The 122,466-nt window shown below is 40.1% G+C and overlaps 11 protein-coding genes across 22 annotated transcripts; 4 read left to right on the top strand and 7 right to left on the bottom strand.

Annotated features, from left to right (window-relative positions):
* Nucleotides 1-3,740: 3,740 nt before the first annotated feature.
* On the bottom strand, nt 3,741-7,649 carry RB195_021113 (uncharacterized protein; the record flags this gene model as incomplete). The annotated part of the gene is made up of 5 exons (XM_064207690.1): nt 3,741-3,751; nt 4,724-4,850; nt 5,205-5,291; nt 5,423-5,502; nt 7,571-7,649. 5 exons carry the CDS (start codon nt 7,647-7,649, stop codon nt 3,741-3,743), a joined length of 384 nt encoding a protein of 127 aa, XP_064063571.1.
* A 5,135-nt stretch (nt 7,650-12,784) lies between these two features.
* On the top strand, nt 12,785-28,822 carry RB195_021112 (uncharacterized protein; the record flags this gene model as incomplete). Of its 3 annotated transcripts, XM_064207689.1 has the most annotated exons (19): nt 12,785-12,928; nt 12,990-13,095; nt 13,473-13,538; nt 14,281-14,387; nt 14,498-14,580; nt 15,253-15,352; nt 15,410-15,513; nt 15,586-15,673; nt 16,275-16,405; nt 17,447-17,562; nt 18,938-19,122; nt 19,944-20,029; nt 21,620-21,715; nt 23,619-23,654; nt 23,764-23,770; nt 25,408-25,572; nt 27,121-27,252; nt 27,330-27,496; nt 28,699-28,822. In XM_064207689.1, 19 exons carry the CDS (start codon nt 12,785-12,787, stop codon nt 28,820-28,822), a joined length of 2,043 nt encoding a protein of 680 aa, XP_064063570.1. The 3 variants fall into 3 exon arrangements, with proteins under 3 accessions (XP_064063570.1, XP_013304886.2, XP_013304885.1); XM_013449432.2 differs by lacking the exons at nt 19,944-20,029; nt 21,620-21,715; nt 23,619-23,654; ... (3 more) ...; nt 27,330-27,496; nt 28,699-28,822 and having other exon boundaries at nt 18,938-19,191; XM_013449431.2 differs by lacking the exons at nt 12,785-12,928; nt 12,990-13,095; nt 13,473-13,538; ... (10 more) ...; nt 23,619-23,654; nt 23,764-23,770 and having other exon boundaries at nt 25,423-25,572.
* Nucleotides 28,823-30,164: 1,342 nt separating this feature from the next.
* RB195_021111 (uncharacterized protein) lies at nt 30,165-30,452 on the top strand (the record flags this gene model as incomplete). The annotated part of the gene is made up of 1 exon (XM_013449430.2): nt 30,165-30,452. The coding sequence occupies one exon, from the start codon at nt 30,165-30,167 to the stop codon at nt 30,450-30,452; it is 288 nt and encodes a 95-aa protein (XP_013304884.2).
* A 4,102-nt stretch (nt 30,453-34,554) lies between these two features.
* Nucleotides 34,555-39,875, top strand: RB195_021110 (uncharacterized protein; the record flags this gene model as incomplete). Of its 2 annotated transcripts, XM_064207688.1 has the most annotated exons (6): nt 34,555-34,612; nt 36,213-36,307; nt 36,430-36,445; nt 36,870-37,027; nt 37,081-37,161; nt 37,950-38,075. In XM_064207688.1, the coding sequence occupies 6 exons, from the start codon at nt 34,555-34,557 to the stop codon at nt 38,073-38,075; spliced, it is 534 nt and encodes a 177-aa protein (XP_064063569.1). The 2 variants fall into 2 exon arrangements, with proteins under 2 accessions (XP_064063569.1, XP_064063568.1); XM_064207687.1 differs by lacking the exons at nt 36,213-36,307; nt 36,430-36,445 and adding an exon at nt 39,787-39,875 and having other exon boundaries at nt 37,950-38,067.
* An 825-nt stretch (nt 39,876-40,700) lies between these two features.
* Nucleotides 40,701-41,808, bottom strand: RB195_021109 (uncharacterized protein; the record flags this gene model as incomplete). Of its 2 annotated transcripts, XM_064207686.1 has the most annotated exons (2): nt 40,701-41,639; nt 41,698-41,808. In XM_064207686.1, the coding sequence occupies 2 exons, from the start codon at nt 41,806-41,808 to the stop codon at nt 40,701-40,703; spliced, it is 1,050 nt and encodes a 349-aa protein (XP_064063566.1). The 2 variants fall into 2 exon arrangements, with proteins under 2 accessions (XP_064063566.1, XP_064063567.1); XM_064207685.1 differs by lacking the exon at nt 41,698-41,808 and having other exon boundaries at nt 40,701-41,537.
* A 54-nt stretch (nt 41,809-41,862) lies between these two features.
* On the bottom strand, nt 41,863-42,231 carry RB195_021108 (uncharacterized protein; the record flags this gene model as incomplete). The annotated part of the gene is made up of 1 exon (XM_064207684.1): nt 41,863-42,231. One exon carries the CDS (start codon nt 42,229-42,231, stop codon nt 41,863-41,865), a length of 369 nt encoding a protein of 122 aa, XP_064063565.1.
* A 60-nt stretch (nt 42,232-42,291) lies between these two features.
* RB195_021107 (uncharacterized protein) lies at nt 42,292-42,675 on the bottom strand (the record flags this gene model as incomplete). The annotated part of the gene is made up of 1 exon (XM_064207683.1): nt 42,292-42,675. One exon carries the CDS (start codon nt 42,673-42,675, stop codon nt 42,292-42,294), a length of 384 nt encoding a protein of 127 aa, XP_064063564.1.
* A 219-nt stretch (nt 42,676-42,894) lies between these two features.
* On the top strand, nt 42,895-52,706 carry RB195_021106 (uncharacterized protein; the record flags this gene model as incomplete). Of its 2 annotated transcripts, none has more annotated exons than XM_064207682.1 (29): nt 42,895-42,901; nt 42,998-43,092; nt 43,740-43,890; nt 44,156-44,230; nt 44,527-44,618; nt 44,682-44,793; nt 44,961-45,127; nt 45,199-45,312; nt 45,570-45,692; nt 45,746-45,820; nt 45,879-45,961; nt 47,325-47,474; nt 47,881-48,033; nt 48,124-48,206; nt 48,357-48,433; nt 48,811-48,901; nt 48,956-49,089; nt 49,144-49,219; nt 49,441-49,515; nt 49,616-49,734; nt 49,790-49,909; nt 51,277-51,325; nt 51,401-51,465; nt 51,760-51,843; nt 51,932-52,019; nt 52,089-52,240; nt 52,296-52,391; nt 52,451-52,539; nt 52,610-52,706. In XM_064207682.1, the coding sequence occupies 29 exons, from the start codon at nt 42,895-42,897 to the stop codon at nt 52,704-52,706; spliced, it is 2,892 nt and encodes a 963-aa protein (XP_064063562.1). The 2 variants fall into 2 exon arrangements, with proteins under 2 accessions (XP_064063562.1, XP_064063563.1); XM_064207681.1 differs by having other exon boundaries at nt 51,277-51,331.
* Nucleotides 52,707-52,868: 162 nt separating this feature from the next.
* On the bottom strand, nt 52,869-68,518 carry RB195_021105 (uncharacterized protein; the record flags this gene model as incomplete). Of its 2 annotated transcripts, none has more annotated exons than XM_064207680.1 (29): nt 52,869-52,972; nt 53,357-53,518; nt 56,619-56,769; nt 57,517-57,622; nt 57,792-57,970; nt 58,029-58,166; nt 58,219-58,320; nt 58,376-58,480; nt 58,628-58,765; nt 58,847-58,977; nt 59,033-59,173; nt 59,345-59,438; nt 59,517-59,693; nt 59,773-59,892; nt 59,991-60,095; nt 60,298-60,402; nt 60,472-60,561; nt 61,384-61,508; nt 61,578-61,684; nt 61,910-62,000; nt 62,388-62,511; nt 62,593-62,724; nt 62,782-62,925; nt 63,179-63,233; nt 63,302-63,407; nt 63,466-63,553; nt 63,611-63,712; nt 66,872-67,046; nt 68,199-68,287. In XM_064207680.1, the coding sequence occupies 29 exons, from the start codon at nt 68,285-68,287 to the stop codon at nt 52,869-52,871; spliced, it is 3,486 nt and encodes a 1,161-aa protein (XP_064063561.1). The 2 variants fall into 2 exon arrangements, with proteins under 2 accessions (XP_064063561.1, XP_013304881.2); XM_013449427.2 differs by lacking the exon at nt 52,869-52,972 and adding an exon at nt 68,392-68,518 and having other exon boundaries at nt 53,340-53,518; nt 68,199-68,313.
* A 5,984-nt stretch (nt 68,519-74,502) lies between these two features.
* On the bottom strand, nt 74,503-81,268 carry RB195_021104 (uncharacterized protein; the record flags this gene model as incomplete). Of its 5 annotated transcripts, XM_064207677.1 has the most annotated exons (8): nt 78,730-78,758; nt 78,978-79,114; nt 79,240-79,262; nt 79,898-79,954; nt 80,017-80,111; nt 80,387-80,494; nt 80,556-80,646; nt 81,266-81,268. In XM_064207677.1, 8 exons carry the CDS (start codon nt 81,266-81,268, stop codon nt 78,730-78,732), a joined length of 543 nt encoding a protein of 180 aa, XP_064063557.1. The 5 variants fall into 5 exon arrangements, with proteins under 5 accessions (XP_064063559.1, XP_064063560.1, XP_064063558.1 ...); XM_064207678.1 differs by lacking the exons at nt 78,730-78,758; nt 78,978-79,114; nt 79,240-79,262; ... (3 more) ...; nt 80,556-80,646; nt 81,266-81,268 and adding exons at nt 74,503-74,507; nt 76,025-76,111; nt 76,854-77,004; ... (2 more) ...; nt 77,816-77,913; nt 77,980-78,016; XM_064207679.1 differs by lacking the exons at nt 78,730-78,758; nt 78,978-79,114; nt 79,240-79,262; ... (3 more) ...; nt 80,556-80,646; nt 81,266-81,268 and adding exons at nt 75,915-75,967; nt 76,025-76,111; nt 76,854-77,004; ... (2 more) ...; nt 77,816-77,913; nt 77,980-78,016.
* Nucleotides 81,269-86,354: 5,086 nt separating this feature from the next.
* Nucleotides 86,355-116,950, bottom strand: RB195_021103 (uncharacterized protein; the record flags this gene model as incomplete). 2 transcript variants are annotated; one of them, XM_064207675.1, is made up of 27 exons in its annotated part: nt 86,355-86,438; nt 86,961-87,077; nt 87,387-87,506; nt 87,563-87,671; nt 88,265-88,403; nt 88,470-88,582; nt 88,638-88,777; nt 89,094-89,186; nt 89,291-89,397; nt 89,537-89,657; nt 89,710-89,784; nt 89,855-89,969; nt 90,848-90,954; nt 91,040-91,124; nt 91,199-91,284; nt 91,345-91,432; nt 92,353-92,501; nt 95,595-95,670; nt 101,558-101,738; nt 105,278-105,351; nt 109,883-110,037; nt 110,680-110,757; nt 113,189-113,300; nt 113,727-113,785; nt 114,314-114,580; nt 115,301-115,483; nt 116,528-116,950. In XM_064207675.1, 27 exons carry the CDS (start codon nt 116,948-116,950, stop codon nt 86,355-86,357), a joined length of 3,456 nt encoding a protein of 1,151 aa, XP_064063555.1. The 2 variants fall into 2 exon arrangements, with proteins under 2 accessions (XP_064063555.1, XP_064063556.1); XM_064207674.1 differs by having other exon boundaries at nt 113,189-113,291.
* Between the last annotated feature and the right edge of the window lie 5,516 nt (nt 116,951-122,466).

The following is a 122,466-nucleotide window of genomic DNA, read 5'->3' as shown; positions in this document are numbered from 1 at the left end:
GTGAAAATAGTGGTTTAGGATGCTCAAAAACTCATTATTATTGTATTGTTCGAGTATGATCTTTTTGTACGATAGTACCCGGTCGAGGAGGACAAATAATATACAGCAATTTCTTGTCGATATTGGACCCATCTAATATAATTCTACAGTTGAAGAACTGAAATAATCGCTTTCAATATCGACAAAAAATGATGTAGGATCGCGTGATTTTCTTCTAGTGACATCAGTTTACCCTGGAATTAAAACTGACCAGATTTGAACAGTGATATAATGAATCCTCTTCGCATTTCTTGTTTGTACTCTTTTGTATGTTATCATTTTATTGAAACTTGCTGAAAATGTAATAAAATTTATTTTACTCTTCCAACATTGAAGTGTTAACGCAGTTACTTTCCATAACGTTTCACATTTACCTTCACTTTATAGTAAAGATAGTTAACATACTGGTATTGAGAATTTGGACGAAAATGGTTCCATTACGAGACGCCTGCCTCATAGTTTTTCTAATAAAATTTGATCTGCACACCAAGAAAAAAGTGTTCTGAGGCGGCCACCGGGTTGAAAAATATCTGAAAAACCTACTGGAAGGGAAGTGGCAAAGTGGATACCAATTTCAGCTCATTTCTGTTCCGTACTTATCCTAATAGTGACGAGAATCCCGTATTGATTTTGTTCATTTTGCTTCACTGGAGAAAAAAAGTGAGATTCCGAAATTCATGTGCTTGTGGTCGTAGAATCAAAGTTTACGAAGTATCAACGGCTGTACGGTCGACCATTTTGAAGATTGTCAGCTCGAATTAAGTGGAACTAAGTTAATGGATAACGAATTGCAGGAAAGCGATAAGAGAAGATAGATTAGCGAAAAGAGGTCAATAAAGCTTTCGAACTCATTGAAGTCTACTTGTGCAAAAGCGATGAAATTGGTAGACAACGTTAGATCCTAGCTCCTCCAAAGCTTGTCCAGAATTGTAAGTTTGGGAGTTAGGATTGCAGCGCAAAAAGACAAGTGCACCAGCAAAATGTACAACGGGATCAAAACACGGTTTTTTCTTGTTAACTGAGAAGAAATTCAAACACATTTCGGAAGAGATGAGATTCTGTCACGGAAGAGAAATGAGTCTACGTTACCAATGTCATTGCTAGAAAATGCATACGCATAATGCATACGGTAGCAACCAAGTTTCCGTATCGATCAATACCAGTCGGCTTGGTGAAAATACCGGAAAGACGACTATCCGTCACTGGTGGTTCCTCGCTCATCGTCACGAGAAATATCGTCATGTTTATTATGTTTAAAGGCATCACCCCACGAATCTGAGGTGGTACGGAATTCAGGTGGAGAGATCCTATACGGGATAGTAGATTATGGAGAGAGGGGTGATCCCGCCCATTTCTTCCTAATTGCCCTAAAAAACGGCCCGGAAGATACTCCTTCGGGCGTTCCGGCGCGCTATTTTCTACGACGAATTCGATTGGAGCGCGCCAGCCGTGTGCACATGCCGATCTTCCGGGCCGTTTTTTACGCCAATTAGCAAGAAATGGACGGAATCACCCACCTCTCCATAATCTACGATCTCGTATACGAGTACTCTTCCTGAAATCCGTACCACCATATTCGTGAGGTGGTGCCTTTAATGTCAAGCGAAACAAGGCATTGGACGTTTAAAGGTTCGATACAACCGATTCCACTATGGTACCGTAGTTGGAACAATTTCGTTAGCACATTCTTTATCCACAGTAATCCTCATCTATCCGATGTTTCTTCGACCAGCTTCAGGAAAATTTTCGCAAACTTCAGCGATATTGTTGGAGGGTACTAGTCCCTCTAAATTTCTAACTGATCATCAAGCTCATCGTGGACTTGATAACTGCACAATGAGTATGAAATCAACTATGGGTCTATATAATCACTTCATTTTGAGGAATTGAAAGATAATAAAGATAGAATGCAAAAAGTGATCATTCCTTGAGGAAGGTCAGCACAAGAAATAGACTCTAGAGGAAATTTGCTCAAAACGCCCTGAATGTCGGTGCAGTTGCGTAGGCGTCTATGCTTGGCGCAGCGCGGTTGAGGTAGCGGTTGGGATTGACATGGGACCACCACTGCGTGGACTGCAGGGATGAGTGGTACTGGCGACGGTTCCCCCTCGATCCCAATCGCTACGCTCCACCTTCAAGTGCATCCGCCTACGCAACAACGCCCAGCTTCAAGTCGTTTTGACCCATCTCTGGTAATTTTGTAGTATGAGCACTATGAGAAGGAGGTAGATGACGAAAGCGCCAAGGGGAAAGAGGGCGTTCATTCGAGTATGACACAGTTGAGATAGTTACATATATATATATATATATATATATATATATATATATATATATATATATATATATATATATATATATATATATATATATATATATATATATATATATATATATATATATAGGTCGAGGACATTGTGAAGTGGAGTGGGACCAAAATTAGAAACTAGACATAAAAACAGTTTCCATAAAGAAACCAAACTGAATTGAACGATATGAATGTTGTTAAAAGGTCGGTTAAACGAATGCACTGCTGACGAGGAATCCGGAGGAAAATCGACGTATGATGGTCAAACCAAACGCCCAAACATACCCTTCATAATTGTTTGATGATTCTCACAAATTCAAAAGGAACACGTGCTAGGATCGATCCCGAAAAGATGTATCATTTGACATAAGAAGTGTTGGAATGCGCAGCCAGTAATATCTTTTACGAATTCAGAATTTAATTATGATTCGGTTAAAGCCATGACTCATAGCCAATATTTTGACCTACAGTGGATCGAATGTTGGCTAGTGCCATAGACAATAATCGATAACGTATGGTCAGGATCGAGGTTTGCCGCTTTTCTTCGCTTTACCAGTGGTGTGTGATGCTTGTACTGGTTTGAGTCTCTGGTTGATCCCTCTTTGTGTTCTCCTCATTAAACGCTCTGTTGTATGTTTAGTCGTGTGTTTATCTATTAGTAGCAACATTTGATGAGTCTCCAACAGTACGGATTCAGACACTCAGACAAATCGCTGAAGAGAATTGTTCAGGTTTTTTGCCGATATAAGATGAATTCCTTCAATTTAAATGGACTCGTAGGGACGAAATTAATGGATCGCCCAATTGAAATCTAGTGTAACTTTAATTGACTGCTTCACTGCATGAATCAGGGAACACAGCGTTCCAGGACTGCAAACATTTTGGACGTTTCCCATCTGTCTGTTTTTTTGTTTTGTTTTTGTTTTTTGTTAGCACATATTTCGAATAACAAGGTTTGATGCAGTAAAAATCAAGTGGGAGCAGCTGTTCCCAAAGTCCACAGCCGCTCGGGCGGCGCCGCCCGCGCAGCCGTGAACTTTGGGGACAGCTTGAGGGTACCGCACATCGGTCGTTCATCATTAACACATTCCTTACGAGGGACATTTTTCTTTGAGTTTTTGAAAGTTCCCACTCTAAACTTTGTCTTCGGAGTTATTTGACGTTACGTATGTTTACCACGTAGTTTTACAGAGTTTTCAAGAAGTTATTACAATTTTATTACAAGTATTATTACAGTCAGCAACAGAGGAAGACGTTGTTTGTTGCAAACTTCAAGAGTTATTTATTTTCAAGTCAGAAAAATCTGATACCCTCTTCATGTACAAGCAAAAATCTGTCATAAACGAATGACGTCGTTGACAATTCGACCAGGCATTTGCTGGCTGAAACCATGGAACTAGCGCGGTTCTGGAATGAATACGATTTTCAAGACTGCCCGCATAGTTGACTTACGCGAGGGCGCAGCACGAGCGCGTCGCTGCAATGAATACCGATCGACCCTTGTGGAACGGCTGCGTCTGACGTCGCGAGCCACAGTACCCACACCCCCCCCAGCGATACCGTAATGAAGGACAATGGGGAACTTTGTGAGCAGCATTCGATGACATTAAAGGTTGATGACGCTCGACGTCAGTGCGTGCGAAGCGCAGACGCTACGCCACCGCGTTTGCGAATTGAAGCGTAATGGTGATATTATGCATTTGTGCAAGAAGAAATGCAGCGCGGAGTGTTCTGAGGGAAAAGGCTAGAGTGAACTGTTCATGATTTTTTTTTCGTACAGATGGTTTTTGAGGCAATTCTTCAAATTGGCATCTGGTGTGATGACTACAGGAAAGCTGTAGAGCGCAGAGGTATGAGTAGATACTAGAGGTGAAGTTCGAGAAAGTTCTCATAGTTGGAGTCCCGCATTACTACCTAGCCTAAAATGCCCAAGTCATCCCTTAAATCTGAGAAGTTGGGGCACTACAAACACTCAAAGCCACCGGTGTTCACGACGTCTCCAGAAACGGACCCGCCAGAATGACTTGCGTGCCCTCGTAAAATGAGGAATTCTACGAACACCACCTTCGGGAAACTTAACAATAGGTTAGCAAAAGATTCCATTGCTCTAGAACAATATGTTCCCTCATTTCGTGAGAGCGCGAGGGTGCTTCTGTCTGACGTGTTCCCACGAACGTAGTGCGAACTGTTGGTTCTGAGTGCCCCTAGTGTCTCAAATCCCTGTATTTGTGGGAGGGATTGGGCGTTTTCCCAACAGCTCCCGATAAAGAAAACGACTCGTTATCTCTTTATCAACTAATTTTCATATTTTCTAGTTGCACTGTCATGCCTTCCTCTGGAGAATTATTTAAATAATTAAGTATAACAATAGAAACGTACTGTTCAACCTGCAGTAGCAGGTAGTCACCAAGCCGCGATTAGCGTTTCGCTTCCGTCTCCTCCAAAAAATAGGTGGACGATTCCATTGGGATTTTGGGATGATGTGACTTGCGGAGCCGGATTTCGCCTTGGAAACTTAGTCTCTTTTGATAGATTCCATTAATTGCATGTATTTTCTCTGCATTTGAAGTACTACTAAAGGAAAGGGAAAGCGTAGACAAGGATCGTGACTGGAGAAGTTTTTTTTTTGCCAGTTGCACTTTTACATTAGCAAGAATAATCATGAAGAAGCTTTTAGAAGTGATTATCCTTGTAAATTTTTTTTTAGAAATGAGAAATGTCGATTAGAAGGGCATTAATATGAAATCATCGGTTTTCCAACTAATGTACGAATGAATCATCCGTTGTTCAATGCACATAACCACCAAAAACAAAGATGATGAGATCTTACTAAATTAGAGCGCATGTTAAAAGTAGTCACCTGTGCTTCTGGCTCTGTTGAGATATTCCATCTGAGCACAACAACGCCGTTCTTGTCATAAATTGTTATGGACGATGGACCTGTTTCCTAAATGAGGATCTTAGAGAATTTCGCAGGCTTAGAGAATTTCACTTTTCAAAAGAACACTACTTGTGAAACAAATTCTTTTGCTTCGTTATGATTTCTAGCTGCAAAAGGAGTATTTCGGTGATTCTTACTTTATTTATGGGTCTTGTAACATTTTGAGAGCATTTTCGAATCTCTGAGGAGAAAACATTGCAGTCCCGTCCAGAATTGCCTAAAATTTGCAATGTTCATCAAATAAATCCTGAAATATTGTTGCTTTAAACACATTATGAGCGACCGTATCATGAAATGCGCATTTATATTTAAGTATTGCATATTTATTACTTTGCAACTACGACTACAAGTTAACGAAGTACAGTAATGGTTGAAGAAATTTGTAAAAGGGTCACCAATACATTCCTGTTATTGTCTCCAGGATAATGTTGCATTCTTCATCATCGTTGAAGCAGTCATTTCGTAGGATTATGGAATCACATGAAACATGGCGAAAATTTCGATATTTGATAGATAAACGTTTTTTATAACCTTCATACCTTGTATGACGATAAGGATGCTAATTAGTACGAAAAACATCATTTTCAATTAGAACTTGAGCTGTTTCTTCCTAGAAATTGTGTTTTAAAAAATCATAGATGTGAGAGTGGGTTTCCCCTTCAAAAACTAAGAGATACTTTTTCAAAAAAAATCCAAGAAAATTTAGCAAATATTCGATAGTCATAAATAAACGAAGAGACATTGAGATTGGAAGAATGCACACATTTGCGAGGTTGCAATTGATGTTGTAGTGATTTGTTGAGTGCTTGGAAACATTCGCACAATAACAAACCTATCAATCTCAACTCTAGTATATTGAAGGGCAAGGAGGGCAAATAATATCGGTGATCGTCTAGCTGAGAAAGAATCTGTCAGTAAAATTTTGATGGTGGTACGTCAGTGAATTGATAAGTTGAGGTACTCGCTGAGAATTCCTCAGATTCCCTTCTTAATAACTTTTGTTATTGTTTTTGTAAATGGTCTTAGCGTAATATTTAGGCGAAATCAACATTCGGAGTCTTTCAAAACCATTCGCAACGCCAAACTTATTATGCTACTCATGAACCTTTCGGAAGGTTCGGGAAAAATTCGGGTGCAAATTCCCGGATTTCCGAAACTAGGAGATTTTGAGGGATTAGCGAGTTTTCGTTGCAATTATTAGGTAACGGACACGTAAGTGTAGCGTTCCCGGTTCCTAGAAAATCTTCTTTTCACTCCACTTCAATCACTTCTCATACCATTTTCTCTGGTCCAACCACTCGAGTTCAGTTTCTGGACAGATGTGGCGCTTCCCTTCCATTCATAGTGAGAAGCGATGACGATCTGCTTGCTGATAATGAGGTCTTCCAAAGCTCAGAAAAGAAAGAAATCAGACGGCGCATAGCTTCTCTTGGCCTCACCTTTGTCTTTAGTTATTAAGTCCTCAAAAATTTCCTGTGAAAATGCAATACTAGCTGATCAATGTGAATTGAGAATTGACCTTAGAGATGTAATGAAAACGCGAATTTCTAAAAATTTGCCTCCTCAAATAAACTGATTAGTGTGACTTTCCTTCATTCATGATAATGACCTATCTGATCTCCTGATTTGTGGTAGATGTTTTGCGTTCCCATTATACAAACCTCGTCCGGGACCTTATCTACTACTTACGGGAATCCAACCCGAAAATTCCTCTAAATGTTGTCCTTAGAAGCAGCACACCATGAAACTGGCGCGTGTTCACGCTCAATTCCCTCTGTTTGCCCTGGAGAACGGCCCTCAACAGGCTTATCTATTCATCTTGCTTGAACAAGCAAAACGAATAGATAGACATGTCAAGGGGAATCTCGTTGACTTTCGTCCGCTCGCTCGCAGATGCGGAGGGAACAGTCACGTGTAGAGGGGTGTTGCGTTATAAGGCGCCTCGTAGGAAATTCGAAAACGAAGGCTGTTTCCCACGCTGTTTATCGGGGCGATTAGGGAGAATTGAACGTGACCAGGCTTACACTCGTAATTCACACCATTGAAGAGATCGCAATATGTACAATTTCGTGGTATGCTGCTTTTTAATTTTAGACCCAGCTCCCCTTTGCCCTGGAATACGGTGTGGAATTTTAATAACATGTAGATTTGAAATCGAGCTAAAACATTTATGCATATTTTCTGAAGAATCTAAAGTAGAACTGAACGGAACATTGACGAATATGTCGTAAAAAAATCTAATGTAGTGACAACAAAATGTATATTCTAAATGACTTATGACGAACTGTGCAAATGCAGACTGTACTTCGAAAGGAACACATTTGCTTCGATGCGATAGAGAATACCGGATAACTGCCATTGCATGCTTATCCATTATCCAAGGTTTTGCTGTGTCACCAAAACGACTAGGTATTTGTTCCTAAAAACTGTCTCCTCCCTTATCTTTGTGCTTTGTAGCTAATTTCAGAAATTTTGCAAGTGATCAGTCCTTTTTCTTCCCGAAGGAAATGTCTCAAAATCAATATTTCCTCTTGAAGTATAGTTTCAGCACACAGCACCTTAGTTTCATTCAGATACGGGAACTGTTTTTTCTCGGATTCATCTATCAAATGTGCCTAGCCATCGATGCACCTTTTGCTGCAACTTTTGCATACCATTTTATTGTTCTTCGTTACAAAAGTGCACAGAATGGATATCAGTAGTAGCATCGCTAGAAAGTCCTCGCAGTTCGCAGATATATTGACAGATTGGAAGAGAAAATATCTTTTCCCTTCTTTTCCCGATTATTAATACATCTGCACTTCTTTGTTTTGAAAACAGTCTCTGAGAATGTGCTCATATCGTAATCATTCAAAATGATCCATTAGAAGGATGAAGAGCCAGAGACTGGATGTCCATACGATTTTCATTTGCATTTGACTTGATTCTACATTTCATCTTCTAGCTGAATGTGGAAAAAAAACCACTTAAGAAGAATCAGTGCTTTTAATTCTCTTTAACTACAACTCTTCTTAAATGTACTTATTATATAACTAGTATTGTCGACTTTTGTTCAACGGGACGTAAACTCTCCATTTTCTAAATTTCTAAAGGTGTGAGTCTGGCGTAGTTCCTAATACCTTGTCATACCTCTATGTACATGTGACCCTCCTCTAAGGGTTATCCCGTGACGTGTATTCCGGAAAAAAGGGATTCTGGAAGGCTTATAGGTAGTAATTTCATTCAAATTTCCTGGATTTCTAGTATAATACTGCTGTTATCATATCCGCGAGGTAATGTTCCTGCAGAATCCTTCAAAAGGCATGTTGAGAGAATTTTCCTGTGATGTGATGAGAACGTCTACTTCCGCTTATAATTTCCTCTCTTTCGCCCGTATTTCTCCCATAAACTTCTCAAAGTTTATAAATTACTTTTATAAATGCGGATTGGAGTGGAGAAGAGATTAAAGGAGAAGCGATGGTCGACGTGTGACTTGGGGACGGGGGGCACTGTTTGCGCTCTATTGTTGCATGCATTGATTCGCCACGTTGTAGCGGCTCGTAACGTTGTCACCTATCCGTGATTACTCGCTGCTCCAGATTCATATTTTCACTTTCCGAAGCGTTTTCCAGCTTATTGCTAAACTATAGATTCAATTATGAACATCATTCAAATGTTACCAATTTTCATTTGCCGCATTTTACAAAATTCTGCCGCAGTCCCTCAATCAGTGAAGATTTCTTCATTACGACTGTAAGGAATCCTGTGTTTATGTACAAACGGTCTGTTTATCGTACTTATTTAAGCCCGTTTACCTTCACGTTGTTGAGTATTAACATTAGCCCTACTAGTTTTCGTTTCGTTCGCGTTTTGTCACGCATTCCATTGATTTCTTGAGAAAGAACTTGTTCACTTGTTCTACCTGTGATTACTTTTGCGTGACACCCCAATTTATAATCGCCTATTCGTTATAGAGATTAGTTCCTACATTTATTCACTCGTTATAAAATCCGTGTTTTCATTTTCGTTCAGCACTTGTAAAGTCTATCTTTCTTTTTTCTCTTAGTAACTACAGTTTACAGGTCATGGATCCTCTGAGACTAATGATTAGGTCTTAGGGCCCCGACTGCTTGCTTCCAAAAATAAGGGGGCCACTGAGTGCCCCTTTCTCCCAACTACATTTTGCCCTAATCTTATCCATCCAAATACACACATGCAGTGCTTTCTGAGAGTTTCCGATAGCCGAAGGTCGCCACGAATAGAGAAGACGGAATTGTGCCTACCCTCGGATTACTATAAAGGATTGATTGGGGAAAGAGTTCGTCGAATGCACCATGACATGTCGTCTGCAAAGAAGTTCTTTGATCACTGCAAGAAATCTGTTTATTCCAGAACCAGACATTCTTCACTGTGACTGTCTGTCGCACTTTTACCCTCCCCGCTTTATTTCGTCATCCTGCACTGTTTAACCTTACAGTATTGAGTCTACTTTACACTGCATACTGCTAGGGTAGAATAAGAGAGGGTATAGTTGATTGGTAGGATGTGGCTGTTAAAAATTCTTTTGAAATTGTTCACTTTATGCTATGTAATTCGGATTTTTCCGATTTTAGTCCAATATTTACTTTGTCTTCATGACCATTTATTTAGAGGAGAGAAGCAATTCTCCCTGGAAATTATTTTGAATCACCTCTATTGTGAAGAAGAGAGTTGACATATTTCTCATATAAATAAATTTCCTGTAGTAATGAGAAAAATGTGACGTATTTCCTAAACTAATAAATTTCCTCTGTTGGATGGTTTTTTTTTTCATTTCAGAACTCTGCTTCTCGCTGCTGCATGATCCCATTTAAAAAAAACTGTATTCACCTTGACAGATGTGCAACAATCTTCTCCAATAATTGTTGTTTCTCGCTTGGTCTCGCTCCATGCACATGTTTGGGGAAACGAGACGTTTTCATGCAGAAAAAAAATTCTATCTGGTTTGCTTAAAATTTGAACAAAGATACCACTTTAGCACATTAGTGAGCGCATGGTTATTGCTGAGAATATCCCTGATGTACACTTTTTTGTATTACTGTACAGTTAATTGTTTACATGATTTTGGATAGCTGTTCATATCTTTCTTATATGAACTTTTATGCTGTTTTTTAAACTCCTTAAAACTTTGTTTTAATATTTGAAATGTGGTTCACTTGAGTCTAGACTAGCACGAAGTTAGAAGGGAGTTTCTCATCCATCTGATTTCTGGTGTTAAAGGGGTGTTGCACGTTTTTGCGTTTATACTTGCAAATTTCATCTCAAACCGTATTGACGACTGGGGAGATCTCAGCACTTTCTCAGTAGAAGTTTTCTTCTAACGCTGTTTTGTGGAGGTCCCAACCAATCAGGAATGGTCGCACAAGCAGATACAATAAGAAAATTCTGGAGCCCTACATTGGTGCATGGTGAAGTTTCTCGCTTTTTTTCCGTCCATAAGGAATTAAGAAACATGACCTGTTACCTTTTGTAGTAACTTGTGCTGAAGAAAGACTCGAAAGAAGAAATGCAGGAAAGATAGCTTCTCAGGTTTTGACTGATTATTTCTTCATTGAATACTGTCATTTTCCCAAAATAATATTTTATGAAGAACAAAATGGAGCAAAAAAGTGTGAAGTCACCATGCATATTTTTTAATTCCGAGTTATCACATTTTAATACAAGTGGTTTCCCCTTGCTTGCCATTGTTTCGGCTGCACAACGCGCAATGTCACCGTGTGACGCAGGTGGCCTCTGTTTGGTCTCTTTATCCGATAAGTTGCGGCTTATCCAAGAGAATTTCTTTCACGGCTTGTAATGGTATGCGCTATAGCTGCATAATTCATAACGCTCCACCCAAATACTACTAGAACACGGTTACGACGTACGTTTATTCCAAATTTGAAATATTCTAGTAATATCAACATTTCGAGGTGTGTAGATGTTTTTCTTCATTTTTTTATCTTCAAAAGATTATAATCACTGTCGATTTTCTACGAGCATTTCTCGAACACGTACGTCCTTGCCATGTTGCGGGAGAACATTGTCATAGGTGCTTCTAATTTTATGTACTATTCATTGTACTTTCTCTATTTCAATGTGATTCAGTGAAAACAAGTCTTAAGTTTGTTTACAAACTTCAAATTTTCTCTGCAAATTTGCTGGATGTGACTTGTATGTATTGTGTACTGTGTTCGCGACGTTTCTTAGAAGTCCTTGACGACTTGTGGTTCCATAGGTGGACACAAGTAGAAGTGGAGGCAACTCAAAAAGATCTCCGAATTGTTCCTCTCAACAAACTCTTTGTTTTACTTGTTTTTATGCCTTTACATTCATGATTAGTACACCCACAAATATTTGTTCTCACTTCTTTAATCGCCACTCTAGATGTTTGTCTGATTTCAGATGTCATTCAAGCTTTTTTTCGTATTTTTTCTAGAGAACATTCACTCCGCCGGTGAAAGCCGAGAAGAGCGGAGGAGTACATTATAATATTTGCCTGCGAATCACGTAAATGTAAACATTGTATTGTTAATCATGTTATCACTCCCGAGAATAGGATGTATCATGAATCTTGGAGGTCACAGTCTTATCATAATTGTTTTGTAGACCATCTAGCATCAATCGACAAATTTCAGAACTTGTGAAGTTAGCTCATTTCTACGTTTCCCAGAAATCTCCGAAATATTAAAATTTAAGGCTATTTATGAGAAGAAATATTGGGGATATGAGTTTATTCAGCTGTAGAAATTCGAGAAAGAAGCATCTCAAAGCTGGATTTTTTTTCTTGAATTATGTGGTAAATTTAAAATAACACTGATTTTTCTGTTGTGAATCACATCACCACCTCGCTGTCACGTGTACATATCGATTGTCTACGATTTTGAACAAACTTCAACGTCACTCGTATTTTCGTTCTAGCAACGGAGAAATTTGTGCATTGCGCTCACTTTTTATCGGGTAATTGAATGAATTTAAAATGAACTAAGAATGAATGTTTTCAGCTTGAGATAAGAGATCTCAAAAAACAAAGTTTATGGGATTAACTGTAAGAAGTATTATGGGTATTTATTTAAATATATAGGTCAACTAGATTATACAAAGTAATAAACTGCTGTGTAAAGAAATCCTTTATTCGTTTATGTTGGTTAATGGTTGTAAATAGAGGAAAAGTGCTTAATCCATGAGATGAAATTGCTTGGGAACGTTAGTGCTTAACTCCCTCATGCAGGTAACGAATCACAAATAACTTCTCTCATAAGTCTCGAACACATAATGCAATTTTTAATTACTACAGCTTTTCGGAAGGTTTCTGGAAGTATTGGTTCAATTTATGTCTTCATGTTTCCATCAAATATTATCCGAACATACTAGAAAAATAGAAAACATGCCGATTTTTTTATCACTTCTAGTGCTCCGTATTCCACTGCTCACTCATGGAATCCTCGAGTTACTCGAATTTCACCACTCTGCTGTCAACCGTGTAGGAATTCTTATTCCAGATGATCAAGGATATCTCGCAAAAATCAGAAAAAGAGAATGAAAATATCAAAACTCTTACAGTTGGATACACCTCGTATCCCAAGAATGTTTGCCCTACAACCTGTGCAGTTTGCGGCGATTCTGCCTCAGGATATCATTACGAGGTAGCAGTACTATTTTCTTATCATTGGTTGCAATTGAACAAATCCTTCTTCCATGCTTTAGGTGCCTTCTTGCAATGGTTGTAAAACATTTTTTCGACGTACTGTGCTTGCTCAACGCAAATATGAGTGCAAAAAAGGAGGGAACTGTTTCTCCTCTCTCCCTAAAGGTTACTTAAGCTTAATTTTATTGAAGAGACTCATCGCAAATTTGTATTGTGACCATATTTTTAATATGCAGCATATCATTTTCCTAAGGAGACTTGAAGTTTATCGTCTTCCTTCAGTTGCATGGGAGATATGTAATATTTTAACAAGAATTCGAATCTTTAAGTGGGAAATCGTTGTGGCCGGAGCTGCTTTAAAATAATAATAAACAACACAAATATGTACTCATAAACAATTATAATGATAAGTAATGGTTTAGTGTAAATCGTTGTTGTTGTTACATCTATTACTGTATTTCTCTATTTTTCTATTCTATTTACCATAGAAATTAATATGAATGATAGTAATAGAGTGAGTTGTTTAACTAAGTAGTTTTCAGATCGACGCTGCAGCTGTCGAGCATGCCGATTCCAGCAATGCGTAGCAGTGGGAATGAATCCTCTGGGTATGTCACTTCCATCAATTTTTCTTCTATCAATAGTCTAAAGATTACTTAAATCTTTATTATTAGGGAAAGCAGGAATAGATGCTTATTATCAAGGTTCCAGGGTGTAACTATCGACGAATGATAAAATTTGAACTTGTTGCTTCCAATTATTAAATAACAAGTCGGTTGTCAATTCAACTAAACCACCCAGTCGCTGAATCCTTTTGAATGAGTGATCTAAGTAATGTACAATTTGAAATTACCCCAAAATCCCATAGATAAGCCCGTTTGCATTTTCGCGGAAAAACGTATCGAATTTTCTTATTTTAAACAACAAAACATAACAATAACAAAAACAACTAAGAGTCTGCCTGAAATTTGGCTTTAAAAGGTGTGATTTGAGAAAGATCGAAAAAACAAAAACAAAAAATACCAAACAAATTAGAAGAGTTTATTTATTTATCCCATAGACATGAAATAGGCAGACGATTATGAGATATTCGTAACAATTCTAGAATACTATTGGTATGTATAACTGTTATCCCTCTAGTTCTAGATGACTCGGATTGAAGCTATAGAAAATCAATGAATTACCTCGTGCATTTATAGCGGTAGTTTTCACCAGCTTAGTGAAAAAATCTCTTCTGAACTTCTGATAACTTGGAGGTGCTATGAGAAAATGTGAGGAAAGCCTACTTAGAGTAAGATCTTGGTACTCAACAATTATTACTCATTTTAGCTAATTTAACTTCTTTTATAGCTATACAACTAGTCGGAAATGCTAAGGATAATCAATTGTTACAAGAAATAATCAACAAGAGAAAGTACGCGGACGATCAGGAGCCGTGCACATCGAAAGGAGCGAAGGTAAACTTCTCTGAGTGAATTTGTCTCAGCATTGGTCCTTAATATATTTGAGAGCATACTATCTTTCTATTCGTGTTTTTAAATGCGAAAGACTTCCAAATCTTTTCCAGCTTTCATCCTCCTTGTTCACGGTCGAAGATTCTTTGGATCGTTTGATAGAAGGACTTGTTTATTTAGAAATCAAGACAGAGAAGTAGGTTAAGCAAATTGTCTTTCAAACTCATGCAACCATACTGTGAACGTGATAGGGTGAATCTGCCCGAGAATTGGTCCCTTCGCAAATGTTACCATTTTCTGGTTACAGTCAATCTTTTTGAACCTATAAAACCTACAGAACCAATAAAACCTATAGATATAAAGTGATGGAGTCCAGAAATAATATATGCTTGATTTCGTTTAAACATGTGTGTGGAGTACGGACTCGCAGATCTCCTGCACCTATTTGCCTTTCATCTCATATTTCTATGTAGCTTTTGATCTATGTAATGCCGAGTACAACGAAAGTGTTTGGGCCACTTTTTGGTTCATAAACAGTCCTTTCAAAAACTTCCGACCTTCGTGCAGCGTCCCATTTTACATTCCTACGGGAGAATGCTGTGCAGTGGGACACTTTCCTAATTCTGCAGGGCAGCCCGAGGATGGGATTAAAAGAAGGAAATATCCACTGACAGCATTACAGCGATACGAAAACTACATAACTCAAAATGAATGAAAACAGCGCCGACTTAGTAAGCACTATGTAACCGCTTGGTGTTTTGAGTGGACAGTACGATTAGGACCAAAAAGATCAAATATACAGATGATGAAGCTGAGCTCTTGTGGCCGTTCTTGACGATTTGTGTCCGAATTCCGAGAAGTTTTTAAGGTTCCGCAAGTCTGCATTCAATCCACATCCATTGCACATTCCTCCACTCGAACAAATGCTGTCGTCAAGTTCCATGCTGAACCTGGCAGACAAAATTGGAGTACGTGAAACTATCTTGCATTGAGTAGTACTTGATTCTATGAATATGATTCTATAGCCGATGCCAAATTGGCCACTACCGAATATTCCCGTACCCAGTACTGATGAAATCGCTAAATTTAAACCTGGAATGCATCCCCTTCATTATGATGAGCCAGAACGGTATGTATCCTAAAATACTTTTTCAACGATAGGTTTATTAAATCTTCACTTGAACTCACATCGAATTTTTAGGAAAAACTGGTTTTTCTTCGACATTATGAGTTCGATTGAATGGGCAAAAGCAATTCCCGTTCTGCATAAATTGAAACGTCGTGATCAGGTCTAGTTTCTAACGTTTGTCCTTATTCGAAGGATTTGAATAGGCTACGTAATCTTAGAATCTGTCAAATGGAATTTTTACATAAAAGAAGAGAAAAGGACCGATTTGAAAAAAGACACGGATTTTATGTCTCATATGTTGAAACATAGAGACCTTCCATAACTGCGCTCTTCATTGATGTAACACGAAATTAGGAGTGTTGGATCTCATCCACGAATATAGAGGGTGTTGGATGTAGTTTACGAGTATAAGCATTACGTTTAATTCTTCCCAATTATCCATGAAAAATGGGGTGGGAAGCGGCCATGTCGCATCTGATCCCCCTACGAGACACCTAATAACGTGCCACCTCTGCGGCACCAGGTCTATGCGCCTCCTCTGCGAGCGAGCGGACAGTTTGTGGGTTGGGACCCACGCCCACAGCCACGTCATTGGATGTCCCGCAGGGAAATACGGACCGGCAAAACTGTTTCCCGCGCAATTTTTGTGGATAACTAGGAAGAATTGGCGTGAACTACACCTCTAATTCCACGCATTCATGAAAGGATTCCAACACCCTCAATTTCTTATTGGCATAGAGCTTCCAAAACATCATTTTCAGATCGTCCTTCTGAAAGCAGTTGTTTTATTGTGTTTTAATGTTACGCAAGCATACTTTTCATATGAGCAGAAATCTTCTATGGTGATCCATCCGGATGGTACATCTCCGGGTCTCCTCCCAAGTTTGTTCATGTTCGTTCTTCAGTCATTTTTTTTTCTCATTCATGATTTATTTTTTAATGTCCGGTGTGCCGTTTCTCATCCCGACAGCCAGTTTAAAGAGGGTGTGAGGTGAGCGCGAACGCGCAGCTGTCACTAGAGCTACTGTAATCGTCAATTACTCTCTAGCGCCCCTGCACCCACTGGACTGTGCCGTATCGCATCGCGACGGCGATTCAATAGAAATCGAGGCAACGAGGAAAAGCACGTCTAGAAAGGCATGAAAGTGCAAGGACTGGAAGTCCCAAATAAAGATCTGAAGTCATTAAGGCTCATAGATGAATTTCAGGTGCCGTATATATCCTAATATATAGTAGGGTCGAAAGGAAATGAAGCGGGTGCAGTTGCATAAGCGGCTGCGCCCGAAGCGGTGCGATTGAGTGTAGCGGTTACGATCCAAGGATCGTAATCGCTGCACTCAATCTCAGGGGGATCCTTGCTAACATCACTCTTCGAGGCAGTTCGCGATGTTCCGACCTCGATTCCAATCGCTTTCTTTACCGCGATGCTTCAAGCGCAACCGCTTATGCAACTGCACTGAGCTTCATGTCGTTGTGACTATATTCTGAAGTTGATTTTGTACACCAATTTTTCACATGACGAATAAAAATCAGTAGTGGGCCGTGGATGATTTTGAACAACTTTATTATCCCACAGTTTTCCAACTAAGCTGTTATCTTTCACTCAGCCTAAGTCTAAGAATGAATTTCGTGGTCTCTTCCTGTTCAATGCACCATCGCGGACACAAAATCCTCGCAGCTACTATTAGTGTTGTATGGGGTGACAGAGGAAAATGGATAGATCTGGAGCAAAATTTCCGGCTTTTTCCTTAGTTGCGTTGATTTGTCGTACCGCGAACGTCGCCTGCAGCAAGATACGACGAGGGCTACAATCACAAATAGTCGGGGAATACACAATCCTTGATGTCAGCTCAGCAAATGCCCCACACCCTCTTTATGACGGCTATTTATGGTGAGAAATGTCCTCTCAATATCCTTGATGACTGGTTTTTAGCAAGAACAATCCGATGGGAGAAGGCTTCTTCAGATTGATTACTGAGCCACTCATCCGAAATAAAATAGATAAAAAGGAGTACGTTCTGCTGAAAGCCCTCGTACTTTGCAACGCAAGTAAGTTTCTTATGTGAATTACCGTGGGACAATTTATGCTTAATAGATGATAGTGTTTGTCAGAAAGATTACGAAGATGTAGAATGAGGACTGTGTCAAGAAATTTCTGCTACACCATACCTCTTCACGTAGTTGTCATATCAACGAAAACAATAGCACGCGCAATACTTAACTGCTAACTAGTACGGATGGTATTCTTGGAGGAGCATGTGGAGGAAGGAAAAACACAGAACAGTGCATAATATATTCAACAGAGCGAGCGTAAAGCCACCTTCGTAAAGCGGTTTCGTTTCGTAAAGCCACCTGCACCATATAATGAAGGTAATGTGTCTGGCGTTAATTAATCCGCTCGGGATGCGCCACCACGTTCGCTTCAATTCGGAATCGTTTGAGGTTAACGAGCGTGTAACTGGCGTATACAATGACTTGCGGGGTCAGCGGATGTGTCAAGTCAGTGCTTTTATCCTCCCAGACAAGACTGGTGCCAATTCATCGACCCCGGAGGGACGAAAGGCTTGGTGAGCACGAGGGCGGATTCGAACCTCCGATCGATCGTGCAGTGAATGAAGCGACGAATGTAAGGAAGCGGCAATTTAGAGTAGTAATTGTGAGCTCGGACGGCAGCAAATGCCCATGCCATTCGTAGAGTGGTTCATTGGCTGTGACTTCTTGCGCTGTTTTCGAAAGGAACTGAGGAAACAGTTTTATGTCAGTGTTGAGTGATCGGGTTAGTAAGAAGAGAGCGTGTGTTTAGCAGAAGAAACGGATGCGTTTCTGGAAAACGGACCACATCAGGTCAAAGAAAGGGTGCCACGAATCTGAAGTGAAGAGGGAGCCCGCGGGAAAAGCTAGAAATGGAGTTGGAGATAGCGTGGTCTGAAGTGGTTCCCCTCATTTCTCCCTAATCGCCATCAAAAGCGACGTGGGAACCGCATTAGTTCCTACGAGGTACTTTAGAACGCTCCTTCATGTGCACGTTCCGGTACCCTTAGCACCCTATTCATTGTTTTACCTTGAATAGGCTGGTTAGAAGATATCATTGATCTTCGACCCTTCGCACGTCGATGCGGCGCGTGTGCAGGAGTGGTGCGTTGCCACTGAAATTATGTCAGATTTGTGGTACACTGCCTTCAACTTAACATTTTAGAGGGTGACACTGTAGAAGCCTTACCCAAAATTCAAATTCGTTTTAAAAATCTTCGCTGTTTTGTTAATAGCAGTAATCCAATAGTAGGTAATGCATTCATATTGTCAGAGTAGTATCTATCCCACTTTGACGGTGTATGTGAAAAGAATCTTCCTTTTTAATTTTTACAACGTGCCACAAATCCATCGAACTGTTACCTTCAGGCAGATTTTTGAAATTTCACTTTAGCTGTGGACGGCCTCTCTCCAGAAGGTCAACGAATCCTAGCTGCTGAACGTGATCGCTACAACAGTGCTTTATTCTCCTACTGTATGGCCACAAGAGGTGTAGCAGAGGCCCCAGCACAATACGCGGCATTGCTGTCACTAATCGATACTCTTCATCACCAGGCAAAAATCCAGAAGGACTTCCATGTACTTCTTCAGATAAGTCGTCCACCCCAATGTATACGAGTGAATTTAATAGAGGAAATAATGGAATAAATATATTTTTTTCTTTGATCATTGGATATTGAAGAAATACATGTTTATGCTTAACAATAATAAACTTTAATTAATGTAGAGGTTTTAGTACTGCCATGAAGAAAGATTCGTAGGAAGTCTGTCACCGGCTGTGCTTTCCTTGATTGAGTTCTTATTCTACTACAAATCGATTTAAAATTTATTGGCTAGACCGTTTCAAGATTGATGATTCGCGATTGTTCATGTAAATTTCCACACATGCCGTTTGAAAGTGGAAAACTTTGGATTTTTTATCGAAGATGATGTAAGACTTCACCACCTGGCACACATGTGCGCCAAGAATATTTGCTTACTGCAGCTCTATCCGCAAAAACTACACATAAACATAGAGCAGCTTTTGAACAGAAGATTAATCCATTCAGGTTTTTGGAATCGGAATTATAAGACGACAAAAAGCAAAGTGTTCAAAAACTATTGGAACTTCCAAATCTTTAAGAGCTGTTCAAGAGTGTTCACACGGTTTCTGAACAGACAGCGGTGCCAGCATACGCAGATCAAGCAGTACTTAAAATTATCCGATGGATATTGTAGCTAGCGTTTGACGTTGGTTGAGATGTCATCGAACCACCATGCAATTTATCGGAAAAGCTCGATATTCTACTGACGTAGTATTCAGATGACTCAGATTCTGCCCTTGTTCATTCGAAACAAATCATCGAAAGACAAAGATGTTTTCTTACAGTCATACCTGAAACCGCTTCCATAGTTTACAGCGTCGCACTAATGAAGGACAGGGAAGCGGAAACGCGGAACAACAAATGCGTGCTCCGCGCGGCAAACGTGAACAGCCTCCGCTTGCGTACGTTTTTGCCGTGCGCGACCTCGCGCTGCCAACCAATATCAGCCCATCACTCGTGGCCGCGCGCTAAATCAAACGCTGCATGTTCGATGCGTAAGGAACTCACGCCGTGGCGCTGTTGACGAAAACCATGGAAACGGCTTCGAAGACAGCATTCGAGGAATTTCTACATTTGGAATCCCTTCATCACGAGATGGAATCCAGGACGTAGTTTACAAGTATCACGGTGAGAGTAGCGCGCAATTCCAGGGATTTGACACAACGTGAGCACTAAATGTAAAGTGTAGTGTCTAAATGAAAAAGTACAGAGAAATATTCACTGGCCAAAAGGAAATTCATTGACGAAGTGCACGTAAAGACAGTAAACATCTGGTTTTTTTTTCGAAACCAAGGACATATAGTCTTTTTCGAGATTCTCAGTTTTTCACATCGGAAGTTTACCATAAACAAGCATCTGGAGAAAACAAGTGACCAATCAGTTGTTTACATCAGATAAGGCTGTTCAGGAAAAATATCCGTATGTCACGCGGTGCTATCTAGAAAATTCCATGGAATAGAGTTGACATTGCTGCCACACTTTAAGCGATGCCATTGACCTAGGAGTTAGCTGGGCTTCTCCGTTTTATTTGATTTGATTTTTTTCCAAATTTAAGTTTAATTAACGTCTGCTTTATCTCCATACAGCTAATCAAACTGTGCTAGTTCCAACTTTGAATGCGTGCATCAGTCCAGAATGATGCCATTTTTCCCCTCGAAATTTGACCCCGTGAAGAATGCATCAGATCATCTTTTGTCACTCGTGTACACTCCCTTATCCCTAGCAAGCACGGAATTACATGCGATCTACGGCACTGTGGTGAAAGATTTCATTTCGTTCCTCCGGAACTGGATATGACGATGATTTCGTTGGATGTGCTAAATGAACGACTAGAAACAGTGTTTCTAGCGCCCCTAAAGAACAGATCCCCGAGCTCTTTGCAATGATGTATCCGTGAAGGTATGGATATCACGAGGGCGAAGCCCGCCAACGGTTTTAAATCGATCGCCGGAGCTCCTCTATGTCTCTTACGTTGGCGGATGCTCTCCGCGATTCGCACACTTTATGCCCGACGTCTGTCCAACGAGCAATCTACCCTCAAGACACGCCCTCCTGTTCGACACACTTCACTGGCCATCACCGCCACATGCGGATTATTCATTACCATTTTTTTCCGGATGGGGAAGTAAAGTTCTCTCCATTTGGAATGTTGTTTTTCTTGTACGAACTATTTCTCTCTGTTATCACAAAGTTTGATTAACGTTATTTCATTTGCGATTCATCGTGCTTGGAGCTACTCTTTGCTCATTTTGCTTCCGATAAGAAGATTGCCGCGAACTTTGCTCGATTATTCGTCCAAACAGGTCGACAGTATGTTCGAAAGCCTCAGATCTCAAACACATTCGGTTGTATCCAAGTTTCTTTCCAGGTCTTCGTCTCGGAAGGAGCATATGCTTATTTCTGAACTCTTTTTCAGAGAACTATGCTTGACTTCGCTTTTTCACGACGTTTCTATTTCATATATAGTAATCACTTACGATTCCCTGTTTCAGACCGTACTCTATAACTGTAACACTTCGTGCCCTAAAACTCCGGCGCATCGTCTGTGATATGAGCACAGGCCTTCTTCTCTACACAAGCATTTCCAGGTTGGATTTCATGAAATTACAGTGAATCAGCGACAACACAAGGGAAATATGAAGCGAATGAGATTTAAAATAAACTAACATAGGAGATATGATCGGGTTAAAATGACATGAATCACGGTGCTGCTGCGTAAGCGGTTGCGCTCGAAGTGGCGCGGTGGAGAAAGCGGTCAAAATCGAGGTGGGATCATCGCGAACTGCAGCGATGGATGGTGCTAGTAAGCGTTCCCTTAGATTATAACCCGCTGCGCTCCACCTGACCGCTTCGCGCGCAACCGCTTACGCAACTGCACTGTGCTTCATGTCGCTTTAAAGGCATCACCCCACGAATCTGAGGTGGTGCAGATTTCAGGTGGAGTATTCGTATACGAAATGGGAGACTACTACGGAGAGGGAGGTGATTCCGTCCATTTCTTCCTAATTGCCGTAAAAAACGGCGCCGCACAAGACTGGCGCGCTCCAATCGAACCTCTTGTACAAAATGGTGCGCCAGAATGAAGCCGTATCTTCCGGGCCGTTTTTTACGGCAATCAGGAAGAAATGGACGGATTCACCCCCCTCTCCGTAGTCTCCCATCCTGTATACGAATACTCGATCTGAAATCTGCACCACCTCAGATTCGTGGGGTGATGCCTTTAAACTTACTTCACGCTCCTAGTTATCATGGAATTTGTGAGTTGCGAAATCAGAGACCGGCCCGTACCCGCACACACAATATTTGCTGTGCTCCGATTAACATTCGGTCAGCAGTTCGCTAAAAAAATGCAGATGTGGCTGTATGATTCTACAAATGGTGGGACACGCAATTGATATGGAGTTGTTAGCTTTATTCACAGCTTTATTCGTTGTGTGTTCCTATTAGACACTGAGCCAAATCATTTTGAACTGTTTACTGCGTCATAGAATATTGAAACTCCTTAATTATGTTTCTTTTTACCTAAAATATGTGGTCCATCAAATCGTTTTTTCTTTTCTTTCGCATATTCTAAACTTTTAGCCGCGACTCCATATTGTATTAGTTGCTCATTCATCAACAAGCTGCGGTGTGTACAACTCATTCAAATCACTTTCCCCTCGAAATATGAATTCCCGAGTGGTTTGCATAACTGTTTGCGCTAAATTGATGGGATATCTCTACCGCTTGATTTACATTCTCCCCTCTCTGTTTCATCATTAAAGGAATGAGATAGATTCCTTCTGTGAATGTTTCGACCACATTTTTTGTACTCTTTACAAAAACTGGTCCTGATTTATCGCGTTTTGATAGTGTATTCTTCACGTAAATAGGAACGTCACAATTAGAGTGGTGATGACATCAACTCGCCTGCTCTGAGCAGAGTATAGTTTAAAAACTGACTTGTTGTATTCGTTGACAAATCCACGCAACCTGAGCACTCACCTGATAAACCACTGCTATCTAACGGAGCTTATTAAGCTCAGTCCAGTACGTAAGCATTTAAATGTGCTGTCAGTAATACGCGAGTCTTGGATCGAAAACAGATTTGAGAGTTACCAATTCCTTATCTGGAATTTTATGAAAAATGTAAATTTTCGGAATAATTAGCAGTGGTAGGATTCGAATTTAGGCTTTTTGCAGAGCATTTATCTGGACCTAATTATAAGGGTTTCAACAAAAAAGGTATGGTTGACGGATACCTGTTCTCAGGAATGAGTGTCGGGCACTTTCCAGTGATCAATAGTTAACGTCAGCCATCTGACGTGAGTTCGCATTTAGTGTGATGAACACGTGCATCCATACACACAAGTCATTCTTCACTAACATTAGCTTAGATGATATTATGGATAATAGCTAGATTACCATTTTGCTGATGTCTTTGTTCTGTAAACATAGTGTAAAATCTCTTGTTTTATTTCTGGATTCAAACGAATTCTCTTATCATTTCAGCCGGCTGAGTGTGGTGGACTTGAATCCGGTTGGAGAGTTTTGCCGAAGTCAGCACTATTGACTAGACTTAGCAGCAATCAGAATTTGCCTTTCCACTCACTGTGACTGCGTATATCTTCAACCTCCTTGACCTACCTGTGTGAAGCCTTTGTGTAAGTTATCTGCACTTGTAACAGATCTGTAATCTATTTGTAATGTTGGGAAAACAAACATACGTATTAAAACCGTCGCCTAGTTTGACACAGGCGTGCAGTGTTCGTCGTAGAAACAGCTGATCAACAAAGGGACCATACACACCTGTGAGGAGGTGTACGGGCATAAAAAAGTAAAGTGCATGGGGTTAATCAATCCTTTTGGAGATGCTCCTACGCGTTCGATTTCAACTCAGACTCCGTTTGAGGTTCATGAACGCGAATGTAGGCGCACAATGACTTGCGTTGGCTAACCGATGTGTCAAGTAAGTGTTTTTATACTCCCAGACAAGTCTGGCACCAATTTATCGACCTCGAAGAAATGGAGGGCTTGGCTGGCAATTGGGCGGATTCGAACCTCCGATCGAGATTGTGCAGACTCAGCGGAGCCTCTTACTGACTGCGCTACACCGCTTAGATGTGTATGTGTGGCGAAGGAAAGTCAAGAGCAAATACAATTTTCTCTTTTAATTGAGTGAACGTTTGAAAAAATAGTTTTGAAAAAGTAGTGATAAAACAGGACTACAAAGAAATTCATTGGTTTTTGACGACTTTTTTCCTTTGAGTATTGTTTCACCGCTAGATTTTCGTTGTGAAAGGCAGCGACAGAATTTGCATCTCTATTCTAAACTCTGTTTGCTGAAATAATATAGTATTCGTTTGACGTATATGTACATCGAATCGGGAAACAATTCCTAATGTTGATCTTCTAGACAATCTTCACGTGAGCGCTGCGGGAAAAAAGTTAAATAGATGCGAGCGCCCACGGAAGCGACAGAAAACCACTTGCTTTAACTCTTTACTCGTATTTGCTCATCTAACATCCAGTTTTCTTTGCTCATGTTTTCTTTTCACGGATCTCTCTAATTTCAGAAATACTTCGAATTCTGGACATGTTCTCTGTCCTGTAGAAAAAGTTTGCGTGTATTAGTGTTGAGGCGGAGTCTGCTCTGTGACACAAAGATTTCGCAATGCTTGTCGCTATTATTCTCGTTCTTGTGCAATTTTACGTCTACTCAATAAACATGTTGTTTTGCTTTTTACCATTCAAAGAATTATTTTTCATGGTCATTAGCTGTAACGATAAGGGAACTTCACCAGCGTGTTGATTATTTTGGTTCAGTGCCTAGCTATAGTTGGTTTAATATGTACTCATAATTCTCTTTTGTGTTAATATCTATCCTCTTCTTGTAAGTCTATCAAATTACTGTAAAATGGAAGTAGTTTGTTTGAAACTGAATTCAGTCTTCTTTCTTTTCTCACTCGCATTCGGGGGATTATCATATTCTCAGCTTTGTTCTCATTTTCCCAAATTTCGCTGATTTTCACCTGAGGCTATTTTTTTCTGTGGTTATTGACTAGATTCAAACTCCTTATATATCTTATTCTCTTCTTTCTTGTAGCTGCACGTGTTGTGTCATGTAACATTGCTTTAATACTGTTAATCAATATATTTGAGAGGTATTTGCATGATTGATTGCTTCTGCAAAACAAGTATTTCCCTGGACTTATGTACGCGCAGGTCGCTCCATACATAGAAACTGCCTCTTTGTTAGTTTTCTTTTTTTTTTGAATTTGATGAAATATAGTATTTGCAGCTTAACATCTCAAGAATGGGCACTTCAACTACCCAAAAGAGGATCACGAGCTCTGCCGCTGGTGCGGCGTACTTTAAACCGGCACCATCGGAGATTTTATATGGACGAATGCGTTTTCTTATCACCGATCGACCCAGTGATAGCTCAATTCACGCATTTATTGAGGTAAATAGAGTTCTATAATCGCTAGATCCAGCCTTATTTCGACATTATTTGGAAAAAAAATTACTAATATGTCTTGTGATCCTTGGCTTTGCGGTAAATTCTTTCAACTTTGATGTTTGCAACTGATGTCCCCTTAATTCAATATTTGAAAAGAGGTTTGAACATCAGCAGTTACGTAGGGTTGTGATATTGTTGAGAAAACATGCAGTTTCGCAAGAATTAGTGAAGGTGTGTTTTCTTCTCGTGATTGTTACCTCGATCTTCATATATTATTTCCTTTTTTCCGCGAGTGTTGCAACATGAACAATTAAACGCACTACATACACTCTTTTCTAAGGCGGTGGTAATGGCGGACAAAAAGATATTATACTAGCATTTTAAAGATATCAGAAAATCGTTCTTAAAAGATACCGCAGCTTCCTTCACATTTTTTCAGTGACAAGTGCTCGATCGATGTCTAGCGCAAACTTATCTTCATATGGATACAGCATGTGCTGTGCGTAACAGTTATGTAGAAGTGGTTGTTTATAATAGTGTTTTTGAAGTAAAGTAAGACAAAACAACTGCTAGCATGTTTTTCTTCACTTTCAATCTCTGAGATGAACTAGTCTTACCTAAGTCCATTTAAGAAACGTTTGTTTGTAAGAAAGTAGCAAAACGATTAGTAAAGTGCACACTGAGCCTCTTCTAAATGCTTTAATTTTTGGAATGGAAGACGATGTTTTACTCTTTCACTTTTTATAAACGATGTTTTGAAAACCAGCTAGCTTCGCACAAACTCTGCTAGGGGCGAAAGATCAAAGCATTACTTTTTAAAGCTTACGATTCTATTATTCTTATGTTTTACATTACTATTTACAAGGTTCAGGCTTAGCCCAAGCCAAAATGGTGACATCAAAACTAATATAAATACCCAATATCTTTACTATTTCCTCATCTGGCCCGAGGAATGTCCCTAACGTTGCTGCAATATATCATGTTTCTGTTGAGAACTCATTCTAAATTTACCCTAAATGACGATCTCTGAGAATTCAGAGGGGAAACCTTTACTTCATTATAACTGATCCGTGTCTTTCTTTGCATCTGATTGAACTGTTGCTAGTCGAGCAAACCACCTTACCCAAGTATATGTTGACGGGAAAGTTTACAAAATAACAAAGTTCCTGCCGTATGCCATCAGGTTCCATTGAACAATTCCTTCTTAGCGCCTTCCGCTAGAATCGAACGTCGAAATGGATATTGGTTGTGGCAGCGACATATGGCTGCTATTTTTCTCTGCATTTCTTGACGTTAGCAATTTTCTTCGTTCGAAATCTGTTTATTTCTGTTTCAGTTTGCAGTTTTCCGGCAAGAGAAGCTGGACAACAAGCGAAAAGTATTTTTTTAAAGTATATGTAGTCAAACCCTGACGACTGTAGTCGTGATTGAATATGTCATGAGTGAACGTAGGAGTAATGGGAAACAATTGTGACGTCTGCGCTTGTTTTTCATGGTATCAAATGGAGTCAGGACAAGAGCTGTTCGCTGACAGATGTTTGCTGATTTCAGGAGCTCGACAAACATTCGGCACGTGCTGTTGTACGCGTTTGCGAGCCAACATATGCGACTAAGCCATTGCGTGACCATGGCATAGATGTACTTGATTGGGAGTTTTCGGATGGTTCCCCTCCACCTCCAGAAGTAGGGATTATTATGCTTTGTATGATTAGTATTATGCTTAGTTGAATCTATTCGTTCTTCAGCTCTTTTACATCTAGGTAATCCGTGACTGGCTGCAACTCGTGCGTGCTTCCTTCCGTGACCATCCGGAGCAATGCATTGCCGTACATTGTGTAGCAGGTCTAGGTCGAGCTCCAGTTCTTGTTGCACTTGCATTAATAGAAGCTGGTATGAAGTACGAGGATGCTGTTGAACTAATTCGCAGGTGAGAGGTTTCGGATATTTATTGGAAAGGAAGCAACTGTTCTGTAAAGGCAGGGTGATTCATCTTCTTTCTCGTTGAAATCCTTCAATACCAGGGACGGTTTTCTTCATTTTCTGAGATTGAGTCGAAGAAAACATCCATATTTTATCTTCCTATTTTATTCTCATAAACTCTGTAAATATCTTTTCCTCAGAAATTTGTTAGCTTAAACATTTGAAGCTAGGAACCATCTTGGATTAGTGTGCATTAGCAGTTACATTCTTAACTTTCTAGCCTCATATTCAACTCACTCAAACTACTCAACATAGATGTGACACTTCCTTGAAAACACTGATTTTACATCCCAGATTTATATTAATCACCCTTCTGTCCTATGCTTCGCGTTATGTGTTTTTTTTTTTTTGAGGACTGAACTTCTGCGGAACATCATAAGGGAGACTCTATCGGTATATATAACTGTAGTGCGTAATCAAAACATGAATCTTCTAGTTGGATGTAACTTTGATTCGCCTTTTTAAATTCAAAGATGATTTCATAATTATACCCCTTCACCAAATGAGATCAGGCAAATTCAAAGTCACAGATTTCGTTCCATTGATTTCAGAGTCGAGATCGAAGAATTCATTGACTCAACGTGCTAGTTCCAGATATATGCATTATGAGCTTCTAAGCAGCCAAGCGCACCTGGCATGAAGTCTTTGCATTAGGGGTAATTAAGTACCAAAAATACAGAAGCAGCTGGATGGTGAGGGGGTACCTTAGGTGCTTGGAGAGATCTCATGTCTTTACTTGTTTTTCATTTGGATTGAGAGCGCCTTGTTTCCAGCTTTCTGATCATTAAGCATAATCGATGGATTATCCTGGGCTGTACTTGTATGTTTGTGGAAAAACTTGCTTGGAAGGAGCATTTCTCTTCTTGTATATGTTAATCAAGTTTGTGTCCGTTTATTTTGTTTGAGTGGTGACAAACGCTTGAAATAAACAAGCGGTGGTCGTTAGTACACGAAGGACTTTCTCTCGGACGTTCTTATCATCCTGTGTCTGGTGGAGTTATAACATTATCAGCACCACCTCTGCACCTTCTCAATTCATGAAAAGATAACGGGTGACGACTGCAATTTCTTAGTGTAAGGAAACAATCAGATGTGATGGGACTTTCCAATTTGTTCCTTTCTCACCATGTGTAATACGCATAATTTCAGGCAAAGACGGGGTGCTCTAAACCAAAAACAGCTCAATTTTCTCGAAAAATATAAGCCATCCGGCGAACTTCGGAAGTTTCGATATTCTGTTGACGGGAAACAGAAATCGTGCACTATAATGTAGTTTGATATTTCATTGGTACTTCATATGTCATGAAAAATCGTCATTGTAACATGTAGTAAATTAGCCGTATTCTTCGTTCCTATGATGTCGTAAGATGTTTGTTTTAAAGAAAGGTCTAGGAGTTGTTTCTGAATTATATTAACTGTCTGTGCTATATGTCATGCATCACGCGTATTTTATACCTGGAATATGCTGAGACATGATCCCGGTTGCTATATGATCCCTTTCAAACAATGTGTGCGTGTGTTTGTGTTTGAAAAGACTGTACTGTGGGAGTGCTAATCTTTTATTCTTGAAAGGCATGTAGTTTACTAATCGTATCCCCAAAGCTTCATGATTCTGATAGCTAAAATCTTCCTTTCAGCCTTCTACGTATTTATTTCAATCTTTTAGAAATTACCTGATCATTATTTTTCCTTCTTGTGCAATTCGTGAAACGTGATGACAAAGTCGCCGTTTTAATCGGATGTTTGAATTTGTTGCATGTGTCACCTCTTAATGAGATATGATTTATCAATGTTTTCTTTCAAATCGCTGGTTTTACTTTCATACTGTTTGTTATGGTGGTGTTCAATCTTCTCATGGATATAAATTCTTATTACTTTGGGGTTTATGCTATCCTATTTGTCCTTGTTAACTTGTTTGTTTTGACAGGTATGTTTTGTCGGCTAGCAAGTAGTTACAGGTACTAAGTGTAACGAAGGAAGTAGCGAATGTAGCTCGCTATCCCTGCGACGAAGTTTTGCTGCAGAGCTGGGAAGATCCAAATGGTAGGTTCTTCGGAGTAGATCAGAAGTTATGAAGAATCAGTGCTAATGATCTGATGAAATTCACCAAAAAGTCGAAGAACCGTGCCTTATGATCGAGATACACAACTTGCCGCAGGGCTTATATGGGTGGAAGATGTGAGCTCCAAATATTTACCTCAAAAGGGTAACCAAATCAGTTGAGGAATGCGTGGTCAATTTACTTTGTAGACTGTCTCGCACACTTCAAATATTGGAATTGCAAATCAAAATGCCTGAATCGCTGAAAATTTCGAGCACTTATGGGCTGATGAAAAAATAATGGCCATTTTCATGTATCATTCATTATGTTCGTGATGTGTTATTTGAATAAAATCTTTTACAAACGTGGTCACGATATATATTTATCGTTTGAAAGTTTTTTTCCTCTCTCTCCGAGTGACTATGTTGTTGTTCTTATATCTGAAATAATATTATATCAAATGATATTATAATATTATCTTGTGTCGTACTTCTAGACGTTGTTGATGTGAAAAAGAGAAGTTCGCGTTATTTTACTGCACGAGTTCGAAATTGGGCGTGCTGCCGCGGAATCAATGCGAAATATCATCAAGGCGTGGGGTGATGGGACAGCTTCTGGTCGTGCTACGCGTAGATTGTTTGGAAAATTTCGCAACAGCGATTTCGGTCTCGAAAATGAGGAAGGTCCAGGTCCCTGTGGACCCTCAGAAGTTGACAACGACCAATTGAGGGCGATGATTGATATGAGAAAAGCAACGCAAGATGTTCCTGAAGAGCTGAACGTAGACCGCTCAACAGTTTTTCGCCATCTCAAGCAAATTGGAAAGGTGAAGAAGCTCGACAAGTGGATTCCGCACGACTAAAACGATAATAATAAAAAGTACTCGTTTCACAACCTGCCCTTTATGAACAAAATGAATTTGGATATAAAACTCCCGAATTCGGAATACTCGCCAGACCTCTTGCCAACAGATTGTCACTTTTTCAAGCACCTTGTCATCTAGCGAGATTGTCACTTATCGTGACCTCACTGCAACTCAAGTATGGGCGTTACCCGCTTATTCTAGCTGCTGCTTGGTGTACGTTAACATATCTTCGCCTTGGTTGGTATAAAAAAATGCTCACCAAGAAAGACGACACCGAAAATGCCTCAACGACTTCGTCGCGTCCACTACGCCGGAGTTCTACACTAACGGAATAAATAATTTAGTTTATCGTTGTGTTGATTGTAGTGATGATTACTCTGATCAATAAAGTGGTTATTGAAACGAGTGATAATATTTGAAAGTTGCTGTTTTAAGACGACCTTTATTTTTCCACCAATAAATGAATGAGCAAAGGTACAGATTTCTCATAAAGAAGCATTGCGCATTTCGGTATCAAACGAAATTTGGTAGATTTCAGCATTATTTGCACGTCTCAGCCAAGAATGATGTTACACATGAAAAAGAGTTTTGTGGTAGGAGATTTCCTCTTTTTTGCCCATTTCGTGTTCGGACTTTTTTCTTGTTTATTTTCGTTCTATCAAAATCTGAAAACTAACATGTTATCACATTTTATTCAGAAATTTATACGAACTAAACTGACGCTTTAGCAACAAACTCTTAATCGCTTCGGAATTTATAGTGCCATCTGTCATTCGTGAAATCCTATGAAAAACGCGACTCCGTGAAACGATGAACTACCATAGAGATAAAGTGGACTACATATGTAGTGCAGGATGATTTTAAAAAATCACGAAGTATGTGCAATATTTAATACAGGGTGTCCGTAAGGTCATGGTCCACTTCTTACCGGTCATAGGAAAGCAATGAAACAAGGTAGAAATATGAAATCTTCACCAAATAAAAAGGGAAACTCCTTTGCTTCCTTAGCTATTCAGTGCAGTTCGATGTGGCCCGAATTTATTGCCCGACACACGTCTAAACGATACTCAAGTTTTTCCCACACACGGTTAAGGACGTCTGGTGTTAGAGTTATTGTAACGTCTGTGATTCTCTGTTTTGAATGATTAATGTCGTTGATACGTTCACTGTACACATGTTGCTTCATATAACCCCACAAGTAAACGTCTGAAGACCTCAGATTCGGGGATCGTGGTGGCTATGGGTTGATAGAACCCTGACAGAACCTTTAACTGCTTATCCCATCGAATAGTATTATTCTTGTGGGGTCCAAATTAGGAAGCCACAGAACACACTGGACCTTCCTCTGTTCATTGAACATCTCGATTGGCGAGGGCGAGGGTTGATCCGCTGCCGTGCAGTTCGTGATGTTGCGTCATCTCCTGGATGCGCACACGCTTGCGCATCATACTACGGAAACTAGTAGGTTTTCCCTTTTATTTGGTGAAGATCTCAAATTTCCTTCTCGTTTTGTAGCTTTCCTATGACCGGTGAAAAGCGCATGACGCATGTCTAACGATGACTTTACGAATACCTTGTAGCTCCCTAAGATTTAGAAGAAGGATGATCCTTTACAGTCTTATAAGGAGATTGATGATTGAATTTGTAAAATTACAACGAACGACAAGTGAACGAAAGCAGTGTGGTTTTGCCATGAGAACCAATATTCAATTATTAAAACACAAGCAGTTATGACGAAAATTCTCCAAGGTCTCTGCAAGATCTACAACTTCAACACATACTTCTTCGAAGATGACAGTGACAATCCTAATTGTTACAGATGGAAGTCGGTTTATGATTGAGAATTTCTGTTTCGCAGGAGCTCGAGATCACTTTCAATTGTGGGCTCAACGGAACACTGCCACAGCTTTGTGAAAGCTATAATCGAACTGCATACAAAGACCAAATCCTGATCAAAGAGTACTTCTTTGTGGGACGTGTTCATGGAGCAGCGTTCTAACGTACTTCGTAGGGACTAAAGCGGTTCCCACGCCATTTTTTACGTCGATTAGAGATGAGATGAGAGGAACCACTCCCGATCCCGCAATCTACAACCCTATTTCTAGTTTTCCCAGTTGTTTCCCCACTACGTCAGATTCGTAGTATAATGTATTTAAGAAAAAAAAAAACTTCTTAATATTTCACCTGCCTGAGCACGATATTAATGTTGAAATCAGATTAGGCGAGGACACTATGCGCTAGCAACAAAAACATAGCATGTTAGAAAGGGCATGTTTTTGTGAAACGGAAGTTGCGACGATGCCTTTTACAACGTAATCATTCATAAATATTGTCTATTTATCTTCTGTATGTACCATTTTTTTGAAACTACAATATTGCAACCTAAAATATCATATTGGCTCAGGTTAGTAGTTATGTTGCTTCATATTAGGTTGTCCTCTATCCACGAAGCAATCTGGAATTATACGGGATATCCATAGAAGAACGTTATTGAGTGTTAGATGCACTTTCATTTTTGTCGGATTCTGTGAGTGCACTTCTTATCAGCGTTGAACGTTTACGAACCTAAACATTCTACATTCTAGTTCTGAAGAAAAGTCCTTAAGAATTGTTTCCGTCCCTTGGATGGTATCGCCCCCTAAATGTATGCTTTTAATATTTTCTAAGTCAATAGATTTCATCCGTGCTTAGTATCGAAGTCGTTGGGCCTATTTTGTCTAGAAATACTGTTTCTGGATGGAATAGGTGTGAGGTGAACACAGCGCTGCGCATAACTTAATAATTCTGTAATATTCAGCTACAATAAAGTATTTTTCGGTAAAAGAAAAACTCATATGTAGTAAATGTACAGTTTTTAGAGAGTTACTTGAATAGAAGTAAGTCATATTTACTTGGTTGGTACTGTAATGAGTTTAAAGGAGGACATTGTCTAACCTAGAAATCCCACAATTTTCTCACTTTCGGTGTAGTTTTGTGGAGTTATGCTGTTTGCATGTTTGATGTATTTCCACCAAAAATGCTGCATAATTAATTTATGTCCGCATTCTAATTCATCCTTGATTACATTCTCACATCATTGCTGACTTTTTTCACTGAGCAACACAAGAAAACACTGAAAAATACAGAAAGATAGGGGAGCTGCAGTGATCTGCAAAATCAGCTGATATTCATCTGACTTTTTTACGTAAATACGTTATTGCTAATCGCTAATGCTCAGTGAAACGTCGATGCAGAAGGGAGATATTTGATTTAGGGAAGAAACGTCACTTAATATGGTCAGTGCACAGAAAGTCTGAATTTTCGTTAAAAAAGTTTTTTGTCCCCTTTAACGTAGTTTCTTCTTAATTAAGACCTTAAAAATTGTTGTTAAAAAAACTCATATGAAGATCACTTGCAGATCAATTTCGAAAAGAAATTCCCGCAACTGATTTTTGCGAAGAATATCTTTTCTGGAGATTTGAGTACCAGTTGTCTTAAGATGGATCACAATTCAGAGAATCCTCACATTCCCATCTATGGACTTCAGCTACCCATTGCGTTATTGCGCACACGTAGACAGAATGGCTCGCATAAGAGAGAAGGAGAAAGAGTGGGAGCAAAACCAGAAAATGTGTGGTGGTCTGGATGCGCATTTACGTGCTGCTACGTAATTACCCGATACCGGCTCCTTGGGCTAAGGTCAAGTCAACTGGATCACTCGACCGTAGCCTCTCAAATGCTTTTGCTGCTCCCTTTTGTCGTTGTTATGTGACCACAGAATATGTTAACGTTACGAATGTCTGAAGCTAACTAAACACTAGGACCAGAAGTGTTTGCCAAAACGAGTATCACATTCCGGTGAATCTGTGTACTTTAGACGGCTTTTGTTTGTCAACATGCAAATCATATCATTTCAAATCCTTAAGAAGAGCGTAGCCTTCCTAACGACACGGGTTTTCAAGGTTTTTGGAATCTAGTTTCACCTCAACACTCGACCGATTCCACGCGATTCAGTCATGTCAACAGTACTATTTCAACGTCATTTCCAGAGATTCACGCTCATAATTGCTGCAAACGCTTTTTCCCGTTCAACAGATAGAATCGGTACTAGTTTACTACTATGATGTATCCGACATCCATGGGAATCACATTGTTCCTTGCATTGTCTTTACAGCCAGGTTTGTACTTTACTTCACATCCTGAAATGTAAACGCAATAGCGTTGAATTTGGTCAAATCATCTGGAGAAAACCATTCTTTTGAGTAACTGAGTATTGCATACCAATAAATTTGGCAGTGATTACTCACATAATTTGGAACTGAAAGCAGATATATCTAGTTCCATGCACTGCTAAAAAACAAAGAGTTACATAACTACATCGTCAGATTTTCCACAATTTCTTACGCCGCCTATTTTCTCTGTTTCAACTCCACAAATGTGTCTATTTTTTTTCCAGCTACTCTATCATTCTTTTCCAAAATTAGTCTCTGGAAGCTCGACACAAATCTCACTTACTTTCACAACCATAAACATTCCATAAAAATTATCTTTGTTTTCGCAAAGGGTTGAGAAACAATAATAATAATAGAATAATAATTATGATATCGCATTTCATCAGTTACCTTCCACTGAAATATCCTAGTTCCCAATGACTTCCTTTAGCTGCAGAGATTTCTTGTTAATTACTGCTATATTCTCATATTAATTACGGCAGCTTCAGTGAACAAAAAAAAATATAGGCATCAGATCTCAAAAACGATCACAGAGAGATCTTCACTGGGTTTTTGCAAGAATCTCAACCCATTCATTCATTTTCCTGATTCAGGATAACTCCCATAAGTTCGCTATGTAACACTACTATTCGTGTTCTTCCGTATATTCTTCTAGTTCCATACATTTCTAGTCAGTACCAACGTAGTTTATTTCAAATGTCAAATTCAGAACAAAATAAATCAAGTTCTGACTAGTAATTGTACGAACACATCTGCCACAATTACTGGAGTATTCGTTAAGCTTTTTCTTTCATATGGTAGATTATTTTGCGTTATTTTGTATGGAATTCTTCCATCCACGATTTATCAACGCTACTGCTCGGTTCTCGTCAGTTCTTTGAAGCGCCAAGTAAAATAGAAAACTCGTCCACATAGTTGCTTGGAAGCGCACGAAGTACGTAATTGTTCGCCACGGGCCTCCCTTACCATCCAGAGTTAAGACGGTGAGATATCCAGTAATAAATTGGAGTGACACGCTAATGGGGAGTAAATAGTAAGGGAGAAATTGCAAGTCTATTGCACCAGACATTTACTATGTACCCGAGAAGTTCCTATTACCACCCGAACTGACGAGTGAAACTACCTGTATGCCATCGGAATGTCAAGTATATGATACGGAAAAACAATTTTTTCTTGCAATCGTGTCTGCTACACAACATTTATTTTTGAACGAAGAAAGAATACTAGTAAATACTACAAGGTTTTTCATATACACCTTTTTAACAATAAAAGTTCATTCGATCAATTTGGTTCTTTGGTCGGCAGGAAAGGTTGGAGGAGTGTGGCGTGTCCATATCTGTACAAAGTTCAAAGTCTTTGGACACGTCTGTTCAGAGTTCAAAGTCCAGGGATACGTAGAAGAGAACGCTTCAACTGTTTATTGTTTGTTTTCTTAATATTTGAACTTATTTTCTTGTTCAATCTGTTAACAATCACTCATTCAAGGTTAGTGTACTATTTATAGTGTATTACCATAACTGCTGTAACTCCACATAAATATTCGCAGATGCTTTGATCTCCGCTAAGAGATCACTAGGTGATCTAAGACGTGCCAAACACTTCGACACCACCCCCAAACGGAACATTCGCGAACATCTCAAGGTGGGGATCTCGGCATTAAAACCCCAGCTATTGATGGAGAGACCCGACCCTCTGGATTTTCTGTCCGCTATACCTTCCACCGTCCCTGTTGTTCTCATCAAGCCTATTCCAATTCTTCTTAGAAACTGCGAATTTTTGGTTAGTTTTTTCTCCTGTTCTTCAAAAGAATTTGTCCTTTCTTATTCATATTTATGTCCATTCTTATTTCTATTTATATAGGAGAGTATTATTTGAAAATGTTTGACGGGTGTAGCGCAGTCGTCAAGAGATTCTGCAGCGACTATACGGTCGATGATCCGAAACCACACTAGCGCCAACCAAGCCTTTCATCATTCCGAGGTCAAAAAATTGGTACCAGAGTTGTCTGGAAGGATACAAACAATGGCTTGATACATTGGCTGGCATCGCGGTGTAAATCATGGCTTAGGCTGTGTGTTGTAAAATTCAAGCGCTTCTGAATTGAAGGCGAATGAGTAGGCGCAGCTTAACGTAGTTGTTCAAGGTTTTCTTCTCGTTTGTCCACTTCTCACGTCCAGGTTCCTCATTGAAATCTCTGCTTTAGCCTTCGGATTACGAGTATGCTCTCGCAAACGTTACGTGTTCACCTCCACGGCGGTGCTGCAACGAGTTCACATGCCAACACATGAGCGATGTGTTGAACGATGTATTGAGAGTATAACATTCTGCAAAGCTGCCGTTTTTACACCATACAAAGAAAAAGTGAGTTGACGCCAAATGTCATCGAGATCTTCTGATAATCTCAAAAATTCCAGTTAACTGGTGTTTGTACACTCTATTCGGAAAACAGCGCTCAACAACCAGCAGCACTTCATCCTGACGCATCCGTAGAACCGGTAGGTGTCATTTATTCGACGACATTGTCGGAAGAAACGAAGAAGTGACGCGGCAATTATCCTTGTCGTTTTAATAGCATAGTAAACAAACATTGATGTAAATATAGTAGTTTGTGCAGTCAAAATAGAGAAGTAATATTTTCTTCACCGATAGAAAATGCAACCGAATACACTGAGGCCAGAACGGTCTGATTTGTGCTGCAAGTGCTTAGGCAGTTAGGGTCACAGTGGGTCCCTCGGTTGCTGCAACCAACTGCAAAGTTGAACATGGGTCCCAGGGCGCCACTTCGAGTGTAACCCCCTATGCAATTCTACAAGTCAATTCGTTGTGACCCACCTTCTGAGAACTGTTCTTTATAAGAACGCGTGATAGTTTTTATGCCACTACAACTGGTGATACGGTTCCAATTGCCATGGAGCTTTTTTTTTCATAGACAGGAACTTCCAAACAGGACTTTTCTTATAAGAATTGATGCCGATTGAAAGCAAAATTAACACGTACAGCTGGTGTACTGTAACATGACCATGCGAGGCGTCCTCGTCTTGAAATACACTATTAATGTAATATCTTTCCGAGCATCTGAATAAAGGTGATGTAGTTTCCCAAATTCTAAGATTTACTATTGGTCTGGTGTGCTTACTGTATCTGCTCTGCAGCTCTATTCGAGTCCACGAGGCTTCGAAGGAGGTCCTGTTCCTCTTCTTGTTTACATTTAATCAATATTTCAGAGATCTTTAATAGCATTTATTTTTACAACTACAAGATTCTTATAATTTCCATTATTAAGGTGTCTACAGTTCATGAATTGCTACAGTCCTGTCCTCAGTTTTCCTTATCGGAGATAACCTATAAATTATCCACGAATCATCGCAAAAGGTTGGAATATGGCAGTGAAAGAGGTAGAGGTAAGTGAATTTTTCCTGCTGTGTGCGTCTTCAAAAAAAGATTAGTTACAAGTTGAGATAGATTTGCGTCGTGTATGACCTTCGTTGACACGAATTTCAACTAACGATAATGGCTGTACATGGCAAGTAATATAATGTTATTATGAGTTTTACATCGAAAAACAGTGTATAATTATGTTTGCTAACCTTGGAGAACATCGCGTTGCTATTAAATTGTTTTTACGTCCTTCTGAACTGCAACTAAAGAATAATTGTGATTGAAGAGAAATTGTAGGTAGGATAATTTGCAAGTGAGTTGGCCTTCTCGGTATGTTCCTGACAGTTGTGTGAAGGATAATCAGCGACAATTCTAAAAAAAATCTGCGGTCTCAAAGCGCAGCTTATAGATTCTTGGACATTTTTCTCATTGTTGAGGTTACAGCACTCAGAAAATCTGCCTTCGAACGATTCTTTTTGGTCATTACAATGTTGTGTTGGCGACTTTTCTAAAGATTTTCTGACTCAGTGACTTTAAGAATCTTCTCCATGGAAGGCTACGTTACCCATGGAATATTGGTGAGAGAATTCAGTTAGGCGCTATTTCTGGACATTCTACTGACTATTCTCCTTGCGAACTTTGGTGCAACCTTTTGTTTGACATTTCTTTCCTGCTCGCTAATACAGCTACACGTTCTCGCTGCATTTTGAGATTAGTAATTTTACTATGTGAAATCGGTAACGGTAACTGATATCAAGCTGTTCGGGAAGCCACTGCCGTTTCACTGAGGGTGTTTTTGACTTTGTGTTTCACTTCTGGAGTTAATAAAATACAGGAATTGGTTTGCAATTATCCTAGAGAAAACGCGAAACACCATCTACAAATCCACTTAGTGCAGACTGATGGCTCTGGGTGCTTCCAGTGAATTAAGCGCCTAAATTTTTTTTAAAGCTGTGCTTCATTATGATATTCGTGAACTACGTTCGGGTTCCTATTTACTAATGAAGAAATTTGAGCTCCAAAAATCCCCTCCAAAGCTCTCTCTGTACCCTTCAGTGCTTTGTTTGCTTGCTGCAAGCTCCCTAATAGTAAACTTGTACCTTGAATCGACGAAATATCCATATCTATATTTAGAGTGCAGTTAGACCTGTAAGACAACATTTGAACGTCAAAGTACCTCAATCGTAGATAATTGGAGAGGAACGCTGTAGGAAGCGGTGCTTCGTCGAGCGGTGAAGAACGAGGCAAGGCGATAAGGACCTAGAGCTCTGCCTGATACGATTACGAGGTTCCCGTAACGTACAGAATGGGAGGATGCCAGACTTTTGAGGGTACTCTGTGGTAATGAGGACGAATATCCGTAACACGTGCACTATGCCCCCAGGGGGCTGAATATAAGTTTTGACTATCAAACTGATTTTCGCTGTAACTCCACCGACTTTGTGAAATGCAATTTAAAAAATGTCTTTGAAGGGACTTGTGGATGCTGATTGTCGATGTTGGCACATCGTGAATGATCAATCCTCGGCGGCAGCCAGCGTTCTGTTTTTATTTGATATCTTTCTGGGAATAATGAAACTTGTAGATGATTTCGATTAGGAGAGTCCTCTCATGTGATTTATGCAAGCATTATAAGTGTTATGGTATCGATGTGGGACCCCCTATACGAGTCTGATTGCCACCTGTTCGTGATGCACCTGCTTATAGTAAATCCAATCAGACATTCGACGGAAGTTATGCAGATATTAAGAAGAAGTGCTTTGGTTCACCAAACCGCCAAAGCTCAATCCAAGTTGATCAAATACCTCCGGGAGTATGGGAACTTTCATAACGTTTCCTTACGTTGTACTGCTGGATATTGTTGACATGAAGGCACTCAGTTCACTCTGCGTCGATAGGCAGTTCACGCGAGACCCCGATGCCTGCAGGATTTTATGTGAGATTATGCTGTAGATGAGGGCTGGACAGAGCTATGTTTCAAAGATAAGAGTCATCGGCGTATATGAGTATAACTGCGACAAGCCCCACGAATCTGGGGTGATGCGTATTTCAGGTAGAGAGTTCCTATACGGGGTCGTAGATTATGGAGAGGAGGGTGATTTCGTCCATTTCTTCCTAATTGGCGTAAAAAATGGCCCAGAAGATGCGGCGCGTGCACAAGGCTGGGACGCTCCAATCGAACTCGTTGTAGGGAATAGCGTACCAGAACGCCCGAAGCCGTATCTTCCGGGCCGTTTTTTACGGCAATTAGGAAGAAATGGACAGAATCATCCACCTCTCCATAATCTACGATCCCGTATAGGAACTCTCCACCTGAAACCTGCACCACCCCACATTCGTAGGGTTACTTACTTGACTTAATCGGCGGGCTGATGTTATCGCCTGAAGCGATTATCTGCATCTTCGCCGAGATGTGCCGTCCTTGAACACAGCTCTGCCCAACCTTCTCGATCTTCTACGAGAGCTTGCACAGAACCAATCCATTCGTCGCTATTCCATATTCTGCGAAACCTTACATCTCGCCTGAACTGCCTATTCATGGCGAGTGTCCTTAGGTCCTCTTTCACGACCTCAGTCCAGAACTTCCGTTTTCGGATTTTTTTTCGTTTTTTTTTTTTTGCTTCTTCCAGCTCGAATCCGACAAACTCCTCAGAACTCATTGAAGAATGCGATGTGCCGGTCTCGTTAATATATCACCAGAGAAGCGAAGGCGATTCACTTTAGCCACTCTCGATGGCGGTGCAAGATGTTGATGTTTTCCACGTGTCATCCGCCGGTATACCACATCAATTTCTGCGTAAAGATCTTCATTGTGACATACCTTAGGCCAAAAGTAGCCAAATCGCCGTCTAAGCAGCTTTCGTTCCGTGCAGTCAAGCCTCTCCATAACCGTTGATGGTGCTGCCCAAGTCTCCGATCCGTACATCATGATGGGGTGAATTGCGGATAGGTAGACTCGCAGCTTGACTTCGTTGGTGATGGGGGTCGACCACAGGCATTTCGTTAAGGAGTTAAATGCAGAAGTGGCCTTAGCGCATCTTTGCTGAACATCTCTCTCGTAGCTGCCATTGTTCTTCAGCGTACAGCCTAAGTAACAAAACTCATCGACGAGTTCTATCGGTTGTCCGTCCACCCTGATTCCCGTTCGTGGTCTCGAAGAGATCCACATCTGCTTGCATTTATCAGGGCGTAGGCGTAGTCCATAGGCTGCAGCCGGCTTTGATACAAGGTTGACAACATGTTGAAGTTTCGTACTGCTTTCCGCGAATATAACGACATCGTCGGCGTACTCGAGGTCAGTCAAGGGGCACCCTGATGGTGCTAAGACAATGTCGGCAGGACAATGGTCGACTGTTCTTCGCATAATGTCGTCGATTGCGAAATTGAACAGGAAAGGTCCTGCCAGTGCCCCTTGTCTTACTCCAGTTACCACTTCAAACGGTGTTGTACATCCGGGTGGTGTTCGAACTGCAGCAGTTGTTCGTTGATTCATGTCATCAAGCAAGCGAATGAACTTTCCTTGTAATCCGTCGGCGTGGAGCGCGTTGAGAAGACGGGCTCGATGAGGAGAGTCGAACGTGGCTTCAAAGAAACGCTAGTTGCATTGGTTCGAATACCGCTGCCAGATTTCGAACACTCTCGTGACGATGAACCTGGTCAATCGTAGATCGGCGAGGACGAAAGCCAGCTTGCTCGTCGCGCGTTGTTTCTTCGCGATGTTTAATGAGTCGGTCGAGGATAATGCGCTCCAATACCTTGTACATAACACGCAGCAAAGAGATTCCTCGATAATTCCTAGGATCCGTGACGGATAACTTCTAGTGGAGGAGCATTATAATAGAATGTCTCCACGAATCAAGTATCCTTTCGTCTATCCATATTGAACGGGTGATCTTTGTCATCTCACGAATCCCAGACGGAGGAAGATATTTTAGCATTTCTGCGCTAATCCCGTCGTCTCCACCAAATTTTCCATTCTTCATTTCTTGAATACAGACCAGAGCCTCCGTCTCGGTCGTTGGCTCCTCGTTAACCGCATATGTCGGTCTATGAACGTGCTCGAGTTCAGGAGCTGACGGTGCTAGCCGGTGCAGCAAGGTATTAAAGTGTTCCATCCAAATTGGAAGGGTTGCTTCACCGACAGCTACTCCATTGACAGTGTTGAGGACAGGAGAACATCTTTTCATTTTGCCGCTATACTGTTCTAGTAGAGCATAGGCTTTCCGCGGGTTCTTGTCCTCCCACGCCTATTCAAACTCCATCGCTCTTGACGTGTACTCCTTATCGCGGTTTAGTTGCAGTTCACGACGCAGCTTCCTTCTATGACGCTTTTCCTGGTTGAAGTCGCCAGTACTGCGCGCGACACATAATTCCTTCACAAAGTGCATCCAGGACGCTGCTAAGAGACGCTCCCGGAAGTTACCAGAATTGTACGTGGATTTTGTTTCCGGAGATGCAAAGGCAAACTTCTTCCGTGGTAACAGAACCGGGAGCGTTTCCCTTGCAGCGTCCTGGATGCAGTTTGTGAAGGAATCCGCATCGCTAAGCTTCTTCTTTGTTCGCACTCCGACATGAATAGAGACACGTTGGCGGAATTTTGTTCTGCATTCGTCGTCTTTCAGACTTGCCATGTCGATTTTCGGTTGAAAAGAAACTCCTCGGTTTCTCTTGTGGAACCGTATCTTGAAGCCACGCTGAGCTAAGCTCGTTTTCGTAATCTACAACAGAAACAATATGTTTTCCTTGGGTTTCCGTACCACGCCAATTCCGTGATGCGCTACCCTTAAACACTCCGCGAACGTCGTGTTGTGTGAGCTGTGGTACCGAATTTCCATACAATTTAGTAATTTATGAGGGGTACTTGATCAAGAAATCCAGCTCGACACCACTGCTCGAGATCCTCGAGAGAAGATCAAATTCAACACAATTTTGTTTCATTTACTTTGATTTTAGCGTCTGACGACGAAGAAATTCGATCGGATGCATTTTTCCCTGATCGAGAGCAGTTCGGAGAAGAAACTTTTCGTCTTACAGCAGAGAGATACGCGGTACACATTCTAATGCTTTCCATTGGTCTTAATATTGTTTTTAAAAAAACAAATTATAACTTCATAAGAGTGTTGATCGTGCAAACTGGGACTTATAAAAAAATATGCAAGACAACTGAATAGTTGAAGAACTTATTTATTAGAGACAGCATACCACGAAATCGAGGGTGTTGGAATCTGTCCACGAATGGATGGGGTTAGAGGTGTAGTTAACGAATATGAGCGTAATCATGCCCAGCTCCCTCTAATTATTCAGAAAACTCACGTGGGAACTGTTATTTCGCACCGAATCCTCCTACGAATCGAAATACGAAAGAACGAATCATATGCAAGAGCTGGCATACACGCCGCATCTGCGGACGAGCAGGCAATCAACTCCCGCTCACTGGCAGATGTGGGGTGCATACCTGCTCCTGTAGACGTGGGACCTTACTGGGACCTCGTAGGGGGTTCGGCATTGCAACACAGCAGTTTTCCACAGTTTTTTTGCATATTATGAGAAAATGAGCGTGTTTGTGCTTTTACCGCGTAAACTCTGGTCGTACCTTAAAAAAGACTTTTAGTTGCGAGAAGTTTTTACGTTTTTGCAACTTTTTGTCTTTGTTCTGTTTTTTCTTTGCCCTTTCATCTATTACTTGCCTTTTCAGACAATGACACCCTTGTATCCAGAAGATAGTCGGCGAAAATCCTCATCACTTACAAGACCTATTTCACTTAAATCTCAGTTCTCAGAATCAAGAGATGGTTTGGGGAGGTCGTACTCAGAGGATTATCATCGCCCAAAGTCCCCGTTCGAAGGTGAGGACTGTTCGGACGTTGTGGTATACCTACGTAAAGTACATACGTTTGTTAAATTCTAATTTAAAGGAAGGTGTACATCAGGAGAATAATTGGTCAATAAAAATGTCTGCCGTTGGAAAACTTGTAGTATTTATTGACAGTGAACAGTAAAAGTTATTCTATGTTATATAAAATATACAACAAAAAGAAGTCGGCCAAATCATGCTGATTGTATTAAAGAAAATTGGAAGCATATTTTGGTGAATTTCTCAAAGCTTTTCAGGTGTCCAAGCTATTATTCCAGTGGCGGTGCTGCACATGGGTCAAGCTATGAAGCATGGGTACGACAACTGTGCACGTGCGCTTATTCTCTCATATGTTTCTTTTTTTTTCTTTCTAGCGTACATTAAGGACACCTTGTGTTGCTTCTGTGACGCAAATTATTCTTTCTTTTACCAGGCCATGTCTTAGAAGCTGTGACCATTTTCGTTAGAATGACTACCAGCAACTCATTCGCACCAAACTTGTGATTGTTTAGGCTTTGTTTTTGGACTGGCATTTTCTTCCAAATGATCCAAAATTTTTGCACGAAAAATATTTGCGAGATAAGAATAGCGAATGGTGGTTTCTCTCACTCTCACTTTTATAATACAGCAGGAGCATCATGTGTGCCTACCCTGGCTTCTTTGGACTCGTCCCCGTGTCCTGCCCGACAAAGTGATCCATGTGCGCCGAGACCTCCATGTGTACGAAACTCTGAACGCTTTCCCCTAGAAAACCTAAAAGTAACTGAATGGATCAATTTTCAGTACCCATCCACTTGTTTTCACTCTGACTCCCACACGGTTACATCTACTTGGACAGAATGGAGTCCATGTTCCCGATCTTGTGGTCCTGGCACGAGAACTCGGCAGTGTTCAGGTAAACGTTAATTAATGCTGTCACTAATCTGTGGTCGAAAAATGAGTACGGGATGAAGGACTGCAAACTTTGCAAAATTTGCAGGTAACCTTCCTAAACTCACGCTCTTCTCGTAAAAAATTTCTTTTTTTTCGTTTTCAGATCTACCTATATTCCCTCACTTTCAGGAGTTGGTTGTGTGGGTCCAACTGTTGAGCCTTGTGTGATTGCGGCAGTTTGTCATGAATGGTCTCCGTGGAGTGCGTGGTCGGTCTGCTCAGCATCTTGTGGAGAGGGTGAACGAAAACGTACACGAGAATGCATCGGTGGACGAGACTGTCCAGGTGTTAGCATGGTAAGGACACCTTTTTTTCTCGAATGAGGCGGCATTTTTCCGTTACCCGCCCGCAAAAAATGTGTATTCAGACTGTAGAAACTTGCACAGCTGCGGCCTGTCCGGTGTGGAGTGATTGGGGTCCGTGGGAAGGCTGTAGTCTTACATGTGGACAAGGGCAGGAAAGAAGAAGTAGGAAATGTCAGGTATGTTGGGTTTATAATTTCAATGTGTGCGCTGAGAATGCCCGATATCCTGGAGAATCTCTTACGGGTCAGTAGGTGATAATGGTTATGTATTACTAAACGAAAAAAACGACCAATGCTAGATGCTGATAGCGTTCGTGCAATAAATTCGTTCCTGATTCCATATGAGACATACTCTGAAAAAAGGTATTTTCACTCGTCTGAAACAAGCACTCATCGAAGGTTGTGCTCTTCCAGATCCATGATACTTCTTCCAGAGTAGCGTATTCTGTCCTGGCCCAGCAAATGAAAGCAGAATGTGTAACCTTGGGGAATGTCCACAGTGGACTGCGTGGACGTCATGGTCAACGTGTACGAAAAGCTGCGATACCGGGGAGACGGCAAGTCAATAGAGCCTTTCGAAAAAACATTATTTCGTATAATCCTTCTCCAGGTACGTACAAGAGAATGCGAGAGAGGCAAAAGTTGCGAAGGGGCATCAGAGGAGCGATTATTATGCAATCAACATGTACAGTAACTTAATAATTTTTAATATTGTGTGCAAAAGTATAATTGCTCAATTCTAGGATTGCCCTAGTTGGGGTGAATGGACAGCGTGGACAGTGTGTGCCAACAAATGCGACGAGGATTCTTATAGAATAAGAAACAGGTGCAGAGATGGTTTTACAGTAGAGAATTTTTATCTATTTGATTTTATTCTAAATTTTTGTGGCGATAAGTTAGGTTTTAGTGACGTGAGCTGGCGTTATTGCGTGCCTTCTCGTCCTGATAACACTTTTTTGAGCACAAATGCTAGTGTGAAAAACAAACTGTACAAACCACGGAGGAAGTACACAGACTATGCTAAGAAGTCCAACAGTTTCCTTCAGTATTTGTAAAAATTGTGCTCTACATGAGTAAAAAAAGCTTAATCTGTCAATTTTTCACTGTCCATGAAGCAAAAGTAGGTCAGTGGCAGCAACTTTTTATGTATGAGGAATGTCGATAATTCCCTGCAGGTAATGTCCACGGCGACGTACATCCATAATCACTGCTCTCGATTGGTATCGCAGTCAAGTTTTTGTCGGATTCCATAAACTCCCTTTATGATACATTAGCAACACAAATGGAAAAAGAATGATGAAATCGATATTTACCAAAGAAGATCATCGGTCAGCTGTAGCCGGCTCAAAATGAGATAAGGAACGAAGCAGTTGCGCAAGCGGCTGCACTCGAAGCGGGGTGGTGCGTAGCGTAGCGTAGTCGAGAAAGGACTCTTTCTGACACTATTCCTCGCTGTAGTTTACGAGCCGCTTATGCAACTGCACCGTGCTTCATGTCGTTTTGACCCTACTATGTGTATATTCGTTATCAACATAGCCGATTAACTCCAAGAGCCAAGTTACATAGGTTCGCAGCTGTTCATTTCCATAGGTTAAGAATAGAGCAACTCGATGATCGCCTCTGCCAACGTTCCACTTCTCGTTCGCATTGCCTCATTTCTCATTATCGGTCGCTTCAGTACCGTCCAGTTCAACATTTTGCTCCGTCCCCCCCTCCCCTCATAAATGTTCTCCTACCACGCACACGCTACCACGTTGATCCGTCTGTGTAATATACCGTGTGAGTGTAGCAGCAGAGCAACAGTTGAATTGCCCATATTTGAGGTGCACATCATTTTTGAGTGTTTGGTAATTTGCGTCAGAAGGACGGACAGTTTTGCACTGTATGAGTATACTATCATTCAAATCACGTTCACAGAGCAGTGAACTATGGGATTTCGTTCAATGGGATTTTGCAGGAAAAAATGATTGAAGCCTTTTTTGCGGAGTGCGCAGTTACGAAACTGAGGTGACATGTTCCGCGGTTTTTATTAGTTGCAGTTGAGGAAATTCGGTACTAGATCTGATTATCAGAATCAAATAGCCTGTTGTAGTTGCGTTGAATAACGCAGCGTTAAAGTACTATTTGCAAAATTGTTTTATTCCAGTAATGTTAAAATGTACAAACGGCCTTCAAGCTATACTACTTAGAGTGTGCATGTATCGAGGAATGGCCCATGCAGGATGCGAAGGATCAGCACAGGATCAGTCCACCTGCCCAACCCGAGCGTGTCCCACGTGGTCAGATTGGGAGGACTGGTCTGAATGTTCAGCGACATGCGGTCAAGGGAATCAGAGCAGGTACTTCCTTGTTAAACACGTATACCTAGTTGTTTTGGTTTTTATTTTTTAATGACTAGTGAATAATGACTATCGCTATTAGACAGACACCCTCCGGTCACACTCATTCCAGCTACAGTCAGGTTAAAAGGACTTGAAGTCTGGAACGATACGTAAGCGGCTAATCTTGAGGTGGCGGAGAGAGATCCTTGCTCATCTCCGCAATCCGATTGCAGCAACAGAGGCCACATTGAACCTTCCGTTCCGATTACAATCCGACTGTCGTTTGTCGGCTTCGCTTCGTTTTGACTCTAGTCTCACTCCAGTGTCCTGCAAACATTTATATATATATATATATATATATATATAATTTTGAAGAAGAAAGAAGAACTCTGCAGGACATTGGGATATTTTTCTTGAAATTTAGGATGCGCACCTGCGAAAATGGTTCTGGCTGTCCAGGATCGAACCGAGAAATTCGTTTCTGCCAGTTGACAAGTTGCCCCTATTGGGATGAATGGATGGGATGGAGTGGTTGTTCCGTAACGTGCGGCATCGGAGTGTGTGAGCGCAGAAGGCGGTAAGATTTTGAAAGATTGTGGATAGTTCAATTCGCTAGTATCAGAAAGGTATAAATTATTGGTGGTCGTTGAGAAATTATGCTTTGTAGATGCGTAACGGATGATCTTGTGAACCTACCAAATCTTGAAGAGCTTGATGAAGCGCTTTTTGAAATGGAGTCTGGTCCAGCAGGTAAATTTGTTGAAGGAGCTAGTAGAATTACTAGTTAGATAAGCTCTTCATTTCTGATGAATTGGTTTTGAATTACGAGTACGGGCACTCCTGTACACGTTACGCTTCCGTCGTCAGCCTATTCGTTGGTTTTACACTTCTTTATTGCAGACAGAGCAAAATCCATGCTTATTGCCCGATCACGGTCCGAAGTTCAAAGTTCCGCATACCGTAATCACTCCGCTGAGGTTAGTGTTCTTGCACCGGTAATAAAGGTGGTGAGGTTTTGTGGAGCATAAAGCCGAATTCTGCTCGTAATATCTGATAAATGATTTCTAAAAATCGTATGATGAGCTCGACAATTCTATAGTCGCTTTTTCATGTATGGATGCTTTGCTTTTGCATTCCAAATCCAAAATATCGTCTCCAAGTTGGGAAAAAAAATGTTGAATATGGCGTGGCATCGTGCGTGTAGTCCTTGGTTTCATTACTGGACCGTTATTTTCTTTCCTGTATTTTTAATGGCAGTGTCTTTGTGAGTATTCTGTAAACAGTGACAATTTGTAACTACATGACCACCGCTCACCTTGTTGGACGGAACTTTTCTATGTCTTTTATTTTCAAGGATGCTGCCAGACGTGCTCCTGCTCGAGCCACCATTGAAGGTGGTGGCACATGTATTGGATCGGATAATGAGAGAAAGCCATGCGATGCAGGTGTGCGCAAAGACGTTTAAAGAAGGAATTCATTGCAGTAACCAGTCCTTCAAGGTCCATGTTGCTCATGGGACTCATGGAGCGAATGGTCACCTTGCACCGGATGTGGTCCACAAGCGATATCTAGGCGAAGTCGTGTGTGTAAAATGGTGGAATCAAGTGCCGTGTTTACATCATCTTCTTCTCAAGTAATCAGTAAAGTGTTAACCTGCATTTTTTGTAGTACAGCTTTGACCTTTCAGCTAGATTATGGTCATATTGACGTGATAGGAGCACATAGGCTGACAGATTCCTACATAAGAGGTCCACTAGCAGTAGGTGAGGATTATTTGGCAATATTAATCGGTTTATCTGTGATATGTGAACGACACTGGTGAGGACATGCTCAGATATTTTGGAAGCAGTGTTTTCTTGCGTTTGGGAAGCACTATACTTTGTAGAAGATTCAACATATCAATAGATTCTCATTTTCATATTGGCCGCCAACGCGTACACATTTGAGTCACTTACTGTGTCTGCATCTAGGTTTGTACTTTTAGGTATTGTTCAGAGTATGACTCCAATTGTTCCAGTGAATCATAGAAGACGGCGTCAGGCCATATACTCACAAAGAGGTGTGTAGAAATTTGGTGTAGAAATCATGTAAATTTGTGTTTCTTCCTCATAACAACTCTATGTACGAAATTCTTTGCTGCAGTACTGAGGAGTTTTGAGGGGTCAACTGTTGTGAGGGTTCGGCTTTCGAAACACGACAGTGTAATACAGTGTGTGATACACCTCGTTCATGCGAATGGACCGAATGGAGTGATTGGTGCGGCTGCACAAGATGTCGGGTCAGTTCAACGATTACCTCTTTACTTAAGACTGGTATTGAGTCTTAGGTTGTAGGTTGGCAAAGAAATTCGTCGCAGATTTTGTGATCGCCTTGATTCTAAAGACGGATCATCGGATTTATCATGTCATTGTTCCGGCAGAGATACTGAAGAGAGAGACTGTATTGTTGAGAAGGTAGGAAAATCTATGTCAATATTGGTACGCTTATGTTATTTAAAAGCTTTTGCGACTGGGATAGGTGAATGTACGCATGTATTTCCTTTCCGCAACTTCCTCTTCGTGCGTGTGTTAAGGTTTGTACGTGTGTTACGTTTTTAAACGTACGTTTGTACGTTTATCTACAAGCGAATTCTGCGTAGTTGGTATGTACTTCCTTTCCTTCATTCATCTCCCGTCTACACGCCGCCGGCTGTCCGCAGAGTTCGGAGTGGTGCAGGCGGCGTGTTTTGGCAGCTCTGCGAATTGTTATCAAACATTCACTAGGAGGCTGACGACAGAAAGGTGCAGCAGAAAGGTGGCAAATGTTCCACTCCGTGGCTCTCACCTCCAAACGCGCTTCACGGCAATTTTGTCAGCGGCCGCACGGTGGACAGTGCTTTCTTGTACAATTCCAAAGTAAATGGCTGCCTCGACCATGCGACTCTGTTCCACTCAACCTCCTTCTGCGCGAGATGGAAGAGGAGTAGCAAGGCTAGGGATATGAAGGAAGAAGAACGAAAAGAAATCAGGTTACAATAATAACGCTTAATTTGATGAGCTGACCATCGTTTCGCTCCTGGTACCTTTACATTACCTCTAACGGGGATTAGATTTTCTTCTTTTCTCTATTACTACCATTTTGTTTGTCTTCGTTCCACTCTTCATTAGTTTTACTCCAATCGCCTTCGAGACCAATAGACTGTATCTATCAATGGAAGCTGCCTACCAGTTCCCGTGCTCCTTTTTTCGATGCGTCAATGTTGAACTGTCATTGCTCGTTGTTCGTGTGCATCGACGGAACCGACGGGACCACCTCATCATGGCCTCCTGATGGCATGTCGGGAAAGGTTGGACTCTAGTAGATTCGTAGTACAATGCATCATCCCAATATTCGAAAACAATGTTGTTCTTCACTGACAAGGAAACTCTCAGATCAGTATCCAATCCAGAGATTAACTTTAATTAAGAGATTAACAGAAGGAAAAGTTTGAATAGATGAAGAATAGTTATTATTATTGAAGTGTCTTTAATAAATGTGATAATGACGCTTGAGTCGTTTCTGGTTGAGCACCTCTGTGATACCATTCATCATCGCTTGCTGCGGCGTGAGATGCTTGGCTGAACTTTCCGAGGGAGCCATAACTGTCTGCCTTATGGACGGCTTTATTGTTAGCCGACATAACTGTGTTAAGGACTTGCACCTCGACTAATCTGGTTTGATTGCATTGGATTACAGGATTACATTATATTATATTGAGAACTACCACATAGATCTATGGATTCAAAGATCTGAGTAGACAAGGAAGCTGCTCCATCACATTGATAAACAACTAGTATTTTAGATATGTGATGCCATGCACTTATCCGGAAGAGGACCTTCAACCGTCGGAGGTTTAGGTGTTCTGTTCTTAAAAGAAACTGTTTTTTTCAGTTGTTGTTAATATTATTTATAACTAAAAAATATAGGTGGACATCCAGTTGATGAACATGGGTATTATGAGCCAATTAACGCTAGACAAGAAGATGCTGAGGTAAACGTCCAAGTATTTGTTATCTGACTATCGCCGTTATCGTTTGCAGAATAGAATTTCTGTCGTAATATGTTATCTTCATACAAAAGGTACATGTATCGTAATATTCACCTCTGGCGTGGATGTTTTTCTAACCACGCACTACGCACAATCACTTTTACTGTCCTTCCTTAATCATGGTTAACTGATAGCAAGGAGATTAGATTTTTTCCCCAAGGATTAGTTCATAGATGTGTAAAGGACCGAATACATCATTTGTTTGTTGAGATCTAGACTGCCTGGTGAGTTTTTCAGTTACACAAACAGGATGACGAGTATAAAATCTCCATGTTGAGCAGGAAGGATTCAACACTGAGCACTACAACTTTCGCCTACACGGTTTGTTCACAAAAGTATTGAATATTGTGGATCGTCAAATGATTGATTTACTTGAGAAACTACCAGTAACCTAAATGCGGATTTATAGATTTGCCGATGGTCTAAGTGGTCGGAGTGGAGTCAATGCAATGACAACAAAAAGCGGAATCGAAATCGATTCTGCATTGGAAGTGACAGTATGTGTTCTGTTAAATGTCTCCTTGTTAGATATATCTTCCCGTAGAGTTTATTTTGACAAATTGTAGCTCTGGTGAGCGACTGTGAATGTGCGGGCTTCTCAACCGAAGAAGATAACTGTGATTCAACAGGAACTACATTACGTGTTGTTAACGAGGTCGATTTCAGCATCAGTAAAGGGAGATCAGATCCGGACATTAACTCGGATGATGAGAAAAAGGTAATGTTGTTTATTTCATTTATAAGTGAAACAGGTTCATAGTAGTAACGTTCAGCTTGAAGAAAGTATCCAATCAGCATTGAAGGTGGACGAATCTACTCAGAACAAGAACGAGGTGTCGCTAACGACCAGCGTCATCAAGGCGGAAAAGGTATCACCATTACGCAGAATGTGAACCACTACTCACTAGGGTGCTAACAATTCATATAGTGTGAATGGACTAGATGGTCTCAGTGGTCTGCATGTACAGTAAGCTGTGGAACTGGAGATCGATTACGAAAGAGGCGCTGCTCCTGCGGGTGAGCGACCTTTCCTTTCGTTTGTTTGTTGTTGTTTCTAACTGACTCAAGAAGTAGTGAAGCATTGCAGAGATCTCCGCTGTGGTAATGGATTAGATCAAGAAGCTTCCAAATGTTCTGAATGGAAATGTGATAAAAAGATGCACCCTGTATTCAAAATCGACTGACGCTTTATGTAGAACTAGTTGACTAGTTTGCATAAGACTCGCATGTGCCAAAGACAGATTTCCCTGCCTACAACGTATGACTGTGTAAATATATTCATGAAGTGTCCAGTTTTATTTTTTGTCGAGCTTGATTACTTAAAACTGACTAATAGTATTACTACATTATGAAGAATCTGACAGCAGACGAAATCGTATCACATTTCTCACCCAATTTCCTTCATTGCAATGGATAATCCGAAGGTGGGATTCGTAGTTGCTACATTTGCCTACAAGGACTTAATATCGACGTCATCAAAAAGGAAGCACTGTTCAGCGGTACTGGTTTCGCATCCAGTACCTCTGAACTCAAACATGCCGAAAAAGTCGAAACTTCATCAGTAAAAAATGATAAGAAGACGAAAATTCAAACCAGTTTTGTAACAAGCATTTCGAAGAGGCCAAGTGACACGTCGGGTATGCCACAATCAAAGGAGAATTGAAGGAAAACAATTTCCAAGAAGAAAGAAAAAACTAACAGCACAATTTCTGCAGACTTCCCATGGGCGTATTACGCCCGCTCACAACAACAACAACCGCGATATAGCTTTGCTTTGAAAGTAAAATAACAAATAACTCGGTAACAAGCTAACAATATCATGAGATAAGCCCACGCAATGTTTCTGTCCTTTTCTCGTCCAGTTGTGCAGCTTGCACGACTGCTTCGAACATTTCCGTATTGTTGTGAAGCACTTTCAAAATATGTTGTAGCCGTTGAGCAACCGTTGTACCCTCATCATTTTGTGGGAAAGCCTCAAGGAGAAATGCAGACACGACTGAAATTATATTATTTTCAATAATTGTTGAGGTTAAACAAGAATGAGCTCTTCCGTGACACTGTATTCTTGCAATTTTCAGATAATAGTATGGTAGGTAATAGTATATTTTGATGTCTCATTTTGAAGAAAAATACAGTAATTGCAATGGCAACAAGGAGTTTAGCATCATATTCTTTCCAAGCTTTTGCAACGAAATAGTCGGAAATAATGTGAAAAATGTGATTCCGTACTAACGGTGGAAATTATAGATCGAAAGATTTGCATTTAAAAGTAAGGCACCCAAAGGTCTTCTCATTTCTTGTGAATGTGCAAGAGCTTATTATGAAAGCCATTTCCTCGGATGTAATGTAGAAAGAAAATTGAAAATAATGTAGAAAAGAAGGAAGAGAATGTCGTTCATAATGCTTATCCAACTACTGCTACTAGAACTTGTCAACGTTTCGAGAGGAGAAAGTTATCGTGAGAACTCCCAAAAGTGGGCACGAAAACTATTGAAAGAACTGAGAGCAAGACTCATAGAAACTTTGGAAACGATCCACGTCTAACCGCAGCCGACATCAGAAGGGCCTGACTAGATTTTCAAAGGCTTTCATTTCACAATTAGTGCAAGGAACATTCTTTTATTGTTTTGATAGAGCTTGGAAATCCTCATTCTTAGGGGAATGGTGTTTGGAGAACGGAATGGAGAATGAATGATTCCCACCACAGGATCTCTTACCTGTGATGGAGCCGCAGGTACAGCAGAGCTAGCAGCAAGCCAGCCTATCGCGGTGCGACCGCTCGGCCAGTAGATTCAGATGGGTCCTAACCTCTTCATAATCGTCGTAAATCAGTCTCTTGCGACGATCAGGTAGGGAAGTTATGGTATCTTCTCACCACCATATTCAAGTGAGACAAATGAATAGACTGCTGCGTGGACTGGAACATGTACATAGAAGCGCGTTCTAACGTACCTCGTAGGAACCAAAGCGGTTCCTCCGCCGTTTCTTACGACAACTAAAGAGAGATGAACGGAACCACGTCGATCTCCCCAATCTACAACCTCACCTGTATGACCTGTGCTCCCAATGTTCATCGATTTGCTCGAGCGAGCACCAGTAATACTTCCATCGGTCTCGATCGCGCGCAAGGGTTGCCCAGTTGCTTCTGTTCTCGCGAGACACTCCAATAGCATTGTATTTTTCTTTGAAGGACTTCTTAAGCGGTCTGACCATCCGGTTGGCCGCCAACCCGATGGTCAGACCGCTTAAGTTTTTTTCGAATCCCTTCTCTGACTTGAGTAATGCGAAATACTTCTCACCGTCACCTTTTCAATTGCGCGTTCTATGGCGCTGATCGAATTTTTCTCTTGCTTGCCGAAACGCCAACGTCTCTGGACCATAGTTCAAAGCAAGACGAACGGTCTCAATGCTTTTATATACTCCCCAAGCCGCTCGTTTTCTCCTTTTAGAACTGAACTTCTGGAATTGCATGTTCCATGGATGATCTTAGTCGTCATGATAAACTCGGAAAGCCACTCTCCCTGTTCACTCCATTGAAGGTCGTGGGTTCCGCCGTGAAGTTCTTCAGGCGTTCTTCTGGAGCGAATTTTGGCGTTGAAATCTCTAACTATGTAGAAGGTATGACTCTCTCTCTGTAAAACTTCTCGAGGTCCACATAAAAAGCTTCGACTTCTTCCCAGTCAAAGTTGGCGTTGAACCACATCTTTTCATCAGTAAACATCCGATTCGAGTCGTTAGTTGTTCGAAAGAGTCGATGTTCTTTGCCATACTCATGTTGACGAGGATATCAACTCCACCAACTCCTCTTCTGTCGCATGTTCCGAAGAACAGTTCATCTCCAGTATCATATACAGCGTTCAATGGGTGGCATCGTTTCTTCTCGACCGGTCCAATGACGTCTTACTTAGTCATCTAGCTTGCATCATCAGATCTTCAATGGCCGCTTCCGATGCAAGCGTACGTGCGTTGTCATCCTATTCGTTACGATAGCTTAGATGACTCCTGCAACCCTCTGCTTCCTCGCGCTACCGTTCCAAGCTTTCCTCCGGAATCAGAAGACTTTCTTATTGTGATGTTCTGCATAGAATTTTAAAACACATGGCAGGATGCAGACCTCTAATTCCCATAGGTTTTGGGAGAACGTTTCGTACTCCCGGAGTGGACATAGAGCTTATTTGTTGGCTACTATAAACCGCCTCCCAGTCACTTGAGGCAGGCACTGCAGGCTTTTAGCAGGACCGGCGTGAGGGTTACAGCAATGTTATGAGTCAGTCCTGGCACAGTAGAAACAGGGAGTCCATCCCCTCAATCCACCTTCATCTCACGGCAGGCACAAGGTCGCTTTTGGTCCGCATTAGCCCTCAACCCGCTACCTGAGGAAGTGCTACATAGTCTCGCGACTAACCGGTCATCTCTAGCTCTTCACGTGGATTCCCTCACCACGTCAGATTCGTAGTAGGTTGCTCAAAGTCCCTTATTTGCCGGCGCACAGTTTAGTAGAACGTAAGCTTTTTAAGACACTACTAACCATCGTGAACGTTTGTGTAGCAGACTCTTAAAAACCGCTGGTGTAGGCGAATAGGTTGGCCCGAGTAGCATTCGCAAAAGCCTATTTGCATCGCATGGAACAAGACCCAATCAGAAAAGGAACTTGATATTTAGGACTGAATATGTCGATTGGGCGTTGAGCATAGGTCTGTCCACTTTGAACAACCTGGACCTCTATTCAACATTGGATAGCGCGCATTTGCCAATCCGTCCAGTACAAGTGCGTTGTAAATGCAACTTAGATCACCCTGTTCTTCACAAATACAACGGTTATTGCGTACTCTTCTTCCAGACAATCCGCTAACAAATAAACGATCTCGAAGTATCCTGGGGACGCACAAAAATCTTTGGGAAATCAGCCACATATTTTGAACATCGACTGTGCCTAACGTGGATTGCTACCAACTTCTTTAAGAATATTGCGCTCAATTCTTCCAGTAATTTTTGAAACCAACTCAACTCGATTGGTAACTAGCCGGTACCAGGAGTCAACGAAAAGTTTGTAGTTATTCAACAACCTTGATAATGATCAAATAAAATGAACTTACTGATAAAGACAATTCTTGGCAAATTGCTATTGTTTTCGCCTAGTACAACCGGATGATTTGACTCAATAAGATCAGCAAGATAGCCATAAATATGTGGCGCTTCTGTCACGTCTTCGTGAGTCGGTAGCCATGACAAGAATGTAGGAACCACCTGGAACTTCATTCGTTTATAAAGAGTACGAAAAGTAGAAACGAACCAACACGAACAAAAAAGGAGGGAATGGACTGTAGAATCCGACCAAATTAGTGGAAATCTGTAACCTTACTGAGAAGAGTTGGCCACATCTGAGCACTTGAACCTTAGCGTTATGCTAAGTGCACATTTGCAGTCCAAAAACTTATGATTATCCGACAATCGTGCTGTTGCCGAAATAATCAGTCAAATACCTAGTAGTTGAGAAGCCGGAAAAAGAGCCTCTCTTTTAGGAACACCGCTTTATTTTCCAAAAAGGTGAAAACGCATTCTAAGATGTATTATAAACCGCTCGCTTTTTGCGCTTCCCTTTCCTAGGTGTTCGTTCACCCAAAACTTTTAGACTCATGATTATTCATCCCGTTTGATTTAACCAAGTGAATCTTCAAGTAAAAGGTAAATTGTCCCGTAAAGTAACGTGAATCCAGGTGATTGGCATGCGAACAGACAGGGCTGAAGAAAAAATTAACGGAAACCAATTACCAGCAGCCCAAATGCAAGAACCAAAATCATCAAGAAAAAAGCAAAGGCAAAATAAAGTTGTTCCTAGACTACATGCACAAACAATACAAATGAAGTCTTGAGGTAATATGTCTCTGAATGTCCTTTCTAAATCGTGGTTGTTTGCAGACCGAAAAATCGCAAAGTGTAGTTCACGAAATCCTTTGTTGAACAGAAAAAAAAAGAATATGTCTATGGTCTTACCTGCGTTATATCAATATTGGCTCCAGAATATTTGAGAATTTTCGCTACTGCCGCGATTCCATTATCTGTAGCTCCAGAATTTTCTTCTGTAGCACGTGCATCCGGACTAAAGTTTGAAATAACAATTACCTTCACACTAGCAACGAAGCAACGAAGCAGCTGTACAACGAAGCAGAAAGGGGCATCTTGCGACGTACTTTCGATACAGCGTGGGTAGTAGGTATGCCTTTCGGGACTACCTTTTACGAACACAGTTTTTTTTAACCAAAACTCACCTATTTACCATTGCGGCAAGTGGTTCGAGCGCATTGGTTACTGTACTCAAGTATTCTGCTCCACCAACCATTCCCATCACACCAAATCCGTACGCAGCTGCCTGTCGGACTTCTGGATATGCATCCTCAAGGCACTTCAGCATGAGAGGAACAAACTGCTCTTGATATCTCGCACATCTCTGTAACTTCAGAGCAATGACCATTTGCAATACACGGGATCGTTCAAGATAAGCATACCCTGGGTGCAAATTCGATGCAGTCATCAATGTAACATACACCATACTGGCGTGAAGGATATGCGCGATGGAAATCAATTAGTTGCAGAAAGTCGGGAAGAAGTGGCTCCACACAATCAAAGAACGCTTCCCCAAAAGTCTGAATGCATAAGCTCATAACTACTCCAAACTAGAAAGGCAGAAAACCATACCTCAAACATATTATGTATAAGATCAGAAATTCGAGCAAGAATTTCGCCTTCCATCTCTGCTTCGTCAGTAAGTTTTTCTTTCAAATCGTCCACATCAGCATCCTAACAAGGGAACGTAAAGTTTTAGATCACGGTACTTGACGACTTGCGAACAAACCTCTTCAGCCTCCTCGGCTTCAGCTTCTAGGCGTCTCTTCTCGTGTGCTTTCAACTGCTCAGAAATAACTGCAGTAATTTTCTCTACATCCTCACTGGTGAGCCCCTAGAAAATAACGTGAAAGCCAGTGTGAAAGGATCATTGAATATATACGTTGTATGTGATCCTATATTCAGATCCTAGATAAGGAAATCACTTCAGTGTTCTACGATTTTCGAATGAAGCATACAAAAAGGGAAGAGAAAAACCTACGTTCGATCCAAGCTGCAAAACACATTCTGCAATGGAATCGATGAAGCTTTCCATAACCTCAATCTCATTCTCGCTTTCAAGCGCTGTACAGAGAATGGGGAAGAATTCCACCCACAAACGACGCATTGCATCAACTCCCTAGAAAACAATGAAAGCCACAGCCGAATAATATTTAGGCAAGATATGGTGCACGCAGTTCAAGCGGTGCAATTAATTTACCTGGCTCTTTACACATTTCAGCAGCCAAGGTAGAGTTTCGGCTGCCGAACAGCGTACACTATCCACGAATAGGAATCGCATATTTTCGACGCAGAGCTTAGCGACATCGTCAACGTATGGCACAAACTCTTCTAAAAATTTCACATGCATAAATTATTCCTAGCTTCGACTTTTTGCCAAACATACCCTCCAAATCTCTGGCATAACAAACTAGCATTGCACAAGAGTCAGCTTTCTCGTCTAGACCAGCAGTACGTATTCCAAAACTTTTATTGTCTCCAACAGAATGATAAGACCATGCAGGATCATCCTTTTGGGCTTGATCTTCTAAAAAGAACGTACGAACAATAAATAGAACAGAGGTAGAAAGACCGCGCAATACTCAGGTTGGAATTGCTTGTGATAATTTATGCAACTATAGGATTGATGTAGATCAGTTTAATTAGGTGAAATCAAAGCGCAAAGATGTGTTGCTTAGGAAATTTCCTCCTAACTCACCATCGACAACAGCAACTTCAGGTTTGTAAGAAGCAGCTTGGAGAACAGTGCCCATAATAAGCGGTAGATAAGGTGCGAACTCTTTTCCAAGGACCTACAGCTAGTCCATATCTTCCATGTCAATAAGATAGCGCTTCAATCTTCTTAGTAACAACGGATCATGAAAAATTACTTTGCATATACGAGTCCAGCTACATATCATGTATGAGCACTGAGGGTCATCTGAATTCATGGTCGGCATTTGATCCTTGAGCAGATTCATTATGGCAAGTGCGTCATCACGGAATTTTTCCTTTCCAACGGCGACACCAATGAGTGAAAGAGACTCTAGGGTCTTTCCGCGAAGAATCTTCACAATTCCAATATATATATATACATTTAAAAAACAAAAAAAAAAACACAGAGGCTCAAAAACATCTACAACTAACCTTATGCTCATCAGCAGTAGAATTCACTAGGATGAACTTAAGCTGAGGAACAAGGCGATCATAAAAATCAATGAATAGGTCCTGAGCTGCATCTGCCACAGACGCTATTGCTGTGGTAATCTGTTAACAGTTCAATTCACAATATCCAACAAAAGCGTTCTTCTTGAAGGATAAAAGAAAAAATAAGATAGAAAAGAGAAACTTTTCAAAATTCCAACCTGTTCGCAACAAAGTTTCTTCCCACTCGTTTGCAGACGTTGAAACGCACCTCCTAGAGCTTGCTCTAAACCGCTCATGATGGCAGGAAGGTAAGCAGAGATAATCTGAAAAAACGGAGTTAAAGCAATTTGTACAGAGCTATACTGAAAGCTTATGAATTGGCAAGAAAGAAACCGAAAGCCTTCTAGACAATTTTCAAAACCATGAAGATAAATTTACTAATATGTTGTCATTTGTTCCAAAAATTCACTCGATTCCAGCAGAGATATGCAGAACACGCCTCATAGAAGAGGTCTCCTTACATACCTGCTTCGGACAATCTTCGCAGAAGTTGATTAGAGCAGCGGCTGCATGCGAAGATACGCGAGCACATGAGCCATCCATCATTGCATTCATTAATGCTGGGACAACCTACAGTTATTGTCACATAGTTGCGGATCCACAATGATATTTAGCCCAGTTCAATCTTGCCAAGCTTACCCATTCGTGGCACTTCTTCTGAAGAGTTGGAGCAAAATCGGACGACATCTGGCCAATTGCGTTGCATGCAGCAAAACGAACACGTGGATGCTAAGAAACAAAACGTATACTATAATCAGTGTCACGCATACTATAGGAGGTCCCCAAAAGAAGAGAGGGTATCGTAAGCGGATGAGTCGGTTTTTATCTGAGGCCTAAGGCACTGTAGAGAGAAAAAGAACTGTGAACTGCAAAAACACGTCATTTCCGCAGATTTTTATCACTTTGAAGTGCTTCTTGCGCAATTACTGTCAAAAGTGCTCAAGTGGTGTGAGATTAGGTGACGGGAAGGTTGAAAAGAAAAAGAAAGCGCTTCCAACTCCTTCAAGGGTATGATCTGAGAGGGAGAAAAACAGGAGTCTACTAGTTAGTGGGAATTGTAACTAGTCAAGAAGAATGGATCATTTTCAACGGTAAAAGTATTTACTATGAATACACATGATCAACCCATTGTATGCTGCAGACAAACAAAACAGAGGAGTAATTATTTTGCAGTTGAGGAACGTTACAATCCAGATTTACTTCATTTGAAGTACCCTTCCTTAAAGGCATTACCCCACGAATCTGGGGTGGTGCGGGTTTCAGGTGGGTTATGCCTATACTTGGTCGTAAGTTATGAGAGAGGGGTGATTCCGGCGCTCCCATCGATTTCGTTATAGAAAATAGCGCCCCGGAACGCGCGAAGCCGCATCTTCCGGGCTGTTTCTTACGGCAATTAGGAATAAATGGAAGGAACCACCCTTCTCTCCATAATCTACTACTCCGCATAGGCATAACCCACCTGAAAGCCGCACCATCCCAGATTCGTGGGGTGATACCTTTAAAGCCTAACACGTCTGAAAAACAAAACTCTGGTGGAACTGGTAAACTTACCTTGTCATTCAAAAACGGTATAATCTCCCGAACGTAGTTCTGAATTTGTGGTTCCATGGTTCTTTGGCAACCTTCACCAATCACTGAGAAACCCATCAAAGCCACATGACGCTCACGCCAATCGGCTTAAATGTTGAAACACCATGGTACCTCTGGCACTGATTAGTTTCCACACACGTACACAAATTACATACCAGAATGACGCATCTTGTCCGTCAAGCTCAGAAAAGGTGCCAAAATTGCTTTTCCATTCAACGCACACGAAATTCTATCCAGAGCAGACTCGCCAATAGCCACGGACCTAAACATGATGAAGTCAGCAGTAATCAAAAATTTCCTATTTACCGTTTAGGATGATTCATGTGATACACTACTTCCATTATTAATTAGAAAGGAATAAATCAATCACGACAAAACTGGAATACAACGCCGTCCATGTCGAGAATTTAGAAATATTTCTAGTCTACTCAATCACGAGACCCATTATTAATAGAGATAATAATAACATTTTGTAAACAAAACTAACTCTTCCTCGTCTTCAGCGTCGATGTCATCCACTTCAAGCCATTCCTCAAGCTCCGCACTGAGATGTGTCATAAGTAGCAGCACAGCTTTCACTAAATGCATTTTCATTTGGAGGAATGAACAACAGCAAGTAACAAGTAATGGCGAATTCGCGTGGCTGCAAAATGCACGTTGATGCCACTAGCCGCAAAAACTTCTTGCGTACTAGTGGCACCAATCAACTGAAGATCTGCAATACTCGGTACTACTGTCATTTATATTCCTCCTACTTCAATTTCACTATAGCACATTACACATTGCACCAGAACGAAGTGGTTCCCGCGAAACTAGCAGACGTTAACATCGAATGTACACAGGTTAATCACACATACTGTTTTGTGTATACGGTCCCGACTCACAGGGCAAACTCAAGAGGACCAGACCACATTCCCATTAAAAATTACATGATAAGGAGTGCCTAGAATAGAAGAGATACTCACGGATGTACGCTATAGACTGGGAGTGACGCTTTTTGAGTACAGCGGTGGAACATTCGCAGATTGTAGCGAGAACTTCGGTCGCAGAGTGTCGGAAAGCTTCATCTTTTTCGGTATTGAGCACACACTACAGATGTGAATGACATTATTCAACATTGGAAAATTTCGAACGCAAGATAATTTTTAAAAATGTACAAATTAAACGCACCGATACGCAAATCTCCAAGAAATCAGGCAAGTATGGATTTACAAGCTTAGGTGCTACTGATTCCAATTCAGCAAGACACTGCAGCGGGGCATCATCTCCACCATCTTCGTTCATACAAGTATAACGACAAATCTTCAAATGAGCAGGAGCTGAGGTTGTAAAAATAAGACTATGAAGACCACAATATACCTCTACAACATGCTGCATTAAAGGTGACAATTCCTTGATTAGGCGATCATCGTCGTCATTCTCGATCACATACGTTACAAAAGATCTAAATGCGTCAGAGCGAATTTCAGAGCTCTGATCCTTGAACAGGGTGGCAAAGGTTTTCTGAAATATAAATACAACTTTTTACATGCACTGTAGAATCCAAAAATTTTTCTGGCTCGATCAAAACTTGAAAGAAAGTGACACAGAAGAGAAAAAATGCCAGCATTAGGATTTGCACAGCACAAGTTAAGATCCAAAAATCGTGAATAATGCAAACTGTTATCATCGCCTTTTTCGTCTTCTGGTCCCTACGGCTTGAAATCATGCACACTATATTCCAATGAATCATGTTCGATTGCAAAGTTCGACTCACCTTAACATCTGGTATGTATCGGTCGTAGTCACAGCCGAAGACATTTGGTACATTTCTTAACGCGAATCGATTGGAATATTACGCAACACTACAGTGAACCTTGTCTCGTGAAGTGGAACTCACTCAAGAATAAGCGCAACACAAATGAGATCTTCTGGATTCTTGCTTGACATGCAATGGTTGAGAATATCAATCACTCCAACCCACTTTTGTTTGCCCGTATCTTCATCTGCGACAGCAGCATTGTTCACTAGGATTCAATTTACAAAGAACATTGGTCCACTTACCAATCGTATTACGAGCCACTTCTGCGATCACCATAATCATCTTCTTTCGAAAAGCGAAGTCCTGCTCAGTTCCAAAACTGTGAACGAGCTGCAATAAAGAAGCATATCAAAAAAAAAAAGACTGAAACAGCAAATTTCGCCCCACCTGATCAAGGAACATCTCTGAATTTTCGCTGAGACCTTCTTTGAATTCGTCCCAATCATTCTGTATAACTCGTCGGAGCAGAACAAGAGACATTAACCGATTCTGAAAACAGGAAATCCTATTTGACCCTACCCTCGAAACATGAACAAGATATGTTGTTCAATTCACATGATTATTTAATCGTTGCAAAAAGCAACACTATCTAGCTAGTTGGGAATTCTTAGCTATGGGTACCAAGGTGTATTCGTGAGTAGTTTATGCATTTCTAACAAACAATAATAAAACCAAATACAGTTTGAAGGACACTTCCACAAGTACGAACGAACAACTACAAATCATGTCACCTAATAAGAATGACGCTCGAAAATAAGCAGTGTTTTGTGTGAAATCCATGAAAACGCCAGTTGAAGGCAGCGTTCGGTGGAATTTCTGAATTTTTGTTGTGTTTGCGGTGGTTAGGATTCGGAACAAAGTTTGCATCACTTCCATGAAATAACTCCTTACATCCATGGGATCGACAAATTACTTTGCACAGGTTCATGGTTAATTCCTTCAACATGCAAACATCCTTCCTAATGTCTCTGAGTTTGATTCCGATTTGTGTGTAATATTTGCGAACCGCCTTCATACTATTGGAGCGAGCCCAACAATCGGAAATTTTCTGTACCGGTCATGCAAACTTTGTACGAACATCACTGGACGATCGCAATTTGTAAGCGTGAAATGGCGCACAGTTTCGGCGTGACCATCCGGGACATTCAGAGGCATTTCAAAAGAGAAGGTATGTTCATGAGGAACTTGCCTTAAAGGCATCACCCCACGAATCTAAGGGATACGTGGGGAACGTGGTCGTTAAAATTTCTAATATCTTCCGTCAACTTAGTACATCTTCAGCTCAGAAGTGTAACGTTCCTACAAAGAACAGCAATTAACATCTGCTCAGGTTGCGTTTCACTTCCGTCGGCTAAAAAAACATTGATTCATCCAGATATATTTATCTGAAGCATTCACCTATTCTAATGACATTCATTCGCTCGCTTTTGCATAAATGTTTCCCATCTGTTACTCGAACTACGTGGAGGACTATCGCTTCACACGTATCACCATGTTCAAAAAATCGATGTGACTCGAAAAGCCACTAGGCTGACGATAAAAGAGCATCGCACCATAAGATCAAACACCTGCAGGGACATCGTCTGTCTGACGTGCAATTTTCGCATTTGCTTGGACGATTGATAACGTAACGAATCAATCCCATAAAGAACACGAAGTTCGAAGCTAGTGGTGATACAAAAAAAGTGAAACAACAAACTAAATCTTCAAGACTAACTAACATACGAGTAGTATTACGCTTCAAAATCTATGCACATTTCAACGTTCATTCTTATGAATTCAAACGCTGATCATCAGCAGTCACTTTTGAAAGTTGTGTGCTTCTTTGGTAGTGCTACGAAAACAGGTTCGAGAAGGGCGGGCCTACGACAGATCCACAGCAATGATTCACAGGTGCGGTTGATCACTGCACAGCGCAAATATCTACAGTCGCTTTCAGACCTTTAAAGGCATCCAAACGAGAAAAAAGGACGCTCTGGATTTGAGAAGTGTCCTCATTTTTCGAGATATGGATATGATCCAGCAATTGATCTCGTGTACTATTTTTCTGACTAGTAAGTATAGAATAAGGAAAGTGTTACGCTGGATGTGTGAGCTTTTCTGGAATACTTTTATCAGACACATTCCCGCCTGTACTCCTGCTGATAGTCGATTTGCTCGAGCAGTTATTAGTAATACTACTGTTTGTTTTTATCCTCTACTCAAAATTCGCGAATTCTGCAGACACGAGAACGTTAATACTTTTTTTTCTGGACTCGGAAGAAGCTTCTTCGAGAAGTCGGATCTTCGCGTTCAAGGTCTTCCGGTTGTACAATTACTTAAAGGCAGCATACCACGAATTTGGAGTGGTACGGATTTCAGGTGGAATATCCGTATACGGGGTCGTAGATTATGGAAACCGGGGTGGTTCCGCTCATCCCTCCCTGAATCACTGCAAGCAGCCGGCCCCTGAATGTTGTTTTGTACATGCCTTCTACTGTAGCGAGCCACCCTTGCATGCGTCCCTTACTGCCTAACGGGACAATCCGAACTGATTTTCGACGAATCGCAAGGCGGAGGCGGCGCAAAGGGTGGAGCGTTGCAATAGATGGCGTCGTACAAAACAGCATTCTGGAGGCAGCTGTTTGCAGTGATGCAGGGAGAGATGAGCTGAACTACCCCCGTCTCCACAATCTACGACCCCGCATACGGATACTCCATCTGAAATCCGCCCCACCTCAGATTCGTGGTATGCTGCCCTTAGGGACATGTCGTGACAGTCTAAGGTTTTTTGTGTAACACACTCTTCCGAAAGAGTCGTGAGCTGGGAGCATTTTTTAGCGATAGAAGGACACCTCACTTTGACTGTACGTCGATTGTAGATACAGCATCCTTTTGTTACTGCATCTACAATCGGCGTAAAACATGATGTATTGGGGTGGCGCGCTGCATCTCTGAATGAGTGCGCTGGCTCCTCTTCGCCACAAACTTCTTAGACCATTTTTCTTGTTTTCCGGAACTTTCTGCTTTTTAATTTGTGTAATGGTGCATTAACAAAACCACCTAGTCTTAGCAGACATATTCCATTAGCTTGGCGTTCGTTTTGCTCTTAGTGCGCGCTCAAGATCGCAGTTTGATTGAACTACTCATCCATTTCTCAGTGCACCTGTTTATAATCGTGTTTCGTAATCGTAGCCGAATGAAATATATGAAGACTCAGGAAAAAGGATCCCTGGGGCCTATCGCGTTCCATGCAGAGGGGCCACCGCACATGTTCACCAGGAGTGCGATGCCGATACGGTACATTTCACGCTGACTGTAAATGTACGACACATAAATACATGAAACTCACCGATTCTCATAGAATTCTGTTCCCAATGTGCCTACATGGCATACAGAAAATGTTAATTTCGAAAAGTGAATGGCTGCTGTTTCGAACATATTTTTAGCTGATAATTATTATTTATTTACTGTAGTACAGACAAATACAAATAATACGTACAGTCCAGTCTAAAAGTCTTGACCACAGTGCTACGTACCGCTGTGGCGTGAATTTTCTCGACTAATCTACAGTAGGAGTGTGGCGGAGGACTTGAGATGAACGTTCCCATCCATAAATGCAAGTGCAAAACTAGTTTGCCTTTTTAGCCCCTAAAAACAAGTACATACCTCTGGTGGAGCATCCTGCTGTACGTAAAGAGTATACAATAGAACGGTCAGAGCTCGTATTTCGATATCGCGATAAATTGCCTCTGCTTGATTTCTCTGATCGTTGTCAGGCGATTGCATACGTGTAATCAATTCATTGAACTGACTAAGATCCATCCTAAGTCGGACCCCGATCCTACAAAAGCACGCAAACGTCAGCTGAAATTTCATGAAGACGTGAAACCGAAAATTTTCCACAAACTGATAAAATATTAATCTGTTAGAATTTTGAACACAAATAAGATGCTGATGAGCTCAGGAATTTGCACTGTAAAGTGAGTCATATGAGATTTCGAAAAAAGAGGGAAACCCTCAATTTCTGATGCAATATCAAAGTGTGCAATTCCGACTCTATAATCATACGTTCGATGACAATTACAAAGTTGAAATTGGTGTAAGCGAAAATTGCTGAAATACGCCATACTTAACGGTTTTCCTAGCCGAAATGTAATGTGCAAATCGAAAGGAACCTTAGAAGCTTTGTGAAAATCAGTTTTTGGAAACTAACCACAGTTTCAGGTAATCACAAATTTTGTGTTTTCAGTACATTGGTAAGCAGTTAAGTGATTCTACATCAAGCAGTACAACGTTATATGGGATCAGTTTGCCGAAACATTTATTCGATAACAGAGGACTAATCCACCTTTACTACGAGATTCCAAGTTTGACAGAAAATATTTCGAAACAAATTTCAACGCACGATAGGAAGTACTGGCTCCAAAAGAAAATAGCTGAGTTTCCTAGGCGAATGATATGTCTCGTGTTCTTTTTATCAGATACGTTTGATGAAATACTTGAAGATGAAGGCATGAAAATTTAAAAAAAAGCAAAAATTGGTTATTTTCAGCAAGAGCACCGAATGTGAAAGGCACAACCTACTCCCGGCTCAATTGCAGGTCTCCACAATTGGAAACGTAGAGATCCAGCAAAATCCAGGATATAGAGTTGCTGAAGATTTGTTCTTAGTGATAAAATTGGGTCACGTACGAGTTCAAATGCGCTAAGTTAACACGTCTGTACGTGATTGCGGGAAAATTTACAGCGTATCGACGATACCCAAGAGTCGACGCTCTCGCAAAATCGTATTACGACTGTCGGTCGATACTCGTTTGACTTGTTACAAAGCCACCCTTTTCTCGTTCCAATCATTATTGTGGGATATGGCTTGGTAATTGAACATCGCACAGTTATATTATCATTTTTGCTTGCGGCAGATTTCGCCGACTTTTTTCTTCCCGTTCTATCAGTTAGCTGGAATAAATGTAGCGTATAAAAGTGATTTACTTACTTCTGTGACAGTTCCTCAGCAAGATTCTGAGCCGAAGTCCTTGGGGGTCCCGAAAAACGGTCGAGGAGTTTTGGTGACTGTTTGACCATGTTCTCCTGTGTTCCCGGAACCCCAACTGGAAAGATTTCGTAGATCTTCTTCGTACGGATCAGACAGAACCAAATTTATCTTGTGGTTCTCAGATGACTATCACTTGTCCGTACCCAGTCATCACGATTCCGTGGCAAGGTGCCAGTGCTTAGGTACTTCATCGTGAGACCAACTTGCTCCACTCGTTCCGAACATTCAACGAAACGCTTGATGCATGTTTTGTGCTCCATTCCGGCGTACTGTAAAACGCAGTAGTGACTTATTAACTCATATATTTACATGGGCGATAAGGTGAATAAAGCTGGAGAGGATGGGAAAAGTGCACAGTTAATTCTTACTACGTCTTTTTTTTTTATAAAGAAAACCCGTTTAATTACTAATTCTTCTTATGCAACACTTTGAAACTCCCATACTTGCTCAAGGTAACGGTCCTAACCAAATGCATCTCCTTTCTGTGGTATTTAGACGAGCGTAATAAGTTTTCTGGAATATCAAAACTACTGCTTATATCTAGCCTTTGTTGAGGGTAAATATTAAGAGTTTTGACAACACTAAACGCTAGTTCATCCTGATTCGTCTTTCTTTCGATTTCCAAATATTAACCAATAACAGTGTTTTTAAATAATTTCGGCGATAACACGAGAAGATGCATATGTCACAAATCCCTTCAAGATTGAGAAAGAGTTGCTCCTAGATCCCTTTCACGTTGCATGAGAGAACGAAAACTATTAACGAAGTGAATATGGCACAAAAAAAAACGTGCCAGAAGATATTTTTTGCAACGGAACACAATTATGTTACTTATTAAAACAGCATAAATACCAAGGCGAAGCAAACCTTACACATCGCCAACGCTTACGCTTTTTGCAGTTGTTAGGTGTTAAAATGTAGTTTCTAATTCCTTACTTTTGGGAATAGAAAGAAAAGCAAATCAGGAAGAGATAATGTTTACCGTTGTCAAAACTCTTCCAGTCATACTCAACAAAGGCTGAATGTAAGTAGTAGTTTTTAGCATTCGAGAAGAAAACTCACTCACTTTAATTAATCACAATAGTCCAAATACCACAGAAGAAGTATAGTCGGGCCAAAACGACATGAAGCTCGGTGCACCTCTACAATATTCTGCATTAACGGTGACAATTCCTTGATTAGCCGATCATCGTCGTCATTCTCGATTCACATGCGTAACAAAAGATCTAAATGCGTCAGAGCGAATTTCAGAGCTCTTATCCTCGAACAGAGCGGCGAAGCTTTTCTGGAATATGAATACAACATTTTCACGTACTGTAGAATCCACATGAACCTTGGTTGGGTAAGCGGCGCGGTGGAGCTAGCGGTTGGGATCGAGGTAGGACCATCGTGAACTGCAGCGATGAGCGAGGATAGCAGGGGTTCCGCCTCGATCCTAACCGCACAGCTTCGGGCGCAGCCGCAACTGCACCGAAGTCCACACTATATACCTGGTTAGAACCGTTACCGTAACGAGTCTGTGAATTCCAAAGTTTCACATGAGAAAAACAATTAATGACAAGTTTCTCGTTGTAAAAAGATGCAGGTAAGGTTGAACTATCTAGTTCTCTACCCTTCTCAGCTTTACTCACCTTATCTTTCATGTAGATACATGGGTTAGCACGTATACACTATCTTTTTACAGCACATTGAGACGGAGCACATAACATTCATTGAGAGTGTCTCGTTGATACTTTGGAGAAAGCTCTATGGTCAGTAACGAAATACAAAAGGCGCGCACCTTACCAAGGAGTTAAAATGACAGGTTGCCGATAACCTGTAATCCTCAGACGAGACCGAGATCTTGGTCGAAGGATTACATTTTGCGTTTCACCGCTTTTTTTTTTACGCAATTTTATTTCGAAATGTTGCGTAAATAAAGTAGTACATAAAATCGCTGGCGTTAGTAGGCAACAGCAACTACCAAATGATACTTAGTGGGCATCGCGATAAGCTTCTACTGAGAATCGTCTGCGATTTATGAACGCGTATGCAGTTTACGCAATATTTGTGAGGGTCAACTAATGATCAAGTCAAAGTGTTCATGATCACATAAGTCTGATACCAATTTCTTTTCCTTCCAGAGGTATGTAGGTGTGGTTGGCTTCAGGTGATGGGGAAAAATCACTTGCGTAGACGCAACTGGAGTTCTTGCCGTTCTGCTGCATCCGCCTTCCGAGGTTACTGGTTTGCAGAAATCAAACTTGCAAAATAGTATATCGTTAAGCGGTCATTCACTTTTTCTATCCCTTTCAGCTAATTTCATTGGCGGGCGGGTGTAGCGCAGCCAATAACAGACGCCGCTGCATCATTACGATCGATCGTTGCTTCGACACCGCCCTAATGCCAACCAAGCTTTTCACCCCTCTGGAGTCGATGAATTGGTATAAGACGTGTCTGGGAGAATAAAAACACTGACTTGACAAATCAGCTCGCCCACGCAAGTCATCTCAAGGCTACAGGAGCGTTGGTAAACCTCAAACAGTTCTGAGTGTTGAATAAGAGTGCGCATAGGCCCATCCCCATGCAGTTTCATCAACGCCGCGCACTTCATCCTTACCCTTTGATTTCAGTGCCTGCGAAACAAGTAATCAAAGAACATCAACAAATACAAACAGATACTGAAACTATCATGAAATATAAAGCTTTATACATTCATTGGAAATAAAACAGGAAAGACTTGAAGCATTCCTCAGTTTCATAATACTACAGCCTCTAGAAAATACAAGAAATCACAAAAACCTACACATTGAAACCAATCAACCACGATAACTGACTATCATCATCGCATGACATAATGAATTTCTGGTAGGAAGAAACGTTGACGAGATTTTACCTTAAGCTCGACAAATTACTTTCGTCAGACCACTCTTACAATATTACTTACAATAAGAATCAGATTATTAACTACTTCCCTGGGAATGTACTGAAGGAGTGTCGGCATGACGTGTTACGTTCTGGATGAAAGCGGCCACTTTCCCATCTCAAGCTCTTTGGAGCTATTTTTTTTTTGGCACTTTCTCGTTTTTCTTTCTGTTGAATAATGTATGAGTAGCACTACATAGTTATCCAAAGTTCTTTTCGATCAGTTTTGTAGCTCACTTTACTGCTAGGGAGCTTTATGACTACAATTTGCAGGTATTGGTTTTCTGCATCGTGTTTCATGTAGTTGTGAACGATTACCATCTTTAGTATTCTAGAATTCTTTTTCACTAGTTTAGTAGCCTCCTTGTTGCTAAAGCTTCTCCTCAAAGACTTCAGTTTGTACGAAATAAATTTCAGCCTCAATTTCTTTTTGTCTAATTATGCATGATTTTCGTCCTTTTTAGTCAGATTTCTTTTTGCTACGATCACGCTAATCATACACAGCTACGCTGAAAAACAGCAATAATCAAACTCTTTCAAATCAAAATGTTAGATGCGCGATAGCAAAACAGACAATACAACAAGCGGACTTTGTCAACACAGTGTAATCCCATCTATGACATATTGTGCAAAAGAATAATGAAAAACTATAGAAAAAAAAATAAGATGAAATAGTTCCGCGAACTTTGCTGTGCTCCTAGGATATGGTCAGTGCCGCCTTCACCGAAGACGTGACGCGTCAAACTTACAAAACACGTTAGAACCCGACTGCACGTAAACATACGTAGATAGACGAGAGATTATATACAAAATGAACGCGCTGATGGTGAAATGAACGATCCTATGGCGGTAGCCATGCGAAAACATGTGGATTACATAGTTTCTTATTCTTTGATGGAGTTAATCTTGAGCGTGAAGATTTGCGTGAATTATTTCACACGATCCTCCTAGGCATCGCGAAATTTTAGATGAAAGCTTCGCAATACGCTGCCTTTGAAAAAACAAAACACTGGTAACATTCATCGCTGCTATCTTCTAGAAAAGCATAGAGGTCATACGGAAATCGACAGAAAAGTGGGAAAAAAATCTATACATTCAAGTTACGCGGGCATACGAATCAAAGGCCACGAAGAATTACCTATGCTCCGCAAAAATAAAGTTAGGAGAGAAAATGATCCCCGGTAAAGCCTAAGGGAAATATATTTCATTACCTGAAAAAAGGAATGGTGATGTAGCTAGAACAATTAAACAACTTCTACAATGCGCACAATATCATGTATAACAATTGACAGTCATTTAAAAGAGAAAATTAAACTAGAATTGCGTACTATCACAACAAAATTACAAATCCACTGATCTATTCCGAGCAAAGAGGATATCCGATACATTGACCACCAAATTAGCGTTATGTCTGGAAAAACAATGGTATAACAACACAAACTTCTATGTCTGAAAAAGTATAACAGCAGAAACTTCTTATACTCTCCTAAACAAAGAACGTAATTAGAAAGCTATGATAAACAAATAAATAAATATATATATATATATATCGAATCAGATAATCTTCACCAATAGATTCATTGCTTTCTTACTTCATATCCAGTTGCAACACATTGAAAACAGTGAACAGTGTTTAGCTTTTATTTTTAATGGTTGTCGATCAATACAATATAGTTTATTTTGCTACATTTGGCGAAATCTTCCCCTCGTAAACAAAATGAAAATTGACACGCTCGATAAAATTCAAATACGGTTGGTTCAACGATACTTCCGAGTTAGTGAATGTAACTCCATTCTCGCGCACAAACAAACCGCTATCATATTCGTGCACTTGTCTTTGTTCTGTTTTTTGGTAACGGACAGGAAGAAAATGAGGTCAACATCATCGACAAAATTGAAAAAGCTAGATCGTAATTACAGAGTATCTCGTTTTGAAAGAGAATAGAAAACAGCAGGAGTTATACGCTACATACGCGAGTGGAGATCCGAAGATCGGAGACGCCGCCGTATCATGTTATTAATATGAACGGTTATATATTAAGTTAAATGATTGTACAACCGGAAGACCTTGAACGCGAAGATCCGACTTCTCGAAGAAGCTTCTTCCGAGTCCAGAAAAAAAAGTATTAACGTTCTCGTGTCTGCAGAATTCGCGAATTTTGAGTAGAGGATAAAAACAAACAGTAGTATTACTAATAACTGCTCGAGCAAATCGACTATCAGCAGGAGTACAGGCGGGAATGTGTCTGATAAAAGTATTCCAGAAAAGCTCACACATCCAGCGTAACACTTTCCTTATTCTATACTTACTAGTCAGAAAAATAGTACACGAGATCAATTGCTGGATCATATCCATATCTCGAAAAATGAGGACACTTCTCAAATCCAGAGCGTCCTTTTTTCTCGTTTGGATGCCTTTAAAGGTCTGAAAGCGACTGTAGATATTTGCGCTGTGCAGTGATCAACCGCACCTGTGAATCATTCCTGTGGATCTGTCGTAGGCCCGCCCTTCTCGAACCTGTTTTCGTAGCACTACCAAAGAAGCACACAACTTTCAAAAGTGACTGCTGATGATCAGCGTTTGAATTCATAAGAATAAACGTTGAAATGTGCATAGATTTTGAAGCGTAATACTACTCGTATGTTAGTTAGTCTTGAAGATTTAGTTTGTTGTTTCACTTTTTTTGTATCACCACTAGCTTCGAACTTCGTGTTCTTTATGGGATTGATTCGTTACGTTATCAATCGTCCAAGCAAATGCGAAAATTGCACGTCAGACAGACGATGTCCCTGCAGGTGTTTGATCTTATGGTGCGATGCTCTTTTATCGTCAGCCTAGTGGCTTTTCGAGTCACATCGATTTTTTGAACATGGCGATACGTGTGAAGCGATAGTCCTCCACGTAGTTCGAGTAACAGATGGGAAACACTTATGCAAAAGCGAGCGAATGAATGTCAATGTTCTCAAATTCAGAACGTTCTTTTTCTCGTTTAAATTTCGAACAAATAAATTCCTTTTATCTTTACGAGAATTGCGCCAAAAACGCATGCCTAGAAAGGTATAGAATAGAACAAAAGGGAAAAGTGCCCACCACTTTATCGCAGAATAATTGCTTCTGATTTTGTAGTTGACGTGATTTCTTTTCAAACGATTTGCGCGCGCATATACTGAAATAAATAAATACTATATATATATATATATATATTTGAAATAGGAGGAATGTAACCAGAACCTCCAAGAAAGAAGTCAGTAATTTTCTGAAGAAAAAAAGACCGAAGGCATACCTCATGTTTTTGGTTTCGGGAAGACAGCTGGAATTAAAACATTGATGGTCAGGTCTTTAATCTGAAACACATATCAGGAAAGAACATTATTTTAACAGTAATGAATGACAGAATTGTTTTATTACAATGGAACAACTGAAATACAATGAAACATGGCTCAGGCAGTAAAAGGAAACTAGAGTGCGCGGAAGAATGCGAAGAGAACTGTTAGAAAAGCACAACGAAGAAGACTAAATGCAATGCCGAAAATATTACAAGAGAATGAGAAGGAATAAGAAATGGGAACTGCGAACACAAAACTCAAAGTCAAATGAAAACGCCTGGCGGAACAAATTTTCAAATTTGAAGGTGAGAAGCAACTACGAGTTATTACACAGTTCTCAGATTTGTACCGTATAAGGCAAGATAAATACGTTTTCAGACACCCCACTAAAACAAGCGACATTCCTGGAGTTGAAGGAAATTTGTAAATTTCTAACGAACGACTGTGATCTAAAAGCCAAACACACTAGAGAGTCTTGCTAAAAATCAATGTCGCGCACTAAAATATTTCCTCATATGTGGTTGCTCAAACGGTTGCGACGGAGCAAAAAAGTTGCAATAGAGCATGAGATTCTTTGTTCTTACATCCTAGGCTTACCTCGCTCGCTCCGATTTTTTGCCTTTATTGTGGGGAAGTTCATTTACTGGATTTCTTTCACAGCATGGAAGTGTAACATATACGTCTATCTACATCCATTTTTAGTCCCTTTGGCACTTTGTTGTTTCAATATGAAGATCCAACGGAAAGAAATATAGAGATGGATTTTTCCTGCTGACCATCTACTTAATCCGTTGGTTTCCATCTATTGGAAACACGCCTTCTCGAGCTATTATTGATTTCACATATCTTTTTTCCACATGTGCCTTCAAAGTAGATCTTTAGGGAGTAATCAAATAGATTTTTTTTTGAAAGGAAAAATCAATTTTATCCGATGTAAGTCGACCTCCAAGTTGTTCTTCCGTAAGTATGATCTCCGATTTATCCTACTTTGTGTAATGGAACCACTGGTCGAGCAGTATGCTTCTATGTGATTACAATGTTCTTCACAATTATAAATATTGGAAGTATTTCCTAACTAGACTCTAAGAGTGAAGGCGGAAATCGTGTTTTACATCCTTAATTGTAAAGTGCACGCCGAACATCGGTTATCCTCAACACACGTTCTTCCTCTACTTGACAAACCCACCCTCTTCCTTCCGCCCTGCTCCAATCGAAGGCGGATAACAATCACCCTCTTAAATACATTCACCATTACATACATAATATACAAATTAGAAACCTTATGTTGTGATATTCGCCTAACTCCTATCCAACAATACGCCCTACTTCTTTTTACTCGGTACGCTAACACTACACATCGACTCGCGTTCTTCGTCGGCAATTCACTTTTATTGTCTTACAGCATAAAATAATGTTCAAAGCCCTCTAGATGTAGAAATCCACAAGAGTAACTGCGGCGGTTCTGCTAAGAGTAGCATCTAAAACCATAATGTAAAATAATCGAGTTACATTCGCAAAAGATCAAGAGTCGTTACCAGTAGCGCAAAGTCGACAAGTGTTTGGGCAGATCGATTCCACAAGCGCAGTTACTGCTTCACGTAGCTTTGGACACTCACGACAACCTGTAAAGAACCGAAGATAGGATAATAATGGATTAACTGTCTTTTTTCCTCAGTTAACTGGGATTATAGTTGGGTCAAAACGACATGAATCAAGTGTAGTTGCGGTGCATTTGCGTACGCGCTCGAAACCTCGTGGTGGAGGCAGCGGTTGGAACCGAGTTGGGACTGTCGCAAATTGTAGTGATGAGTAATGCCAGCAAGGGTTTCACCACGCTCCCAGCCGCTGCGCTCCACCGAAGCGTACGCAATTGCGTATGTGTTTCATGTCGTTTTGACAATACTATACGTTCTCTGTGTGAGCAAATACGAAAAATCATAGACCATCATGGAGAATACCACGTGGAAGAATCTGTTGTAGTTTAATTTTTGCAATGAATTTAGTTTTTTTTTCCTTTGAAATGGAAATTGCTTTTCGAAGATTTGGTAAGACAGTTATACGCTGTATATTATCAATTGTGTAATGTTTAAGGGGCGGTTGTGGTGCAGTTGGTAGGAGGTTTGACGGGGACTGGACTGTCGATGGTTCGAAACCCCTTCACTTCTCTGGGTTCAATAAATTTGAACGAAACCTGTCTCGCAGCATAATAACACTGACTTCATACCTCGGCAGGCCTCCACAAGTCATTGCGTAGGGCAATACGTGTTTATTCCGAATGGCACTCAAGGGCATTGACGCATCCGAAGCGGATGGATTGATACGCCAGAGACTTTTCTAATTTAAAAAAAAAGTCTTTGGACTAACTTTTGCAAGTGGCTTTCTGTTGGCAGGTTGTCTTGTCTGTGTTGTAGTAGGTTGGATCAATGATGTGACGGATGAGAGGAAGCGATTCACGAATTAGAGGAAGCGACTCTCGGATCAATGGTAGCGACTCTTTCAGAAGAGGAAGAGAATCCTGAAAGCTATTATTTCGGTAATTAAAGGCTTCAGCCCACGAATCTGAGGTGGTACGGATTTCAGGTGCAGTATTTGTAACCGGCATAATAGATTACGGAGAGGGGGGTAATTCCGTCCATTTCTTCCTAATCGCCGTAAAAAACGGCCCGGAAGATGCAGCGCGTGCACAAGGCTGGCGCGCTCCAATCGAACTCCTTGTAGGAAATAGCGTACCGGAACGCTCGAAGCCGTATCTTCCGGACCGTTTTTTTTTACTGCAATTAGGAAGAATTGGACGGAATCCCCCTTCTCTCTATAATCTACGATCCCGTATAAGAATACTCCACCTGAAATCCGTACCACCTCAGATTCGTCGGGTGATGCCTTTAAGGATGTTTCTAGAAGAACGAATTCCCATACCTTCAAGCCCTGTTCGAGTTTCTCTAGTTCGGTGATGTTTGTTTCCGGGATACCAGATGCTGTATCGCTAGTACCTTCCGAACGTATCAAAGGTAGAGAATCTTCTAGCGCTGGTAAGGAAGAGCTAGAGTTAAACTTTAATAATTGCTGAGAGAAGCGGATAGCAGTTTTAGTTCTGGCCTGTTTGACAGCTGATCAGCTACAGCTTGTAATTGTTGTAACTGGTACTGAATGATACTTCCGATGCAGACTGGCTGAAGTGCATCGCAGAAGTCGACGAGATCCTCGCAATTCTGTGCACATGTCAGATCTAAGAAGCAGAAGGCCAGAAGGAAAAGATACATCTGAAATCACAAAGTTCCTTGTTTTGACAGAAAAACATCAGTTATTAGTTATAACTATACAAGTACCTGGGCTTGTGGGCCTGATAGGTTTGATCGTCGAAACGAATGACTCTGCACGAGCTGTGAAAGATTAACACGTGGACGTTCATGTTTAGTCAGGTGGTCTGCAAAAGGATATTCCGTGCGTAGTCCTTTGTTGCAATGTACAAACGAAGTTTAAAGACCAATACCAACGATTTCCAGAAATGGATTCCGATCAGAGATCATTTACAGAAGATAACCTGAGCGCAATTTATCCCTTAGAACGGACGCACAACGTCATTCCAAAGTCTTAACGCGTCAAAAATGTTCCAAACATTTGGAAATAAGTTTGTGCTACCGGGCTACCCGAGAAAAATAGTTCAAAGCTTCTTTCCAACTTTCAAATCACTAGTATTCATTCCCCCGCAAGCAAAATTTTGAAAAAAAAATATTCTGAAATGACAGTAGAATAAGCGAACAGACGTTGTCACGAAATAGTAGTGCCGTTCCTTCCAAAAACATGTTTTCAACTCGGTCCACCACTACTTTTCTGTTGTCGGATGGAGTCTATGGCTGAACGATAGATGTAAACGAAGGAAACCATTTGACGTCATTTTATCCGACCTATCTAAGCATTTGAAATGTTGTGCCAGGAAAAATTGATCCCTAAACTCGGAAATATTGAGTTCATGGACAGTTGTACAGCTGGTTAAAACTGTTTCATCTATGATAGAAGAACATAGAACTGTAGGGGCTTCTAACAGTTATTCACAACCATTCGGACTGAAATTCTGGAAAGTAGTGTACTTCCACTTCTTTTTCTGAACTGCGATGCTGATTCTTCCAGCTTTACGAAAGCACATCCTAACATGTAGGTACGGATATTCACAGCGACAAAAATTCTTCTCTCATATAGAAAAAATGAACAAACTTACGGTCGCAAGCGATTTGTCATGGTCTCAAGAATAGGATCTGCCTCTGAACCTTTCTGAAAGGGTTATATAGCATTTTTGGAAGTATCTCGAAACCTCCTAAATATGCAATAATGTAACTATTCAGTGCGAGAAGTTTTTGAGAGTGACCTGCATCCTTTTTACAACTGATTTACAAAAAACATATGATTTACCACATCTAGTATATGCCACGCTAATGTGCAGTACCTTTTAAATAAATACATTAGGGAAATATTAAGAGCACAACACATTACCCCGGAATAATTTTCTATAGATGCTTCCCTGATCCATTATACCCTCAAGCACCTCCTCGTCGCGAATGAGAGTTTGAAATGTAGACGAATGGGCCACAGTGTAGTACTGCTGTCGTATCTCCAGGAAAGAAATAAAGCTGAAAGTGAGAAACGTGAATTATTCGGCTATTTTGGGTAAAGAAAGATTTTTTTTTGAATTTGCACCATTCTAATCTTGGATGAAAACCATTTTTCTGCAAAGTTATGCCATGAATTAACTCACCTGATGTAGAATTCATGTCCAGTCTAAAATCAAAAAAATTTCCATGTTACTCGAATTTCCTGAAACCTGAAAAACCTCCTAAATATGCAAAAAATTTAACTATTCAGTACGAGAAGTTTTTGAGGGTGTTAAATGTTTAAATAAATAAATGTTGCCTGTTTCGAGTTATTCGATATAATTCCATTGATTGCTACTACACCGGGCGAGAAATTTCGGAAACTGGATCACATTTACAAGTTTCCATCTGGATTTTTCAAATATCGATTTAATCTACACTTTAGAAGTGAGAGTTTCAACAGATTTATGACTCTTAATTTACATCATCATGTTTAATATTTTCTGGACGACTCTATTTTTGCGATACTTCTGAGGACAAAATAAATGTCCGCTCTCAAGAATTTATTGAGGAAGAAATGCATAAAAAGGGTTTTTTTTTTGAAATAAGGAATAAAAAGGAAGGAATATAAGGAATCTCTATTCATAGAAGAAAAACTACTCGTTGAATTTCAGGGGTTCTACGTAGTTGTAACGACTAATGGCTATCCATTCCAGTTATACAAATAATTTAAAATAAAGGTTCAAAAATCTGCGTCAATCTCTGTGCTTTACTCCATAGTTTCGTTAGCACTCTTCATTGGCCGTGGGGTCGAGCTGCAACTCGCTTTGCCGGATTCTCCGGCGTGCAACTCTTTTGATGAACCGAAAGACGATCAGTCTACAATTATAAAATTCGTCATGTTTTTGCCCTTATCTATTACCCCATGATTTAAAACGCACAGCAAATCTTCGTCCGCAGTTTTCGCAAGGAATTAATTGACTTTGTGCATGTTCCCATAAAGCATCATTTGTTGCAACCACGTCGATCTCACCATCTGAAGAAGTGAGAAGTGATCTGCTGGTACTCAGTGAAATAAATGACTAGGAGCCATGTGTAGTTTGTTGAGCAAAGGATATGTAGTGCTATAAAAGGATCAAAACGACATGAAGCAGTGCAATTGCGTAGGCGGAGAAAGGAGTTGGAATCGAGATGGGACCATTGCAAACTGAAGGGAGGTATAATACTAGCATGGGTCCTCACTCGATCCCGACCGCTACACTCCACCGCACCGCTTCAAGCACAGCCGCTTAGGCTAGACCAACCACACACCTTCTCTGATGACCTTTTCTGGCTTTTTTGGTGCCGACCTTCTCTTACTTTTCGGGAGTTTCTGGTTTTCAATGTGCCACTTTTCCAAACATTTCGGTTCATGAATTGCTGAAAGGAAAACGTTACGCGTTCTCAAAATGGATAACGTTACTAGGAATATATAACGCACATATACTTTTGGATCCATACTGCCTTCCACAAATGTAGCAAAAAACTGTTGGTGGAGGGCGTTGGGCTCGTGGCGGTCCAGGAATAACTTCCTAGGCGAAATTAAAAAAGTGTGTACTAAAATACAAATTTTACTAACAAATTCGTTATTAGATACTCTTCAAGGCCTACTGTAGCTTGCTATTCGTTCTTTAAACAAGAAATTGAACCAGTTCCTAAGGTTCATAGGCTTGCGTGCCTGAAGGAAGGAAAATTATCGTCGGAAAATTGAGATCTTGTTGCCTTTTTATGATGTCGAAGAAAAAATACAATTCAGAATAATTAGATGTGAAAAAGTGGAGAACAAATCTACGATCAGCATGTTGGCTCCTTATTTAGATGAAACTATCTGTACTGCAACTTTTCTGGGCGATTATCCACATTTCTTAGAAGAATGTCTACGGGCTCAAGCTGTTTCGCAGACGTGAAATTTCTCACATTTGGAAGGATGGAAAAACTAATTTAAAGACTAATAATCCTCAAGAAAGAAAAAAAAAAAAGGAAATCATCACGTTCAAGATTCTAAAAAGATGCTTGAAATAAGCTGATAACTCAGCACATCAATACGATTGCTGAACGAGTGGTAGAAATTTCTTTTTGTAACCAATCCGTTAATTAAAAAAAATAATGAGGAACTAATGGTTGGAAAGAAAATGCCGTTGGAGCACTTACCATTGTTTGTTATTCCTTCGTTTAATACACTAAGAAACTGCTGTAAGAAACTGCTGTTTCACTGCTGAAAGAAGAGGACGTGAATAAATTCGTTCAGGGTGAAACACTATTCAAAAGAAAGGAATATGAGTGGTGTGCGCATCCAGAAGAGGCATTTCATGCATCGTGATGCTATACGGATAAACAGTAGATCTATTATGTATGAGCAGAACTGCGAGTCTGAGCTATAAACGTTCATTTAAACAGTGGTGAATGAAAGCGAGTGAAATGGAAACCAATTAAGAGACTGATATTGAGCCTCAATGAGGAACCTGAGAAGTAAAAGTCCCTCAACGAATGCTTAAAAACAACCCACATCAGTTTCACTTCTCTGAGCAGAATACAATTTTGCAGTTCGAGCATTTGACTGGTATAGAAATCAGATCTACTTAATATTTTTTTGCAGTCACTTTTCGTTAGTTGGCTTCGCACCAGTATCCTGGCACAGCCTGAATACTACTTTTTGATCCTAGCCACGTGACAACGTTTCAAAAAGCAGACAACCGCACTCGCACTAACTAACGGACTTCTTGTAGCGTGGATCACTGACAACCTCAATTTTGAACACCTGTTGCCGCTCCGCTGCCCGAGGGCGGATTCGCACAGCAGGAGCGAAATGTTCAAATTAGGAGTACTCAAAATTCGTCGTAATATAATTTAGAGACTTATTGCAGTACATTATTTTTGAATGTACTATGAAGTGAAAATATTTGCGCCACAGCATGAAAATGACTCTTCAGCTCATATCGCAACAAACGTCAACTCTCCTTTTCTCCCGTTCCCTCGCAAAATATTTAATAGCGATTAGATTACATCCATGTGCATACTTGTGAATATATCGAAAGGAATGTTCCCGAGTATGAGCTTGTGAAACAACGAAGAATTCCAGAATGAGACGAACAAAATGGCTACATACTTTGTGTTGTTGTCGTAAATAATGAGGGAATTGATTTTTCGTAGTGTTGTATTTTTACGATGGCCCGCTTCATAAATTCCACATGCCGTATTTGAAAAAGAAAACACAATCCTTTGCTCAGAGATTGCGTAGCATCAACTCTCACGGATGAAAAGAAAATGGGGAACCAGTGAAATCTGGAAAATTGAGACGGAGGAGGGAGGTTTACGATGTTCCGCTTTTGGCTCAATGTTGTTATGCTCGAGTTATTCCTGAGATCTGTGTTTATTGCAAGCAAAACGGAAATAGCCTGAAGAAATTCTACTAGCCACAAAAAAGTAGTAGCACGATGAAGAAAATGTTTACGAAAACATGTTGAAAGAACATATTGATCTAGAGGTAATTTGGTATTCAAACCTATATACTCAACGATCCAGAAATGGCGTGGCAAACTTTAGTGATGCCGTCGAAGGCCAAAAATTTGTTAGAAGATTTCAATGCAGCTGAACTTCATGTCTTTGATTGGATTGGAATGATAAACGGTCCTGGATAATTTAAGGAAGACACGGGTTCTATGTTGGTTGCACAAGGGTAACTGCACGAAACCCATAAATACTTGACGCTAATCTTCTCCAACGCCTCATTCAATCCCTATCCTCTTATAATCTACAAGTCACTTTGTTTTTAGTTGAAACAACCGAAAAAATTTGAAAATGACGAAGATGAGACGTAGATTCAACCTGGACACACTTTTCTATGTATTGTTGCAGAAAAAACAACTCATTAGGATGCCTTTGGCCTAGAAACCATGGCAAAAATCGGTTTCCCCGCAACCATGAATGACGGAACAATGGTCTAAAGAAACAAGGAAATAGTTTTATTAATAAGAAGACATTCAAAAGGAGATCGCAACATTTTTGATTGTTTGTTTTGGAGTCAAGAAAGTCAGCTGTTAATGGGAAAATTGCAGATGACAAAAAAACTACATATGTAGGTTCTCTTCGTTTAAGGGACATGTTCAAACAGTGAATAGAATAAACGTGCGGTCGATGGAACGAGTGAGTGAGGATCAGAAATATCACTGAGGTTCATGGCGGATAGTTGCAAAAAGCTTCAAGGATGTTGGTTGGATATTTTGGATTAATGAAGGGGATTTAGCGGTGTTTCAATGGATATGATGAATTTTGAGGGTTCACTAAATCATTGTGAAACAAAAATTTCTGCAGATCGTTCAGAATGTATGCGTTACAAAGCAGAGCAAAGCGGTTGCAAACGAGAATGCACACTGCGTTGAGGATTGATTCATTGTAATCCGTAACCTTATTAGCCTATTTATCCCTATGACATTCCCGAATAAACTAACGGAAACCTAACTATGAGAATTCGTCGGAAAGAAAAAAATCAATAATATGGAAAATAGGCCCTGAAGAAGTGTATGTATAACACGATATGTATTTAAAAAGGAAATAACACGCTAAAAATTGACACAAAACTACAGAAACATCCATCGTATTCACTTTGCAAGTGCTCTTCTCAATGGTATCCAAAATAAAATAAATGATTGTAAGTGAACAGAAGGAAGACACAGTTCACAAAGGACGTCTACTGCGAGGACATTGGAATAGAACTTGAAAGTTCCGAAATAAAGGAAAGAATAAGAGGAGACTTCATACATGTATATACTTCAGATATGTTCTATGAGGACAGGAGAGCAACCCAAAGCGAGAACCGAATAGAACGATGAGATCCGCGTGGACTGCTTTCACATCCTTCAGAAAAGCCAAGGATCAACCGACAGTCCAGTGGCTTCGTGCCCACATGTTCAACCCGACATAGCGCATACAAAGGCAAAAAATCCCTTCTAGAGTTCGGTTGACGCACATAACACCAACCAGTCGTCTTTTCTTTTCGTCGAATCTTCGCAAAAAAAAGTGGAAAATAGATGAATATAAAGGATAAAAAAGGATAATGCGTCAGGCGTTAATCAATTCGCTTGGGATACGCCCCCACGTTCACTACAATTCAGAATCGTTTGAGGTGTACGAACGTGTATCTGGCCCATATAATGACTTGCGGTGGCTAGCCGATGTGTAAAGTCAGTGCTTTTATCGTCCCAGAAAAGTCTGGTACCAATTTATCGACCCCGGAGGGATGAGGGACTTGGTGAGCACTAGTGCGAATTCGAACCTGATCGATCGTGCAGTCAGCGGAACCTCTAACCGCTACACCACACCCGTCCCTTAGACGAATATAAAAAGCCAAATATAGATGGGCCGATCGCATTGTGAGAAAGATCGACGGCAGATGGACTAAAAAGCGATGAATCCCAAGAAATCCAGTGCCCCTTTGAAGCCGACCATCAAGAAGACGGCATGATGTGTTCGCAGCAGGGATGCACCAGCTGAGAGGTGAGCCGAATGACAAGACATTCAAGACAAAATTTCTGGATGATAAATGTGAGGGAAAGCAATGAATGAAAATGATACTTGAGATTGTACGATCAGTGAAGACGGCTCATCTAAGCTCTCTTTATCGTTCTAAAAGTTTGACTGGAATAAAAGGGCTATGGTGTTTTCCATTAATTCCATTAAAAAAAAAAAAAAACTACGCTTGCTTACTCGCTTATTAAACCATCTGAGTAAGATTTCTTTCTTCTAATCGTGATGATTCTGCAGATTTCATGGTCAAAATTAAACAAGGAAGACAAATCTAGAATATCAGGAAATTCTATGGATCATATCAATTAATAAAGTAATGCCGAGTTTCTTACAAACTCGCTTATCGTTCTTCGCATTGCAAATTCCATCATTGAACTACTAGTTTCCGTCATTGATTCAAAAATTCTACAGTGAATAGAATAAGTTTCGACGTTAATACACATAATAATCAGATTAGTCGCTAATTCAATGCAATTTGATCAGTTCATCAATAATTGAATAATTGAGTCCCATATCAAAATACATATATTATAACTTACCAGGAAATATAACTTGATGTCATTCTAGCTATTGAAGCTGAGGATTCTGATTGATGCAGCTTCGTTACGTACAATTCTGCAATCCTATCATATACAATGGAACAAAATTATACTAGAAACACTTTTATACGTGACGATTCATATAAACAAGTATAAAAAGCGGAATTATTTCAACATTCACAATAAGGGCCGAATGATGAGTTTTCAGAAAACTTCGGGAAATAATGGAGATTGGATGAAATAGTGAGTAGCAATGATTATCACAATTAAACACCGTACGTAAAGACACTCGTCCGTTGTCATATCACGTACAACGAACATTTTTCTTCATATAATGCTAAGTACACAAATCGATCACAACAACATTCAATGTGACAATAAAGTGCTGAAGGAGGAAAGAAAAGAAGATTTGTGGGGAAAAAAAAGAAAACAGAACAACGCTGACAATAACATATTCAATGAGATCAATCGTGGAATATTAAAATTTCGGCACCTATACTAGTCTAATCGTTATTTAAACTAAACGTCTCCCACGTTAGTTCCAGGAACTGTAGTCGACGATTCTATTTTGGTTCTAAGTTGACGCTGAAGTTTGCACAAAATAAATAATAGTTTCGAGGCACAAGAGCTTAGCTGCTGCCTATTACTTATCGCAAAGTTCAAAAATTTAAGAATAATCGATAAAATTGAAGGGAAACACAAAGCGATGCTGCCACACGGACGTGATTCTCAATTTGAATGACTGCTGCCCCACAATCTCCCCGCCCATACATTGATTCCTTAGTGATCTACCCAGCTAAGATCAAAATCCTCTTCCAATCTCCTCCTAACTTGGAGAATCAGAAGGGACTCTGGTCTCGTTTCATTGAAGGAACATCAGAAAAGTACGTATATTCTGGTGCCGTGCTTCTCATTTTCTTTGTGCAGCAATCAACGTTAGTTGAGGGGAAACAAATAGTCACATTAAATCATATACGAAAACGATATAATGCCATTATGCCTGAACAGGAATGAGAGGGGTGAGACTCTTAAGGCTCTATTCGAGTGAGGGAAGTTTGTTGAGCTTCTATTCGTACAAAGTCACAAGTTAAGGCCTTTTTCCTTCCCACCACACGAATTTTTAGGTGGATACTGAGATCAGAAGTCTGGATTACGTTAGTGAACGTAGTAACGATGAGTTATTCTGTCCGAAGATTTCGTTTCAGCAACAAGTAGTTATCTTCACCAATTGGATTCTCTCTCGTGCCGGGTCCTTGATTCATCTGAAATATATGCTAAGAGCATTGATTGTAAAGTTTATTTAGTTTCAGTATATTATAATGTCAGTAAAAAAAATCGAGATATAACTGAACTTTTATTTACAAGAGAGAATACGAAGGAGAACAATATGTCTCTTTCCTTGCAATACTGCAGTCTTTTTAAAAATTGTTCTAATTTCTTAAAGGACCGACTTTCAGACTAATATTTATCAGAGCAGTATAAGTTACAAGTGATTTATTTCTAATTGTTTTTTTCATTACTTTTTACCATCCACATTTTTGCAGGACTCCATCAAAAGTATACTTACTGGTCACTACAACACAATTCGTGTGTTTATGTTATTAAATTGTTATTGTGTTTTATTTATATTTGAAAACTGTTTCATATTTTCTCAGTGAAATGTAGTTTACAATTAAAGAGTGGTTTAAAAATAGGGCGAGAAAAGAGAAAAATACCGAGATTGAGGTGGCGACAAAAATTGGTGAGGTTTTTGATTACTAACACCTCAAATTCTGTTTTCATACCTGCTTGATGTACACGGCGACTGATTCTTCGTGTCGCTTTTCGAGTTCATGTGTTGCTGCAATTGTAGCTGCGATTGTTTGCGACAAAGTTTTACGGTGGGCCATACGTTCAGCTCCCTTAACAAAAAAAAAGATTTAACCAGCAATAAGGACATCACTCTGTGCTCCTCTAAGGTACAACTGCTACTTTAAAAGGTGCACATATAAGCATTACTGTTAGGAAGTCCTTTTTCATGGTCTTCAACGTAATTATGAGACCTTACAAATTATTTCGCGAAGATCAAATGATATTCAACAATAGCATACTCATAAATGGACAACTCTCTCATTACAAGTGTAATTTTTGTAAATCGATTTCCCAGCATTATACATGTAAGTGAATAAGTGATTTAAAACAAATATGAAATGACATCATTTAAGACAAACCTCATATATACTCCCGTCAAGGGACTTTGGCAATGGTGGACAATGCTCAGGTAGAGGCTCTTCGGATTCTAAATGAACACGCCAATGTGCCAACGTTTCCGTGTTTTCTGCCAGTAGGACCTGAAATCCTAAGAATCTTCGTTCTGATAAATTAACATTTGCGTACAACAATTCACATGCAACGATTCCATTTCTCGTTCGATGTCACCTTCGTACAAATCCCTCAGATCTCCTCTGGTCGTCCTCCTCTTCAATCGTGATCGTTGTCGCTCGATCGCGGAAAGCCTCAAACGCCTAGCATTACCAAAGAGTGGAAACAAGATTTGCATTTACCAATACAATGAACACAAGTTTTGTATCAAAAGTCGTGCTCTGGAGATAAGACCCTCCGAGGTGAAACTTTAATCCGTTAGAATCCCACGAAAATTTTGCACTATTTTCCACCATTCATTCCAATAACGAAGACGATTTTGAAACAAATTAGTGACGCAGTGCAGAACAAAAGGATAAATCCACCCTTTTGAAAATCAATAGTGCGAAATTTAGCTATCCTAAGCTATCTATCTTGCTATTCCTCGTTCCTACAGCCTGCAACGTCGTCGCGCTCAAATAACTGACATTTATTACTGCAGCAAATTACACTGAAGAAGGCCATCACAGGGGATTCTAAAAGACTACGCTAGCTTGGTGAAGGCCTTCACTTCACACTTGACTTCTGATGCTCTTGACTGATTGCTAGCGCCGGCCGTCACGGTGAGAAACACACGCAAGCCTTAGCAGGCTACTTCTGTTTATAAAAAAGGGGGTAGTCTCAGAATGAGCACTCAAATGCGCGATTTAAATGCATTTTAACATCACCAGTGAACGAAGTACCGTACCAGTCCGAAGCTTCCGCAGATCCTGAAGCCTGAAGTACCACTTGTCGGCCGTCGCTCTTGATAATAAGCGAATTCTTCTGATCTGATGTGACGGAACGAATATCAGACAGCGATATAGAGCCTTTCGGTACTGCGTCTTCTAAACATTAATTTTACTGGATAGCGGTGAATGCTGAGAAAACATGCATCACGAGATACTACGAACCTTGAGACTTATGCCAAATCAGCTCGGAATCAGTTAACACGACACAACGACGTTTCTGCAGCAAAACAGGCCGCCAAGATGGACGAGATCTTGATCGGCATTCGACAAGGCACCTCAAAACACTTACGATTCCTTCTGAAATAAGACCCGAAACCTAGAAATACTCACCCTTCTTTCAGTACAGTTGTGCTCTTATTCGGTACCAGAGCTTCATTGGTTTGTAGTGATACACGATCCAAAAAACTGCTCATCGCTTGTCGATGTACATCATCCGCAACTTTTCCGAGTACAGCCGATAACCACGGCTCCTAGACATATTTCTAGCTCAGATATTGATGAAAATGTCTCATTTATAATTAAGGATCTCATGAGAGATGGGTCTCGATTTCTATGATCTAGTAATCCAGTCCAAAATTTGTTTTGTTTTCTAATCGCTAATTCTAATTGTTAATTGCACTAGAGGTCTTTTTCACACAGGTATAAAGCGAAAATATCGCCATTTTGCTGCAGTAGCAGTAAATTCACGGAGAAAGAAAGTCCGAAGATTTCTTCTCATTGAACGTTAACTTATCAGCAAGGGAGAAAGAGACAATTTCAAGATTTCTTCAAGTGATTGAGAAGTACCTTCGTGGTCAGTGGATGTAAACTAACACAACAGTTCGCGACTCGTTGCAACATTTTCGACAATAAAACTAGCGTCCTAGCGACTCGTGGTTCCTGTAACGAATGCTAGCTGATGATCTCATAAGACGAAGTATGAACAAGTGGACTCAGATAACAGAGATTCCCTCAGGAACAACGCGAAAAACTATCATACGCACCGGTTGTTCATGTTTAATTCCGAAAGACTTTGGGCTGAGAACGGCAGCGGCAAAAAATCGCATGATGAGAAATGACGACAGAGCAAGCAGTTCAACGTCTACGCGTCCTAAATTAAGTGGATGATTAGCCGTTTTTCTTCTCGGAATAGCCTGGAAGTACTATTTCAGGCACATAAACGAATGTTTTGTCTAGGTTCATTACATGATAACTGTACTTACATGACCAACAGCATTTAAGTAAAATACCTGTTTTCTCACGCACAACCATTCTCAAGTCCGACAGGACAGTACGTATTGGCGGAGGACATCGTGGCGCTGATTCGACTACACGACCAAAAACTAGGGCAAAATACGAAAGTAGCGTTGCCTAAAAGAACTCCTCAATATCCTAGCACTGTGATGGATACGCGATTTCTCACCATATTCTTCTCGAGCGATTCACCTTGAGGTAGACGACTTGGATCAATTTCACAACAACGCCTCTCCTTAAATACCTGCAAAGGAACCACTCAATTTTAAAGGATTTGGGCAAGCAGAATAAAACTACAGAGAAGTCAAACTTACTTTGTCAATCACCGGCTTCAAAGAGATCAGAAGATAGGAATGTCCATAAATTTTTAATAGCTCATACAGCATTTTACTGGCCAATGTATGGCTGCGAAACAGCGTGTTGAGGTCTCTAAAAACATCTCTTACAGTAAATCAAGAAAGGATGTGAAAATGGTTTCTTCGGTGTGAGGTAATACGAGTCGAGCTTTTGGAAAAAAAGTTTGGACACTAGCAAACATTTACAACGAAAATAACAGATATCCTCCCCCACTAAATGGGTTGCATAGGAGGGAGAGAGGAAAAATTGGTATTCATCTTGGGCTGCAAAGACTCTCCCAACTTTCTCTAGAGAAATTAATTTTGAGTTGACTACTAATATTAAATTTAATTATCGTCAGAACATAATTATGTCTAGATGTAATGGATAGTTCAAATGTGATAGTTCATTTGTATGTGCCTATGTATAGTTTTTTTTTTCGTTTTTTTACATGTTTAGTATTTGGTTTGAAATTCTGTTTCTAGGCCTAATAACGGAACCAAAGTCACGCTCTAAATGGGAAGTGCTTTCTTTATTGCGACGGCGAATCACGCTAAAATTGTTTTTCTCCAGGTGAATTTCTTTTCGTAAAAACAAGGTGGTCAAGCCCTTTGAAGAAAACTTCAACCAAATGTGTAACATTCAGGTACGAAATAGGCCCAGATAGGCTGTATTACGCGAAAAAATGTTATTTGATGACTGAAAATACTTCAGCGTTCCTCTCTACTCCCCTTGAACAAGGTGAACAGTATAACTGCTACAACTCATGTGGTTTAATTGTACAAAATTGAGTTACGGTATGAAATGATGGTCATTTTCGTAGCCAACACTCTAAATAATTCTTTTAGGTGATTCTTCCTCTCGAACTAGCAAATGCAAATAGATCGGTGCCAAATTTTGCTACATGATGGTGAGAAAGTGCCCGAGGGAGGATTCGGGAGAGCACATCGGATAGTTTTGTATGCACTTACTGGCATCGCTCAATGTCTGCTGCATACAATGCGTTTAGCAGTGGGCGTAACTCACGAGTACTCGCCATTGCCTGTACAATTGGCCTTGCAATATGCCCGAGATCCACCTAAACGGTATTTCGGATGCTTTTATATAACGATCGCAATAAAAAATTACGATATCAAATGACCAATTAAATCTCAAATACTTACCCTAGGTAAATGCTCTAACAATGAGATTAAGGAAGCGGAAAACGGTTTTACATTCGGCGAAGCAGCGATAGACGTCATTAAGTAACTGAAAAAACAAAATGGTTTCCTGCCAAGAAATTACCACTCTGGTAATCCGAGGTTCTGAGATAAGGCGGGCACCTGTAGTTCTCAATCGGAAGAACGTGATCTGCTGTATAGGACATCCACAGTTTCACGTCGCCCAACGACTCCTTCTGCGAATTTCCCTGGAACAACCTATGTTGAGGGAACATTTTTTTCTCTGCATTTTGAACGGACTGACGAACCTTGTTTCCGTCGTACTGATCACTGTGACGAGGACGAAGGTAAAACCACTTAGATGGCCCGTTTGTCCATCGTTCATCGACATCCACACTAAAAACTTCCTCACTGCTTAGGCTTCGATTACAGAATAGGCGCTAACGCGGGATTGCTCGAGGTTTTCAATGAATTGCTACCCTTATCGTTTCGCGGAAAGCTATTGAAAGGAATCTAAGAAGATTAACGCATTTAACGAAGTTTTTGAGTGACGTTGGTTTGCCAGAGAATTGTCAAAAAGATTTGATTTATGGTATGTTATCATGGAAGCGATTATATGGAAGGAGGTGTGGATGCGTAATTCAGAAAGGTTCCCATCGTAGAAACGTTCTTCAAAAGGTCTTTCTAGATACAAGCTGGAGCAATTCCACTTTCTGCCTCGGTTTACAAGTAGTCAGCTAAAGCACTGGTCTTTCAGCCAACTATAAATGAGTCAAGTTCTGAAGCAAAGAGTTCGATTTTTTGTTGAGATCCAGAGATTTATGAGTGTGTGACAAAACACAACTGGGGTGAAGAATCCGACTTCATTATTTTGCGCCTCGTACAGTTAGGAGGTAATTTGCACTTGAAATATATTTAGCGACTAAGGGTTTTATAAGTTTTATGCGTACACGGACAGCCCCAACAAATGAAGAGAACCCTCCTGTCAGCTGTTGGCTTCACTAGTCTGTTTAGTAGGAATGCAGAAGGCTGCATTACTGTAAAAAACAAAGGATTTCTTAACAAAACTCATCACAGTTACTACTGTCGTTTGCAGGATACCGCATTCTTAATGAAATGACGCCGTCCAACGCGAAATAGAAAGACAAAGAAATGTGGAGAAATACACAGTAAATGATGAGCTTCTTAAATCTGAGTTAAATCCAATCTTTGATAATTGTACTGATGAGTATAGATGAAACAGGTAAGATGAGTATGGATGACTGGATAATTGGATAACAGGAACAAGATGAGTATGGATATTGAAGAAAAAATACCGTATTTGTCCGTGAAACGCGCTACTGAGACCGCGCAACAGTTCTTGCCAGAGACTCATCCGTAACGCAAGAGGCCCGGCTTCATCACATCCCATTTCCAACCATTCACTACTGTGCCCGGGCGAACAAATCCGTAGTTTCTTTGTCTCCTTGAAAAATTAGACTCGTCGAAGTTCTCTAAGAAACAAAGAACGAGGAAAAAAGAGATCCGAAGAAACGGAACTGAAGCTATGAGTATGTAGCACGTAGCTCAAAGCACTGATGATTGTTAGTGTATTACAAATCCCGTCATATCTAAGGAAAAAAATAAATTACGGGGAAAAATCACAAATGACAAGAGAATGTTTCTGAGAGAAGTGAGAAATAGCGAAAAAAAAATCAGAAAAAAACGCATATCTTCATTGAAATTGAGAGGTTTTGGTTTGGGGCACACGTTGTAGTAAAAAAAAAGATAGTGAATATTACTCACATAAAAATGCTAAACGAATGAAGCGACAGAAACATCAAGTTTTCGTGATCATAAGTAATAAACATTGTGGTTATCATGAAAATTTTCCCAAGAGAAGAGAACACAGCTTTCGCGTCTGTTGTTGCTACGTGAATAAATAGGAAAATTGTGTCATGCATATTTAACTCATTTCAGTCTTTTTTTTCGTATCGATGTCTAAGTTAACTAAAGAAAATGACATTGAGAAAAAGTTACTTGCTTATTGATCATAAACAACTCAACAGATACGGAAAAAGTGTGTGGTACGTAACTTTTGTGAAATGACTATGAAGCGTCAGCTATTTGGGCAAATAGGTAAAGAATTGTGGTAATATAAAGAATTGTGATAAAATATATAGAATGAATGCTGAAAAATCCTAAAACTTAGTTATACTTTTAATAAAGAGGTTCTTTAGGAGGTTTTCTGCGCATAAGACTGGACCTTAGTATCTTCTTTTTTTCCAAAGTATTCTCTTTGTTTTCGCTAAGCATGCACGACGCAATGCTGAGGTTTAGCCAAGTTTAGCAAATCTCCGAAGAATTTGCACTGTTGAGAGTTGTAAGGGGGTCCATCTCTCAAGCACCCAAGATTTAAACTGAGAATCTGTATGGCATTCAGTTACGATCCTTTCACCAACTGCCTCACCGAAGTTGAAATCGCAAAACAATTATGTGGGAGTATAAGCCTTTAATTTTTTTTTATCGGGAATGGTTCAAGCGGATAAAGAGCTCAGTACTTTTAGAGAAAGATAGGGAAAAATAATTAGATTATAATAATGTCGCAACCCGAAACACCGGCGGGAAAATCTAGACAACTAACGAAAGGAAAATTAAATTACTCGATCTCAGGAACGCATCTGATCTTTTTCGGCATGCACAGCTTCTGAGCAGAAGTTGTTTGCACGTATCGTTACCTCAAGGTTTTAATTAACCTACAAATAAGGAATATAAGAAAAAGGAATTGCGTTTAATTTTCTTGGTCTCAAAAGAAAGTTGAACACAACACGACTATAATTTCCCGGAAGAACAGAAAAAAATGGGAATTCACACTTAAATACAAAAAAAAATCTTGTAAATTCTTCGATGATAATGCGGCGTGTATTTCACTACTCTCATGATAATAAAACGTAATGATCAAGTTCGCTGTCTCAGGATAGAAATATGGCAAAAGTTGCTTTCGAAAAGTAACTGTGAATGCGATAAATTCTTCTGGAAAAAGAAAAGGAAAGAATTGACAAAAAAAGCTAGCTGTCCCAGTTATTGGAATTATGAACGATAGTTAAGTGATGAATGCACATCAAATGTTCAAATTGTAATCGCACAGATTTCAAAGTAATACAAATTGTACAAATTTGGGGTCCATTAGATGTAAAATCGGAAGCGTGATCAGACCTAATAAGATGAAATTTTCCCTTTTCTTGATCGGTTACGAAAACAAGTAGATAAGCAGACAGTTACATAAGCGAGTCAATTTCCTGCTAAAAAGGAAGATCTCCCATTCACTTAGCTTGAATGTAAATGTCATTCAATAGTGGATTTTTTAAATAATCAAATATTTAAAGCATAGTTTTGTTACAGCCTTCGTTCGATCCTCAATGCAATGCAGCACCCCAGCTGCATTTATAAAAAAGTATCGAAAAGCTGTTTGTACATGAATAGCCGTTGCAAATCTAATTTTTCAACGCAAAGAAAGAATCCCTAATAGCTGCGTTTCAGTGCTTCACTTTGGGTAGATTCTTCTAAGAACAGAAAATGCACATCGCTCACCGTTTTTGGGCAGCAACATCAACCAAAAGTTAACCGATAAATCACGAATCAAAAACAAAGAAAAACAAGTAGGGGGAATAGTCTATCATATGTATATAACACGTAAATACACGTATTTACACGTAACACGTTACACGTAAACGCATGTAACATGTAAAACAAAACTTTCGACTTTACCTTCTTCGCTTTTAATATTACTTTTTCATAGGTTTGCTAAAGAAATACGACAGGTAATTGAATGAGGACATAAAACACCGAAAAAGTGCTTCATTATCACTCACTCATTCTAGCACTTCAAAAAAACCCTTAAAATTGACGGCTCAGATGTTGAGAAGGTAGGAGGATGAAATAAACCTAGAAGAATATTTTTAGCTTTTATTTTTTCTATTTTTTCCATTTCCATTTTTCCCTAATATTTTGAAGATTCGATGAAGGAGAGACGTGTTAAAGTACTGATAGTATTATTTATTAATACGAACAGTTTGCACGTGGTCCTAATAAGAATTATACGGGGAGAAAGTGAGTTGTTGAAAGGAGATTTTTCCGCATAGGTTTCGTATTATTTGAGCAGAACTTAGAATGAGCTAGAGAGTGACATCATGGAGAGGTTTCCTACTACATCTCTCAATCGAATTCGCATCAGTGAACACGTAAGTGCTTTGCGTATTCATAGAAATTATGGAATTCGGATGAATTCAAACAATTTTTTTATTTTCGTCTGGAAACTAATTGCTAATAATTAGGAACTGTTGAAAGAAAACGATATTTTTACAGGAAAGATATTCATAAGAGATAGGATACTTAGTGCCTTTTTAAGGGGTTTCACAAGAAAGAAAAAGAATATTCCAGGAAAAAAATGCGGCACTGTCAAAAGGGCTTTTTCACTTGCCGAATTCAAACGTGAGCGATATCAAAACATGCACCTCAATATTTTCACTCTGATACGATATAAAAGAGGCGAAGAGTGCCGCGAAATTCTGAGGCCTACCTTCGACGGGTGACGTGAAACCAACAAATACAGCTCGCTCGGTTCCTTCAGATTGAGGCCAGAGTGATCCACGACCCTGGAACGGCTATACTAAATGAACTACAAAAAAGAATAGCAATATGAGCATATGCAGAAAAAGAGGAAGCGCCGAAGAAAAGAGAAAAATATGCCGAAGATTTGAAAATAAGTGAACTAGTGCCAGGGAGTACAAGATCTAATGATACAAGAACTAGCGTGAGCATTTAGAAATTTAGTTCATAAAACAAATAAATTCAACGAACTCTGACGTACATTTGAATAAGAACAACGAGAATACAAAAATATGTTTTTTTAAATCAAAAAATGTTAACAAAGGGGTTATCACTGGTGCCGCTTTTGACTATGTACGCGAAGAAGTGATAAGTAGGTTTGAAAAAAAAATTGCAAAGGATATAATAAAGAAACGAAAGTGAACGGAAGTATTGGGCAAAGATCCAAAAGAAAAAATACACTTAAATTTACTCTAATACTCGACAATCAAATCTACTGAATTGAAAAATATGAAAGAAGTCAACAACACTACTTCGAAGTCCTAGCTAGTAGCACGTATTTTCTTCGCTGGAGTCCACGAGCAAAATACGAGATTGACACTTCCTTGTTATTAATTTTAAAATGAATCTAATGAATTGGAATTGGAAAAAATTCCCTCGATTTCTAAAGAAGTTCATGAATCCACGATGATATATGAGATATTTGAGATAAAAAAGTGTTGACTAGGAGGCCTATTTGAATATGGGGAGTTATCCAAATGATCTTCAGAGTTCAGAAGGGAGCTTTTAAATTATTTATTGCTTACGCAAAAACGCTATGAGTGCTTCAAATAGTCTCCATTATGTTTCAAACGAGCACTGATGCGTGAAAGGTTAAACGCGTCGAAAATCTGGAAAGAAGAATGGTTGCGTGTATGAAATCCCGCTACTATTAACCGATAGCAGAAGGCTCAAGTGTAGTGAACGAAGACAAGAGAGGTACTTGCGGATCTCTAGATCGTCTACAATGCAAGTGCCCCATCATTGTCTCTCAACGAGAAACGCCAACGCAAACAAAAATCGAGAAACATAGTAGATTGTTTACGTGATAAAGTAGCTTGATGTGCTCCGTTGTTTGGTGCTCTATCATGTACGAGGTGATGCTCATTCATTCTTTCCATTCCCCCCTCGTGCCTCATCGCTCGCTTCCGATTCTCCGCCTCTTCACGATGCCTACACATACGAGTGATCATTCAATGTTAGTACAGGGTCGGATAGTCAATTATGACGAGATAAGTTGAGATAGCGATAGTAGCGGTACGATAGTCAGGATTTACGTTTTCGTAATCGTCGTTGGATTCCATTTCTCTTTCGACCCAATGAAACCGCAGGCGCAGTTGACACTCTTTACTACGCGGTACGCTTGTTGCGCGAGTTTTTGCCGCCTCATTTGCGAAGACGATGTGTTCACATCAATGTTGTCAACGATTTAGAGTTATTTTCCATAACCAATGGTCTTTCTATCAGGACATTTCCCGGACATATCATCTCAGTACCGTGTAAAGGTGAAGTGTCTTTCTGTGTCCTCGGATCTTTCACCCTTCGATAAGTTCTTGCCAGGCTAAACGCTAAGGTTTACACTAAAGAAACAAGCACTACTAAGACCTTTTGGATATACACAGACAGCGTAAATGCACTGTTAGGGAAGAAACACAGATCGAAATCTTTTAAAAAGTGACTGTTTGATCTTTTCAACCTAATACTCTATCCCAGCTCGTGTATTCTGCGAACATATCCTTACACATGATGTTATTCAACAGATTGCTTCCTCACAGAAGTACGAGACACTGCGTGCAAAATGTTAGTAGCCTACAAAAAATGCCGCAAGTTCCTAGAAAGTGCACCGTAGAGTTTTGAGTATCCGCACAAGGGAATGATTGGCAGTATGTGCGCTGATTGAGTTGCTACAGTTACTGTTGGGCGAAGGTGTGAAAGGAAAAAGTGGTACGGGAAACTAAAGGGGTGCGGTTAGAGACCGTGAGAGCAAAGTGGAAACAAGTGATCGGCGGGAACGGAAGCATCACAAAAAACAGTTGTTCTCATGTTCGACGTGCAGCTGTTTTATGTGTCCCTTATAGCAATAAGAACGTAAGAAGGTGACGAATCACTAACGCAAAAAAATAAAAAATAGACGGAGACGAAGCTATTCTGTTTCGTGTGGTTGATAAAAGAGGAAATCAAACGTGGATATAAAGAATTTTACAACCAAATGAAGATTTCATAGGCGAAGGGAATAAATAAGTAGCGACAGAAATTAAAAATAAAGAACAGAATTTGTCATAACCATAACTCTGCGATGTCGTCTTAATACGGATAACAGAACGATTACAATCCTCAAACGTGTCTGCAATTTTACGGATGATTCACCTTCTGCTGCTTATTCGAGTTAGTTGAATTAGGGACATCAAACAATGATCGACTTATCCCCGTTCTATACCCTAACACAAGTTGCATAATTGGGGAAAGGGGATCACGCATGGGTGTTTCACATGCATTTCTCCTGGAAATGTTGATGTTTCACATGCGTTTCTTTCTTTCTTTCTCCTTCTTTCTACTAGGGGAAATTGAGCGTAATCACGCCAATATTCGTGAACACCGCCCCTACCACCATTCATTCGTGGAGGGATCTCAACGACGTTAATTTCGTGATACTCTGGTGGACAAAGACTTCTTGCCGATTTGGTCACTGAAGCGATATCTGCAGGACTATTACGCTCATTGGCTTAGGTCAGAAAAAACATAACAGGGGAAACAATATCTGATGTATGTATGAGATTGGGAGATTCAATAACAAAAGAGGATCACACATCACTAACTAAAGAGCAAGGAAACTGGAGTGGTCAGAAAGTTGGCGAAACTATTTGATGAAAAACGATCCGCATTCGGCAGTCCATTGCATTGATAGATCAATGAGTCCTTCACCTCAAAAAAGCATGGGCGTAGCACACTCCAGGCCGAAGTTATAACAAAAGAAGAAACAAAAGTTAGCCACTGGTTGTACTGCATATTCTGATGTTCTGGGGATTTCTGGCAATCACTGGAAGAATCAGAAGAAAGTCAGAGGTAAGATTTGTAATCTTTGAGAGAACTGTATTCCCGCGTTGTTCATTTTGTAAAAAAACAAAAACAAAACATCTGATCCTTACCTGAATAGATATGTAGAATTCAAAAACGTATGGACTTCTAGGTATGCTAGCCTGAGAGATAACTAAAAAAATCCTTGCGAATTTCTGCGTTTCAGTAATCTCGCTGATGTAATCCTAACTTCTCGGTTCTTGATGAACCATCTCATAGTGCGTTTCAACGCGAAACCTATTATTTATGAGATATTTCGAATATGTTGAACTAATATGACAAAATGTGTGTCGCGAGCAAAAAACGTGGACGTAAATTGGAGGTACGTGACAACGGTGCGCTCGCTATCCAGTGTGTTAAACGTACACAAATGACGAAATCGACAATTGAAAGAAGGAACGACCGCAGAGTCAACACGATCGTCAAGTGGTGCGTGGGCATTCGAAGTGGAGGGGAGCCGAACCGGCGACAGCAACAATATGCGAGGGCTGGGATTTGGTTCTCTTCTCTTCTTTTCTTTTCATCATGCATTCGTGTGTACTTTTGCGCAATTGCGTCGTCTGGGAATTCATCTCCGCTCGAAGCGAACATTTCACTCAGTTGATTTCGCGGTTAATTGCACTACTACAGTCACTGTACAGGTCACCGTCGAGCAAAAATATTTACATGCAATTCATTAATAGAAAATTGAGAAGGGAAAAAGGTGGAGATCACGTCAAATAGCCTGATAACATGCTTCCCCACTGACAGGAGAATTTATAAAGCTTTTCACTTTGTTTAGCTTCACAGCATTTAAACACGTATCTAAGACAGAGACATAACGAGCTGAAGAAAACACAAATCTAATGGAACAAAGAAAAAATGTGTGCTGGTTTCTTCTGTTTCTCACATTAAGATGTGACTGGACTCTGAATGTTATAAATGACCACTAGAACAAAAAAATTTCATAGGTCACACTTTTCAGACTAACAAACTTCGCGGCTGATTCATGACAGTTCAGTTCTAGGTTAGTCAACTGTATTCAATCCACGCGATTAGCAGCACATATTCATAGTAATATCCATAATATACTCATAATATCACTTTTTTCTATTCTCGTATACAGTTTTATTTTGAAAGACACTCATCTGAGTGCTCGTTGGAATCATGCACTATTTCGAAATTTTCTGGCACTTTCTAAACAGAGGAATGAGCATTAGTGTCATGTCCCACACTTTACAGCTACGACTCATGAGCGTAATTTACAGCGGATGTTATTTACACCCTTACAATGTAACTGGATACTTGATTTGGATAGCTGCGCACAAATAATGGACTCCGAAATGACTAGGGCGATGTCATCCCATCCTTCCTTCTGTCTCATCCAAGTATGAGATAGTCATATAACATGTTGTTATCAGACTCCAGAGAACAAAACATTTCAAACAGCGTTATGCACTTCTCCGTCAAAGTGCTTTACTGAGCGCTATAAATTCGTAATCAAATACTAACAATATTGGTTGACTCAGCAACTAATCATCTCCTACTCAGAGAAATAGCAAAGGTAAATTGTAGCTAGACTACAACGTACAAACACGAGAACATCTTAATTTTGTTGACACAGTCGAAGAGCGATAACCATACGTTCCTCAACGCCAACTCTCTCTAACTTAGCTCTCAAAGTCGTGTGACCTTCTAAACAAAGCAGAAAAAGGAGTGAAATATGGAGAAAATCAAACGTCTATTTTGATAGATAAATGCTGAGTTCTGTTACAATAGATATCTGTATTTGACCAATACGCAACTGGTACACAAAAAAGGAAGTCAGACTGGCAGACGTTGTGCATGTCGCTTTAGTGACTTCCGCAATAAGATTCTTTAAAAAAAAAGAAGACATTGGAATTAGTCTGGTGTTTATGGCTTCAGGATATATGCAAATGAAAAACAATTGGAAATAAGAGTTTCTCAATATCGTTATTTCTTAGAATTATTATAATATATTATATTATTATTTATTCCTGAAAATGCTATGCAGAAAAAGTCCTTGTGGCGGTCTTAAACACAAACTACAAAGTTGAACTTAACTGAGAATTGTTGATTAAGCACACTGAAACAAGGACTGAATTAAATAACTGCCAGGAGATGAAGTCTAAAAAAGAAAGACCTGGAAATGCATAAAAAGGAATCTACGGTTCGGAGTAATGTCACGATATCGACAGTAGATACACCACAAACTATTGTAAGGACGGATTCCATGTCCTAAGTTGCAACGAATGAAAAAGACAAGAAAACAAACGAATTGAGAAAAGTGGGAGGAACCCGCGGCTACCACCAGCCACCAGCTTATGTCCATAGCGCAAGGCATCAACTCTAGGAAAAAGATCGCCAGCAAACAGTCGGGATAGAGTGGTGACGACGGTCGACGATCTCCCTCCTTTTTTCCTACCCTCCCACGCATGCGACCTCAGTTCACAATTGATTCATAGGGGAAGGCGATTTTTCGTATGTTTCTTTTTTTACTACTAAAGTGAAGAATACAGAGAAGAAATTATCAAAAGTTAAGGGCTATTTAGAAAAATTCAAATCTTTAGAACTCATTTGCCTTTTGTGTTTTTAGCATGGAGAATTTGAAACAAAAGATCGTCAGATTCGCAGGAATTCACAGAACACATTAAAATTCGTATAAAGGTCATATACATCGTCACATTAGTGATTGAGAGATTCTCTACATAGAGAATCCCAATCATCAATATGCCGGTATCAATCGCTTTGTGCAAGTGCAGAAATTCAGGAACTCTTACAGAATTCAACAACTGGAAATGTAGGGAAATATCTCCTCACCTGATCCCGAACGTTGGACCTTGCCTACGGATGTCGATACAGATTTGTCCCGTCACTTCACGACTTTTGCTCACCACTCGAAGAGGCAACGACAATTCACGACCGGAGTGATTCACTACCTCTGCACGACGCAATGTTACACGTCCTATCGGGCGAGGAGCTTTTCCAGGCGCTCGAGATCCTGAACAAGGCACTGTACTATTGGATAGCTGAGGTGCTGCAACAGCTGATGCTGGGACGAATAATTACGAAGATTTTGAATAACATCAAATAAAAAAGGCCCAAGCATGTATAAGGAACTGGCAAGCCAGGAATACATATAAAAGTTTCGCTTCTCTTTCACCACTATACTTTGCTAAGCAAAAATGTGCATCCAGATATACAAGACAGCCGTTGTCCGAGTAGATACTATATAGGTAGTTATAAACTAAGAGCACTAACTAAGTAGAAGGAGGAAGATCAAGAGACTTGCAGAAAATTCAACCCACCCTCTCGTTGAAGTGCTAAATAATTATTATGTGCACTTGGAAAATTCACTTTAACAGTAGAGTGTGGTGAATCCCACACATCCGCCCACACTTATATATTACATCCCTTATGACCGGAAGTGTCAGAGTACAACATCCTATCTGTGCTTTGCTTCTATTTTTTTCCTCCAGTTCAACCTATGCTGGGGCTTGCTCTTTCAAATGATCCTCTTGGTAAAACCATGCAAAGAGAGGAAAAATAGCCAAATTCGGGGGAAAGAATCTATTAGTCAACAGATAATGCACAACAAGGTCCGTAAAATGTGAGAGAATGAAAAAATTTGATCTATTCTTTGAATTTTTAACTATGGCGAAGGTAAAACGTAGAGAAAAAACAAACGGACAAGTAAAATAAGATAGGAGGAAAATACTTCTCTCTGTTGAAATTAGGCGATCAGTAGTAGCCTAATTATACTATCAAACCACATTTCGCTCCAATAGTGCACATAAGAGCTGTCTCCGAACAACTTCACTCCACGAAGGTAAGTTGTTTACGTTTACGTACGTTTGTGTAGAGTAAGATATGACAACTGTCATATCTAATTCCATACAAACATGTTCTCGACGAGCTTCAGTATTGTCAATATTCTCGGCATTTCTGCAGAAGAAGCAGCTCCTTCTCAACCTCCGTTACTGTTGAGCAAATATGGAAGGAATCACGTCTTAACACATAACACGTCCTAACACTCGTCTTAACACTTTCTCCTCATCACTGCTTCATGTTTCTACATCAAAAAGAAGAATGTGTTTGAAATCGTCCATAGACGAAAAGAAGTCAGAAGGATGAGAGTGCTATGCTATTCTCCTCTGCTATGTTTTTCTTTTTCAAAATCGTAGCCATTTGCGCGATAGTGAAGATGTTGCCCAAAAACGTTGCGGGCCCGATTAGGTCCCACCTCCGAACACACCCACTCGCCAAACAGATACTAAGCCATTTGGCGCCAACTCTCAGCACAAAGCAGCGTGCATTCTGTTCCCCTTGTTCGCACCCGAACTGGAAAGATGGGTAGGAAAAGGACCCATCTAAATCTACTTATACGACAGCGCGGGTGTCGCGGCGCGCTGTCTAGCCCTGCTGTATCGCCGGTGAGAGCCTGCAGGGTTATCCACGAGTTATGAGAGTGTTGCTTCGCACATGTTGGCGACGAAATCATAGCTGCAGTCCTTTCGACTTCGATTCGCTGAGTTTTCCTTGATGTTTCTGACCTACTCACATCCCACAAAAGTGTGCCCATTCTTCCAAACAGAGGTAAGATGGTGCAGTTTTGTGCAGGCGATCTCGATCGCCTATGATAGGAGGGTTTTCAACCCGGTAGAAGTATGGCGAGTGGTCCTGTGTTCGAATTTTATCAAATAAATCGAGAAAGGATTAACAAAGCCCGACCATCTGCGGCGTACGGAAAAAGCTACAGTGGCCCACAGGACTGTCATCTTCCCATATGATCTGACAAGAAGGCATCATAAAGACATAAACATGTTCCAAATGTTGGGAATGAGAATCTCCAAGAAAATTTGTTAGGCTTCCAAACTTTGAAGAGATTGTTAGTATAGTGAGCTCACGCGGCAAGATGGAAAGGCTATTGAATTACTTTTGAGAACTAGCTTCCACCTATCTACTTCGAGATTTTCCAGCTATCCCACACACCAAACTCTTAGTCAACCACTCTTCAGAAACAAATATTTTCAAAGTTATCGAAATGCTTCGTTTTACTGTCAGATCTATCACATCGACGATTTACGGTTAGGTGGGGACTTGGGTCCTACGGGTTGCTCTGCATTCTTGCTAAAAACAATCAGTTTCATGCCGCAACCTCCGTTGCATTAGGGAAAGTATGTGTTCGCCGAGGGCTGGGAGTGTTGTTTGCTTCCGGATATTTCTACCTACATGTAACTAACACTCCAATACCCTTAATGAGCATTTGTGCAGCAGTGAAACAATTAATGAGACCTCTTTGTACGGAGACAAGGTCTGCGAGTTTACAATCAAATACTAAGCTGGAAAACGCAGAACAGCTACTGAGCTTCTCTGCTCTGTGGACGTTTTTGAGCGTTCGCTATTACAGAAGGAATGCGAGAGCACAATTCAATCCGGTGGTGTCTGAGTGCCCCCTCTCCCAGCTACTTTTTTATCCACGTAAACAAATAAATATCACAAGAAAGGAGTGCTCGGCGATGATTTGTTCTTTCTCAGTATGCGCCGGTGGGTTCGATTTCAATTCAGAATGGGGAAATCTAATGACGTACACGGCCTCAAAACCAGAGTCCTAGCTTCGCAGACGGATTGGCAGCACCGATCTGGACCGTAAAGTGCTGAAAGGCTTAACTTCGCACTTATTGAGTAAATAAATAAAATAATAGAGGTAATAATAGGTAAGGGTAGAGGGGGTGTTTATCCTTGTAGACAAATCGAGTATCAATTAACCCACCACGGAGGAATGGAAAGCAACGATGACTTTACGCAGTTTTCATCGTCTGCACAGATGCTGTAGGAACTCGCTGTTGGATTACACTTGCTCTGCGCCAGTACTAATTGGTGCAAGGATTGATAATGATGACGCAAAACACAAATTTTGTCAATCTTTGCAACAATGACAATAAAACACTTGAACTGTTAGAAAGTATTGGGGAAGGAAAATAGGCAGACTAGCACCGACCAGTGATGTTCCAAAACAGTGAGAAAGTAGAAGGAGTCGATAAATGAGAGACAGAATTTACAAGAAAAAAATGACAAAAAATTGAAACACATTGTCAGACCTCAAAATAAAATAAAAGTCAAATCGTACGGCAATTATAGCATTCCTTTCCTGATTTGATATATGTTATGTATAGTGAAGCCCCTTTATGGAAATTAATGGACCTTCACGCTCCCATCAGAGACTTCCACACAATATTCAGTGGTGGAGTGTATAACAGAATTCGGAAAAACTGAAGGAAAAGGCGGTCTTTTGCACTACGATAAGAAGATCTTCTGGATTCTGACAGTAGCTGATTGGTTAATTCTACTAGAGTTTAAAAAAAAACGTTGAAAATGAAAATAGAAAAAGAAAGCGTAGGGAACTTCTACGGAACAATTGTCAGTTTCGTACTTGCGGAACCTCTAACTTTCGCTCTCCACCTGGACTAGTCATTTTTTACCATGCTGGATGTTTCAGACTTCGTAGAGAAAACGAAAATGAGAGATAACAAAACACACCTTCAAGAACCACCAAATGCAAGTTCGTAAACGGCACAGACCCCTCAAAGCAGAATTCGTCCAAATACGATGGGCTGAAATGAACTTTTCGAATAACGAAACCAACGTTTGTCATATTTGTCAGCGTCCAATTCGTACATGAAATGATTTTGATGATGATTAAAATTAAGAACGATAATAAAATCATTTATGTGAACTGCACTCACAGTTCTCAACTGCTCTATTCAAAACTTGAAATGCATAAACCATCAAGGAGAGATATACAGTAATGATTCTCCGCCCACGTTATAGCAAATGATTAGTCGATTCATGAAGACATTTATTGGAACCATTTGTTAAAATGATCTGAAACTACTACGAAGGAAATGACAAGTGCTACTACTTAAGATTCGGACCACGTAGATTGCACCCAAGTTCAAGTGCAGCGTAAGATCAAGCGAGAAAGTTAATAAAGAGAGTAAGCAAATGGAAAGACAACAGTGATTCAAGAGCGTGGGAAAAGAAAAATGTGTGAGAAAAGAATATGTTCCAGACAAGGCATTAGCCACAGGTGGCTGTCGTGGCTGTCTCCTAATCCTTCGCTTCCAGCTCCCTCTCTCTCTCAGCAAGGAACAATCATTCACTCAAGTATACAAAAAACTACAGTGCAAATATTTCAACTAAATTTGTGCATAATCCGGGTAGACGAGGAACAAATCACTCAGGGACATCAACGTGTACGAAAGGGAGAAATGAAATCAATGTACTTGCGTGGGCGATCGCCACCTCAGGAGTGTCATATTTCTCGAAGGCGTTTCTAGACAATGAGGAAGCTTCCTACACTAGTATATTGCGGCGCGTAAGTTCCTGAGAAACTACAAAATGAGTGATTGAAAATGAAGTAAGGAAAAAAAAAACACATTTCTCAAAGAAAAAAGAAATGATTAATTCCGGAAGGAAGATAAGGGAAAACTCCATCAATTTCTGAACGTTTCATTATAGCTTTCCCACAGAGAATGGTGTAACGCAGTTGGTAAGAGGTTCCGTTGCAATGTGGTCAGTAGTTCGAATCCGCCTCAGTGCAAACCAAACCTTTCATCCCTCCGCGCTCGATTACTTGGTACCAGACCTGTCTGGAGGATGAAAACACTGACTTAACACATCGCCTAGCCCCCGAAAGTCATTGTATAGGCCAGGTACACGCTCGTAAACCTCAAATGATTCTGAATTGAAGTGAAAGTGGTGGTCAACGGGATAGACACCTGATCCTTTATCCTAACATTTTTGCTTCACTCTATTTGCTGCTCAAAGTACGTGCCTTAGTGGTCAGCCTTGCACTATTTAGATTTTCAAAAATCAAAATCGCATCAAAATCATCACAAGAACTGAGGGATTGAAGTGCTTTTAGCAAAAGAAAGAAGAAAAAAAGAAAAGAAATGTAAATATAATAAAAATAGAGAAAAAAAGACTGGAGAAGCGTAACGGAAGAAGAAATACGGAATAGTCATATTGGATAATCATATAATCATTAAAACAAAAACCATCTTAGAAGTAGGAATGACAGAAATCGTCATATAGTTTTGAAAGAAACCTAATAAAGAAGCAAAAGAGATAAGAAGAATAATAGGTTAGCTTGCATGTCGAGGAACGCATGAATGTAGAAACGAGAACATCAACACAGAATTTCAAGCGTCATTCAAATAATTACTTTTTTAAACGCGCTTATCAGCGTTTACCACAGTAAAAAAAACGGATTTTTCAAACAAAAAAAAAAATGCGAGATCACCAAGGAATGTGGGAATACTATACCTTTACCGATGGAGAGATGATGTGATTTTTCGAAGCTGGGAAATGTATGATGAAAACAAAAAAGCGAAATGCTCTGCATCAATCAGGTATAAACTAAGAATGCTACACCACATACCACACCACACAACAATCTTCGTTAATACAATGCTCAAAGCTCTGGTATACTCTTGTATAGGAAAGAGGACAGTTTCTGCTAATTTGAAAAATTCTAGCTTCCTTGAATGAGTCTAAAAAATTTTCTAATGATATAAGGCGGAAAAGATTGTAAGGCAAATATCTGTACACGGTATTTGAGGAACCGATAAGAACAGCGGCAGAGTTACAGGACAAAAGTGATATCGGTTCTAAGTAGTTCACTGTCAGAATGTACGAACGTCGCATAGATGTCCTGTTCCAGAAGCATTGCGTCACTATCTAGATGAAGGTTTAAAAAATGCTTGAAAGCGATGTGATGAAGGAATGGAATCCAGGAAATGAAATGAATGAAATTCTAGTGCGTTCCGTACTTGTACTCACAACTGCAAATGACAAATTGGCCTTATCCAGGATTGCGTGCAAACATGACAAATTCCGATTGCCACAGAAACATATGCCGCCAGTTTCGTGCGGTGGACAATGATTAGAAACTCTCATCCCTTACAGAACTAATCTCTAATCGAATATTCTGGCCAATCTTACGTTTTTAACACAATTACCTCTATAACAGTACCCCTAAACGGAATCCCTGACATTTATTAAAACGAGCACAAGAACTGCAAATTCAGCAAATTCAATTATTCACACAAGGACGTCCCGACAACGAAATGTTTACACTTGTGCTGAAAAAGCTCCGACTTTTTTCATGTTTGCTAATCGAAGGCGAGATATTTATTCAGGAAGAGCTGTCCTCGAGTAATACCACTCTTCGTCATGATAGGCGAGAGCAAATTACCTATGTACCAGGATAAGAAAGGTTTTTCCAAGTGGGAAAATAAGCAAAATAAGGGCTAATAATCGATTAAGCACAAAAGGGAATTATGACGTGTTCAAATGTCTATAAGAAAAGTCTGCTCTCGAAATAATCGTTGACTTTCCAGCAAACGAAATGAGAAGGTAAACAATACATATTCCGAGTTTGATAGTAGTGGAGGTAACTAACAGAAAGTCGCTAGCAGTTATACTAGAAAGGGATGTAGTAGACAGGTGCTGGGGTTAAATGAAGCTGATTTAGTAAAATATTGAATTGACGTTATACTAGGCTGGAAGCTCGGTAAGCACTCACTTCGAAATGAGAACTGTTGAAGATGTGTTTGTAATGTAGACTAAACAGTAAAATCATATGAAAAAAGCCGATGTTTTGTTATGAGATTCTAGATAAGATCCAAATGCTTCGCATTCTTTTATTTTCACTCCTCAAGCGCCTTTACGACGTCATGTGCTGCTAATCCGCAACAGCGCGCAGGTCAAAAGAAGAAATTTCAGAAGCTAGTACTCAGAACATGGGGAGCTTGAGAAGCAACAATCATGGATAAGATGAAATAGAAATAGATCTCATTACATCCAGTAACCTTTCTTTTAATTTTCTTCAGAAAACTTTGTGTAGGGGTTTCATCTGTGAGAACGAATTAAATCTAAAAACAGTAAAATAACTTCGGAGTCTAGAACCATTACGAAAAGAGGCTCACAGTAGTTTTCATACACTACAATTAAAAAATTGCACATATTTCAAGAAAAAATTGGAATATTCATCCCGTACTCTGAATCTAATGAAGAATCCCAAAGAAGTTCTGACCGAACAGAAAGTCACGAAATTCCAGAAAACAGTGGAATGGGTCCCACGGCGTCTGGTTGGTGTATCGGGGCCAGAGAGCGGTAAAATGCGTGGAACGGGTTCCACAGCGTCGGATTGGTGCGACGGAGTCAAAAAGCTGTGAATAGGTTGGGACAGGACACACGAATGGGGTGGAACGCGTTGGATTGGTGTTATAAATGGGGTGGTGGGACGGTTCCACCCAATTTATAGCTTGGACCAACGTGTCGGATTGGTGTGCCGCGCAATAGCTCCAGGTGAATTTAACTAGGAGTAAATGAGACGTTGTGAGCCGTTTCAAAGCTATGAAAACTACATGTGTTAAGTTCAACCTCTATGTACAGCTCCGCATTTCTCTTCTGTCGCACTTTTCTTCATCAGTTTTGCTAGACCCATTCCTTAGAACATAGAAACACAGATCCAGCTGGCTGTTTAAATAGTACCTAACAGTTTACGCGATCTGACGTGAAAGCTCATCTTTATCAGTACGATGATGAAGTCAACTTCATTTCATATTAGCGGATCATTCTGTGTTAGTTGTTGGGGAAAAGGAGGAGAGAATTCTAAACTTTGAATAGTGTTTCCAACTTGTGGCGATACCAACTCAAATTTAATTTCACAGAAAATGCCACTACTTTTAATTATTATGGATCAACAAAGGCGAGCGAAGCGAGCACCACAACAAGTCTGAAGCCCGGTTTTAGCTGGACGTTCACACTGATATAATCATAAGAATGTAAGAGGCTATTTCAAAAAAAGCGGAGCACCAAACACAGAGATGACATTGGGTAGAAGTGGTTGTTTTGTGAAGCTTGTATGTACCGCTTCAATGTAGAGAGTCACAACAAGAGCTTATAATAACAAACATACTGGCCAAAGAAAAAGATCGATGAACGAACGCAAGTATTGGTGATAAGACGGTAAAGAACGAGCACAGAAAAAGGAAAAATGGTAAGCTTTGCTGCGTCAAAAAAAACATAAGCAAACATTGAATAGTATAGAAAAATATTAGAAACTGTTGTTATTACCTGTCGTGGAAATGTAACGCTCCCGAGTGATGGATGTCACGTGCATCTAGTTTTGCAATGACGTAAAGAGGTCGTGCCACACGAACTCCTCGTACGCACCGGAGACGAACTCGTAGTACCTCAATCACTCGTAAGTTCCCGAAGCGTCGCCCAGACTAAAAGAGAGGTAGATAGTAACCCCATATCCTAATCTCGAGACTAAGGGTTGTTCACGCTTAGTGACGTTATCATATACAAGGAACACTCTTGAAAAACGATAGCTTTCATTTTAAACAACATCGCTCGAGTTCGATGGGAAAAACACAAGAATTTCAAATGCATTTTGAAGGAATCAAGTGCTGTAAGGGTGAGTTACTGTAAGGGTGATATCGATTGCTATTCAACTTAGTTACCCTTTTATCTCTTACTGGATACGAGACTAGACAGGCTGCTAGCTGACACTGCAGCATCGAAACGTGCTAAGAAGGATGTGGTACATGCGCTTGACTGGATAGTGAGCAAATGATCCTTCTAAGATATTGATGCTGTAAACTACTGAGAAACGGCCAGCACGAACTATCTGATTCCTACAACTGAATCCATCAAAACAAGGACACAAGGAGTTTAATCTAATCATGATATTTGATTACCAACTGAGGCTGCCGTTTTCTAATAACATTTCTTTCACAGCTACAAACATAAGAGAGATAAAATATCGCATATTATAGGAGGAAATTATTATCAGTTTGTATGAAAAGTTTTTGACGGGCGTGAAAATTACTAGTATTTTGAATGAGAAGAAATATGGTACTAAATACCTTCTTTGTTGACATTTCTCTTTTGTGTTGGCTGCTCGGAGCTAAAGTGGAGGCCGCATCGGTTGCAGACATGGGATTCTAGATGAACAAAGAACAGAAGTGACAGAGCAATAAAATTAAATAAACTCCAGAAGGAAGACTGTTCTTCAAGAGAACATACCAAACTTGGCAGAATTGCTTCATTGTTTTTTTTTTTGGCTGTGGCTTCAAAAAGAATTACTGTACCGAATCTTGCACTGTTTACAAAGAAATCAGATTAGCAATATCTTCAAAAACGCATGGAGAACTGGATAAAGGCAAGATGTAGCAAATTTATAAATTAATTAATTATTCCTAATGAACTCGAAACGACTGTAAAAGGTTGCTGGAGATTCTCACATAACTACAGCAGTTTGTAAGCCTCTTACAAACCTCGGGACGTGGTCAAGCGTGGTGATGGGACACGACCCTCTCGAATACGACCCTCCTCCCCCTCTCCAACGCTGCTGCGACAGATCTCAGTTACTGCCAATTCAACATACTTGAAATTTCCTGTGCTTCGAAAACGCAATGTCGAAAATTAGCTGAGGAACGAATGGCAAATGTCAAATTCGGTAGCTGACAGAAGCGAAGAAACACAAATGAGTGGAAGAAGCAAATTTGCTGAAAAGTTGTTGGAATTTTTCCACGTTCTAAAACCTAAGAAATACCATCAAATACTGATTAAGGCACATACGACAAAAAATGAGAAAAGTTGGGTGTATTTCTTGATATACAGAGTAACGACAAACTAAAAAATTACATGCTGTGATGTGATCTGATGTGACAATGTGATCATGGGACGACTCAGGTTCAACGCCACGCTGAGACAAATTTTTAACTACTCCTAAAGGATGAAGATTTCAACGACACATAGTTTTCAGCAGTTTAAAAGCGGATTTAATAGAATTAAATGAGTAGAAAAGCTCCGATTCTGTGCACATTGTTAGGTGTGGAAGATCGCAAATAACTTTGAGATGGTAGCACTTAGAGAAGTACTTTGGGCAGCATTTCATAGAAGAAGGTTTATACACTCATACCGCTGTTTTTACATGCCCTCTACTTTTTTTGCACTAAGTTTTTCTGGGACAAAGTTTGAAATTTCTTGATTTTTTTTGGTCTTTTCCTATCTAAATTTTGAGGGAGCCAGATGGTGCGCGAAGGAAAAAACCTGCATGTGAGAGTTTCTTCGGTGCCTCTATCCGAACGTATGAATGATTTTTTGAAATGCCCTTTCGTTTTCTTGGAATGCTTGCTCGAATCGCGATTTGTGTTCTTCCGTCGATAAGTGTATGTTCTTGAATAAAATCTGATAACCCGAAAAAAAACTTGAAGCCAAGCATCGCATTCTAGTATTTTGCAGCCGAGGATTTTCTTCATCGGACCCTGTATCATTCTATGTCCAGGGTTTCGCTGTTTTTCCAAATTTTAGATCGTACAAATATGGAAAAGCAGCATTTGTTTACTTTTCAATCTCATCTAAATTCCAAAAAAAAACTACTTCTCTATTTTCTATTTTTCAAAGTGTCTCAACATGAAGTTATTTGCGATCTTCCAAGGGTAACAACGTGCACAGAATCTGAGCCTTCATGGCCATTAAATTCTATCTAATTAAATTCAATCAAATCATTCAAACAATACAATCAAATTTAATCATCGTTTTAACCCTTAAAAGCTATTTAATATTAAAATCTCCATTTTTAAATGTAGTTTCAAGTTTCTTCCTCTTCTGCAAAAACTTGGCTCAGCGGGGGGTCATCTGCAATTGTCAGATTGCAAGCCAGTGTCATATTTTCTGCACATTGTGCATTGTAAGAATTACTGTCCTACGTCTAAAAATTTATATAACATTTTGTAATCTATATTAGTATTTAACACCGCATGATATTTTGTCCTGATTGCTATGCTATGCTCCATTCACTACTGCCCAGTGCCCACGACCCCTTTCCCGTGCGATTCTTTCCCTTTCCTACCCCTGATGGAAAAATCCTATCACACGCTTGACCCTGATTCGGGATATTCGAAGGAAGTTAATCTTGCATGCGTGTCAGAGGGAAAAAACTTTTTAAGTGCTCACATAAGCTTCCTAAAAGTTTACATTTCTCATTCCTGTTTCCTATTCGCAAACTTTGAGTGGTATTTGTTTACAACGCGTATTAAATCTAGCGGCATCCTAACAACAATTTGCTACAGCAGTAAGAATACATCGGGTCATTCGATAAATGACGCTGTATTCTATCGCTGCCTTCATAATGTTTGAATTTCGTGAACAGGGTGTTCTATATGACGTAAAAACAAAAGAAGCGCGCGGACTTGAGTGCCTTATGTCAACTCGGTACTGGATAAGACCAAATATTATTACATGAGCGTAAATAATCTTACATATTTGAAAAAGTCAACTTCATTGAAGATAATCCCACAAAGGACGTTGCTACGGAAAGTGCTTGTGATCGTTTACAGCAGTAGTACTTAGGAAGATGTAAACACATACTTTCATTTCATCCATGGATTGATTCGGTGTTAGTTTCACGGAGGAGCGTAGCAAATGCTGCACAGGACTATGAGCAGGAGATTCTTGAAGTCCAATTGAGTGCCTGTCGGAACTGATAATGCATGTTTTAAATAGAACGATGAGCATCCGAAATAAAATTTGAAAAAGTGATAGAATTTTAAGTGATGAAAGACGTCAACACTATTTCTTGGACAGTTCAAAAAATAAACACTCTGAGGAGGGTAATTAGGAACCTATTCAAATAACCACGTAAATTCGTAATGTAAGAAAGCTTTGTGGTTGCTGAAATCAGAAGAACCAGAACTTTTGGCAGCGGAAGTAGAAACGGTCCAGTAGCAACAAATCTACTGACAAAATTTGAAAGTGATCCAGCGCATTGAGCAACTCTATGCCAATAAAACATTTTTTGGATTCTGAAAGGAGTGGAGAAAAAAGGACTTTAATCAAAAACAGTGCATTGGTGCATGTGGATTATACTTTAAATGCATAGCCAAAATCGTATATATGTATTGCTCACCTCAGGGATAAGACCTGGGGTCGGGGGCTCGATGCCGCAATAGGACCTATAGGGGATTCCTAAATGGTAAATAAACACATACATTTATGTCAACGGAGGTGTAATTATGACCTGAAACATAAATATAATAAGCAAAAAAAAGTTTCTAGAGTGTCAGAACTTCAAAACAAACTAAAAGAAATGTGCTTTGCCTGCTTTCAAATGATCTCATCTGGCTTTTGCCTCGCAACAAATAGTGGAACGAAATTTTGTTGTCGTTAATATCTACAAATCAATAGGTTCATAAATGGGCAGTAAAACTAATTCTCATTACTTCTGCTCCTATTAGTACTCTATCAGCTATAATTAGAACGATATAACATATCTGCAACGCAATGCACATGCGCAGTTAGCCAGAAAAATTGCGTGGTAGACTATGTTTGAGGAGCAATACCTAATTCTAAAACAAATGCTTTGGTAAATAGATGAAGAAAATCGGTGGAAGTTAATAAAAAGTATTTCTCATCGTTTGCAGAGTCGTCTAATGAACAGAAACAATTTTGACTGTCAAAGTTTCGGACGAAAAGAGGACATGCAAGTAAAAATACCAGATCAGTGCTTGACACGGGGCTTAGCGAAGTGCTATCCGATTCCACATTATCCATGCTGAAGGTGACATGTCCACTTTTGGAAACATCGCTATTCGGTGGTGATGTCACATCTGGCGATGAGGTGTCATCGTCAGCGCGCACGCTAACGTTACTGCTTCCCAAGGTGGTGTCTTCTAGCAGATCAGCCGACATAGACCGCTCATTGAACCGTTTTCGTATAAGGTCACCGATCGAGGACGGTGAGAATACGTCTTTCGGGAAGACCTAGGAAATGATGATCAAAGCATAACGTTATGTACAGGCGATCTAAATAATCACGTGCACTGAATGTAAACAGGCAATTGTACCTCGCTTACTTAACCGACGTACACAAATTACACGGACAGAGACAATTTTGTGCTCTCTGGATCTCAGGCGCTGGCGATGGAAAGACCCTTTGAAATTCATTGCAATCTTTGACGACGATTTGGCTCGAGTGGACCGTAATCTCAAAACTTAACGCTTCAGAGGAGATGGAAAGTGCTCTGTGGCCAGCCCCTTTCTGTTGTAACTACTAGTTAAAGGCAGCGCACCACGAAATTGACGTACTAAGGAAACCGCGGGGAACCCCCTTAGAGTTCGGGTTGTAGATTAGGGAAACTTCCTCCGCTCAACCTTCCTCATCGTTATAAAAAAGACGTATAAAAAGATGATAAAAACGGCGTGGAAGACGAGGTTCCCTCCTATGAGGTAAGTTATGACGCACCTCCCCTGAGCACGCTCCGCTTCCACGAGCGAGCTGTCGAATATCAATGACGCATCTTCACCAGCTATATTGAAGTAAAACCAATGGATAGACTGCTGAGGCGATCGCAGCGTGTAAAAGGGAACGTTTTCTAACGTATCTCGTGGGGATAAACGCCGTTCCCACGCCATTTTTTTTTAAAGAAAAAGTGGAAAAGAATGAAATGCATTCGCTTTATGAAGGCTACGAATAGCTCCAACCTTTTCGATCGGTGTTCCGGCCAGAGATGCTTCTGTGGAGTAATTTCCCAGATCAAAGCAAGAGTTATCGATGGAAAATCGATCCTGACGAACATGTGTACTCGCGTCGCTATGCTCGCGAAAATGTCGCACTGCCACTGGTGACGGCCAGTAATCCCGATCGTCCGTAAACAGCAACGACTCCTATAATTTTTGGTGGTTGGTTAAAAATTAGCAACGGATCTGCAAAAGGAACACTGGAGCCTTATTTTTTACTGGTACTCTTCTAGATAGATGTGATAATAGTGACATAACCCCGCGTAACTGTAATTTCATTTTTCAAAGCATCTCAATATCAAGCTTGTTTTTTTATTCTCTGGTCCCAACAACAAAAAAAAATAATTTTCTAACACCACCCACAGTGTTCTCATGCGTCCTCCCCAACTATTTATGCCACCGCTGATACAATGGAATATGACTTTTTTCTGTGTTTTTGTAACTTTGTCCATTCCTTTAAACTAACTGTGAAGAAGTGACGAAGTGATTTACGGGCTAAATTTTGCTCAACAGATGAGGACTCAAACGTTTTGCAATATCCTCAAGAGTAAGAGTAGTAAGGTGAATACATCTTCTCTGGATAAATGTGAGGAATATTATGCGATAAATTGAGCCGAGTACGTGAGTAAACTTGCAACAAAACGTTCAATTCCCGCTCATCTCATGTTTGCTGACAAACGAGAATGTGCACGACAATCCAAAATCTAGATGAGGATGATGAAACAGCTTTCTACTTATTGCATCCGAAAATATCGAAGAAAAACATGGTCCGGTTTTCTCTACTGGAATCTCCTGATTTCCTGGTCATTACTTACACCCAATATGCATCGTAACAATATTTATACAGCTCTACACTGCGATAATATAACTGATATATTAAATTTACGTATGTTAAATTTGTTATCAGCACTAGCTGCGAGATCAATTGAGGTAGAACAGGAGGTATGGCGAGTTATTCCAAACAGAGGAACCACGTGTGTGTTGCAGTAGACATGTTTCCAAGATAAACACTGATAAATATGTGTCAAAATGCGTGGAAAGAAAAGCGTAGAAAGGTGTAGAGAACGAGAAACGAGTCAAAGGTCAGCGGAATCTATTAGACTAATGCTGATATAATACCGTTTTAGAACTTTTAGAACAGTAATGTATAGGTAAGAAAGTTGCAACGTGAAATTCCGGTGCAATCCTCACCTCTTTAGTCTCCAGTGACTTCAACTCGGATATATCTCTCACAGATATCTGCGTGAATTTGTAAGGCACAGGAGAACTGACAGGGCTTAGTAGATTGTGCGAGGTGTCAATCACCAGTTTCTCGTCTTTACTAACTACATCCTGATCTGTTGTTTCCCTCGATTTTCCACTATCATTTGAGCTCTTAATCTGATCATGCGACTGCCGCTGGAGTGACAGCGGTTCTCTTTTGCCATATTCCGACATACTTCCCGCCGTTTCCACACTCTCATCATTTTGATCGCCTCCATTTCCTGGACTTGCTGCTCTCACTAAGTCATCATCGTCGTTTTCTGAACTAGTCTGCTGCTCTTTGCTGAGGCTCGTCTGTGCCACCTTCGTTTCCGCTTTCCTTTCATCATCAAATTGTACCCCTTCGTTCATATTAACATGGTCCTGAAATAGTGTTATCCTGATTTCATACTTGTAAACATATCGAATCGGATAGTCGAGGCACAAAAAAAAAAACGGATTTTTACTCACATTCGCTGAAAAACAGTATGTGTGTGATGCAAGGAGGGGGAAAACCGATAACTTATAGGCATTATGTTTATTCCGTGTACCACTGAAGCGTGCCAACTAGATCATTTGTTTGACCACAATTTTTCAAAAAAAAAGGCGAAAATCCAAAGTGGTAACTAGCTAGGTAGCTAGAGCAGTGAAATTTGAAGGAGACAAATATCCGTAAGTAGTAATGCCAAAGTTAAACTCAATCACAAACCGTGATGTATCACATAATACTACTTAATTACCATGGATTTCCTACCAACTATTATTGCTCTTCCATAGTAGTTTCTCACGATGGAACATTTTACACAACACCGCCAGCACAATTCCGCAACGATTGTCAAAACAATCCCTCTAGTCAATGAGAAAGAATGCTATGTTTGCAGGGTCTAAAAACGAATCACAAATCCAGAACTTGCAGAGTTCCACACACCTGTTGTAGATAGAATACGAGAACAAGAAAAGCTGGCTAATAATTCAGAGTTCATTAATGACAAAATGTATGACATGAGGGTGTTCCATCCTGCCCAATTGACGTCATTTGGAGTACTATGACAACTAGCAATAATCAATAAAAGGGTTTTTAATGACGGGCGGCAGTGCAGAGCGCTAAAATGGAGAACGGTGAGGAGATGACTGTAGATGTAGAACAAATACCCACGTTTATCCATTAGCGGAAAGATCTAAACGTAAAGAAGGAAATACACCTATATACTACTTAATACTGGAACTGTTAGTATTTCTTCACGAAACGTGTGACAAAACTTCATTAAGCTGAAATGGAACGCTGAATATCCAGGACTTCAGAAACCTGATCTACACCTTCATTAACAACATTAAAATAAATATTAATAATACAAATAAAATAATAAAAGAAAATAATAAAATAATAAAAATAAATTTGAAAGAAACTCTTCCCACATTTTTCCACAAGACATAAAACAACACATTCGTTGTATTTGTATCTACAGGCAAAGAATATGAAATGATAAGAAAGCACATTCGTGAATAATGACAAGGCTCCTGTCTCTATGTCAAAAGGTAATGAAAAATGAAAATTCACAAGAAGAGAATGTCTGAACGCTGCTGGAGATAACGGGAGAGTAACAAAAAAGCTAGCGATTTCTGCAGAGATGTCCGAGAACCCTAAGTACGAAAACAAGCACTTTCGAATAAAACAAAAGAAAAACGAATCGGAAGTTATAAGTCTGAAAAAAAAGAAACAGTGGTTTTTGAGAAGGAACTAGGCTGTGAATGCTATATCGTATTCGGTGAAATAGAAACACTTGGGAAGCAGATGGCTGAAAAATGAAGAGAAGGAAAACTTCGATGTGAAAACAAAACCTTTACATATACTCTGGTTTCTTTTCCTCGGTGATGGGAAACAATATCTTTTTGCAATGTTATAGTCGCAATTGAGGATAAGACCGTCTTCTTATTACAGTTCAAAGCATTAATGTTGTCCTACGAGATTTCCATAGAATTAATGATTGTTATGTAGCGCAGTTGGTAAGTGGTTCCGCTGCAACGTGGTCAGTGGTTCGAAATTGCCCTAAACCTGACAAAGCTTTCACCGCTTTTTGGTCAATAAATTGGTACCAGACCCGTGTTCTGGGAAAAAAAAACATTGAGTTGATACATCGGTTAGTCCCCGCATTATATACAGAGGCGAGTTTCGCGTTCATAAACCTCAAACGATTCTGAATCAAAGTGAATGCGTTGGCGCATCTCGATCGGACTGATTAACGTCAGACACTTCATCTCTTATCCTTTATGCAAATAGCAATCTACATGAACTTCCAACGCATCTTCTAATTTTTAAAATAAAAGTAACCAGAAGCAGGAAAATAACTATGATAAGTAGCAATAAGAGGAGTATTTCCAAAGGAGATACAAACACTTCTCTACTTATGACTTTCTGTTTATGCCCTGTCAGACACGTGAACGATGAGGATCGCAAATTAGGATAAGACAACAGGCGTACCGAAATAATATCACACACAGTAATGGATGTAAAATTGAATGAAGTATTGTGCCACGTGAAATGATTAATAAGTATTTATGAACATTTCGGATTAAGAACGAACGTTCGGAATGTAACCATTCATAAGTAGAGGAATGTCTGTACGCACAAATACAAATCATCAAGCATTCCAACGAACAGGAGCGCGATTGCGCGGGTTCGAGTCGCTTCGTTACCGCAATCGTCGCCGAACGAGCAAAGAGAGTGTTGCAAGCGTGGATGGCAAGATTTATTATTGTTCAACATTGTTTTGGCTCAAAACAACTAAGGCATCAGTACTCAATGTCAATTTGAAGAATCCACAAATGTTTACCTTGGAGGAGAAAACTCGAAAAAACTAATAAATAAAGGGCAGCTGATCGTCGAAGAGTACAACGAAGGGGAACAGTACTTCGTTCGCATAACAACACATCATCACTGTATATGTGCTATGAAACTCCAGTCAGCAACTTATATATATATATATATATATATATATATATATATATATATATATATATATATCCGTGCGAATGCACCCATATGCTACAAATTTACTCAACACACCCGCGACTACATAAAGTACTCAGCCATTATAGCACTCATAGTTTTGATACGATTTGTTCTCAAAAAGGGATACGGTGGACTCAACACAAAGATCAACTCCTAAGCTCGAAGAAAGAGTAGAGAGAAAATGGGAATTTATTCACACTTACTCATTTGTTATATGATTATTTCCTCTCAACATAATAAATTGTTCTACAAGAACAGCGAAAAAGTTGCTATAGACTTGATTGGGACTTGAGTAGAAACACTTAATGAAGAAATGTGATAGAAGATAAAAGATGAATCGTTCTGCATTAATCAATCCCTTCGGTATGCACCAACGCATCCAACCTCAATTCACAGCCGTGGGCGTTTCGTAGGCGTGTACGCGGTCTGTACAATTAGTTGCTGATTTAGCTGCTCTATAAATCGGTGTCCTTATCCTTCCAATTAGCAACAATTTATCCAACTAGGAAGAAAGAATGGTTTGGTTGACCTAGGGCCGTTTCGAAATGTCGACCTTTCAGACTGTACTGTAATATTGGATTGGATTGGTCAGAAGCCGTACTCTTTATCAGTGGTGGAATTTCAAATTCTGAGTTCTGTTCTGCCTCTTAAAATGCGAAGTTGATCTGTGAATGTGGCTTGTTTGACTTTAATGCGTTCACTGTCTCAAACGGAAAACAAAGAGGCACGTATTGTTTCGAGAAGACGCTGGCTTCGCCTAGGACGACACAGAGCGGAACACGATGCAATTTTAATTTGTTGTGCTGCCATATTGCTACTGCTGTGAAACGAAAACTACAAAAATAGGTCAGTCTTCCAAACGACCGCTTCCTCTTCACCTCTGGCACCAAACAATGATGTGAATTTCTTTCTTTTTTTCGCAGAAATCGACACCTTACGTTTCGTTCTGCCAAGATTTCGCAGTCATGCAAACAATGCAAAAAAAGAAGGTAGTTTAAGTTCGAAATGAAATTACGTTTTATCGATGTATCTCAAAATATCAAAGGAAGTAGAAACACTAACAAAACTACAAAATTGCCTTAAATAAATAATTTTTAAGAACACGCCCTACGCTACATTTATTTTTGTTTACACTACTATCAAGGAGAAGCATATTCAGAAAATCCAACAAATTTTTAGCACTTTCTTATCACTTTGAAGGGTGTATCGAGAAGAAAAATCGAGAATAAGAACAAAACATTAGAATTCCTAAAGAAAACCAACCAACTATGTAAGAAATGGAATTTTTGTAGGTTTGCGATTTGAAAACTTTTCTCCATAAATTTCAAGTGAAAAAGAATGAGCATATGAAAAAGCCCTCTGTATATTTTGGCTCTCATCAAAACGCGGAAATAACATCAAAAGGTGGAAGAAAACTGTCTACAAAAGAGTGTTTACAGATCAATTTGCACGATAATCACATGCGCTAAGGGAAACACGAATATTGTTGGCGTACTTTCCCCACATAGCATATGTGGAAACCTTATGTCATTCGGTTGAAAAAACAGAATTTATTGGCAATAAATAAATAATCAAGTGATCACCAGAGGGATATCGCCAACAGAGAACTTCAAAGTTAGAAAGAACGAATCGAAAACGTGAAAAACTCGTACAATAAATGTAATAAATCAATGAATAAGGGAGAGAAAAACTCGCGTCGACCATAATAACCGCATCGACGACGTTGACATACGAGAAAGTGGTTGCGATCGCAAAACGCGTTGCATCACTTGCATCACACGATGCGTGACTCTTGTCCATACAATCCATGGTTACTTTTTTTTTAGAACATAATCAATTCAAGAGTTGCTAGGATTAGCATTTACATGTCCTTAGCACATCGAAAGACCTTACCATTCGAATATATAAACAGAATGAAATCAGATTTTTGCATGGGAATAGGAGGAAATAGGATACTTATTGGAATACCCAGCAGTTCCAGTCTGCAGGTTGATTCAAATCAACTCTACGCGCGCGGTAGATCACATCTTTATCTCAACTATGCCATTACTGATCGACAACAGTAACCGTCCACTTTTCTTTTGCAAAATGCAGAAATACAACTATTACAAAGTACCATAGCAAACTGTAGCCAACAGCATGAGGAGGACCGATTTCCTTCGATTTCTAAAAGTTTTGCAATCTTGAAACAGTCGGTGAAACGGAAATTGTAGAGCAAATATTGATTGCTGCTAACTTTCAACGCAATCGACTGCCCTCAACGCTGTTTCTTCGTCATCCGCCCCCACCTCTCCGTCAAATAAAAATCCCTGTTACAAACTTTTACAAACACAGTAACCTGCTGCCATAAATGTGGGTTTATTCAATTCCTATGTTATCATCAATATGTATAATTTTGATCAGTTTAAACACTGTTTTAAGTCACAAAAGTTTTCACCCTTCTACATGGATTTCACATGGAGCACTTTCCTACCAAAATTTCCACGGAAATCAATACTCTTATATCTATGAATCTCAATACTCGTCGCAGTATTTACTTTTAAACAGTACTCTTCAACAATTAAGAGTTCGTTAACTTTTAATAAGGCTACGATTTTCATAAGCGGTAGTGAAATCATTCCGTAACGACAATTCAAACCAAGCACACATGTAAAATATATTAGGCTATCAGAAATACTTTTGGTGGGACGGAACAAAAAGAAAAATCACAATAAGAGTTGCTGGAAACTATGGCTGTAAACTTGGTCCTCAAAGCAGCGTATCAGGAAATTTTTGATGTTCGGATTTCTGCACGACTAGATAGTGCCAGAGGTGCAGTTTACGAGTATGAGAGCGATTACGCTTAATTCATTCCATGAATCCAGGAAAATAAGTGTAT

The sequence above is a fragment of the Necator americanus genome, chromosome X (assembly GCF_031761385.1).
Source record: "Necator americanus strain Aroian chromosome X, whole genome shotgun sequence".
Taxonomy (NCBI): Eukaryota; Metazoa; Nematoda; class Chromadorea; order Rhabditida; family Ancylostomatidae; genus Necator; species Necator americanus.
The sequence above is the reverse complement of the archived record's forward strand: the minus strand, read 5'-3'. Positions and strand labels throughout refer to the sequence as shown.